At 43.5% G+C, this 142,329-nt stretch overlaps 10 protein-coding genes and 1 long non-coding RNA gene across 70 annotated transcripts; 5 read left to right on the top strand and 6 right to left on the bottom strand.

Annotated features, from left to right (window-relative positions):
• Positions 1-33,449: 33,449 nt before the first annotated feature.
• Positions 33,450-37,874, top strand: LOC120956832 (apoptosis inhibitor 5 homolog). The gene is made up of 9 exons (XM_040378594.2): positions 33,450-33,702; positions 33,814-33,975; positions 34,048-34,200; positions 34,268-34,441; positions 34,510-34,713; positions 34,792-34,992; positions 35,064-35,260; positions 35,398-35,593; positions 35,684-37,874. Exons 1-9 carry the CDS (start codon positions 33,622-33,624, stop codon positions 36,035-36,037), a joined length of 1,722 nt encoding a protein of 573 aa, XP_040234528.2. The 5' UTR covers positions 33,450-33,621; the 3' UTR covers positions 36,038-37,874.
• Positions 37,865-38,612, bottom strand: LOC120956834 (probable DNA-directed RNA polymerases I and III subunit RPAC2). Its single transcript, XM_040378595.2, has 3 exons — positions 38,491-38,612; positions 38,318-38,418; positions 37,865-38,252 (listed from the first exon to the last, which is right to left on the bottom strand). The coding sequence occupies exons 1-3, from the start codon at positions 38,506-38,508 to the stop codon at positions 38,054-38,056; spliced, it is 318 nt and encodes a 105-aa protein (XP_040234529.1). The 5' UTR covers positions 38,509-38,612; the 3' UTR covers positions 37,865-38,053.
• A 725-nt stretch (positions 38,613-39,337) lies between these two features.
• LOC120955950 (uncharacterized) lies at positions 39,338-43,243 on the top strand. Its single transcript, XM_040377220.2, has 6 exons — positions 39,338-39,497; positions 39,573-39,682; positions 39,764-41,040; positions 41,101-41,313; positions 41,376-41,492; positions 42,402-43,243. Exons 1-6 carry the CDS (start codon positions 39,397-39,399, stop codon positions 42,630-42,632), a joined length of 2,049 nt encoding a protein of 682 aa, XP_040233154.2. The 5' UTR covers positions 39,338-39,396; the 3' UTR covers positions 42,633-43,243.
• Positions 43,244-43,328: 85 nt separating this feature from the next.
• Positions 43,329-57,893, bottom strand: LOC120955948 (protein diaphanous). Its single transcript, XM_040377219.2, has 2 exons — positions 57,298-57,893; positions 43,329-48,053 (listed from the first exon to the last, which is right to left on the bottom strand). Exons 1-2 carry the CDS (start codon positions 57,662-57,664, stop codon positions 45,064-45,066), a joined length of 3,357 nt encoding a protein of 1,118 aa, XP_040233153.2. The 5' UTR covers positions 57,665-57,893; the 3' UTR covers positions 43,329-45,063.
• Positions 57,894-59,137: 1,244 nt separating this feature from the next.
• On the top strand, positions 59,138-63,033 carry LOC120954852 (prohibitin-2). Of its 4 annotated transcripts, none has more exons than XM_040375113.2 (5): positions 59,138-59,239; positions 59,389-59,540; positions 59,950-60,608; positions 60,685-60,781; positions 62,761-63,033. In XM_040375113.2, exons 2-5 carry the CDS (start codon positions 59,408-59,410, stop codon positions 62,952-62,954), a joined length of 1,083 nt encoding a protein of 360 aa, XP_040231047.2. In that variant the 5' UTR covers positions 59,138-59,239; positions 59,389-59,407; the 3' UTR covers positions 62,955-63,033. The 4 variants fall into 4 exon arrangements, with proteins under 4 accessions (XP_040231047.2, XP_040231050.1, XP_040231049.2 ...); XM_040375116.2 differs by lacking the exon at positions 62,761-63,033 and adding an exon at positions 61,647-62,472 and having other exon boundaries at positions 59,139-59,239; XM_040375115.2 differs by having other exon boundaries at positions 59,188-59,287.
• A 2,771-nt stretch (positions 63,034-65,804) lies between these two features.
• LOC120954850 (kelch-like protein 17) lies at positions 65,805-86,106 on the bottom strand. Of its 3 annotated transcripts, none has more exons than XM_040375105.2 (8): positions 85,999-86,106; positions 77,345-77,543; positions 76,792-76,888; positions 76,482-76,603; positions 73,400-73,514; positions 70,856-70,962; positions 66,464-67,452; positions 65,805-66,386 (listed from the first exon to the last, which is right to left on the bottom strand). In XM_040375105.2, the coding sequence occupies exons 1-8, from the start codon at positions 86,022-86,024 to the stop codon at positions 66,176-66,178; spliced, it is 1,866 nt and encodes a 621-aa protein (XP_040231039.1). In that variant the 5' UTR covers positions 86,025-86,106; the 3' UTR covers positions 65,805-66,175. The 3 variants fall into 3 exon arrangements, with proteins under 3 accessions (XP_040231039.1, XP_040231045.1, XP_040231044.2); XM_040375111.2 differs by lacking the exon at positions 85,999-86,106 and adding an exon at positions 80,340-80,398; XM_040375110.2 differs by lacking the exon at positions 85,999-86,106 and adding an exon at positions 80,360-80,381.
• On the top strand, positions 82,730-85,543 carry LOC120954851 (odorant receptor Or1). Its single transcript, XM_040375112.2, has 8 exons — positions 82,730-83,269; positions 83,330-83,478; positions 83,541-83,844; positions 83,916-84,067; positions 84,125-84,329; positions 84,404-84,492; positions 84,548-84,620; positions 84,695-85,543. Exons 1-8 carry the CDS (start codon positions 83,045-83,047, stop codon positions 84,749-84,751), a joined length of 1,254 nt encoding a protein of 417 aa, XP_040231046.1. The 5' UTR covers positions 82,730-83,044; the 3' UTR covers positions 84,752-85,543.
• A 3,379-nt stretch (positions 86,107-89,485) lies between the features above and the next one.
• On the bottom strand, positions 89,486-90,823 carry LOC120954853 (nucleosome assembly protein 1-like 1). The gene has a single exon (XM_040375117.2). The coding sequence runs from the start codon at positions 90,654-90,656 to the stop codon at positions 89,601-89,603; it is 1,056 nt and encodes a 351-aa protein (XP_040231051.2). The 5' UTR covers positions 90,657-90,823; the 3' UTR covers positions 89,486-89,600.
• Positions 90,824-110,562: 19,739 nt separating this feature from the next.
• LOC120958519 (serine-rich adhesin for platelets) lies at positions 110,563-126,772 on the bottom strand. 50 transcript variants are annotated; one of them, XM_049609998.1, is made up of 12 exons: positions 123,792-126,771; positions 123,549-123,701; positions 123,345-123,472; positions 120,810-120,910; positions 120,089-120,744; positions 119,045-119,392; positions 118,349-118,696; positions 117,305-118,000; positions 116,261-116,608; positions 115,478-115,564; positions 114,869-115,129; positions 110,563-113,824 (listed from the first exon to the last, which is right to left on the bottom strand). In XM_049609998.1, the coding sequence occupies exons 1-12, from the start codon at positions 125,967-125,969 to the stop codon at positions 110,738-110,740; spliced, it is 8,391 nt and encodes a 2,796-aa protein (XP_049465955.1). In that variant the 5' UTR covers positions 125,970-126,771; the 3' UTR covers positions 110,563-110,737. The 50 variants fall into 50 exon arrangements, with proteins under 50 accessions (XP_049465955.1, XP_049465946.1, XP_049465959.1 ...); XM_049609989.1 differs by lacking the exons at positions 115,478-115,564; positions 116,261-116,608 and adding exons at positions 115,826-116,260; positions 116,609-117,217 and having other exon boundaries at positions 117,566-118,000; positions 123,792-126,770; XM_049610002.1 differs by lacking the exons at positions 115,478-115,564; positions 116,261-116,608 and adding exons at positions 115,826-116,260; positions 116,609-116,956 and having other exon boundaries at positions 117,653-118,000; positions 123,792-126,770.
• LOC125907468 (uncharacterized) lies at positions 114,529-120,418 on the top strand. 6 transcript variants are annotated; one of them, XR_007452692.1, is made up of 5 exons: positions 114,529-114,600; positions 115,297-115,383; positions 116,341-116,416; positions 118,157-118,330; positions 119,375-119,452. It is a non-coding gene; the product is annotated as an uncharacterized LOC125907468 (long non-coding RNA). The 6 variants fall into 6 exon arrangements; XR_007452693.1 differs by lacking the exon at positions 119,375-119,452 and adding an exon at positions 119,027-119,118; XR_007452690.1 differs by lacking the exon at positions 119,375-119,452 and adding an exon at positions 118,679-118,736.
• A 7,190-nt stretch (positions 126,773-133,962) lies between the features above and the next one.
• LOC120958888 (Bardet-Biedl syndrome 2 protein homolog) lies at positions 133,963-142,124 on the bottom strand. The gene is made up of 11 exons (XM_040381955.2): positions 141,772-142,124; positions 141,333-141,516; positions 141,105-141,224; positions 140,107-140,216; positions 139,537-139,942; positions 138,877-139,431; positions 136,487-136,587; positions 136,160-136,369; positions 135,827-135,990; positions 135,324-135,472; positions 133,963-134,250 (listed from the first exon to the last, which is right to left on the bottom strand). The coding sequence occupies exons 1-11, from the start codon at positions 141,895-141,897 to the stop codon at positions 134,150-134,152; spliced, it is 2,226 nt and encodes a 741-aa protein (XP_040237889.2). The 5' UTR covers positions 141,898-142,124; the 3' UTR covers positions 133,963-134,149.
• Positions 142,125-142,329: the final 205 nt, after the last annotated feature.

Genomic DNA, 142,329 nt, shown 5'->3' with positions numbered 1-142,329 from the left:
AATGAGATGTCATAAACTTTAATTGGAAGACAATGGAACTACGGCCAGCTTTCGGTAGGCTGGATCGATTGTTAGCTGTCGCACACCGAATTGTGTGTGTGTGTGTGTGTGAGTGTCGCACTAAATAACAAATTACCCACAACAACCGGGCCGTACGAGAAGGCTCCCGGTAAGGGTAATATCCTTTGCAACAGATGAGCTTACGTGTGCTTGCGCTTTCTTTCGGTGTCTTTGGGTGAAGCCGTTGCCGGGGCTTGGAGAGGAAGCTTTCGATCGCATATTTCAGCTACCCTTCTCGGGGATGATCGACGATCAGGTCGGCAGGATGTTTTGGTACCCAGGCTATTATTCCCCTTTTCGGGTTTCGGTTCGAACGGTTCGGTTGCCGCAAACGACAAATGATCCTCACAAAAATGTCCTCATTTGCTACCCCCAACGGCCAGCAATACGGGGATAGTAGCACTTGGAATCATTTCATTACCCGTGAGGGCAAGATGCACGGTATATCCTTTGAATGCAGCACGGCCCGAGGCATAAAAGCACCTATCAGGATGGGTGTACCGCGTGCCAAGGACTTGCAGATCCCTTTTTTGTCTTCTGTTTTTGCTCCCTCCCCCCATGTGGGAGAGGTGTGGCAATCGGCACTATTTCGCTTCAGACACTATTTGCAAACTTGGGTAATACTATTTGTTTTTCTAGCTAATTGGACGGTGCGCACCGGTTGACCGGGCCGGGGGCCATGGTTTTGGGCCGTCGGCAAAGGTTGCAGAAATGCAACGGCCGAGAGGGGTTCGATGGTATCTGTACCGGTAAATCCGCTGGCGATTCGATTCGGTGTTTGTGCTCAGTGTTAACGGGTAGTGATCGTGATCAAAATGGAAGTGTTACCATTTTGTTGCTGTTTTTTTTTTGTTGAAAACATAATAATAACAGATGTTAACCAACAGAACATTGTCGGCTTTCCCGATGTTGTCTACAAAACGGACTTGCTCAGGAAAAGGCAATTGTCGTTGTGAGATATATGGTACAAAGTTGAACTTTCATGTGCAGATTTTATTGTATCTTTGAGAAGCAATTAACTGCATTTGAATAATAAACTCAAAAACAAATTCAATTTATTAGAACTGTTTCAGTTGTTGGTCTGTCTTATGTTGTTGTTAGCACAGACTGTGATAAAAGGCGTAAAAATATTAAATTATTTATAAATTATACCAAAAAGGTGATAACATATCCTTAAACGACTGATGGTTGCCGAAACCGAAGAGGATAGATGAAAACAGCTGTGTCTTTTGGGCCAATCAATTTGCTACTGTTTTTGCCTTGCATAATTTAAGCTTTCTCTTATGCTTACATCCTACGCGGACATGCCGACCTATACATTTCGAGACTATTTCGAGACTTATTCAGTACCACGCAGCTGGATAGTCAGTTCTTTCTACGAAGGAACGGTCCATATGAGCCTTTAATCCACAACGGGTATATTATGAAGGCGTACGAGTTGACGACTGTCGATCGCCTTATTTAGAGCTTTAATGCAGAAACCTTTGCATAAATACACAATAATATTTTCAATATTGATTTAGGACGCGTTTGCACCGGCTAGATAGCAACGGGCTTAAAACGAGTTATACTTGTAAATTTGACCGAGTATTTTTTATCTTCTGGCTAAGTAATCTGCCTCCTTCAATAATTTAAGCCAGAATGCTGAAATTTCTGCCTGTCAGTGGTACAATATTTATCATACGTGTTGCATCAATTTGATTATTACGGACTGCCATATAGTAAAAAATAGATGCATTTTAATATAACTTTGTTTGAAATGCGTTAAACTTCTTTTGAAAAATTGAACATTTTCGCATCAGACGGGTGTTAATATTTCTTAAAATGTGTAAAATATATATCCTTCAGTAAAAAAGGAAAGGAAATCAATCATTCATAATCTAGCCTGATCGAGCCTGCGAAGCATCGGCGTTTGTTTGCATATGTTTCAGTCTGAAATAATTTAGGCTGCAAATTTGTAAGCTAATTTGGCGTTTGGTTTTATATGAAGTGTTGACATGATTTGGGGCTGCCAAGTGTCAAACTCTATATGAAAAAGCTAGCTAGAATTGTAAAATCCTCCAGTAGAGGTTCGTTGACAAACGGCATAAAAATGTGGAAAAAGAAAAGTAATGAGTAAACTTATTGGATTCATATGGTAGTAGATGCACGGGCAGGCTTTGAAATGATATGTTTTGTCTTTCAAGGTCTGGATAACTCGTATCACTTGACAGTATGATCGTCGTGGGTTCAAGTTTGGTGCATGCCATGGTTTGCTATGCATGGTTTCCTGTAGCAAGGACTTAAAATACAGCTGCATGATACTTAATAAGCCTCGAAAGCCTGTTTCGTCAGGCATGGTCGTTGCGCCAATAAGAAGAACCTAGCCAATATACCTCTTATTGTCAAGCTAGTACTTCAGCAGCAGAGTTAATCCAAGTAAATCCAAGAGTTAATTAGAATGAAATATTGTATGCAGAGTATTTTATTTTTATATCTTTAAACAATACGATTTATTGGATTTTATTTACAGTTAAATGTCTAATTAATTTTCAATACGTTTGCTTCTTTGCGAGGCGTCTTTAGCAATGCATAGCTAATTGTAGATTAGTTTAGTGTAGATACCCCGAGGAACGCGGAAAATACGTTCTCCAGACTTAAGAAACAGCTCGGATTTTCGCGTATATCGAATATCACAATTTTCTGCTTAAAAAGGTTAATAAGTGGTTATTTTTGAATAAATTTAGTACTTTTATGCATTTAATTACGTATTCAATAAAAATCGTTAACAAAATTGTATTGTGTTGTATTGTGTATTTTTATCAATTTAAACTGAGTCAAAATAAAAAAAATAGCGTAACTTGGGGACATAGACTTTATCATTGGGTTGATAATCATATTTTCAATCACGAGCATTCAATCGTATTAAATCGTATCAATTACCTCTAGGGGCGGTCCCGTGATACAGTCGTCAACTTGGACGAATTAACTACATGTCCATCGGGGGTTCTAGTCCAGAATGGACCGTCACCCCCTAGCAAGGAATTTACTGTCCAGCTGCGTGGTACTCCATAAGTCTCGAAAGCCTGTGCAGGAGGCTGGGCATGTCCGGGCGTAGGACATGTTACGCCAAATAGAAGAAGAAGACAAACTCAATCACCCACGAATGATGTGTACTACAAAATAACTAGGAGGCTCTAGTTGAAATTATTGTCAACTGTTGTTAATGTGCTATTATTTTTTCAATCACGTTAGATTGCTTTATTTCTCTCGGTGTACCTTTCGTAGGTGTAATATATGATGAATACATGCCCAGCGTATATAATTAATTGGATATAGTATAAAGTTATTGTACGGTTTTGATTGTTTTAAATTAAAAACTATCAAAAAGCATAAAACGTATACAACACAAATTAAGCACGGGACATAACGGGACTGTAATGTCTTAACAAAAAATCGTTTTATTATCCACACTAACCCAAGTTTACATAGACCACAATTCATTCTAAGCTTCCATCGCTTACACTTATGCTTCAAAATCAATATGAACTTGATTGTTTGTTAGAGCTCTGTTTATCATTATTATCATACTTGCTGCGGGTTATATGACCTTTTACGCCCTCCTCGCGAAGAACGGTGGGGTGTAAATTATCAAGCCTACAAACTAAAAGCCCTCAAGACAACGGTAGATGTTCCAACACTATCATCTTGATTTCATGCCCTAGCTGGTTAAGATTTAGGACCTGTGCTAACACTCCAAGTCAAAGGGCAACAAACAACGCTTGGGGGAAGAAGAAATTGGAATGAAAGTTAAGCACTATGCAGTATGACCCATTCTGATGCTCTCTTCACAGCATGTAAGCTGCTTGTGGAGGTGCTATTGGAAAGATTAGAAGTAGAAGAAAAAGAGAGTTTGTGAAATTGCAATTTTAATAAATTAAAATGGTCGTTATTCTTAAACTGATGATTAAAATACCTTTCAAATAAACAGAGTTAATACAATTAAATAACACCTAAAGGCGCAGTAACAAACAAACAAATACTTCCCTGAACTTTGTACCTTTCCGTGCATGAAGCTGTATATGCTCGCCAAGCGGGAACGGGCTATCACATTTTATGCGGTATTTCTTTTCTCAGCGCATGGTTCCTTCTTCTTCACTCTCGGTAACTATTTGCGGAAGTAATCGTCTGTACTTCTCCACCTCCACGCACATCTTCATCTTCACACCGGTAAGGATCCGCCGGCTGCTCGTGCCGTACTTTTCGGCACATTTCTTCCTGCCAGCAATGCCCGGCGTTGTGGCACGATCTGTCCGCGAGCATCGCGGTATCTGGAAATTCGTTGCTAACAACAAACAAACGGGCCACGACACGCCACGGGTCCCAAAAAGAGCAGAATAGGAAAACAAACGCTAACCACATACAATTAACATGTGTTTGCTCGCATTAGGTCAGGGTGATAAGACTATAAATTTAGATTGTTTTTTCAGCATTTTTTGTTGTATGCTGTCGCTGTTGTTGGGCTCAGTTCGTATTACACTCATTGTGGATTTTTTCTTCTATGTGTCAAAGTAGTTGGATGGAAGAAGTATTTTTTGGGAGAGAACTTCTTCCATACCATCGTGAAATAGTTGTTGTTGATGGGAGTGATGTAAGAATAGTTCAGCGCGATGAATAGTAATGAAAGGTTTTACGGTGTTGTTTGTGTTCTCAGGTCGCTGAGTAATTGATGATTCTTGATGACGAAAATAATTAACCTTGCTGGAAATAAAAGATAATGCTTTTTAAAATCTAAGAGTAATTATCGATTAGGTTGAAGTTAAAATTTATCATTCAGGAATGCTTCGGTGCAGGGACTAAACACAACATACAATTCATTTTAATGCTATTGATATGACAGTTGAAGTTGAAAACCATGTAAAGTAGATGAAACAGTTTTTTAATTAAAAAAAGTGATTGTTTTTTTTAATTGCTGTCCCTCGATTCAAGATGATCCTTTCTTTAATAACAAACCTGCCTGTTCTGCTGCTTGAGAAATCAACGCTCCACGGTTGGGAAGAATAATAGTAATACGTATTGGGATTAAACCTGTATCGCGATATTTGAAATTAGGACTTAAATGCCCTTGAAAAATAATATATTTTATTAACTTGAAATTTGAAAAAGAGAGAATATTAATAGATGGCCACGGATCAGTCAAGTGATGCTGATGATGATGACTCACCTCTGACCCCTACAAAGAATTGAGGAGATGTTCGAGATATCTTGCGATATTTTGTTAAAGCTACAAATATTCACACGAGTAGATGTTTGAGTAGAACTGTGATATTTGTTAATATACAAGGTATGGGTTCAAATTTCGAATGCACTGAAGCCTGTGTGCACATAACACATAAATATGTAGAGGATCTTTTAACTCTTTACCATGATTTTTAGAAAATGCACAAACCTATAATGAAATAATTGCAAAAAACTAATAAAAGAAGATAAGTTTGGCCCAATATGCAAACCGTTGCTTTACCTAAAAGATGATATGAAAAATGTATCATCTTCATTGTTTTATCTCCCTCCCCATCTCCCCACGTGACGTTTCAATCGAAACGGAGAACAAAAGCATTATGCGATCCTCACTCGGGCAAATCACTGAATGTGATAAAAACATCCATTTTACAAAGCATATTACAAAATAATCTACTTGTTTTTTTTTGTTGGTTTTTGTACAAAGTAAATTCTACAATACCTTTCGAAGCAAGGTTTGTGTCTCGATCACGCGTCGGCAAAATGCGGTCCTTTAGCTCTGAATAACGCAATACACGCCGCATGGCTCGTGATATCATAAATAACTAAATATTACCTAGTCAAAAATATTGTTAGAAATTGGTTATGCAGGGAGCATAGTAATTGAATGACGTTTTAGTTTATGATCTAGAATGTAACTGCTGAATGTTTTATTAGCCAATGCAATGATTTACAAAAATAATATATATTCACCACGGAGTTCGATTCATTTCATCATTGAATGTACAACGAAATATCATTCCAGTGGCGGATCAAGGGTATCGGGGGCCCTAGGCGGAACGACGAGTTGAGGCCCTCTGTAAATGATAAATGTTGTTGGATGGGGGGGGGGGGGGGGGGGGGGGGGAGGGGCCCTAAACTTGCTGTTGGGAGATTGAACAGTAAACTTGAAATGCCGTCGGGGCCCCTTCGATCATCAGTCGCAAACTCTAAAATTTTTGCGCACGGGGGGGGGGGGGGGGGGTACAAATGATTCAGCGGGGCCCCCTTCGATCATCAGTCGCAAACTCTACAATTTTTGCTGACGGGGGGGGGGGGGTGCAAATGATTCGCCAGCCTAGGGGAGCCATCGGCCATCCTTCCGGGGGCCCTTGTCGCTAGCACTCTGTCCATAATACTCCACGGCATACTACAGAATGGCGATCTACGGGGCCCCTAAATCGGCGGGGCCCTAGGCGACCGCCTAGTCCGCCTACCGTTAGATCCGCCGCTGTATCATTCCATAACATTTCGAGCTTATGCCTGATTTAAATACATTTTTGGCATACCTCTAGATATTCAATGATAAATTGTAGCTTCAATAAATATACTTTCAACTATTTATCAGTCAATTTAATGGGAAGGAATAAATAAATTTAATTAAATATAATGCTTCTGCTAAAACTAAATGCTTTTACTAAACTAAAAACCTCTTTTTTAGGCTCTAGGATCCACGAAAACCATAAGCCTGGTCAAAATTGCCGCAAAATTGTTTATAAAATAACAGAAACAAATTTGTTTAAGCTAAGGACAACAGAGCCTTGAGACGTTCTGCTTAACTTTTTTGGCATGTAATATTGTCTTACTTATTAAAATTTAATCGGTCATACCTCTCCATAACTCCCTTAATTGAAGCAAACCTTCTAAATTGTAGAAGAAAAAAAAATAACCAGAACTTTACCAACATATCTAAAAAAATGCAACGATATTTTGATTCTTATACCAGACAGCTTGGAGCTCATGTTTCATATTACGAACGATTTGATTCAAATTCCGGAGCAGCGGATAGCGAACTGCTAACTATGTTTGAGTGCTGTTTTTCTTTAGTACTCGTAGATGCATAGAACCGAAGAACCGAGGGGATTGACGATCTTCCCCGTACAGTCATCAAGGCATTTGTCAGAGCACATCGTCAAATATCGTTGTTTTCTTGTTATTATCACTGGCTAAACAAATATTGTTTTGTGAAAATATTCACAATTTACTTCGGCTGTTCGGAATTTAAAAAAAGGTAAAAAAAATCTTGCTTCGAATTCCATTCCATTTATAATCGAATTATAAAGTATTTCAATGAAAGTCAGAGCCGAAAATGATAAAACACTATTATGTTCACGTTGATAACGACTTCAACAATAGTTTCCGTTGTATTTCAATCCATTTGGACCAATGGAGATTAATAGGAATTATAGGCGAAATAACATTGGAGTCGGTTCGAAAACTGCTAAGAGTGTCTCCGGTGGTGAATTGACCAACAGAAAATATTTATTTACCGTGACATCGGCGACTAATAAGGGCCAGACACATGTTTAATTGATTCTAGTACTTCTAGATTACATTAAAATGCAATAATTTTAAGTTGCATTGAACAAAATGAGATTTTTAACGTTCACCCTTTAGCTAAAAATATGTTTAAAGTGGTCTTCAACTACATTATTTGCATAGCAAAGTGGCTCTTAAACTGAAATGATCATCTAATCATATTTAAATGGATATATAGTCTAACTCACTATCAATGCTATTATAACTGACCGTTACTAATACGTAACATTTAACATAATATAAACTAGAAGAAGCTTTTACAAAATATTGAAATTATGCTACTTACTGAAATTAATTTATCCTTAACTAAATTGTTATAATAAAGGCAAGGTATCCCGAAAAGGACAACTTGCTACAACCCTTCTCAAACATCCAACTACTTAATTCTGACGAAACTTCTACCATTTCGTAACGTTGTTTTGTTTCCGCACCGTTGGCTTATCGTGTCCGTCAAACTAGAAACTAACTACCTCACCACCACCCGCCTGACGGGAAAAGTGTCTTTCACAATTTTTCCTACCGCCTCACCCGAATGGCAGCTGCCCATTGCGCTAGAAAGGCAACCCCGCCAGGCAAGGCTCTGCTACGAACCCCATCGCCGCACAATACGGTGAAAGGCAAGCGTACCGTTTTCCCTCGCTTCTCACCCTCCCTCCCCCCCGCTAGCAACCACAGTTCGCAGGTTTCTGGAAAGGCTAAAAGGTGGTCAGACAAATACTGAAATAAAACCCAAGCGTACACCACGGTAACACCTTGCGTGATTGCTCCGTGTGCAAAAGTGTTTCCGACCAGGCGGTGGTGGCGGGGCTTCACCGAACCGGTTCGAGCCGTTCGGGCCAGCTCGAGGAGGACAATAAAATGTAAATGGCCATCCTCCAAACCTCAAATCCTTTGCTCGTGGTTCTCCCGTACCCCCACAGCTCAGTTTGCTTGTGTCTAGCGACTCAAACGAAAAACAGACCCAACAGCGCCCCGTGGCTTGGAACGAATGGTAGTAGCCTGTAACAGACAGCGGGCAGCTCTAGTTCAGCATTCCGTGGTCAAGCCCCGTTCCGAAGTGCGAAGCGAAGCGGGCAAACCCCACTGCTCCCACCGTCCTCGTTTCCAAACGTTGGCTCTTGACCGTCGGTGCCAGGCCCGGCTAAAGAGGATTATCTTTCGATGTGGAAATTTGATTCGGTGTCGTCCACGTAAACATCAGCCACGGGCGCATGAAGAAAAGCGCCGTTTTGGGAAGGTTTTTTTTTGTGTGTTGGTGAAGATTTTTCCCTCACTAACCCCACCCCCCTCCAATCAACCCAACTGCCCCACAAAAAAGGGGACCGTTTTTCTCGTTCATTTTTCCACGGACGAACGGACGGCGGCGTGGCCCAATCATAACTCATCCGCCGTAGTTCGTTCGCGGTTGCGTTTTCCTTCCCATTGGCTCTTGGTGGTGTGCTTTTTATGGCACCTTCCCATCCCTTGGATGTCGTAAATTATGAGCGTAATTTTTATTTTCTGAAAATTTTAATTTAATTAACTTAATTAGCTAACATAGGGGGGCACTGCACGTGTTAGCTGGGGGTGGGGGTGCGCTTAGCAGGCGGAGCGCGATCGTATTTCTCTTCACACCAGCTGGCGCTTGCGTGCGCGATCGTGAGGGGCAACTTCTGCAACTCGGAAAGCCGCACAAACGGTAGCGAAGAGTTAGCAAAGTGTGTAGGTGTCGGCCGATTATCACAACCGGAAACCGGAACCCGTAATCCGGAAGCTTGCTGAGAATGTATTACACTGCAGATGGAGGGCCAGTAATGAATTCATAATATTGTCCATGTTCGAAGGCAAGCTGTGGGTTTGAAGTAAGTCTTATAAGGTCCTTTTTTGCGCTACAAGCACAAGCTTGCACCCCAGACAGTGTTTATGAAATATGGTCCATTAATGAGAGCATGATTTAATTATGAGTAGCCTTTCGTTTTACTGAAGGAACGCCGTTTTTGATGGTTATGTGTGTTTTAGCTTATTGTATTTCCTGCTTGTGCGCTATTTTCTGCCCTACTCGCCATTCATGCTGACCCATCCCATTCCCATAAATAGTGATCATAAATACACCTTCTAAATGGCACACAGTGCCGGTAACAACGCCATCCTCGCACCGCAAATGGGGCCATGATTTGTGATGTCCAGCGCGAGAACGCACGTGCGCTACTGTGCGAGGTGGTACTGTTCCGTGGAAAATAGCCATTGTCGCAATGGTGTGTGTGGAAGGTGTGGAACAGTATGGCGCGGCTTGAACGAAACAACGGTCACACAGGTGAAAGTTATCCTTGGAAGCCGCCCGGTTGCAATAAAGACATATTTTTACGCATGAAATATGGCTGCCCGCTAGGGGTGTGCGCCATTTTTTCTTGAAACAAGCCCGTAACAAGTCCTTCAGCCGTGGCGACACAACGGCACGGCAGACGGTTGGAATGGGGGAAGGTGAATCATGCTGAGGCTTAAACTTGTCAAACAAACGAGCCTCAGCGTGGTCGGAACAGAAATTGAACTAAAATTACATTTCTCCTAACTATTTGCTGCACATAACAAAGCGTCTAACAATGCAGAAACAATGATCGTGGGTTGTAAAATGGTCACAGGACACTTATGATCACTGCACGTATCCCATATGATGGTAATATGTCGTTGCAATTGAGCCTGCCGAGGTGATGAAGAAAGGTGGATTAGGACAACAAAACGACACAACACAGTGCGCACCACCCGATCCCAGATGATCTTGGGGGTTTGTTGAAAGGGACCAGGACCTATTTACGATCAGTGTCTGTGTGGATGGTATTGCTGCAATTGCTGCAATTACTGTGGTGCTAGTGTGATGACAGTTCCTCCGTAAACGATCGACCTTTTTGCGTCCTCCGAATGGAAAGGTTGTGAATGATTTCTTTCTATTTTGTTTGTAAATGTTGCATTACACACACTTTCCCTTACTCGTTTATGATAGTCGCAAAGGTGGGCTAAGGGTAGATCTACCAAATGTTTCAAACCCGTCAAATGACATACCGTTTAGAATGATTTGTTCGTATTGTAGGAAAACAAAAAAAAGCTCAATAATTTGAAAAACCTTTCTTTTCATTTTAAAAAGCATAATGTAATGGCAGTTGTCGCCAGAGAATAGTTTTACGACTAAGTGATAAATGTGTTTTGTTTGAATTGAACATTTTTATATGGCAATGCTGTATGTCATTTAGTGCTACTACAAAAGAGCAGAATTAGAAGCTGTAATACAATATTTATGTACTGAATACTTTCAGCTAACGGACAGGATTGGACAAGAAATAGAAATGTAAAGATTTATTTCAGTAATGATTTTGTGGTAATTTGACGAGTTTGTTGAATGAAAATAATAGACTGTTGGCTACACAATCAATACAGCCATTAGATTTTCTAGTCCTTATTGCCAGGTTAAGTAAATTAATCTTCGGTTTAATCGAGTTTAGAGGCGCTTGAATCGTAACCAATCGATGATCATCAATTTCTAGACTTAAACGTCTGGTGGTACAGTACGTTCACCTCGTCAACTGGTCCAATCGTACGACTTAACACTTTCTTATGATTTAATAAGAACACTCGTATTCTTGTTTACGCTGTAAATGACTAAAAAGGTTATTTGTTATTTATTAATTAAAATTCAATGGACCACGAGTTGCCCACTTGAAGCGAATTCGCTTACATTTATTACATTAAGGTCACGTTTCGGTCATCCATTTGTCACGCTTAGTCTTAAGTAAAATAATTAACTCGTAAAAGGTCGCACGACACGAATACTATTCAGCAATGCAGTGCGCGACATGTCAGGTTGTAGACGATCACAAATGACATAAACTCACGGCACATACGAATAAACGATTCAGATGAGCCAAAGCGAGTGCGGCGCTTCTCCACGTCAAGTAGCGATCTAACTCGGCGCGATCTCGGCGGGACATAATGATTGTTTTTTAAATCTCAATTAATGTGAAACACAATTTGTTTATTCAAAATCATTTCATTTCATTTATTAATTTCCATATGTCTACCTCTGGGGTTGAACATAATTGCCTAAAACCTAGCAAGCCCTATTGGTACTAAACTAAATATCAGGTTATTAACAAATATTGCAGATAAGAAAATTTGGAAAAATGATACAGCTGGAGGGCCGGCATAATAATTGATGACGAAGGACGGTAACAAGTATGAAAGAAGGGTAATAAGGAGAAGTAGAAAAGGAAGTAACAGCTTGAAGATCCATAGTGAATGAAATAAGCAGCGGATGTTGGTACTTTTTACCACGAACGGAAAGACATCTAAACAATTCAGCAAATAATAATCTTTCGCAAATGTATTGTGTTTAATGATAAAAATGGTTATTTTTGAGAAGCTGAAACGCACTTCAATCGCACTTCACTTCGTTTTATTTAAACACAGCCTGTACCACTACAACATCAATATTGGTACATTTACCCTTGCATTTGATTCAATTTCCTTGCATGAAACCTTTTTCATTTTCAAATCTCATTGCTGTTTAAAGACATCAGGTGTTTCTCAGCTTTAGAACATAATGTGAATCTAGATCAAATGTTAGGTCTAATTATGCGAATGGCGAGAGAATTCCGCTCTCTTTTGATCGTCCAATTATCGAATATGCCAGCATAGTGAGGAGCCCTTCCTCAGACCTATGGTCAGCACGACTGGAATCGATTACAAAGGTTACCAGATATGCGATAAGGTTACTTCCCTGGAGGGCTGGAGGGCTTCGTATAAAGCTAGGTGTCTATTATTAGGTCTTCAGTCTTTAGCCACTCGTCGCAAAATAGCTCAATGCCTCTTTGTAGCCTGTCAACTTAACAACACGATTGATGCACCTAACATACTAAGTTCTGCACCAACAAGATCCCTCAAACCATGTCAACCATTCCATATTTCACGCTATCGGACCAATTTCGAACAAAATGAGCCAATTAAAGTTATGTGTGTCGCGTTAAACCATGTCTATGACCTGTACGAGTTTAATTTGTCATATTCAGCATTCCGTGAGCGTCTTCGACTACTGTATAGGACATTAGAATATAATTAAGAAATTCTTGTAGACACAAATTGTCCGATGAATAAACGAACTAAATATTTAAAAAGTATATAAATATAAATATAAACTAAACATTTTAATAGTTTTAGCGATAGAATATTCAAGAAAAAGTTTTTCGAACCGAGGTGATTGGAAGATGAAACTTGCCTTCCCGAATCAATACCAAGCCAGCGTAAAGGGTACATATTCCAACCGGGGGTCAACATAGATTTCCCGCACTCCCGGGTTCCCGTAAACCTTCCATTGGACTGTACGGGACCGTTCCATTCTCAACGCTAAACATCATAAATAATGGTTTATGATCGACGAAAAGTTTCGACCCGAGGTTTTGTTTTCTTCATGTATTGTTTACGATGTAATAAACGGGCGTGCTAAAACAAAGCACCATTTGATGAGGTAGCCACTTGGTTTGTCACAAACAAATAAATCTCGTATTTAAAAACTCACTATCAGAAGCAGAAGCAATGTAGTTTGGTGCTTTTACTGCACGTCAAAACAAATCCGAAAGCGATCGTTAATTCACATGTGTTTATAGCCGAGTTGCGTATGTAATGATGGCTCGTTTTCATCCTGATTTGTCAGATATTTGTGATGTAGTGCAAAAGCAAAGAAACTAGTCCCACTCAAACAAGCATTGCTTTTGTGGTGTTTTCTTTATAGATCATTATTATGGTACTTTAGACTGTAGATTTGATTATTTTGAAGATAGTAAAGATACTTCTACTATTCGCGATCTGTGAACCGGTGTTGTTTAGATCATTGAATGCTCACTCAAAAGTGCTATGAATTCCACCATTTATGCATCGCCGTGTGGACAAAACATACATTGAAATGTTATGTTACTTCAATTCGTTTCGAAAAAACGGTGAATAGCACGTGGAAAACATACATTAATCAAGCAAAGAGAGGCTTATGGAATTATTGATACAGTTGCTCAGATGACATAGATTTGAACGATCATTCTCAAATCTAATTTAAGTTGCGACATGATCAAGATGTGGAAAACATGTTACATCTTTGAAAATTTATTTGTTGTAATCCAATATTCCATACTTTAAATTTTTCAATTTCTTAGTGTGTTGGATAATTGTAACTTACTATTATTTATTTATTTTTATTTATCCGGCACTACATCCGCTTTGCGGTCTTGGCCTGCCTCAGGAGTGTCCGAAACCGCTCACGGTCTCGCGCCTTCGTCTGCCAGTCCGTTATCCCGGCCTTAATGGCGGACGCCTCCACGCCATCTTGCCACCTCAATTTGGGCCTACCACGCCTCCTCTGTCCTTGTGGACGGCCTAAAAAGACTTTACGGGCTGGGTCGTCCGTTTCCATGCGTATAACATGGCCAGCCCACCGGAGCCTGGCGAGCTTAATACGCTGTACGACAGTGAGGTCGCCGTACATCTCGTATAGCTCGTCATTATAGCGGCTCCTCCATTGTCCTTCCACACATACGGGGCCAAGTATCCTTCTGAGCATCTTCCTCTCGAACGCGGCTAAGAGGGCTTCGTCAGATTTGGACAGTGTCCATGTCTCAGAGGCGTATGTGAGTACTGGTACTATATAGGTACTATATAGTCCCAGCTTCGTCCGTCGCGACAGGTTCTTTGAGGTGAACTGCTTTTTCAGGCTGTAGAATGACCGGTTGGCAGCCAGCATCCTTGCGCGCAACTCAACTTCCATACTGTTGTCGTTGCTGACCTTTGACCCAAGATAGGTGAATTCTGGGACGACTTCAAAAGTGCGTTCACCTATCTGTACATCACGCCTACGTAGATTTGGATTATTTATTGGTAGGTCCGCTGATGTTGCCACCATCAGTTTGGTCTTTGCCTCGTTTATCTGCAATCCGAGGTTCTCTGCCGCCTGCTCAATCCCTTGGTAGGCTTCTGCTACATAGGAGAGCCGCAGACCAATGATGTCTATATCATCAGCGTATGCCAGGATCTGGGTTGACTTATAGAAGATGGTTCCCGTAGTCTCCACCCTCGAGTCGCGGATGGCCCTCTCTAGCGCCAAGTTGAATAGGAGACAGGCAAGCCCGTCCCCCTGGCGCAGACCCTTGGTGGTAGCAAAAGGTCCTGAGAGTTTTCCATCCACCCTCACCTGGCATGTGACGTTGGTCATAGTCATTCTAACTAGCCTTATCAGTTTGGCCGGGATTCCAAATGAGCTCATAGCGTCGTACAGTTTTACCCTGGCTATGCTATCGTATGCGGCTTTGAAGTCTATGAAGAGATGGTATGTGTCGTTTTTGTATTCAGCCATCTTCTCCAAGATCTGCCGCATGGTGAAGATCTGATCAGTGGTTGATTTTCCGTTTCGGAATCCTCTTTGATAGTTTCCTACTATCTCTTCGACGTGCGGGACAAGGCGATCCTGAAGGATCAGGGAGAATATTTTATAGGCGGTATTCATCACCGTAATACCCCTGTAGTTGTTGCAGTCCAATCTATCTCCCTTCTTGTATATGGGGTAGATGATGCCGAGATTCCAATCACAAGGCATCGATTCGCTATCCCACACCTCAGTAACAATTTGATGAATCTCGTTTTCTAGTCGTGCACCTCCATTCTTGACCAGTTCGGCTGCAATTCCGTCGGTTCCGGGTGCCTTGTTATTTTTCAGCCGACGGATAGCCTTTCGTGTTTCTTATATGCTAGGTGGCAGTAGCATGTCACCATCTGCTAGTGGCGCTTCTAGCTGTTCGCTAAACTGGCCATTGAGTAATTCATCAAAGTACTGAGCCCACCGCGAGAGGACCTCTGGCTGGTTACTAACCAGATCTCCATCCTTGTTGCGACAGCAGGTTACCTTAGATACAACGTTGTTTCGGTGACCTGCTATCGCTTGGTAAAACTTTCGTGTCGGTCCGTATTCTCAGATATAATAGTTCATAAATTTTAAAAATTATCATTGCAACTGTTTGAGCAGTTATTGAATTAAATTACATCATGTGGTTTCCCAGCTCCCATGCCTGAATGGACAAGCTTGAAACAGTTGAGAGACGCTTTTCTCTTTAAGCCCGTCAACATCTTCCTTGGTGCGCAGAGATGCCAGTCTGCCATGCAAGATTTTTGCTGCTGGGAATATCTTCTTTGGACAAAGACACGAAGTAGTTCAATGTACATTTGTGGTCATTTTTTACGAGGAGAGATTGATGCTTTAACTTTACTGGTGAACATTGACAGCGATTCGCCTGAAAGAATGATGCAATCTGGTCAATTAATTGGTTTACCGCGAGATCTCGATCTGGATACGCTGATTACGAGTCAATAACAGATATGAGTAGGAAGAAAATACTACTAATATTTTAACTTTCCGTTTAGTGTTGATTACTTAAAATAAACATAATCAGGTTATCCGTTACTAGTCTGATTGAGTTTTTTATAGGTTTATCTATCATAACAGTGCTGGAAATATTCTACTATTATAGTACGAGCTTTGAATATCTGCTTGATAAAATAATACAATTTTGAATTAATAAATAAATAAATCAGTCAATACTTTGCGTGGGGTGTAAACGAACTATCCGTTAATGCTGGTCATTAGATGACTTGAGTCATATGAACACATGATCAAAATAATAGTTAATTAGAATGATTTTATTTTAAAAGAAAGGTTTTGTATCATTCAAGCACAACATAGCGATTGCCCGGAATTTAAACGTACTGTATAGCTTGGTGTTTACTATGGAATTGATTATGATTCTTTATACAGAGTTTCCATAATGTTTGTTTATTATGAAAAATATCAAAATGAAGATAGAATTATGATGGAGTATGTTTAATTTGCCTTGCTTCGTTATTTCCATTGTTATCTGCAAACTGCTTCACTTACGCTCCACCTGTTTACGACAATTTAAGCTACAGCAATACCTCCTCCAAATCGGTAAAAGAAAGGCAAAGTTAAGGTTGATCTGATGATCATATATCTCGTTGCCGATGGAGAGCACTTTTTGTGAAAGGTCTCCACTCGAAAAGCATGCGTGGAAAAACTTGAAAAGCTTTTGCAACAATTGCTTCACATTTCAGCAAGTAGGCGCCGCTTCAAAATCGCACTCTCGCTCAGCAATGCCCTCGAGAGGCGCACGGTAATGCCAGCCGGCATCGAATCCAATCCAGTTCCAGTACACACGTTCACAAGGCACAAGGCACTTTCTGGTGGATGGATCGGGGGAACTTGAAGCCGTAACAGCTTGAAAAGAGTGTGGGAGGGGGGAGGTAAAAAATGGCCGACTTGAGGAGTTTTATTGCCCCTCCGCAATTGATTACATGTGCGCCGCATCAAGGCGGCACAAGTTAAAGACGATTACTCCCCGTGCCTACGCCAGCGTGAGTGCTTTTGGTGTGCGCTTTTTTTTCTTTGGCTTCTTTTTCTTGGACGCTTTAAATTGCGATACATCTCGGTTGCCGCTGTTGGTGCAAGCGTTGGTGTATCATTTGGGTATGTTCTCTTAATCTCTGGTACGGCCGTTTCCATCAGCTTCCACTGGGTTCCTGGGCGCCTCGAAAAGCATGTGAATTTCTGCTTATTTTAATTGGCACCCAGTGGCGGCAACAGTAACAAACGTTGAGATAATGATTGTTTAATAAAAATGGAGCCAATTATTTGTTCCGATTTTTTTTTTCATATTAACCGTTAACCTGAGTGAGTACAAAACTTTGTTAAATGACTTTGCTTCAATAACTTAAACGGGATATTATTCTATTAGTAAGATTATATACAACACACTTAAACGAAATTAGTTGCTCCTTGTGGTTAAAAGTATTAAATGAAAACACCATATTTCATTGCTTTTCTGTTAAAATCTATAAGTATTGCAAATTTTACTGTTTATCTGCTTTAGAATCATTTTAAATATATCTTAACACGTTGTCTGCCACGTCAGCCACTATGTGACTGACGGGTTTTTTTCCGATCGGGCCACGTCAGCCACATAGTGGCTGACACATTACACATTGTAAAAGACGTGTTACAAGAGATAAATTTGCTCGTATTTGATCGGTTCTTTCACAATGCTTTTCTTTCACGGTTATTATTTCTCAAAAAAATGATTCAAATATCAAAATTAGTTTCTATTATGTTTTCATAAATAAATGAGAATGAGAATGTACAATAATTAAAAGATCTTGGAGTTCATTTATTCATCCTTTACTTTTGATGCACAATCTTAAAACACTCATCACAAAGTTGAGGTTGATCGGGACAGCTTGGACAATACGTAAACGATCTTTTCACTGTTTCACGTGCCTTTCATCGGCACATGCTTTGCCTGTCATTGTTGTAGCATCGTTTGCATGCGCGTACCAAAGCGTTGCAAAGCGTTGGAGTCGGAATGTAACCGACTTTTGCGAGAGGTAAAGAAAGGGAAGGGAAGGGAGGGGAGGGGGGGGGGTTCCAAGAATGAAATTCCATGGAATTAGCCCAACAAACGACATTATGAAGCGACTGAGACAACAAAGAGAATTGGTGAATTTGATTTAAAAGAGAAAAAATGCAAAAGCAAATGCATTCGTTTCAAAGAGTGATTCCCTGGCCTGACGGGGCAGTTCAGTGGGCATGTATGGTGGCAGACAACGTGTTAAACCATACGGAATATATATTTATAGACGAGTACAATTTTCTGATCTTTATGATTTGGGCTTGAATAACTTAATTTAAAAATATATTCAACAATTGTAGAAGTTACTCTACTATAATTTTATTATTTAAAAATATTATTTGTTTTAAAATATTAAACTTTTTATAATACATATACACCATTTCGTTCGTTGATTTTTTGTTTTGTTTGGATCAAAATCATTCTAGAATTTCATCACAGCTTGAATAATGTACACACACTTTCTACTGGAAAGATCGTTTTTCCATACAAATATTTTTTTAATGATTTATGATTTATTTGTGATGAGATTTTTGTGAAATTTTCAAAAACCGGGTTTTTGATACAAACGCATGCTTTTTAATTTAACTGTCAGCCAACTATCAAGCGTTCGATTAAAAAGCATGCCAACTAAAAAGCGTTCAACTATTGGATTCCCACTGTAGATGGCATGCAATCCAAGTTCAACCAGTGAGTTCGGACTGTAATTACCAAATCTTTCTTTTTACCATGCGATGAGAAACGAATTTATCACAAACGTTGGTAAACGTTTTGCACGATCACATTTCAATATTTTTAAATGATATCGGTTTAAATGGATAATTAAGTATTGGTTTAAATTATGTGTAGCATATGAAAAGAATATTATGTTTACATAAACTGACAGCAATTGTGAACATAACAGATTTAATTTAATTTATTGTTTTCAGTACTACTTTCGTTCCACTATTACCCGCTCTCTTAATTAATTGGCTTATAAAAACTGACCGATTTACCTTTCAATGACTATTCAGTGTAACGCAATCGCCCCTTAATCCCATGAATACTGATATAGAAAAGTGCAGTTGGTTCAAAATGCTCAAGCCCAGACGTTATAGGTCATATCCTATGTATTTAATTTGCGATCTTAGCAACGATCACACGACACAGTGTTGCGTGCTTATGGTCGCTTTTTTTAATTTTTAAATTATAACCCGTGAGTCAATATTCCCGCAGGGAACTCCATGTCGTACCCATCGAAAAATACCCTGCTTAGTTAAAAACTAACAGGCCGTACGGCATTTCATTATTGTTTATTTAAAATTGAATTGATTTGTGCCGAGTCCAATCCATGACTAATCGTACTAAGAAACATTCTTATTTCATTGAACTTTGGTATAAACATATACCATCTTTTAACTATCATCAAAGAACATTCGAAGCGTATGCTAAATGACGTTGGCAGCACAGAGCATTCATATGAGTAATGACGGAAGCCATGTTTTTCCTAGCATCCTTTTCCTTATTCATCCCAGCTTCGTTATTGTCAGTTGGTTGTAGTCTACAGAAAAAGGGGAAAATCATCAGTTTGGTAGTAAGTTGTCACAAGCGTGTGTGTGTGAACAGCGAAGGTTCTATAGAAGGACTCATACAACAACAAAAATGCCACATGATCAAAATATCGTCATGTTGAACAGTTTTAAAAAGTTGGATTTTTTTTCTATTTTATGGTTCAAAAAGTCGGCTTTCCGTTGTTACTTTTTTGTGTGTGTTTTGTTTTCCACCGCGTCCATCAAAAGATGGCGATATGGTGTGCACGTTTTCCGTTCGTGCAGAACGAAGGACGAGGACGGGTTGGAGCGTAACCTTTTGCGATGCACACACACAAACGCACAGACCTCGAACGAGGGGACCAACGGTTGGGTGACCCGTTACGGGTTGCACGGGCATATAGTCGGGCTGATGACGGTAAACAGGCCTGATGAGTACGGCGAGTTGACCGGCCGACCGGAATTGCCCCCGCCATAAAAGCGGCATTTTACTGTTCCTTTTGGTTTTTTTTGTTTTGTTTTTGAACAGGGGGTTTCCAAAAATTTGTTTTCCATTTTGACAGCTTTTTTTGCGTCTTCCACAGTATTTTTTGCAACTTTTATGCTCAAATGGTGTACCATAGAAACTGCATTTTTCTGTCGCTCCGAGCGAAATGGGGAACCATTTTAGGAATTTTAGACATTTTGGGAGAATTCTTTAAAACCCGATAGAGTATTGTTGCATTCTAATGTGTTAAGCTTTTTTGCGTTAATCTTTGTATTGTATGTATTGTATTAGTTTACTTCCTTTTGAAAATAATATTATGTTACTTTATAAAAAGCTTTTATCGTTCAATTAGCGTTACAATGCGTTATGGTGGGTTGAAATATATTACCATTAAAATATAGAAGGGGAAAAGTAGAGCAAGGTCGTATAAAACAGTATCCCGAATGCTTTAAATAAGTGTTATTAGACCCTTACCTTTTACCATTCAATCTCTGGCTTCTGAATTATTTATTTTATTTGAACCTAATAAAAAACCCCATCCATCTTTATGTCATATGAATGGAACAAAACAAAAAGCGTAAATCCTTTTTTTTTAGCCTTTTCTAATGAAAAATTAGCATTTCATTTCAAGAATGAAATTAAGAAAAAAGCACACCATACCCTCGAATCAATTCATTCATCATGCCAGACGCCGTTCTCGCTGCTGTCTGTATCGTCGTCGCTGAAAGGGAAACTGGGCAGCAGAAGAGAATATAAACAAATGATCATATAACAATTAGTTCCTAAGCTTTTTAGTGTGTGCGAATGGTTAGTTTTTTTTGTTCGTATTTGTTTCCCCTGTTGCTTTTCCCCTCCTTGATCAAGTAAAACAAAAAAACATTCTTCGCAGGCCTCAGAAAAAAACAGCGGTAAAGAGGACTGTTCCAACTCTAATGGCCGCAATATCCACACACAATCCACACTAACATGCATATTATAAACTATCCGATCGTATCCATCACCAATCCTGCCTGCGCTGGGTAATATGCTATACCCTCCACCTGGGCAAACATTTCCCTCAACACGGGCGTACAAAAAGAAAAAAAAAACCCACATCGAATGGTTATTTTCGTTCAATGTCTAATTTAGTACTTCACTGCCTCTTAGCCGGAACATGTGTTGAGGTGGAATTGGTTTCGTGAATTTATGCCAGGTTTATAAGGTTTAGTTTTGTTGCCACTGCGGTGCACAATAATAACAATAACAACTCTTGCCATCCCGTTCAAGGGGTGGAGGAGGGGGGAGGGGGGGTGGAGTATCAAACGAGTGTGCGAGAGGCTGTGTGAGTGTGAGTTGTATTATTTATACGCCCTAACACCCTTGCCGCGCCAGACAGTCCATAAATGCGTAAACTGAGCTACTATGCTACTCAAATGACTTCCGGAGAACGAAACTATCGATACAACACCTTCTGAATCGTTGGCACTCGCTAAGATAGCTCCACCTGCCCGATTCCATCACTTTGCGGACTGCTGGTGCAACTTGTTGGGGTGATAATACTGCTAAAAGCGATTGCTGGCAATGACACAGTTCAGCCCGAAATTCAAAACATATGACTTGAGAGCACCAAAAGCGTCCCATATCCTGTGTGAATCACCCAAACGGGGGAGCTGGTTCCACCAGGGCAATGTAGAGCCATCGGTTAGACTAGGTGTGATAGATTCTTTTATGAGCACGATATAGTCATATAATCATTTGTGTAGTGCAGTTTTTACATCGGGAAATAACCATCAAGCAAACGGAAATTTTAAATACTCTTTGGCTACTTAGATTGACAGACGTCGTTGTGTACGGGTCGGGTCGATATCTTCTTAAAAGCTTCGACTCTTTGGGGAGACCCTAGGTGGGAGGTTGTAAAAAAGGGGTAATTAATCTGTTATTGGTGAGGTAAAGCTTCACTGTCCACCATATAGGTGTAAATATTCCATTTATTTTAACGACAAGTGTGATTTATTGATAGAAAATAAGCGTTGCTAATCGGTGTTACGTTGTCAAACGTTTTGTGCAAATGGTAATCGTTGTATTAACGTATGAAAAATTATAGCCATTTTATTTCAACGACAATGATCGCCGATTTTTGTCAGTAATTTTCTAAGATAAAGTTACTTAGATGCAGATTAATTATGCGTCTGATCGTCGTAAGTCACTTTGGCGATCTTCTATCACTAAATTGTCATTTAGCAAGTAATAACTTCAGTTCAGAACACAATAGTTAGCTAATACGCTTAATGATCGTGCATTTTAGAGGCGGCAGCAAATTTGATAATATTTGATAATAATATTTTACGGATATTAATCATACTGCGCGTCGTATCTTATGTTGAAATTAACTGAAATAATGACTAAATAGCAATTAGGTGAAGCAATCAGGATAGCACTAACTAGTTTTTACTTGTTTGTTTTTTAAATGCTTTTAAGGTAACTTGAACTTCATAATCGACCAGCTTACATTAACTTTTAGGAATAATGAGGAAACACTAGATAGAACCCGAAGTAATTACCAATACCCTAACTTATGTTCAGCTTAAAAGGCAAACATTATGTTCAAATCAACGTATACAACTACTACAGGTATTCCCCGATATACGTCATACTCGATAAAAGCGATTTCGCAACTTTCTAAATTTGACAGTTCTTTGAGCAAATTGTACTGATTTGACACATCAAATGTCAAATGGAATATAAATTCCCTCTTTATTGAATTAAAAAAAAAAACATTTTAAAAGGTACACAATTATAATTTTTAGTTTAAAACAGATTAAATAACTAATAATTAGTGGCTAAAACCTACCATTTCGAGCAAAATTTTACGAAAATAAGCTATAATTTGACTGACAACCTCGAAATTCGACTTACGCTAATATTCGAGATTCGCTATTGCCTCCGGCCGCATTAATAGCGTATACCTCGGGGAATACCTGTAAATAATAAATCCTCAATTTATATTCGCAAGCGTGTATATCAAAAAGTTGTTACATCATGAGTTCAACTTGCCAGTTCACTTTCGTAAAATGAGCATAAAATGAAAATAAAATGCACAAAACTATAAGCAATAAATAAAAAGCTAGTTACGCATCAATAGGACCCATTTTGCTGTTAAATATTTTATTCTAACTGTTAGATAGGTATTATTTGCGTAAGCAATGTATGTATTTGTGTAAGAATTGTATGAAACAAAGTGTCAACTTATGTACTAATTAACCTATCAATGATTATATCAGCTTCCTGGTGTATTTTGTTATTTTTTATTATTTCATTTTTAAATAGACTTATTATCTTCAAACGTTTTGTAGAAATGAATGTATTTAATTCTGGCCTTATTAATAATGTTTCTGTTTTTTCACAAAAAGGACAAAGTTTACAATATTGTGTCAATAATAACGTCATAATTTCTCTCTGCAATTATTCCTGTTATTCCCAACTTTTAATGGAAACTTTTGTCTCTACTTTTATTATACTTTTATCTTTTTTCATATTTTATAAAAAAATAAATGCTATTTCAATAAAAAATATCAAACAATACTAGCACTTTCATCCAACGGACCGACGGTGTCCTATCTCTTATATTTTGATCATTTGTTGATCTTCGCTCAACCGTACCCTGATTAAGCCAATCGGGGCCACCGCGACCAGACATATCGCAGCGAATGAAACGCCAAAACGGAGTTCGAGTTAATTAAGACACCAATCGGTCGAGCACACACCCGTAACCCCCATTTCGATCGCCTGGCGGGTAAATCGGGCCTCCGAACAAATGAACCTCGATCGGTGGGGCTGGAGTTTTGTCGGATCAAACGGATCTGATCGTATGGCAGAATTAATCTAGTATGAAAAAGGCAAAAAAAAAGATCAAAAGCATGGCTGAAAACGGCAAATGTTGATTGGTCTGCTGCTCGGACGGTTGTCCCTATTCCGTAGCAAATGAAGACATAAAAAACGGGAGAGTTGCTTTGGACACTTCTTCCCCTTCTTTTTAGGTGTTTCTTTTTCAACCTCTTCTCCAAGACACGATGTGCTTATTGAAGACTTCCATTTTATGGCACCTCCCGCACCTCCTGATCGATCGCTTCCATGAATCCGGGAATGGTCGGGCTAGCTGTATTCCTCTGTATTCCTTCCTCAAGCTCTACTAACTGCCGTTGCCGCTTTAGTTTGTGTAGCATAGACGAAAAAAAATATATAGAAGGAACAAAAATGTGTACAGGCTCCTAGAGAATCCGCATTTCATTAAATTGTTGATGGCATCTTTTATGTTTTTCGATGAAACGGCAAGAGGTCGGTCGGTCGGTCCGATGGTCCGATAGCGTCCAGCGAGATCGTGACGTTTGAAATGGTTCCAAATGAAACTGACCAAAACAACCAAATTCACTTGTAGTGTCGGGAAGCGGACAACCATTCAAGGAAGCATCGTGCTAGCAGTAGGATAGGAGGGAAGCGGGAAAGATATAAAACTTTTCCTAGAGTAATTTACAACTCGCTCCAATTTGGAATGGTTCCTAGAACGCCATTGCAATGTGCAGGACGTTAATGTGGACGTGGTTCTACAGCGATGATCGGTCACTTGCCCTTCATCCATTGGAAGCGTTTCGGTTTGATGCTTATAAACTTTGGGTTTAGAGCGTTCAGAAAACACTTTTAACTTGTTGATAGTGCACTATAAATTCTGAATCGTTCAAAAACAACTTTACAATGACAAAATTGCAAGACAACTAACAAGTGCATTTATCAATATGGCAATGCTGTTTGATCTTGGGAAGATCCAGCAAAGCATCGTTCATTTTGTGATCCTTCGTTAATAAAGACAGCAAAAGACTTCCTACCAGCAGGCGGTACAATTAATAAAATACGAAGATATGTATTCCGTTGGAATTTATGACCGTTGCCGTTGCGATACACGACGCTGAGACGGTGTGTGGATCGATAATTGAGCCAGCTGTAACCGGCCCAACAGAAGCTAACCCCCGAGGTTTTTGGGAACAGTTCGCTTTCCCATGACACAAACACATACACATACACGCACAAGATGTGATGAGCAGAACACATTCTTATGCTGGAGATCGTTTTTGTTCCTTCTCACTTCTATCTTAAAAGTTCTTTTAGCCGCTTTCTCGAAGCGGACATGCCACTCCGGATCGTTGGTCCAATTAACGAGAAATTTCCTTTTCCACGTTCGATCCTACCACTAAGCTGGGGCATCGATGAAAAGGGCAAATGGAAAGATAGGGTACGTTCTTTTAAAAGACGGCTTTTACGATCAATCGGTTAGCGTTCGATGCACCATGGTCAAAATGGAACCTGTCGGTCGCTTTCTTCACGTACAGGTTGCGTAAAAGGTGCGCTTAGGAAGAATTTTGTGAAGGATATTTTTCCATTGTCCATTGTCAGCTGTCAGGAAGTTAAAATGGCGCTGGGCAGGCTGATTGTATCGTGCTATTTTATGACTTATTTCGTATTATTTTATCTCCCATTTGAAGGCAGCCATTTTTAAGCTTTTCTAGAAGTAAGCCATGTGACCAGGGACGGATTAAGCAGTACGCAACATAAGCGGCCGTGTGGGGCTTCAACGTCTCAAATGGCCCAGAGAATAACAACGTACTCTCCGCTTACTAGTAAGTTTCCTTCTCTCAATCCTTCTCTGGTTTAAAATTCTTCATGCAACTTCTCTCTCGACACATCAGAAAGATCTACATTCGTGTGCTCGCGTAGGGCCTGCAGTCCAGTGTTAATCCGCCACTGCATGTGACTAAGCTAGATCAACAGAAGGCAATAAGAATGATCGAGTGTAAGCGCAGAAAAGGAAATATTGTTTAGAAAAGCAGTTGTAATTAATGGCTTTGTAAGGTTGTGATTGAGATGCCAAAAGATTATTACCAGAGAGAAACTCTGGATTTATTAAGTAAATCAATGTTTAATTTTTATACATTTTTGACCGATATGAACGAACAGTTTATACCAGTTTTTCGGCAAAGCACGACTCGTTAGCTGCAGATGGCTTCCTACAGGCTATTTGAAGCATTATATAGTTATTTTTTTTTAAATAGAACTTTAAGTATCAGTTTACATGTATTTTTTTAAACAGATTTTAGCTCTTTGTCTTTATTTTCCACACCATTTTTTTATTTATTTGAAGCTGCTAGAACAGGAGTCGAGACAATAATGTATATTTTTTGCAAATCTTAATCATTTGGTCAATAGATGGATGGTAAGGGCAATAGATGAATGGTAGGGAAAAACGTACTTCATCTTCTCCACAAAGTAAGCGATAGCTATTGTTTAAGATCAGCACCAAATGCACCTCGAAGAAGGTACTTGCGATTAGTGATAATGTCAAAGCCACTATTCCTTCCTAGAGGATTTGGCGATCTTTTAGTCTCTATATACTCTCGGAAGGTCCAAATACAACTCACAAAGATGGAACCCGTAGAATCGAAGAATACCAATCCACCAAACGTCCCTCCAATTTTTGGCAGAGTTTTTAAGGGAACCAAAAAAGGGAAAGTCGATGGAAAAGATCCCTTTCCAACGGTCTTGGCTAATATTTCGGCTACATATCCTAAGGATGCTCAGAATGTTGTCGTTTTTTTTAATAAAATATCGCAGAATCCAAAGAAAAATGAAATAATTCGCTATTTCGTATTTCTTATTTATTTAATTAAGTCATCTGGCTTCAACGAGCCTACATAACCACACTTAAAACGAATTTCTTATTCCTATCCTGTTAGAAACTAATTAATGCTGGTCAAAAGGTGCAACGTAACATGCTCTTTAATTCTTTAATGTCAATATTAAAATCTACCCTATTGTATAAAACGTTATAGAATCTAACCATCGAGGACAGTTAGTCCTTATAGCCAGTGGCGGATTTTCCTTTAAGCGGACTGAGCGGCCGCGGGGGGCCCCGGCCTGAAGGGGGCCCCGAGCTAAACTTTCATATTTTAGATCACTTTTATAAGCGATTGATTTTTTGTTAATAATGCACACACGAACGGAAAACTAAATCATTCTCAAAGTAGTACATTCTTACAAGTAAGTGTGTGGAATGTGTTGATAACGTTTATAGCAATTAAAAGTTGTTACGAACTTTGGAGATAATTTTTAAAGGCCAAAACAAAATTTTACTTACTTTTGCACTCTTCCATATTAAAAACAATAAATCCTCTCCTGATAATAAGTCATGAAAAAGCTCCTGGGACGATTAATTTATATTTTTTAAGAACTTCCTAAACGATCTCGATTGCAAGGACGAAAATACTACAAATACGCAAGTGCAGGATAATCATTGTCGGACGCTTGAATTTCAGGCACATGTTTTATGCATCTGTGAAACAGGAAGTCACACAAGCTTTGTATAGTGACTTTCACTGCTCATGTACATGAATAAGCAAACAAATGTATTGCAAACTCTGCTCTAAAAATACAAAAGTATAAATAAGTAAAATTCAGATTTTTTGTCAGGTTTTCCAGATATATCTTTATCAAGATATGCCTAGACCTGTACTGAAATTCGGAAAGTCTGGAGTTTTAATAACTACAGTTTATCATTTCATCGTTGATTGATTCATTTCAATATAAAAGACTCTTAGCTTGGAAAAACGATCTAATGCGTACTTGTGTTGAAAAACTACTACAGAGAATGAAATGCTTCTTTACTCTAAACACTAGTAACACTAGTATAGCTAGTATTTAATATAGTTTTGATGTTTGCAATACCGGAAACAACGATGATGCACATCCTAAAAATATGCAAAATATGTTAGCTTGATTACACGAAGACTATAGATGCTATTAAAATAATTAGCTAACTGCCATAAAAAACGACAGAAGAAAATTAATCCCTAACGAAATCAGGATGATATATTTGGTATTCGTAACGAGATATTCATAAAAATGCGATATAATTTTCTGGACTTTTAAGGAAACTAGGGGCCCCAATTCTATCCCCCGCTTAGGGCCCTGAGAAGGATAAATCCGCCTCTGCTTATAGCTGAACACTGTGGAAGAGAAGCCAGCAACTAATAATGGTCTGGGCCTAAGTGGCTTAGAAGGTGCAATGAAATTAATATAATTTAGCAAAGAGAGTGCATTAATGGAATCACAAAGTCACTTATATAAGAAGAGACATTGATAAGTTTCACGTCTATGTTCTAAAGATTCTAGACCAAATAGTGAACACCTAGCTCAATAAGAAGGACAGGAGACACTATGAGACCATGGCGATAAATTAGTATACGTGTAATATTTGAATAGCTCCAATCGTATCTATCCTCTATTGTTGCTCGGGGAACTATATGACACAAGCCTATTCAATAGTAGGACGAACAATAGCGCAGTACAGAGATTGTTAGCTAAATGGGTCTCTGAATTCCTTAGTTTATATGTTTGCAAGCGTTAATTAATCTCAACGCAGAAAAATCAATAATAGAGGATAACCATGGTTAATTATTAGTTTTTTTCATGCTCTTTACCAAATAAATAATTATCCCAAAATAAAAATTCATACATCAATGATTTTTTTAAACGAAAACGGCATGACTGGTTTCCTTAGGCTCTCTTCTATCCTTGTTCCATTCTTATAGAAAAAAAAAACATACATTAGATAAGCAAAACCTCATTCTGCAGCCTAAATTAAAGGGCGCTCTAGCAACATCAAGCTGAAATCCAGTGTAGGTCAATGTGACAAGAATTGAGCATGGATGCATCGCTCCATATTCGTCCATGTTTGTTCGTTCGTTCATATTTTTTTGTGCCTCCCCCAATCCGTCACGTCTAATAACAAGCCGCATCGCCTATACGCGCTGATAGTAGTTAACCTTTGTGTTTGCTCATCGGTTTTGTGTGCCAAGGGCTCTAGGTTTTATTTGCGTACAAAAAGCAACAACCAAGAAGCAGTGTTGCAGTGCCTACGCATGGCTTAGAACCGGGACGCACTACAGTCGCTGCGGCGTATGGTTGAACAAACATGCCGCCTGGTTGGACGGTGCGCAATGGGTTGGTTTGATTTCGGCCGTGCAGTGTACCGGCCGTTGTCACCGTTGTCGTGTGGTGACACCGTCCCAAAGGGGGGTGTTCTGGAAGAAGGATCATAAATTCTCCTTCACAACTGGCTCAAAATCGACAATCATCCCTTGGGAGAGCTTCAACGCGTGACGGTAATGCGCAAGACAGACACACGTACACGCCGAGGTGACTGCGATCGCTCGTCGAGAAGTGGAATTATCAGCATGGTGGGCACTGGGCGGGTGTGCAACACAGTGTGCGCTGCATTTGAAGTGGTGTTTTGATTTTGATGGTTTTATAATCACCTGTCGTGTACCGTCGTCATCGTGACGGATTCTTGGGTGCTTTCTTTGCGTAGGTTTATTGCGCGCTTCGGTGTCGACATGCGCGTCCCTTGCGTGTGCAATTGTAAAGCCCAATGTTCTTGTGCACATTTTGACTGCACAAAAAGAGGATTAGGCGTATGCATTTGAAGAAGCAAGGTGACGTTCGTTTAAGTGGTTTTTTTAATCTACTTGATATAAAGATTGTTTACTTTCTTACCCACCAATCCAATGCGATTCAAACGAGCAAAAAGCGGCAATGCTCACTGCCCACTCTCAGACTGCCTACAACGCCCACAAGACGGCTCCGCAAGTGTAAAAATCAAATTAATCAACAAATACGCGCAATAACCATCGACATTATTCTAATGATTATTGTTTTGATGAGTCTGGCAAATGGTCGAAAACCGGTGCTAATAGCGCGATAATATCTCCGTAGTATCTTCCTCCACTCACTGCTACGCGCACGCGGCACGGCCACCTCATGCACCCGCCTCATTAGACGTATGGCCGGCAATCTACGACTCGAGCCGGTTAGCTTTTCTAGTGCACCGCCCGCCCTCGTCCCACCATTGCTGCTCGCCGCGGTACGATAGTAAATTAATATAGGAATAAAAATAAAGGCATAAAATTTTCGTCCACTTTTTTATATGAATCAAGTCCGCCAGGCAGGTCGGGAGGGGAGAGGACAGGGAGAGCTACATATTAGTGCCCGCAGTTGCGTTTGGGAGAAAACTACGGCCGCGCGATGAAGTTAAGCGGTACGGCGCTGTGAGGGAAATCACTTGTGACTTGGGCGAAGCTCCGCAGGGGTGGAAAGTTATTTGGGTTTTAGGTTGAGAGAGAAAAACTTTCACACAAACCGCACCGTTCACAATTTGGCTAGTGTTTCTTAGTGAAATTGCATGTGGAAAAGGAAAGTTAAGTGCAATCTCGTCGGTTCATTTTCACATCGGCTCGCTTTTCCTCCAGTGTGTGTGTGCCAAAGCCACAAAGAAAAAATATGTTTTTTTAGATTGTGACTAGTTAAGATAATACAGAACGGTCGTTTGTGGTGTTTTGTATTGAATGCGCGGGGTTTCATCACCGCAAGGATGAGAGGGGGATCTTTGTATAACCTAACGGTCTGCGAAGATATCGAGATCGTAAGAATCTGAGTGCGTTCAGTGACTACCAAGCTGGTATAAGTAACAGCAGGATAACACAGTAGAGTTAATGTTTAGCTAATTTTTAGCTCCGTCCCTGGTTGCAGCCTCCCATCCCATCCGACTACCCGATTTCCGACAGGTCTCGCTTCACCTGGTCCAGCCATCGAGTTCGCTGTGCTCCCCTGTGCCTTATGCCGAACTGGGGATCGCTGTAGAATACCTTCTTGGTGGGGAATGACTCCGGCATCCTCATGCCACTTTGATTGCAATTTTTGGGTTTAATAATAACAAAAAAGTGCCGAAAAAGTACGTAAGAGCAGCTATAATGACGAGTTATATCAGCTATACAACGATTTCACTACAGTTCCGTGTCAAAATATCCATGCCATCTGTATGACACCGGACGACCTACAAGGACTAAGGAGAAGTAGTATCACCGACACTATAAGACTTCCATATGCCAAAATGTAACTAGCCATACGTGTACATTAAAATTGATGGTAGAATTAATGGCATTTCGCATGATTTTCTCCACCATCAGAACGATACAAGTACCTAATTTAATTACCTATAAAATGTAATGAAGTAGGGTATTCTTCTTCTTCTATTTGACGTAATGTCCAATGCGGACATGCCGGCCTATACAGGCTTTAGAGACTTAATTCATTACCACGCAGCCGGATAATCAATCCTTGCTACGGGGGGACGGTCCATTCTAGGCTTAAACCCATGACGGGCATGTTATTGAGTCGTTTGAGTTGACATCTGTACCACGGGACCGCCCCTATATCAGGGTGTTACGCTCGTAATTATTGATTCATTTCTGATTGTGGCAAACTTTGTAAATTCGCGAAGTACGCGATTACCTTACACTGGAAACCGGGTACGCACTGCGTGTAAAGCGAAATAAATATGCGAAACTAATACTAACACGCGACACTCACGTATACGTACACTTTTGTACTATTTATCCTCGGAAAGGATACATTAACACCCTACAATTGTGGGGGGCTTCCGGGGGTAAAAAAGGCAATGAATTTGAATAAACCAAACCATTCGGATTTTGCAATTAAGAGAAGCGCCTTCGCCTTTTGCTCGAGCGGGTTTGATTCACAAGGCTGCATCCTTTGCGTGGCCCACAGATCCGTTCGCCGTCGCTACACAAAGTTTAAAGGCCAATAATCAATTTGTTCTAAAATATTCAGAGAAAAAGGACAACACAATTGAAGTTGCAATCACTAATCGCTACTGAGCACTGCGCATTTGGAAGATTAAAACGACTGGAGGCGCTACGCGGTCACAAGAATGTAGGCCTTTCTGAAGTGTCGAGCGTGAAGTTGTATGGTAAATTATAAACTAGAGAAGGATTGAGAATCAATTTTACGCGTGAGTGGGTGGTGGATTTCCTCAAAACCTCGTGGCTCCACACGGCCGTTTAATTTGCGTAGTACTTCATTCGCCCCTGGCCCTGCGCATTTCAAGGGCCTCGAAAAAAGGAACCAATACCCGCTCTTCATTGAATGAACTATCTTTCTCTGGTTGAGAATCCTTCCAACAACCTTCCATTGGACAATTTAACAAAGCATACTTTCGTGTGATCACTAAGAGCCTTCGTTCGGCTTAATCCGACACTGCTTCTGCTCTGACAGCCATCTTGAAAATGGATCAGCTGTCCCGTAACGCTCGTTGTAACGCTCATTATTTTAAAATACTGCTTATTTTTACCTTAAAAAAAAGATTTTGTTATAGTTAATTTCCATTCAAAGTAAATTAAAAAGGATATAGTTTTTGACAAAAAAACATAAATAATAAACTAATAAAATAATGAAATTTATTTATTTTGCGTTAACTGCGTGACTTTAATTTGTCCAAAGAAGAGATTGTTGTTGAAACTATGAATAAGAGATTGTTACATTTCTAATACAGCTAAGTTGCGGAGTTGGAAAAATGGCGTAGAAGTGCATATTATTAAAGTTTATTTAAATCTAAGAATCATGTGATATAAAATTGAGCATTGGGAATAATGTGATGATAATTCCAGATCGGATCGGTAGGTAAAAGAACATATAGAACCATTGGGAATACTCCCAAAGAATCGATCGATTGTAGACTACTCCAACAGTTCCAACGGCTCAGTATAGTTCAGGATAGTTCGACTGTTTCGGATAATTGCAACAATTCTGAACAATTTTAACACTTCTAACAGTTCATACAATTCCAACGGTTGCCGAAAATTCAATGATTATGAAGAATCTGAACTATTATAAACGATTACGAACGACTCCAGACGATTCCGCACGATTCGAACGGATCCAGCAGGTGACGGTCAATTCTGGACGTTCAAAACAACGATTACAATGGTGTCTGATGTTTCCTGATGTTTTTGAACGATTTTAAACATTTTAATCCGTATGAACCCGATGGTTCCCGACGATTCCGAACGATTCCAAACGAATCCGAATGATTTCGGACGATTCCGATTCTTAAGTGGCGAAACGAGAACCTGTCTAGTCGGAAACAAAATGGAACCATGGCTGCGCTGCCCAGAACCCATCCCTAGGGTTATGTCCATTCTGCGACAGCAAGCAATCGACAATTCTTCTTGCTTTCGCATATAACATTCCAAAAATCTTTATTAACCGCTTTTTTAAATTGCATTTTCGAAAACGTTGTTCAACTCGGAAACTGTGTGCACCAGTGGGCGAACATTCTAACCAAATGGTCAAAATATACCAAACTCTTCAAGTACTGTGATGTAAACGCTCGTCACGAACTATGGGATTCTATCGACATGATAATTTTGACCACTTGTCAATCCCAACATCAAACCAACACGCACACACTCACGTTTGCCTACACATTACAGAAATTTGCTTTCAACTTCATACCAGTGAATATTTGTGCGTTTTTCCGAGTTTTTACTGATATTTTCAGTAAAGTTTGGTGAATTCTTCATACGACAGAGGCAGCAAAAGCGACCGCACCATGGATAACACCGGTGATCGAATAGAAAAGTTGTACAAAAACTATGAAATCTTGAGTGACGCCAAGGAGAAGATCGGCGAGGTTGGTTGTGCTTCCGTCATTTTTTTTTCACCCGCTCTGCTAATGGTGCCGGGAAAAGGTTGTTTACACTTGTGGTTAAATCGGTTTGATTGTTGTGTTTTTTTGCCTCAGCACGAAGCGGAATACAAGGAAATTTTGGATGCGGTAAAGGGCTCCGCGAAGGAGAAGCGTCTCGCGTCCCAGTTCATTGGGAAGTTCTTCAAGCATTTTCCCGGGCTGGCTGAGCTTGCCATCGAGAGTCAGCTAGACCTGTGCGAGGATGAGGACACGCAGGTAAGAAATGTTCAGCGAAATCGTAACCAAATTCGGAGGAGCATTTTAACATTTCGACTCGGGATTTTACAGATCAGACGCCAGGCAATCAAGGATCTGCCACAGCTATGCCGTGAAACGACCGAGCATACGCCAAGAATCGGCGACATTTTGGCCCAATTGCTCATTACCGAAGACTCGACCGAGCTGCTGCAGGTGCATCAGTCGCTGCTAACCTTAGCAAAGGTATGGGAATGACTGTTTTTGGTAGAAATATTGTTAATTTTGACGATATTTTTCGACCCTATTTCAGTTCGATGCGGTTGGAACGCTTACTGGCATTTTCAGCCAGATCGTGGGCGGCGACGAGACGACGCGATTCCGCAGCTTCCAGTTTATTAACAACAAAATCATGAAACTTGAACCCCAAATACTGACGAAGGCGGTGGAAGATTTTATCATTGCTGAAGTTAAAAAGATAACACTGGTAAGTCGCTTATCGGGTGGAAGTGTGGCTAATGAATTGATAATGACCTTTTTTCTTCTTTCCTTTAGGACGTAAGCTCGGACGAATTTCATCTGTGCATGTCCATCCTGAACCAAACGAAGCTCAGCAAGACGCTTCCCGGACACGTGGAGCTGGTCACGCTCGCCGCCGAACAGGCGGACCTGGAAAGCGATCCCGGTGTGCTGGCATCCGACGATGAAACGGTCGAACGGTTCATCCAGTGTGCGACCGAAGCCATGCCATACTTTTCGGTAAGCTAGCTGGAAGTAAAACGTCTAAAGTTCAATAATTACAATCAATGTTTTCCACGCATCCACGTTCTACACTAGTCCCAGGTGGAATCGACCCAGTTCGTAAAGTTCATGTGCGAGAAGTTTCTGCGACCGAGCGTATGGAGCCTGATCGGTGCCGCGGATGAGCAGCACCAGACACAGCTGCGCCTGCTGAAGGTGTTTGCGGAGATGTCGGGCTTCTGTGGGACGCTGGAGAAACCCGCCGAAAAGGTGGAAGCTATTTATGAAGTTTTACTGGTACGCAAACAAAACACAAGCATTTACCGAGTTGCCAATAAACGCTTGTTTCGTGTTTTTGTACGTTTCAGGAATACATGCCACTGCCGCCGCTCGATGCCGACCTAAATGAGACACCATCGTTCCAGTTTTCGCATGCCGAATGTCTGCTGTACGCACTGCACACGCTCGGCAAACAGGCGGTCGATTTTCTAACCTTCCCCGAGAATCCGGCCAAGCTGAAGGACTTCCGATCGCGTCTGCAATATTTGGCGCGTGGTACACAGGGGTGAGTGTGGTCGTGTTACCTAGTAGAGCGACCTTCAACTACTAATCCCTGACAGTGCTATCATCCAAAGGAGATTATTGAATGTTCAATAGAATCATTTTGCATTAACTTCTTACCATCTTCCCTGCGTGTTTCAGATACATCAAGAAGCTCCAGGAAGCCGTCAAGGGCAAAACGGCGGAGGAAATGAAATCGGAAGAGAATCAAATCAAAGTGACCGCCCTGAAGACCACCTCCAACATCAGCACTTTGATTCGCGATCTGTTCCATTCGCCGCCAAGCTTCAAATCGGTCGTACAGCTGTCCTGGGTTATCCCGAAAGGCAAGAAAGCGGTAAGAAACGTTCCTGTGCACCTTTTACCAATGTGAACATTTCAATAATAACCTTTTTAACCATCTCTCTCTCCCTTGTCCACCGTCCAGCAACAACAAAACCAACAGCCGAAACAGAAGCAGGAGGAATCGGCCAAGGCCGGCAACAAACGCCACGCTCCGATCACGTTCGATGGCAATGGTAAAGCGGCCGGCGATACGAAAGGCCCCAAGCAGGGCAAACCGAGCCCCGGGTCGCAGAAAATGTACACCCCACCGTCGGGTAAATATTCTGGCAAATTGCACCGGAATGGCGGCGGCGGTGGCGGTGGTGGTGGTGGTGGTGGCCGACGCCCCAGTGGTGGCGGCGGCGGTGGCGGCAATTTCCGCCGTGGCAGCTATGGTGGAAACGGAGGCGTCGGTGGTGGTGGTGGCCGCAACAATGGAGGAAAAAGGAAGTATTAAATCGTGACACAGTGTATGGTTGTATCGAAAAAATAGGGGCGCAAAAGCACAGAGTACGCGCAATTTCAATCCCCACCCCTCACCCCCTTTTTATCCCTTAATCGTAATGAGATGTACTGGTATTTAACAATTTAGCGTCTAACCATGATCATCTTCTAGATAGGCATTCCTTTGCTTAGGGAATGAGGCTAGAGGCCAGTAGCATGGTAAAGATAGACGATTTATCACGCTGTTTGGTGGGTAAATACTTTAGGATGTGAGAATAGTTTAGGACAACGAAGACGGGGGATAATGGAGCATTTTCTTCGATTATTTTTTCAATCATAAGTTAACTTTGGTGACCTTATTCGCATTATGGCAGTTGTGCAATATTTTACACTGCTTTTATTGATTTGATGTACCATGCTACCAGTTAACATCATACTTTAATTTTAATGTATCACTTTCATTAACACTAACTAAGCACAACTGTCCTTTCGAACGCGTTGTTCGTACACCTTATTGGAGTCCCTTCGTTGGAACGCAAGGGTGGAATGCTCTGTACAAATACCAAAAGGACACGCGAAATGGACTCAGCAGCAGCAGCAGCAGAAGCAGACAGACAGACGACACGGTAAACCCGAAAAAAGAAAGCAATAATCAACGTCCAATTCGCCCAGCAACTCACCAAATGTGGCAGAGAAATGTACTTCAATCATCGCTGTATCACGACGGGGAGCTCATCCACTACTGCTACTATCACCAGCTGTGTGTGTTTGTGTCCTTATCTCCCTTCTTCATCTCCCTTCTAATTGGTAGTATCTCAGGGCTTATATAGGGTCTTTTTCAGTGCACCAAATCCATTCTCATCCCTCTATCCTAACTAACTTGTGCTCTCGCTTTTGCCTCCTTGTTTTTGTTGCTACAAATCATTACTGTACACGATTTTCGACACATCATCCAACACACACTCACCATCGATGATAATCAACCGACCAAGCCGGCCGACCACCACCCACCCTGTCGCAGGAAGCAATTCTCTTTCAGCGTGTAAGTGTCTCTAGCCGATCCTGGAGCGTGGAGTGGAGGAGGTGTTGTTTAGCCGGTGTTGGTAATTAAAGTTGGCATTGGGTTGTGCGAAGAGATCTCCGAGTGATCCCCTTTCTCTATATAGCTCCGTGAGTACTTGTTCTTCCTACTTTGCACAGACAAACACAACACTCACATCCACCTTTTACTGTTGTCTATGGCAACCCGCTTGGTGGATGGTTTTCACTACGATGGTATTACCACCGTCATTATCCTAGAGATAGGAGATTATTTTTCTAATAATTTCATATGAATTTTGTTTTCGCTGGTGGTGGGAAAAATGATTCAATTTTCCATTTACCCCCCTATGAAGTATGTAGTGACGGCACAACATGGTTTTAAAAATGTTCGTACACCGATTTGGGTAGAACGTGCGTGTGCGTGTGTGAATTAAATGGATAATTTGTACGTTGAGCTGCATTCGTTGCTTGATATTATTGCAGTTGCATTTTGTTTTACTGATTATTGCGATGGTACTGTGAAGCTTAATTTCACGGATTCGCACAAACATTTACTATCGAACGAATGTGTGTTTATTTTATTTTATTTTTTCCTCTAATACTAAGGGGACTGTGTTTTGCGTAATTGTAGTTGAACATTTCACGATATATTTGAGCGCAATGAGTCTTAAAGCGACCCGACAAATGTGTTGCGCATTATAACTGAGCTAAATGCTAAACTATCGATCTTACAATTTGAAAATACAGTACAACCCCCTCCGCCAGTTCGACGTTCTCGTGAATAAACAACACTTCGTGGTATGAATAAACCTTTTTTTGTTACATGGTTTTTATTAAATCCGAAACAAAGCAACCGGGAAGATTGCCCTGGTGCTATATTTTAATGTAAAATATGTAATAAACAGATATAAATGTTCCACTTTGCTCGCGTAATCATCAATTCGCTTCCTCCGCTAAAGATACCCGCTAAAAAGTCAACCAGTAGAGACTATTTCGACTCCTTTTCGTGATACTTCGCCACTGCAGCCTCGAAAGTGTCTATCGTATGGTCGCACACCCGCTCCAGATCTTCAAGCCCACGCCGCAGCACATCGATTGCACGAACACTTTTGGCGGCCTGTATCCGGAAGTGCATCTTGTTCTCGGCCGGATGCGGGACGGTGTAGCCACAAAAGTTCACATCAGGGCTGGAAAGGAAATTTAAAATGACACTTTACTGCTACTAAAGCGGCCAATGCCGGACAGTACTTACTACTTGCAGATGATGCTTTTCAGAACATTGCCCAGCGTGTGGCCCTCGTCCTCGAACACGAATGTGCGCGAACTTTCGCCGGAGTTTTCATCGCCGGTGAGCTAGTGGAAATGGTGGAAAGCAGGGACATTTGTTAATGCTGTTTAAAGAAATGGCGATGTCCGTGTTCTTACTTCTGCTAATTTCGGCATGGTAGGTTAGAACAGTTAGAAATGAAAGGCAAATCAAAAGGCGAATCACGCCGGCTCTGGTAGGACCACGCTGTTTTGTTGTTTGTTGTGGAACTGTCTACCGCTGCAGATGTAAACATCGCACAAAGGGCGATTCGAAGGAGAATGTAATGACGTTTAATTTTTTAAAATTTAGTTTTTTGTACATTTTTTTAAATAACACAATAGAAATAACCGTAGCAATAGACGATGCGCAATCTCAGATTGCGCATATATTTATCTGTCAAACGGCCCGATTTGATATATTTATCTGTCAAAAAAAATTTATATATCTCGGACATATAATCTTGAAAATTTATGCGCAATCTTGGCGCAATCTGAAATTGTATGGAAATGACGTTTATAGCTCAGGGTTGGCTACGCGAAATGACATATGTTTTGATAAAACGAATATATGCGCAATCTGAGATTGCGCATCGTGTATTAATACGGTAATATAAATCATAAACATAGGTTGCTTTTGTTACAATAAAAAGTTTCATGTAAAAAGTACGAATGAAAAAAAACATGTTTGAACTCACTTTTGTGAATTTTTTTCATCAAGATTGCACATTTATGATTTAACACTTTGTTATTTAAGCCTTTTTACATTTTTTTCTGTTGATGAAACTGATGCCATCATAAATATTCTAAAACAGAAGTATTTCATAAATTTCATAAAAATGCTAAACATATTCTGCATGACCATAACTTTGTGTAGATCGACCACTGTGGACCTACGGACTAGTTTCGATGAAATATCGCGATGGCGATGTTTTTCGAAAAACCGTTGTGCGTGTTTTGTCAACGCGTTTGGCCAGCCATCTTGGAACGAGAGAACAAAAATAGTGGCAACGCCAGTGGGAAGCGATGGAGCCGCTGTCGAAAATTATTGCAAAGAAGTACTTGCCAAGCTTCGAGAACTTTAAAGCAGCAAATCTTGTAACGGACGATGAATATCGAACCGTAAAGTAAATCAGCAAATGGAGTACTTTCCACAAACTGCAAACTGGACACTGTATCCAAACTTCCCCTTTTCGTTGCAGGAGATGCAATCTGAACGATCTGCTCGATACGGAGAACAATCCCACGGTCCTAGACCGGATCTGCGAAGGAGAGCAAGTGCAGACGGCCGAGTTTTATAATCAGCAAGAAAGTAAGTGTACGCTGGCAATGTCCCCTTGTGTTTGTGTGTGAGTGAGTGATCTTTTTACCTTTCCTTTGTGTCCGCTTCAAGAATCTTACCACCGGAATGTGGCGAAGATATATCGCAAAAATAGGGCCGTTTCCCCGGGACCTCCAACTGTTAATCCTGCGCCTCCGCCACCGCCACTGCCTGCCGTGCCTGCTATCGTTGAACCGGCTGTTCAGCCAATCCCCATGGAAGGTCCGCTGGAACCGGTCCGATCGAACGAGGGCGTCAATGCGGCAGCAGCACCGAGCGATCCATACCAGCTGCGGGAAGAAATCAACGCCATTGCAACGGTGATGCCATCGGCGGTGGAACTGCTCCCCCAGGACGATAACTTTGGCAGCCAGGAGGCCGATGGGGCACGGGAGTTTTTGCAGCTGTGCACCGACGAAGAGCTGCCGCCGATGTCGCTGAGACAGTCGATGACGCGGGATATGTTGCTGTCGCAGTTTCCATCCCTGCCGGCGGTCGCCCCGATGGTGGACAACTTCCAGAACATTGATCTGAATACGCCTTTGTTCAGGAGACCGCTGGGAACCAGTACACCTTTCCTGCCGGTTACGGAGCCCGTTGCACAGCTGGCGTTGCCCGAGTTACAGGAATCTGGGCCGCAGGGCGCGCAAGAGGCACAGCAAGAACCAGCGGCTGAAGTTGTTCCGAATAGATCTGAACAAGTTACTGCTTCAGCAGTGCAGCCAAGCACTGTGGCTCCTTTGATCCCGGTGGTGGAAAGCAGCTCATCGGGAGAGGAAGTGCCGGTGGCGCGCCCCAGACGCACCCGACGGGAGGTAACGCTGACGCAACGGCTGGAACCGTTTGAAAGTAGTACCGGTCGGGGTATGCCGCGGCCGAGGAGGAATTTCGACATTTTTAGCTTTCCCTACCGTACGGTGTGGAACAAAACGATACAGGACGTGCAAAATCAGCTGGCGGAGCTTTACAAGCAGCAGCAACAGGAGCAGCAGTCAGAACGCAAGCAGCAGCAAGAACTGCTCGAAGCGGTGCCCGTGATGCGGGAGGCAGCAACGAACCAACGAATCGATTCGGGCTTCCAGCAAACGACGGACGATGGATCCCGCAATCCACCGCCGATGAGCACAACAGAGACATCCAACTTGGCGGTGGACAATCGGATGGGCGGCAAGGCCACCATTAGTAACGATCGGTCACATCATCTACTTAGTCAGCAGGAAGCGATAATGACATCGGATCTAGTAGGCACCAGCCTGCAACCGGTTGTTCCGGATCAACTGGAATCGATTGATGGGAAGCTGGCGGAAGCGTCGGATCGTTTCCAGCTGCCGACGGTCATAGGGGACACGGTATGATGGATCATATAATTACTCAATTAATTTACTAATTTACTTTCTTTCGCATGACAGCCGGCGGCTAACAATGAAACGAGCGTGATGAAAATTCCAGCACAGGCGGGCAATGTGTCCGTATCGCAGGAAACGGGGAAACAGGCCGTTCCGTCTGATCCGCCATTGACAGCTCTCCAGGAACAACGGACTACTAAGCGCACTCGATCGAACAAGCAAATCGAAGAAGAGCAGGCTGTATCATCCGAACAACGGCCCGAAAATCCACCAGAAGTAAGAATTATTGCAATTTTACAGTAATAGTTAAAAAATGCTAATTTTAAAAATTCTTTCAGATTCGAAACGAAAAGGAGATCGATCTAAGCTCGGTGCTGTTTAACCAGGCAAAGGAGCTGGAGGCAATCCCGGAGGAGATCGATTCGTGTGACGGGGTGGCTCCACTGGATACAATGGTAAGTGCTCCTGCGTCGTTTGTTGGCAAGGCAGAGCATTATTAACGTAAGAGCATTGTTAACAAAGTGCTGCAAAATGTCACTGATAATGTCATAAAAAATCTAACTGCAACCAAATCTATGTCAGGGTCACGTAGTCAATTGTGATAATCGGAGGTGATACTCTAAACGTTTGGTGTGACTAATACATGCTTCATGACATTTTTGTGACCATCGCTTGGTCAGTGACTATGTCATGACTTTTTTACTGTGATCAGTTCTGCAAAATGTCACTGACATAAGCATGACAAATTCCTACTGAAATAAAATCATGTTAGCGTCACGAGCTCCAATGCGATGATCAGAGGTGAGAACAGTTGGTGCGACCATCACATGCTTGGTGACAGAGTAAAGTAGACAGAGCGAAAAAGCATGCTCATTGTGTTGTTTGGGACCACACGCAAAGCATATTCCAAGAATGTCTTAATTATCACCAACAGAAAATGTCGTGACCGAGTGAGTGATCAAGAGTTTGGTACTACATAAAATGTCACCAAACTTTCGATTGGTCCACCAACTGTTTGACTCTCATCTCTGATCATCTCAGTTGTGTACGTGAGCTGATTTGAGCTTCGTTTCAGTCATGAGTGTTGGTGACAGAAAAAGTCATGATTATGTTAGCGACGGCATTAAGCTCAGCTTGTCAGTCAGAGTATTGCGTTGGATTCAAGCACTCGCACGTCTCGTTCGGTTTGTCATGACGCACTTTCATTGAGTATCAGCAATGAGCATCAATCTACCACGGATATGTTCATTGTTTTCGTTGGTGGACATCTCGTAATGCTCATGCCATGCAGGTGGTGCAGCACTGCGAATACACACACACATCTAATCGCGTTTGCTTCTCTCTTTACTCACGCTTCGTCACAGCTGATCGATATAGTGCTCGTAGTGCAGCGCGAAATGTGCCATCGGGGGGTGCAATATGTGCCACTGCACCACCTGCATCAGTTTTTCCGCACCAGCTCACGTTTGGGCGTGTGTAAACTGTTCAAAAACATAATTCTGCTCAAGCAGGCCGGGCTGCTTGAAGTGCAATGCAACGAGGAAAACCACATTCGGCAGGTGACATTGCGCAATGCGGCCGGGTGGAGTGGATGAAACGAAAGGAAGCACATAGTAGTACGCAAGCACCTCGTTTTACTATTTATACAATTATTTCTATTCTATTCACGTGATTTGTAATTTTGCGGCAATTTTCTTCTTTCTCTAGTTCCACTATTTATGTAGTAGGTTTAGTTTAATGTATGGACTATTAATTATATTTAATTTATTGCCGCAGCTACTCGCCTAGCTCAAGTAAAATCCTTTCGCGCCATTACAGGGTTTTCCAGGGGTTCTTATAGTTGTGGGACACTTCCTTGACTTTTTCTTATAGGAAGTGAACTTCATATGATGGAAACCGGACTCTATGGTAACCCCTGTTTTTAAACAGGTTCCTTGGAAATTCCAATTTGATTTGTCCCATAAGGGTGCTGTAGAGTCCAATTCCCATTACATTAAGTTCATTTCACGCAAGAAAGAGTCTATAAAGTGTTCCACAGCTATGAGAGCTTCTAGAAAACCCTGTTATGTAGATAGTTATTTCTTCACAAACATACGTCGTACGTAAGGACGTATAATGTTATTAAACTAGACAATTTGTATTCGTTAGCAAATAGCGTTCGATGAACTGAAAATGAATTTGAAAATAATTTAAAAACGTTTTGTAATAATAGTTGAATTTAACACTAACTTAACAAAACAATAAAATAAAATATAAATACTATATAAAAACGCTGTTTTGCTTAAGAAATGTGAGGTTTTTTCTGTTTTATTACGGTTTTTTTTCTTAACAAAAGGACATCTGTACAGGTTGATATTTTGTCGAACTATAATAAACACAGAAGAGAAGATAGTTTTGTAAATTGTATAGCAACAAATCTACTTATAACCTAATATGAATAAAAAAAAAACTGTAAACACCATCGCAGCAACAAAAAACAAAAAACAAAAGGCTGTTTTATGTGTTGCGCGTACTGTATATAATAAACGTAATTTTGCGCACGGTTTGCAGTCGAATGATATGTTGTGGTTTGTATATATATATTGTATAATACCTTTTCTATTTTGTAACAATGGTTGTTTGTTTAGGATTAATGTAGAAACCAGGCAATTTCTTGTAATTTCATTCGTTGTTGTGGTGGATTCCAATTGGATTGTTTGTTTGTCTCTATCTATCTTCCCTTTTTGTCCAGCACACTTTTTGGGATCGCAATATGTGACAAAAAGAACGAAATGTTCGTTAATGTATGCTTTGCACCTACCACGGACACACGGCAGCCGTTTTGGTGTATCCGGGGGTAAAAATTAAACAAATAAGCAAAACATAGAAGAGGCACATCTCGATTTTATAAATCTCATTCCCTCTCACTCACATTCCATTCCAGGCCATTGGTGTCTTTTGTTGTTGTTATTGTTGTTGTTTGTGCTTCTGCTGCCCCATATTCAGCTCAATAAAAGGGGTCAAAACAGGGTGGGGGATGGTTCCTTTTCGTTTGCATCATGTGTTGTGCTTGGTGTTGTATGGCGCAGATAGAAACCTCCCATTGCGACGGGGACCCATTATATCCCATTATTATCCTTGACGCGTACGTATTATTTTACAACTCGATTTTTTAACTCCAGCCCCATCGGTCTCCTATCCTATCTTACTACTTGTTGTTTTGTGGTGGTCTCCCGTAAAGATCACGCGCAATTCCTAAACTAAAGGACGTCGGTGCGTGCGTGCGTCGGCACTTTAGGAGTAGAGTGTGTGGCGCCGTGGGTTTTGTGCTTACAATTCGTTCATTTATCACGGTTTTTTGTTTCACATTCTTGGGGATTTAACTCCAACCTTTAATTATAAGGCGCTTTTGTCTCTGTGTGTGTGTTTTATAAGTCTTTTGCGTTGTGTGGTTAAGGTAAGACGATCGCCAGTTTTTTTTTGCGGATTTTGGCGTTGGCATTTTGTTCTCTCCTTCTCTCTCTCTCTCTCTCTCTCTCTCTCTTTCTCTCTCTCTCTCTCTCTCGCTCTCTCTCTCCTCTCTCTCCTCTCTCTCTCTCTCTCCATTTCCTTACAATGATGACCATCGTCCATCGAAGAAATAGATCATGGAACGGTGGTTTCTTTTTTTCCTTTCCAGGTAAAGAGGGACACTGTGGCACGGATGGCATTGTAGTTCCCTTCCTATCCCTATGTGCACCCAAATATAGCTACAATTTTTGTCCCATCCTCAGAGTGTATTATTATTATTGCATCCTAGTGTAATTATTGTTCATGTAAAAAAAAGAAGAAGAATACTGAATTTTCTGGATAATGTTCCGTTCCAATTGGATTAAAAAAAACAACTCCCCCCCCACACACACAGTCCTTGTAAAATTGCCCTTGCGCAACTGGGTCCGCTAAAGGTGGGGGAATCCCATTTTGCAAAATGAATCTCAAAACTATACACACTCCGTGGCACTCAGTGGCACTCAGTGGCACACTCCCTGGCAACACACCGGGGGGCACCTAAGCCGGCCCGAGCAGCTCCGACAGCATCTCCCGGCTGGAGAACGCACTCGCGGTGATGCCCGTTCGCGACCGGCTGCGGTTCAGCTGGGCCCGCCGCTCGGCACCGGCTGGCCGTGGGCCGCGCCTTCGCCGCTGCTCCCGATTGCCGAACGCCGATCCGGTCTGGAGCGCCTCGAGCAGGCTGTCCATCACGCCTTCCTGCGTTTGCGCCGCATCGATGTTGATCAGATCGACCTTGCGCTGCTGCTGCCGTTCGAGCAGTTCGCGCTGGGACCGTTCCTTTGCCTCCTGCGCTCGGCGCTTCTTTTCCTCCTCCTCGCGCAACCGGCAGTTGTCGGCGTGCGCCTGCACGAACGCGTCCTTGAACGTTTTGATGTCGGTAAAGAACTCCTCCATCGTGTACTTGGCCGGATCGAAGCAGTAGTACTCGGACAGGCTGCCGAACAGTGACTCCATCTGGGCCAGCATGCGGCCCAGCACCTCCACCTGCGCGCGGCACTCCACCGCGAACTGGCCCATCACATCCAGGAAGCGGTCGTCCTCGCTTTGCGGCACCTTGTTGTTGTTCAGATCGGACTCGAGGTTCTTCAGCGCGTTGTTCATCTGGCGCATCGTCTTCTGGATCGTGTCGAGGCTGACGCGGGACGCTTTGTCCACGTGGGACAGATCCTCGTAGAAGGTGAGCGCCTCCGGGAACTTGCTCTCGATCACCTCGGCCAGATAGTGCAGCAGCGTCTGCTTGTTCTCGTGGTCCTTCGTGCTGGACAGCTTCGGCAGGAAGCTCATCTCGAACCCGTACGCCGGGTCCTTCTTCGAGCCCGAGTTCATGTAGTTGCCGAGCAGCAGGATCAGCTCCAGCACCTTGGCAAACTTTTTGCTCGTCTTCACCTCCTCGCAGGCCGCCGTCCCCGCCACGATGTCCGGCTTCACGTCCTGCACCATGTCGGGCAGGTCGATCTTGAAGCTGAGGCTCTGCAGCCGCGCGCCGAGCCGCTTGATGTCCCCGATCGTGGCCGCAAACCGCTCCGCCCCGGCCAAATCTTCGCCGCGCGCCCGGATCTCCTGCAGCCGCTTGAGCTGGTCGGGCGGCGGCAGGTACTGGATGAGCTGCTGCAGCACGCTCGGGCTCAGCACGGACGTGTCGCAGCGCAGCAGGCAGGTGCGGATCTGCTCGTGGGACAGATGCTTGAGCGAGCCGCCGAGCAGGATGGACAGGTTTTGGGCCGCCTTCGCGTCCAGCACGCGCAGATCGACGTTCTTCTTCGACGACTGGGGCCGGTCGGCCGCGTCCTTGTCGATCGGTTTCGCCGGCTTGGAGGAGAACTTGAGGGCGAGCCGGGCGAACATGTCATTGTCGGCCAGCTGCTCCTCCTGCACCTGCACCCAGAACGAGTTTTCGGACAGGTTTTTCGCGTCCAGCCCGTTCCAGTTGGCGCGCTTCATCGGCCCATCCGTGTCCCACTTCTTCTTGGGCTTCAGCCCATATGGGAGCGGCTTGGGGGCGGCGTTCGGGAACGGTGGTGGCATTCCCGGCGGCCGCATACCCATCATCATCATCGGTGGCGGGGGAGGTGGCGGACCGCCCATGCCGGGCATCGGGGGCGGTGGTGGTGGACCACCCGCCGCCGCTCCCGGGAACGGTGGTGGAGGTGGAGGTGGCGCACCACCACCACCACCACCCATCATGACGGGTACGGCACCGGGACAGGGAGGAGGTGGAGGAGGGCCACCGCCGGGCAGCAAACCGGGCGGTGGCGGTGGAATGGTGATTTGAGGTAGCTTGCTCTTCCCCTTCGGCGACACGACCACACCGGTCGCCTCGATCTCCTTGAGGCGGTCTTCCAGCGCGGCCACGCGCGCCTCCGCCTCCTGCTTGGCCGTCTGCAGCTCGGTCATGCGCTTCTCGAAGTCTTCCGACTTTTTGCTCTCAATCTGCTTCGTCTTTTCCGCCATGTCGTCCAGCAGCGTGCTCGTGTCGATGTGGAAGTCGCGACTGTCAAAGTTCGGATCGTAGCCGCTCTTGTGCAGCACGATCTGCGAAACGCACTCCTCGATCAGCTTGAAGTAGGCCGGCCGGTACTGGTGATCATCCCGGATGAACAGCAGATGCTGCAGGATCGACAGGAAGTACGGTTCGCTCGCCGTGTCGGCGACCAGGTTCTTCAGCAGCTCGAAACAATCGTTCATGTCGTCCAGCTCGAGCCGGACGTTGTCGAAGCGATTGCTAAACTCCTCGAAATCCTCCTCCCGGTAGCTGTTGAAGATCTTGATGTGGTTCACCAGATTCTCGTTGCCGCACTTGTCCACCATCTCGGACAGCTGGTCGATCCGCTCGTACAGCCCGGCGCGCATGATCTCGCAGCGCAGATGCAGCCGGAAGTTGATGTCCGTCGGCGTGTTGATGATGCAGTTGATGAAGATCATCGTGCTGCAGGTCAGCTCGTAGTTGCGATCGTTGTCCATCAGCAGGCCCTCCACGATCGGGCGGAACCGCTCCGCGCCCGGCTTCCGCATCGAGCTGACGTTGGTGATGGCCCGCAGCACCTTCTCGTACCCGTTGCGATCCTTCAGCAGCGTCAGGGCGGACAGGAGCTTGATCGCTTCGCACATCGTGTGCGGCTGGGTGGTGTCGATGCACTGCGCCAGCAGTAGCACTACCGCATGCTGATCGGGCGTTAGGATCACGTTCAAGCCCCAGGAGTTGTTCAGGATCGCCTTCAGGCAGCGGAGACACTCGTACTCGATTTTGTGCATGCGGCGCGGCACGGTTTTGCAGTACCGCAGCAGGGACACGATCTCGTTGATGCCATCCTCGCCAAAGTCCTTGATCCAGCTGATCGGATTGCTGGTTAGCGCGACGCGTAGACTTTCCAGACAGGCGAGCAGCTTGTTCGTTCGGTTCAGGTAGTCGCCTTCGTGCAGGTACTGTACGTAGTCGGAGGGTTTTTCGAATCGTGAGTTCGCACGATGCTCGGACGAGATTTTTCCTGCAATCGGGAGAGAGAAAAAACCAATTAGAATTTCAAGATTAATTTCTGAAATTTCACGATGGTCACGTTGTTTAGGACCTACTCGAAGGGCTTTCTCCAAAACCAATTCTCTCGTCTCTTGCTCATGTCTGTATTTATATATTTAAAGTCCCTGAGAAAGTATCTCTCTTTATCTATCTTAGCTCTTGGTCAATTTCCAGCGTAAGGAAGGTTCAAGGCAAAATGTCACGAGCATCATGTGATAATCACAATCGAAAACAATGAACATATCCGTGGTAGCTTGATGTTCATTGCTGATTGATATTGAATGAATGTATGCCATGACATGTCGAACGCGATGAGCGAATGCTTCAGTCCAACGCAATACTCTGACTGATAGTGAGCTGAGGTAGGCTGAGTTTAATGCAAACATAACGTAAACATAATCATGACTTTTTCTAACTGTGAACAGTGCTGCCAAATGCCACTGTTTCGGTCACCAACACTCATCACTGAAACGAAGTTCAAGATCACATACACAACTGTGATGATCAGGGGTGAGAGTAAAACAGTTGGTGGACCAATCAAAAGTTTGGTGACATTTTATGTAGTACCAAACTCTTGATCACTCACTCGGTCACGACATTTTCTGTCGGTGATGATTATGACATTCTTGGAACGTACTTGGCAAGGGGTCTCATGCAAATAAAATTAGCATGCCTTCTCGCTTTGTCTGCATTGATGCTCTGTTGGGTAGGACGATTCTTGACGATCTGAGCAAAAAAGCATACTCATTTTGACGCTTAAGTAGTCTCATGTGGCACGCATCGCACATCTCCCATGACTATCGTGATCATCACCGATAGAAAATTACTGACCAAGGGTTGGTTGCACAAAATGTCACCAAGCATATGGTCGCACAAACTGTTTGAGTCTCACCTCTGATCTTTACAGAAGAGCTCGTGACGCTGACATTATTTTAATTCAGCCGGAATTTGTCATGACTATTTCAGTAACATTTTGCAGCACTGATCAGATTAAAAAAAGTCATGACAAAGTGATTGAACAATCGTTGGTTACTAAACTGTCATCAAGTCATCATACCAACTGTTTGAGCATCAGCCCTGATTATCACAACTGAGTACGTGACGTTGACATGGATTTTGTTACAGTCAGATTTTTTAAATGACATTGTCAGTTTCGCAGCACTGCCAGCAAGAAATGATGCCCAAGAATGTAGAATGCGCTCTGAAATATCAATTTTGGTATTGCTTAAAAGAGCGAGTTAATAAAGATTCGTGATTGTTGTTGGTGCAAAGTGTAAATCCGCAGGAAAGAATTTCTTCATTTCTGAAACAAAATGGGTTTATGACAGTAAAATCAAACAAACAATTGAAGTAGTAAACCCTATAAGCTATGATTGTGTAACATAATACACCAATTCATCTTACAATTGTTGATTGTAATATCCCCTCGGAGGGAGACATTTGGAGTGGAATGTGCGGAATGTCTAGTTTTAGTTTATCAGTTTATCGATGAACTCACAGAGAAAGAATGCATTAGACTCGCCAGAACCCAGTGTTGTTGATCATGTCATCGGAAACCTCAGGGACTAGGGGAGAAATCATGCGGAAGATGACCTTGATAACGATCTAATGGGGCATACCTTAGAAGGCTGAATGTTCTGAACGTGTTTGAAAGCAGTAACAAGAATACAATGAATAGTGCAAGTTTTTCACAGTAAGTTACTTTTAGAGAATCATCAACGTCCATATTCAGGATTTCGCTGTTCTACTATGTTTTCAGCAAATATCAGTAGCTTAAGTCGTCCAAAAGTTCAAGGAAATATTCACATTGATTTTCATGTCGCTAACTGAAGGATAACACTAACAGATTCGCTTACGAAAGTTACGAAAGACAATCTCGTTTTATGCATCAGTTATATGCAATAAAATTCAATAATTTTTTGACACAAAACATAACATCGATCATCAAAATATTAAACGTAACGATATATATACGGATAAAATGATATCGCGATCAGGATTTTGGAACACGATCTCATAACGATTTAAGATCTGAGCTTTATCGTAGTCGAACGAAATAAGTGTTGATGTAGGATACTAAAATTTGGAGGAATATTGAGGTCCTGTGTAAATCTTCAACCAATCTAAATCTAGATCTAACTAGAATAGGAAATTGTATGTTTGCTTTACGCGAAGTACGTACATCAAAGGCCTGTTCGTTTTAATACAGAAGGTCTCAGTGCTCCATTCCGATCGATATAGATTCTGATCCTGCCAGGGTAAAAGCATTACTAAGTATACAGATAGGATCTGTGCAGTATAAAGTGATAAAAAAAACAGAAAAAATGTTACTACAACAACGAGCCAGAGTTTAGGAAGAGGAATAGAACAGGACCACACAACGTGTCCACCAAGGCACCAAGTCGTAAAGGGCAGCTGAAGAGCCAACTAAGGCACTATTACGACACTAAACTATGATCGGTTCAGGACACTGTCAAGGACGCCTTAGACGGTAATATGATTTCAAATCTCAATGCAATAAAAATCAAAACATAACGCATTTAAATCAACAATTTGAACTCATTATGTACTACGAGATTTATGCACTTTATGACGCAAACAGCAACAGCTTCTGTATCAAGAGTAATGATTAAATGCTTTGTCAGCCCCACGGACAGATACTTTCAAACAGATTACAAACGATTATTCTTCCCTTTCCACACCACATCAATCATTGACCCATATATGCCCACCCAACACTCCGAAAAAAATTTGATCGATCGATCAGCACAAACGGATGCTACTGCTGATCGCAATAATAACGTTCTATTTAAAAAAAAAAGAGTTGTTTACAGCATAGCTTGCCATCAACACTTACTACTCCTTGCTTGCTTCCTCACTGTGTGACTGTGCTGTCCCAGTTACTAAATTTCATCCAACAAACAATGATCAAGTACATTAGTGGGTACTCTTGGGGTGGGGTAAGATTGCAACAACGAAGAAAGGCACGCCAAAACCAATGGATCATACGCCGTCTCACCCCGGTTCCAGAGTAAACAACACCGTCGAGAATGATGATGATCATCATCATCATCTCGCTCCGGAAGGCAATTGAATAAACAGGCCGATATATCTGTATTTTGAAAAACCATTAGTGAACCGTTAATTATGGCGTGATGGTGTCATCGACGAAAAACACGCACACAGTTGGAGGACAGCGTGAACATCAAGATCAGCGTCCATAACCTGCAAGGTGCATTTGAAAACAGAGACGCGCGCACGTCAGCGCAATACTGTCGTTACTGATGATGATCTTTTTTGAACAAGATGTTTTTTAACGGTCGGCGAGAGCACGGACCACGTCATCGCAAGGGCGATAAAACAGGATTATATGACGAGAGGCCCAAACACACAAAACAGGATGAAGGAGAAGAAGATGAAAGGAACCTAACCAACCTAAAGCCGATGATGTAATGCAAACGAGAGAAAAATGGTAATGATGGTAAGAGCTTTCCAGAACTGGCTTCTCTCTTCTTGCGCACAGGCGCGTTGCTCGACTGGTCCTCTGCTCTTCTTGCGACGCACACTGGACCAACCTAACGTCCGCCACCGACCTTGAACTTGGCGAGGGGAAAAGTGTGTGCAAACGAAGAAGATACGCAGCAAAGCGACGGCCACTACACTAAGCACGAATCGGTTGTTTGCCGGCCGGAACGACCAGACGCCCGCGCGCCAGTCTATGGCTTTGCTGTGCGCTGCACAGGAAAAGTGAATCCTCCCAACCAACCCAAGGGGTGGTTGCAATCGACTCATAAATGAGCCGCCAACACACATGAAGGCGGGAAGAGAGGAGTATTCTACTCGCTAGAATGAACAGCTGGCGGGTGAGATGGTTTGGCAAAGAATTAGATCTCTAGAGCTCCGGGAGAAACGTGCAGAAATAGCAAACAAAAAGGCTTATGGGTTGGAAAAAGGGGTGGTTGTTGGGGTTGGTACTATTACAACGAGAACCCGCGACGACGTTACGATGGACGTGGCAGGCGAAGAAGGCAGGCGAAGAAGGCAGGCTGCTGGTGATGTGGTGTCTGTGGGGATGGATGCGAGATCAAGTGAAGCGTTTGTTTGCGATCGAGCGCGAATGCAGCTGCTGCTTGCTGCTTGACGTAATGTGAGGCATGTGGCACGATGGATGAGCACGTGGCGCCACTAGATAAACGCGACCGAAGGCAACCACACTCGGGCACGGGATGACGACGATGACGACGACGATCATCTTTCAGCTGTGATACACCGCTTATTGGTTCTTTATCACAATGTAGCAAGACAAAGAAGAGAGTTGCTTCACGTACGCAGGCAGGAGTATGCATTAGCAAATTGTGTTCAAATAAATACTTTTTTCTACCAACATAATGCCCCACTCCATCACATTCATTCACAGAATTCTTCCTTAACACATGGTAAAGAGATAAACGTTTGCAGTTTTTCTCATTATATCGTTAGCACCGACTGGAGACTGACCGACTGTTGGCGTCTCAATGGCATGACATTCAAAGTACGTGTCGTAAATTCTCCAACGAAATTGCTCATCAGTTAGCGCGGGGAGCCTTGAATCACCCCACAGTCGTTGAGCACAACAAAACAAGAGAATATTGGAGTGGAGTGTGGTGAATACGCCTTTCACCCGCTCTCCCTGACGTACGATTGTCACCTCGCTCGTATCGCCTGGCCATTAAATTAAGCTTCCAACGGTCTTTCCGGTAAGAGGAACGGTCTTCCTCTACGTTTAAACAAAGATGAGACATCGCCCAGCGACATCGTCGTCACAGGACGGACATGCCGGAGGGAGAAACAACAGATCATCATCGTGGTTGAATGGGGAGAGACTCGTTGTGTGTGTGCTGAGGCCACACTGCCTCCGATCAATGATGATGGTTGCAATATTTTGTGCAAATCTTGTGCCCGAGCTCGCGGGATGGATCATAGCCAGAGTCAGGCCGGCCGAAAAAGGCGATACAGCGCGGCAGTATGCGCATATAAGGAACGTGTGGCCGTGAGTCAACGGTGCAAGCGGTACGGCGTGTAAAAGCACGCAACGCGTTCTCTTCTTGCTTCGAGCGTCCACATCCACATTCTCCAGACCTCGGGGTTTTCTTATCGTACGGCGCATTTTTAACGTCCGCGACCGCAAGCGACAAACAGCAGCAGCACCAACGGGGTAGTAGTAGGTAGCGCAGCCCCAAGAGCGCGTTGATTATCGATTGACGCTTTCTCGGCTGTGGTGGGGTTGTGGTGTGTGAAGAATAACGGGGCTACGACGGTGTGAGCTATTTCAGAGCTACGCGAGCGCCTATTCCCTTGTTTTAGCAGGGTTCTTTCGTAGCCAGATCGCACAGCTGGAGAGACACAACAGATTTTGGAGTGGAATCACTGTTGGTGCCGAAAAGAAATCCAACTCTCAACTAGAAAGGGTCGAACGAAACGAAAAGAAACAGGTAAAATGCTCCAAGAGAATCCATATTGGGTTAGGTTCCATCATCAAAAAAATGGGAGAAATGATAGGATTGTGATCCAACCGTTGCGTACGAACCGCGCCGTAAAGATAGGAACATTTTAGTGTTAATCGAATCGCTGATTTTGTTGCCGTTTGGAGCTTTTTTTGCCGTCTCGATAATGTTTCTATCCCTAATACCATTCGACCACGGGGCGCAATGGGTTTAGGGTGTGAGCAACTGCTTGGCAAAGCTTGTTTGCTAACCTGTCACGCGTTCGATAGGAATTTAACCCATTTGCGTGTCGATAAAGCGCAAAGATAATTTATCATTTTCTAGACGAGAAGCGTACTTTGCCGTGCCAATCTACACATAAAAGTTGGAAAACACAGCACCAGCACCGCATTAATCCTCTCGTCCTCGAGAACCTGTTCCGTTCGTTCTATTCCGAGCTGGAAGAAAACAAAAATACCAAATAAACGACGATACATCTTCTTCGTTGTTTTGTCTGCTTCGCTCATCAATCCGCCCCATTTCGCAGGGTGTTCATTTTTGTGGTCCGCCGGAACCGACCCAGCACACGCTCGACTGCACCCGTCGCGGCGGGATTTGTTTGGCGGGTAAGGGTGCGGAATCAATTGCTGCTGCTGCTGCTGCTGTTGCACATGTTTAAAACGCGACCTAAAAGTAAACACACCGCCATTGTTTCACCCTCCTCTAACTCTATTGTACGCATGACCAGCGCCTCCCCTCCCAGCCAGCCAGCCAGCATGACACCTGTTGCGCTTACTCCCACAACACCACACACCGCGCTTAATGCTCTCTGGCTCTAACGCAGCGTAACCATGGCAACGCGGGGCATACTCGATGGTGCGCGTCTACGATAAATTTAAACACATTACCCGAAAATGTTTGATTGCGGTTGCTACTCCGTTTAGCGCCAAAAGTGTGTTTTCATCAGCGTTTTTGTTACAGCCACAAACGATTCGACGACACATACGAACCAAAAACAAAAAGTGGCTAGTAGTTCAAGGTAATGTTCGACTCTCACACACGCACACATTTCCGGGGGATGGAAAACAAACGCACAGACAAGTGTTTTGGGGGAGCGAAGGCCGTGGAAAAGGCCGCGATAAGAAGTACCGAGTACGGGCGCGATAAGACAATTATAATTATGAGCTCATAGCGCATTTTGCTTGCGCCAACTTTGCCTGCGCCTGTAGGGGAAAGCGGGGCAAAATGGGCATGTGGGGCAAAATGGGCACCCTCTATTCAAGCATTATTTGACTACAAAGATACTTTCCAATGCTAAAAATGCATTCATTAGAGTGTTCTATGAACACCATGTAAGTTTCATAACCCTTATATAACAAATAACTAAGAAAAATGCAAAATAAGGTTTAGCAGTATATTGATGTAATTTTTGCCACTTCGAAAATAAGCTTAAACGTGTGTCACAGGGATGCGTTGAAGTTTTTCATGATATATTTTTAAAGATATGATATTTCTTTACAATTTGTCTGAAGCAATCAAGGCGATTGAATTCGTATTTTTACTAATATAACAAAAAATACAAAAATGCTTCACGTGGGGCAAAATGGACAGTTACGCTTGGGGCAAAATGGGCAGATGCTTTTGACATCTAGCGCTTGGTGAGGCTATGGTGTTGTATTTGTCGCCTCAATAATGATGACAGCCACAGCTTGAAAAGTTTCAATTTTGTAGATTTCAACGTGTAAAAATTGTTTTAATGTCGATAACATATTTTTGGAAGAATTTTAAGGGCTTTCCTGACCAGCAAAACAAAAGATAGAACGAAAATACATTTCACAAAACGTGCGCAAAAGCATAGACCATCACCTAAGCGCCGTTGTTGTGGCCCATATTGCCCCAGTGTTTTGACGTTTCGCAGTTTGTTTACATATGCCCATTTTGCCCCAGGGCTATGCCCATTTTACCCCGCGTGTCAAAATAGCTTCTCGTAAAACATCGACTTTTATTTTTCATTGTTTTCATGATTTTAAGTTGTTTTCTTTCAATGTGGCAATTTAAATCCATAGATAAAGGGTGGAGGCATACAATAATGAAAGAAAAATTGTGTTTTGTGGCATATTTAAAGGAATATTCAGTAAACTGCTTAACATGCCCATTTTGCCCCGCTTTCCCCTACGTACGAACGAGTGGAGTACGGTGCTGCTTGCTTAACGCTACGCTTATCACCCACATAGGATTCCACCAGTGGTCGTGTCTCTTTCGTGTCTTGGCAAATAAATAGTATGCCCATTAATCAGGCGAAAGAACTCCGCAGGAGCCAAAGCCTCTCTAAACCATACTAACAACAACATGCCCATTAATCTAACGCACTCAACGTTCGGGAGTTTTCGTGAACCCCTTTGGAGCGCTTAATATTGTAAACAGTCTTGTTTGCACGTTTGTACTTTAAAAAATAACGACTGAAATTATACACGCATCGTGTGTGTGCCGCCTTCGCCTACAAGGCTTTGTTTGATTTGCTGACGTTTCACAAAGCGTTGATAAGAAGTAGCAGGCCACCGCAGACAAATCGACAAATAGCGGGACACCGTGACGGATATGCACTGTGGCGAGGGGCATGCACAGCCTGCTACTGTGTTTGCTATGTGCAAATGATGATTTGAAACCATAATTGATACGATTCCCGTGGCCAAAAAGTATAAATATTTTTGGAATTCCAAACCCGGGGGAAGGTGATGATCTCAGCAAGTCATGTGTTTGCACTGTCCTTCCTTCACCGCTCGGTGTTTTGACAGGTTAATTATAGTAAATTAAGCGACCGAGACAGTTTTCTGCTCTAAAAATACACCCGAAGATGGAACGGCTCGCTCTCGCTGCTGCCCCTTGTTCAGCAGTGATCCATCCTTGAAAGGATGGGAAGGGGAGTTTAATTTTGCACGTGTTTTCACTAGCATCACCAAGGTTTGCCCAGCCGTGAAATCGCGACGGGGAGGTTGCAGTGCAGTGCACAAGAGAACGACCGTGCCTCCCCCACTTGGGCCACACGGTGACTTACACTGCGCACGACCACGACTACGACAACGCCGTTTCGTGCACTTTGACGCGGCGTTCTTCTTTACAGCTACGACGGTTGAGTTTTGTTTTCGTTTCACAATCGCGGTTGAGTGGTAGGCCGTTTGTGGAGGGAAGGGGCGTTAGGTCATCCCCCCTACTTGCACTGCTCGCTATCTATACCGTACGGGTGTCCACACACCCCAAGAGCCGCTGATTTCACCCAGGCTCATTTTGCCCGCACACAAATCGTGAAGGATGCTTTTGTGGGTCACCATGGAGACTCCGCGGGTGCGCGCGGGAGAGAGTAATACACTTTGAAGGCCTTTGTGCGTGTGTGTGTGTGTCCGTGCGTTGCTGTTCACTGAAGACTTGTCCAAAGGAAGCCCCCCCCCCCCCCCCCCCCCCTCAAACCGCTGTTTTGGGGTAGGGCAGGTAGGGTCGAGGTGGTGGCGGAACGAGACCTTGCCGCGCATCCTTTCCATTTGACCATGTAAATAAACAACAACTGCAACAACACCAAGCACCACGAATACCAACTTCCCCGATGCACTTCCACACCACTCTTCCTGTCTCGCTTTCTCGCACGCTTGCTGGCCCGACCCCCACCGCGAGTGTGGCGTCTTTGTTGAGGCTGAACTGTGTCCACCCCGCGCTGCCCGTTCGGGTATGGGGTGACGGTTCCGCGCGCCTCTTACGTACCTTTCACGTGCATGTCGATCATTTTGCGCTTCTCCTCCAGCGGTTTGCCCAGCAGCGGGTCGCGCTTGTCCTTGGGAATGTTCATGTCCTCGAGTATTTCGAGAAACAGCTTGTTGACTTCCGCCTCGCTCAGGCGGTGCGTTTCGTTCGGCTCCATCAGCGACGCCAGGTCCGCGTCCGGGCCGGACAGTGGACGGCCCCCGTTCAGGCTGCCGTAGCTGCCGTACCCGCCCGTACCGTTGCCGCCAGCGCTGCTCGGCCCATTGCCGTACACGCCACTCCCTCCATGCCGACCGAGCTTCTTGTGCGGTCGGCCGAGCAACGTATCCAGAAAGCCACCCGATTTCACCCGATCGTGTTTCGACATTTTCGACGCACTCGCGACGCGCGCAACCGACGGGGGAAAACACCAGCGTACGGGACAATTCGATTTACAGGTAGCACTGTAACCCTACACGAAACAGAAAACAATAACGCGATGCAACATAGATTGGATAAATTAGGTCTCGAGCGAAAGAGCAGCGCTGCTCCACGGCTGACATCATTTCTTCTTCTTCCTGGGCGATTTCAGCATACCTTCACAATGCGCTCGGTTGGGCGGGTATGGCCATTCAGCACGATGTGGACAGCTTGCGACGGTTAGCTGTCAACATGAAGCTGAGCTGTTGGCGTTACATGCGTTACAGTACAGGCGGTCCCCGAGATACACGGTTATTGGGGACCGAAAACGGCCGCAAAATACCGCGTATCTCGAATTTCCGCGTAAGTCGAATCTCGTGATTTCCAGCCAAAATATCACTAATTTCCGTGGAATTTTGCAAGTAGGGGGTGGGTTTAGCCACCAAATTAATTATTTGATATGTTTCTAAATAATTGAACAGTTTTAAACCTTTTTAAATGGCATTTTACATTCGATCAACACGGAAATTATTTGGTATTTCACAATGGATGTGTCAAATCAGTACAATTTGCTCCAAGAACTGTCAAATTTTGAAAACCGCGTATCTCCGAATCCGCGTATAAGAGGTACCGTGTATCTCGGGGACCGCCTGTACAGACGACAGCATAAGACAGGGTTTGACGTGCGTTTTTTGCTGCCCTTAGACCCCTTCAAAACATTTTAAAAGTGTCAAGCGAGTAGTTTCAACGGTTTAAATACTCTTTTTCTTTAAAAACATGGTGGATTTCGGTGTGTCTACCAGCGACCTAAGACAGATTCGGCAAGGAGTCCCGCGGTCTTGTGATAAAGTGTGAAACTCTGTGAGTTTTTTTTTATCGAAAAAAATTACAGTTTTTCCCCGAGTTAGGGAACGTTCAGAACCTCGCCGCATGCGATTTTGCCGCAAGCTTTTGTATGGGATTTGACGTTAATGACAGCACTTGCGAATCTGCCGCATGCGGCGCTGCGGCAAAATCAAAATCATTTGATATTGCCGCATTGCCGCATGCGATTTTTTTTCAGATGTCAAATGTCTAAAATCATATCAAATAATGATTATCTTTATAAAGAAACAACAAAATATCATTATAATATCATGAAAAGCTAGAAAATTGATAAAACTCTTTTCTTGACGCATGCGGCAAAATCGCATGCGACGAGGTTCTGACCGTTCCCTTACACGAATAATGAGTTCCGGAGACATTCGCGAAACTCGAATTTTCACATATGTCAAATATCACGTTTTATAGCCAAAATAAACTTGATTAATTATGATAACTCAGCAAAACAAAAAATAATAAGATAACGATTGCAGTAATGGCATCAACCACTACCCAAGACATCAACCACTCGTTATGAAAACCCGGCTGCAATAATATTGATCGTAAAATGATCCAACCTGTTTGTTTTGTGCGTAGGTAGAAATGTCAAAGCCAGCACGTGCTGTCAAACTGACATCGCCTATCGGGTGCAAGAAATCGCGAGAACTCTCCAGCGGCAGAGGTGTGTTTTCGATCCGTGGATAATAATTGTGTTAATTTGGGCAAGAAAGTTGGTAAATTCATAACCATCTTCTCCCATTTGCCATTGTTTCATAAGTTTACAGCTTAGTGACAATCGCTTAATAAAGCCTTGTTTCGTCTGTATTGCAGATCAACCCAGCGACACAAGATGGCACAGAGCAAGCTGAACGATTTGGCTGGCAAATTCGGCAAGGGTGGTCCGCCCGGTCTGACCACGGGGCTGAAGGTGCTGGCCGCCGTCGGGGCAGCTGCATACGGCATCAAGAACTCGATGTACACGGGTAACGTATCGGTACAACACATTGCGAAATAGTCCCTTGCACCGGTGACGATGGAGGAGACGGGTGTATATGTACAAGAGTGATGCAACCTAACCTCTATTTGCGATTGCTTGCAGAACCGGTCGGTGCGAGGAATGGTTCGGCTTGCGAGGATGGAATCATTGTAATTGCTTAAAAGAAGCACTCTTTTGCAATAGTGAAAGCAGGTGTGATTTAATCATAATTAAGCAAAAACGTGATTCTATGCTCCGAAACGCCCAGTCCCACCCGGCTTGAAAGCATTGCGTGTCGTTACATAACAATCGGATTGCATCGAACCTCGTACACACACACATGTTAAGGCATGTCACTGATGTTTATGTTTCTGCCTTGACCCATTGCTCCTCCCTTTCCCCCCTTTCCCAAACAGTCGAAGGTGGCCATCGTGCGATCATCTTCAACCGTATCGGCGGTGTCGGTGACGATGTGTTCTCGGAAGGATTGCACTTCCGCGTGCCCTGGTTCCAGTATCCGATCATTTACGACATCCGCTCCCGGCCGCGCAAAATCTCCTCCCCGACCGGTTCGAAGGATTTGCAGATGGTGAACATTTCGCTCCGGGTGCTGTCCCGCCCGGACGCCCGGAAGCTCCCGGTAATGTACCGCCAGCTGGGCCAAGACTACGACGAGAAGGTGTTGCCCTCGATCTGTAACGAGGTGCTGAAGAGTGTGGTGGCCAAGTTCAACGCTTCCCAGCTGATCACGCAGCGCCAGCAGGTGTCGCTGCTGATTCGCCGTGAGCTGGTGGAGCGGGCGGCCGATTTTAACATCATCCTGGACGATGTGTCACTGACGGAGCTGAGCTTCGGGCGGGAGTACACGGCGGCGGTCGAAAGCAAACAGGTGGCGCAGCAAGAAGCACAGCAGGCCGCCTTCCTGGTGGAGCGGGCCAAGCAGGAACGTCAGCAGAAGATCGTACAGGCGGAGGGTGAAGCGGAGGCGGCGAAAATGTTGGGTATTGCCGTGGCCGAAAATCCCGGCTACCTGAAGCTGCGCAAGATCCGTGCCGCGCAGAACATTGCCAGGACGGTGAGTGGCTGCTGCTGTGGGTTGTGTTGTGGTGCATTCATTCTAATGGGTTTTTTCCCCTTTTTTACTCCAACAGATCGCAAACTCACAGAACCGAGTGTACCTCTCTGCCAACAGCCTGATGCTGAACATTCAGGACGATACGTTCGACGACATGTCGAAGAAAGTTTCAAGTAAGAAATGAGAATTACTAACGCCTTCGGCAACGGAGGCATCACTACTAACCAAGTCTAATCCATCGAACGATAATGCTACTAACACTAATAATGATACTACCACGCACGAGAAGTTAACGATGGGTGTAGAGTTTCATCCACCGTCTTCGAGCGCATTTCCGTACGCACAAGATACTCCGTTTTAGACAGCAAAATAACGAATATTTAAAAAGTATTATAATGTATCCCACAGGATGCACATTGGCATTCCAAAGTCTTGCTTCTGATTTGCGTTTTAAAATCAGATCTTTTTAAAAAAAAAATTGGCAGCCAGTGTGTGTAGAGACATGGCATGTCCATGGTTCAGTAGACAACCGTCTGTTTTCGTTGTATAAATGTAGTTTTAATAAAACAAAGCCTTGCACATAGTAAAGAAACCACCCTAACTAAATATGTTCGACATTCGTAAAAGTAAATGATAATTTCTTATCTTGTTTGATTTAGTCTTTCCTTGAAAGTATTTTTTGTAACCCCTTTATAGGGTTTTTCAGGCGTTATCATAGCTGTGGGACACTTTATTGACTCTTTCTTACGTGAAATGATCATAATTTACTGGGAATTGGACTCTACAGCACCCTTGTGGGACAAATCCAATTGGAATTTCCCAGGAGTCTGTCCAAAAAGGGTGCCTAAGAGTCCCGTTTCCTTCATATAAAGTTCATTTCCCATTAAAAGAAGTCAAGTAAGTGTCCCACAACTATGAGAACCCCTGGTAACCCTGTAAAGTAATTGATCTTTTTCCAATTGGTGTGAGTAGAGAGTAGACGATCATTTTAAACTAATGAAACATTTCTATCTGTTCTATTTCCATTCCCTTCCGTAGGAAAATAAGTACGCAAGCGCAGGTGCATTTTAAGAACCTATTTGCCTAAAACCGATAATACCATACTGCGAAACGAAATAGAGAGAGAGCGAGAGAGGGAGACAGAACGTTAATAGAAACTAGTTAAGCGAAGCATAACAGTGTGCGTGCGTGTGTGTGGGTCGATACATAGGAGTGCAAATTTGGGACAAAATGATGGCAAACGACGACGAGCCGTGACCACCACCACCTTCCTCCTTCTCCACCAAGCAGCGCAGCGTGTAGTAGTACCGTGTACTGGCGGGTGAAGACGATGATCGGTCAGGGAAATTGCAAGATGGATTATGTGCCGCGATTTCGTGTTCCTTTCCGGGATTCTATCCCCCAGCCGCTGAGCCTCTCTCCGTCTCTAATTCTAATGCCTTTAACGATCTGCCTCCGGGTTATTGTGTGAGCAAAGGCGTGCTCACTCAACACAAAACTCTGGGATACGTCGACAGTTGCGAGGATGATAGTTTTGTTTCCTCCCTCCCCTTTCTGTATAATCATCGTGCAAACAGCAGGGAAGCAAGGGCAATTAAATAGAATGAGAGAAGAGGGAGACAGAGTGAGAGATTGAGTGGGAAAGAGAGTGAGGCACACAAAAGATCGCTTCGTTTGGTGTATGGTAAAAAGACACGCGCGTGTCGCAGTAAGCGCAGGTTGCATTTTTGTTTAGTTTAGTCGTTAAGAGGGCGCATTTTGAGTGAGCGAATAAAGTAGAAGGAATTGGGGTTGTTCTCAGTTCCCGCTCCATCTCCATCAGCCACCCGTATATCGTATATCGGTGGTAGAGTAAAACAACAAATATGTTGTGCGTGTGTTAATCTTTCCGAAACAAAACAATAGCATAGTAACACACAAACACTTTTAGTGTTGTCCATTTCGCTGGGTCGTTGGAGTCTGGGCGGGCCTTTGCTGTGGAAACGGAGGAAGTGGCATGTGGCGTTTGGTCGTTGGCAAGTCGTGAAAATCCTTATTTCTATTATTTTCTTTCATTTTGTTTTTCGTTTATTTTTGTTTTCTTTGGCATGATACACACCTTTGCGAACATTATCAAAACGAATATGGTCCACATTTGGAAACGATCCTGCAGCACGTCAGCCGGGTAGTAATGGATGGTTTAACTCTTCGGCAGCACCAGCAACAACGTCGTCGCCAGCCACAGGACAGGTGAAAACGAATTCAACTCGTGAAGCTCAAACCGAAGACAACAAACAGTACGATGAGAGTTTGATAAAGATCATTGCCGAGGAAACGGTCGATCGGTTGAAGGGTAATGTGTTGTAAAGTGGAGCAGAACAAAAGGAGGAAAGAATTTCTTTCACACTAGAAGAGAGTCCAAATGCATTTTTCAACAACCAAACAACCACACAGACAGAATTGTTTCGTTGTATAAGTCTAAACGGTTTATGATTGTTGCTTAATGTTTGTATTTTGTTGTCCATATTTAGCAATGGTAATGTCGGTAGATTGTTCCTTACGGTTCACACATACTGCTTAGTGACGAATTCAATGTTTTAAATTAGAATACTTCAGAACTATCAGCTCAGATACTGCCGAAATAAACGATGGTACAAACACATGTTTGGTGAGCAAACATAAACGGATACTACTTGTTTTCCCTTATATATTTTTGGTTCGCTGTATCCGTTTTCTACTAATTTACGGTACGCTATGTGTTAATTGATTGTAAGAAAACTATCCCTGAAATGATGCCTACCTTTTCTGCCACCGAACACAATTCACAATCAGTCCAATTCTCACGTGTTATTTCACCCTTCCGCTCGCTCGTCGCTGTATGTTTGATAAGATGTTCCTACTTTGTTTTGAGATGATAATCGGAATATTGTTTAAACACGATACACGATACAAGGTTCTAAATATCTACGTCCAGCTATCGAGAGGTTTGAAAATGGCAGTGGTTGATTTGTTGAACGCTGCCCGGTGGCAGGCCGATTCCTGAATTACTACTTAAGATCGTCTGTTTTAAGACGTGATGCACTATTACCATACTGTCCTGTTGCTAGCTCTAACGGATAATGGCTTTGAGTTACGTTAATATTTAGCTATTGATTGCGTGTTAGCTCGCTGACGCGGAAGCTTCCTCTAAAGATACATACCACATGCCATTAGAATTTAGTTTGGTTTTCTAATACGGTGTCGTGTTCGTTTCTGTCTTCGTTTTTTTCGTTGCCATTGTGTCAAAAATTGTGTATCGATCGATTTTTTTTCTTCTGTTGGACCTCATTGATTTAAACTACATCAACTACATACGACTCTACGGTTAGTGTAATACAGTGGAGGAAATTCCATTAAGTGTACGCTCCGTTCTGAGCAGATTTGCATATCCATTATTTCGTGCGATTATTTTTTTAAACATGAAATCAAAATCCAAAGATATCAAGATATAAAATTAAATGAAAAATAGGCAAAAATCATTAAAGTTCGAAGCGTACCATGATTTAACAAATTTATATTTGATCTTATATTTAATTGATGTAAAGGGTTTGGATGATTTGTTTAACTGTTTTTTTCAATCTTTTTTTGAATCTCACGATTTATCTGCTCTGCTACCCAACCATTTGATTCATAAAATGTTGAAACGATGTTAACAAATAGTGAGCCACATTTAAGTGAAATACAGATATTCGAGAATCATAAAAAAACAAACAAAAAATAGGAAAGCAGTGGGACTGATCAAAAAACAATTTGGAAACATGAATAAATTAATCACCAAAATGGACAATTCCAAAAACGTGCATTTTCTGTTTAAATCTTAAAGTAACGTTTCTAATAAAACTTTATTTGTTTATTTGTTAATGAAACAAATTATAATATTTTAAATCAGAAGAGCTTTTAATAAATCATTGTTTAATTTAATTTAAAAAGGTTTAATTGCGTGCTACGGAGTCCAAAACCTCTATAACTATAAAACATAAAATAAATCTAATTTTTCACTTTATTTTGCTTTCAAATATCTAGTTAGAAAAAATATGATTTGCTCAACAATCAAACTACACTTGCAGGAATTTCCTCCACTGTATTTTGTCATCACTAAAGCTACAACGACAGCAATAGAACAGCACTAAAAAAAACAATAAACGATGTTTCCTTTTTGAATTTAAAAGCACACATAAAAGTTGTGCAAAGTAGACATTTTTGTTTGGGTGCAGTAAAACGGAGAAGTGAGTGGAAAGGCGAAAATGCGCGATGCAAGAGGGTAGGCAAAGGGGTGTACAAAAGGGATGCATAGCGAATTTTATAGATGCCCGATGGTTCGAAAAAGGATGACTCACTCACACACAAACGAGTGCACGTGCATGAGAGATGCATTCTTGATTGCATTCTTAATAAATAGAGAGTTTATCACAGTGTTTGTCGTCAGAAGTCGGAAGAGAAAGCAAGCAGCATTTGGTCGTGAGAAAGAGTTTGCCAGAGTTGTTTTTTACGAAAGCAAAAAAAAAGGGGCGTGAGTGTGTGAATGTAAAGCCAACGAAATTGGACGCTTAAAATTATATAACAAATGGAGGTAGAATAAAAGTAAAACAACAACAAACTCAACGGCAGTGTAAAACATTACCCCACAAAAGTGAAATTTGCTCTTAACATAAATAACCCACACACACACACACGCACACACACAACCACTATGAAAATGGGAGCCAGGACGATAATACAACATTGAATAGAGATTGATCAACAAAATGGAACAATACCGGGTTTCCCACGATTTATTGGTTGGTTCCTATCAATTTTTGGTGGGTTCCCATATTTTGGTACGTTCCTACGATTGTTTGATCGTTTCTAAGAATTTTTTGGTCCAATTGTATTGATATCCAATCGGAAAATACCAAAAAATTATAAGAACGAACCAAAAATCTATGGGATACGATCAAAAAATCATGGGAACTGACCAATAAATCGTGGGAAAACCCGTATATGGAACGAAGATCAATACAAAAATGTACGGGGGAGTTGGTTGGTTTTTGGTAAGTTACAATACTGAACCGTTTAACAAAGAAAAAACACGCTTACATCAAGGATCATGATCAGAGCCACAGGCGGCACACTGCACCCTAAATTCACTAGAACCCACCCGGGTGAGACGGCGAAACCATTCTTTCTCTTTAGTCTTCCTAAAAGCCTGCGGCATGAGCAGGAGCAGAGTGAGCTTAACTAAGACTGCTGCAAAAATGCTGTTTAAATGCGCGCACAGCTTCTTACACTTAAGCGACATTGTATCCAAAGGGAGGGAAAGAGCTTCCGCGACAACCCAACCCATCCTTCCAACCTGGTTTTGGCTAGCCTAGCTGTTTAATTATGTTTTATCTAATAATAATGACTGATTTTTGCGGAGTTTTTCCCCGCGTAACGCACGCAGCGCATACTTACTGACTCGGCGGTGTGCCTGCACTGCTATCGGATGGTCCGGACGTAGAAGTAGCACCGGCCGCTGTAGCAGCAGGAGCAGCACCACCACCACCACCACCATTGGGATAGCTCAGTGGTCAAATGCTGGTTTGGAGGAGGCCACGCTCGAGATTGAAACACTCCAGCACCGAGGCACCGATCGAGCTGCGCCGCGTCAGCATGGAGGTGACGATCGTCCACTTGTTCACCTTCGGATCGTACCGCTCGACCGAGTTGAGCGACGAGGAGCCATCGTTGCCGCCGAGTGCGTACAGGAATCCGTTCGCTTCCACCACCTCGTGCGTTGATCTGTGGATAAAATGGCATAAAAAAAATGCTATTAGAATCGCATCACTGCGGAAGACCAACCAACGCGGCTAACATACCTTCGCGAATGCATGGCACTGATCGGTTCCCAGGCGTTCGTGCGCAGATTGAACCGTTCGCCCGTCTGCATGCACATCGTACCGTCGCTGCCACCGATACAGTACAGATAGCCGTCCAGGGCGGCCACCCCGCAGCTGCTGCGGCGCGAAGTCATGCTCGGCACGGACGACCAGCTGCCGACGCGCGGATCGAACCGCTCTACCGACGACTGATAGTTGCTGGAATCGAATCCACCGAGCGAGTAGATGCAGTTGTCCAGCACCGCCACCCGGCAGTACCGCCGCCGCGTACTCATCGCCGGACAGGACGTCCACACACCGGTCAGTGGGTCGTACCGCTCGACGCTGCTCAAGCAGGACGCTCCATCGTACCCGCCGCACACGTACAGCAGCCCATCGAAGGCGCACGTGCCCAGGCAGGACCGCTTCGTGCCCATGGGCGTAATGTTGGTCCACTCGTTCGTGAGCGGGTTGTAGCATTCGGCCGTCGCCAGATCGTTCTCGCCGTCGTACCCGCCCACCACGTACAGCAGCTTCCGGAGCGAGGTGACGCCGGCCCGCGACCGGCGCGAAATCATCGGCGAGATCGTCATCCACGCGTTCGTCTTGGGGTTGTAGCACTCGCACTCGTTGTGGATGGCGAACAGGCTGCCGCCGCCCACCGCAAAGATGTACGATCGCATACCCTCCGGGCGGCGCTCGAGCGTCCGCTGGCTCACGAGGGAGCTGCGCTGCTCGGGCAGCAGGTGGTACTTCATCGCCTCCAGCAGCAGCTCCTTGCAGTGGGACTCTTCCCGCACGAGCGCCTCCGTTTCGACGCAGTTCATGAGAAACTCGCGGCTGACTAGCGGCAGTCGGACGTGCGACATCAGCTCGGATATGTGCTTCTTGCGCTCGCTGAGATCGTGCTTCACCCAGTTCAGCACCGCCATGAACACCTTCTCCTCCGAGCAGATGTTTAGCTGGCTGTTGGAAATCAAATCCTGCACCTGGGTGGGGAAATGGGAAGAGAAGGGGAAGAGAAAAGTTAATTAATCGTTTTTTTAAATTAAGTGTTACGTTATTTCTAGCAATGTTACTTGTCTGTCTATCATCTTTCTCTTTCGAAGTATATTTGTTCTCTTATTAGAATTCTTATTTAATCTTCATCATTCCTTTTTTTCTATATTTATTCATTTAATAAATAATTAATTTCGTTAACATTTTTAAACGTTAACGTTCGTTCGTTAATTTCTTATTTCGTTTATCATTTAATTATTTTCTTATTTAGTATTTATTTTTATTTATTTATTTATTTGTCTATTTAATTTTTGGTGCAAAAAAGTTATATAGTTATTACATTTTTTCAATAACAAATTATATTGAACGGCTTCTGGTATGTACTGATATTTTACTACTAACACACTCATTAAGATTGGTCATTGGAGCTAGTCTCATGGTAGCCTTACCGGTTCTTACAACTCCGTCAGTGGATCGTCGCCCATCCGGACTATCCTCGGTAGAAATAACTATCTGATTGACGTAAGCTTTTACTTGAAAAGTACTTGTGCCTTGAGTTAACCTACGCCCCAGCATAGTGTTGTTAACCAGGGCAATTACATTGTGCTGAACACGAGAGCAACAGCCAGAATTAAACAGAAATTATGAAAGTGTAGCCTACAATAGAGACCCTTCGAAGTTTGCTTTGCTGTTGATAACTTGATAACTCAATGTCCAATGGACCAAACATTAACGACCCTTTTTCTTCGTGGGCTTCTTTTACAAGACTCCTCTTAACCGAAGGACGAAGAAGTATGGTGAAGTCAGTGATGTGAAGCTCATTAGCCCAAGCTGCTACTTTTCTTGTGGTTTCGAGTGGGCATAAAAGCATCATAATTGTAGCACACAACAGGAAAATCTGCATTGAATGGATCTCTAGATGGTCCAACAGACCGTAGTAGTTCATGATGTTCCTGCTAAGACGTTAGCATACTCAAGAGATGAGTGAACAATAGTACAGCAAATCCTCGTTAGACATGCATCGTTAGACATGCAACAAACAATAATTCCGTCAGCTTGTGAATTCGATTATCCTGGGCAACTCTTGTTCACCCTTTTTGTATATGTTTTGTACAATTTGTCCATGGGAAATTTTTCAACAAAAATCTTACTGTTAATTGCAGTGCTACTAATGATATAAATAAGTCGGTTATGTTCTGCTATAATTATTGTTGGACGTAATATTCAATTAAGCGCCAATCTAATGTAGAATTGTAATGGTAAACTGTTGACTAGTGCGTTCCTAAATGTATTCTGGTCAATGCAACAACTTTTTTCTCTATGATACTCCGTTCAATTGGTGGCAGATTCCGATTTCAGTAGGTTCTAAGATACAATCGCTAAAAAAACTTATCACACTCCGGTAGAATAATTCGACTTGGGTTCCGTTTGAATTTAAGTAGGATTCGATATGGATTCGTTAGTGGGATTCGCAACTGGGATTCGAAAGAGACTAGAATATTAAACATACATTGAACAAGGGTCTTGCTGTTTACCATAATAAAACCAGTGTTATTTCGTAAATAAATTGTACGATTCACTATTTTTGCACATATTTAAGGAGAGCAATACACAATCTTTTACAATCAACCCTCTTTTATTTGAGAGCCGATGGGACTGCGAAATAAGAGCGATTTTTGAAATTCGAGAGTTTTCCGAATAAAGGATATTTAATTTAAATATTTTCACATTCCCGTATTGTCTACAAAATCAATAAACAATTTAATTGAAATTAGAACAGGCTGTAATGAGGGTCGAGAAGAAACCGCATATCGCAAATTTCCGAAGTCGAATCACGCAGTATCCAGTCAAAATATAGCAAATGTTCGTGTAATGTTAAACGCAACATTAGAAGTTATAGTCACAAACTATATCATTTGATTTGATATTGAATAAAGGTCCGCGTATCTCAGGGACTACCTGTACTAATTATGATGTAAGTACTGAAATGTTAAATGATTAAGAGTAAAACAGAAACCCCCCTCCCCCCCCCCCCCCATGCAAACAACAAAAAACGCTGTACCACAAAGATTCGAATCCCAAGCAGGTTTGGGATTAGAAGATTCGAATCCCTTTAGAGATTAATTTTTCTCATCACTAGAGGTTTGATTGCGACTGGATAGAAATGCATATGAAATTGAGATTCGGATTCGCTTGAGTAGTGATTTCAGATTCCTAATGTGTGCAGTAAAAATTGATTAAAAGGCATACAATTTTGCAATTATTTTCGGCGAATTTTACATTAACTCGTTTCTCGAAACATAAAAATTATGTGCATAACTGCTTGAATTCTTCCCCCTCCTGGGAATGAAAAGCTACATGTCCAAACATTACGCACTTAACGAGAGCACTAAAAATCAATAGCAATGATGAATGCTCCCACAACAACTGCAATGGAGTTTGGATTGGTTGTTAGCATTCGTTGAATGCATCTGTATGCAAATTTCCTCACATCACACTGACACGCACCAGGGAGGGAGTGTGTAGTCTATTTTATCAAATCACTTGTCCACAGAACTGAATCATGCTTTGGAATCGATTCAACGCAGCATACCTCATCAGTTGGAGCATGGAAGCTGACACAAAGATTAATTAATTTTTCACGCAAAACAAACAACCTGTCGTGTTTTTGTGTCGAGATCTCGGAAATTGGTATTAAATTATAAAACAGTACTGCTGTGTTTGCCCGCGAATCACCCGTTGACATCGTGCGACGATGGTTTCACATGCTCTCGGGCACACCTCCGCGGTAGCAAAGTTGGAGGAAAAGCACTTTAATTTACGGCATCGTCGTTTCCGATGCTCTACATTTGTTTGCGGGTGAGGGAAATGTATGTACGTCTACCGTTGCCAGGAAGTTTGATGTACGGGAGTGAGTCGTGTGGCCAAAATGCGTTCCAGGAAATGTATTCCCTGCCGTTCTGGCCTGTATATTTCGATTGTTTTTCGATATGTTTTCTCGTGAAGCGCCATTCGCTGAGTTGGTGGAAAACAGAAAAACAAACACCGAAACTCGTAAACCTATTTCCCGAATGATTCATGGCCATCGAACGCTTTTCGACGTGCTGGAGGAACTCTCTTTCCTCGCTACTACTATCCAGGACAATGCTATAATACGGGAGGACCTGCCTATTATGCCATCCACCTGAAAATGTAACCTAGTTCGAGGGTTCCCCAACTAGTGTTGCGTATTATTTAATGCTTGCCGATACGCATCGACAAAGACAGCCGTAAACGTTTCGGGATGACTTGCGCTCTGTCCCTGTTTTCCAGGTCCTACAGTTACGTCGATGCGTATCACTGTCCTAAAAAGCGCACCACGCGGCCACAGGGGATAAGTGAATGTTTATTTACCTCATTAAATCCGAGCAATAAAAACTCCTCCGTGCCGACGACTTGCTGGAAGTTCTGCAGGGCGTACCGGTGGGATCGGGAGTGTAGTTCCTTGCACGAGTGAGCATCTGGAGGAAGTAAGGAAGACAGAGAAGACAATACATGAAATGATCTAAAGATGAAAATGAGAAAATCGGTTTATTGCAATAAGCAGCCCTTCTTTGGCCACCCAATATGGAGGAGCATTTGGCAAAGCGAGCCATATTAAAGGCTCACCAAATTGGCGTTACACCCGGTCGCCGGCACCGGCCAGCGTTAGATTATGGAAATGGAATTGTTTTCTATCCGCTCTGAGCAATTTGTTGGCACCGTGTTGGGTTTGGCCTTTGGAGAAGACTTTTCGTTCAATGGAATGCGTTTAGTAAACGGAGCAACATGAATAAAAGAATAACCTGCTTTTGTCTAGTTATTAAAGGCATAAAGAGGAGAGTTTAAGCAGACGCTCAGCTTAAATGGACCAAACAGAAAGTAAAAAGGAAGAAAAATAATGTCCTTATATTTTGTAGTTTGACTTTTTGGGAAGCTTTTTGAGGTTTATGCTGCCTTTGGAAAACAAAAATTCTTTAAATTATTAAAACATTTTACAGAAAATAGATAAATAAACAATCTATGTTTCAGCAATAAAATCGTAATAGATCTTAAAAAGCATAATAATAAGCTAAAACACGACCTTCATGGTACGGTTATATGCTGCTGGATGAAGCTTTACTATTCTGTGACAGTATTCTTAAATTATCGAGCAAATAGACAAGCGTAGGGTACAACCAGTGCTGCAAAATGTCATGAGCATCACGAAATATTCACCAACGAAAACAATGCACATATCCGTGATAGCTTGATGCTCATTGCTGATACTCAATGAGAGTGCGTCATGACATGCCGAATGTGACGTGCGAATGCTTGAGTCAAACGCGATACTCTGGACTGACAAGCTGAGCTTAATGCCGTCACAAACATGACTTTTTTTGGCTGAGAACCACCAATACTCAACCAAGCTCAAATCTGCGTACGTATACAGCTGTGATGATCAGAGATGAGACTCAGTTGGTGGATCAATCACATGCTTGGTGACATTTTGTTTTGCACCCAACTCTTGGTCACTCACTTGGTCACGACATTTTCTGGCGTGTGGTCCCAAGCAATAAAATGAGCATGCTTTCTCGCTCTTCCTGCTTTGATGGTGATGGTCGCTCCAACCGTTTGAGTCTCACCACTGATCATCCCAGTAGAGCTTGTGACACTGACTTTATTTTGTTTCAACCGGAATTTGTCATGACTATATTAAAAATATTTTGCAGAACTGACCACAGTAAAAAAAGTCATAACATAGTCACTGATCAAGCGATGGTTGCAAAAATGCCATGAAGCATGTATTGGTCACACCAAACGTTTTGAGTATCACCATTGATGATCACAATTGAGTACGTGACGCTGACATGGATTTTGTTTCGGTCAGATTGTTTTATGACATTGACAGTTACATTTTGCAGCACTGGGTACAACTTTCCAACTCTCTGGGGCCAATCAATTCTGTTATTTCAAGTAAAACCCATGACACTGGACGCCATTGAATTAGTATCCTAGTGGGTGAAGTAAGGAAGCAAGGGTGAAGTAAGTAGCAATTTTGCCTTTTGGGAGCGAGTCCAAATTCGGTGGCAAAATTTTATATCATAACCATCTGGGGTTGATTTGGTCGAGGGTTGGAGTACTTTTCGCCGCACACGTACGCTAAAAGACACTCTCTTAGTAGGAAATCCCAAAGTCATGTAATAATCCATACCATATCTCCAATACAGCAATGAACCGTCTACCTTCTCTCATTTAGACAATCATTAGATGCAATCAACTAAATTACCATTCACGCAACTCCAGGCCATTGGAAAGCATTTATCCCCATCCCTGTCGCACATCGACCCGCACCCAATTAAGATGCATAACCAATGCCGGAAGCGAACCCGAAATCGAATGCATCGATCGAACGACCTCACCTTCCGGGACAAGATGTCGCGAACGGATAACGGTCACGTCCGCTTGCACTACAAGGTTACAGTACCGCTTGCGTAGAGGCGGCAACACGTGTTACGCGCGAAACGCGTTGGCGGCGGCTTCGTCATCGTCGTCACACAGTCTATGCAATATTGCATGGCCGATGATGGGGTGCAGTAACACGCGGTCTAGTCGGGGCGAAGTCAATTACGTGCCGCGGGCAGCACAGACAGACGATGACGTTGCGGCAATTAGGCGCCGTAAGCGGTCAATGACGGCGACGGCCCCCGTTTGGGACAGACTATTACAAGCTATTAAGCAGACGCCACGGAAATACGGATGAGCTCGGATAAGTGGAGCTGTGTGAAAGTACCGAGTACCGGCGCAACTAAGTAATCGGTCACTCTTCCCGCCCACGGGATGCACGCGTAAGTGCACAGGGCCACCCCGGTGGCGTGAAAGTTCTACGACCCCCTTTTTTGTTGGGCTTTGGGCATTGCAAATAGGATTGGTACGTACCGGCGAAGCTTCGAATTCCCAGACAGTTGGAGGGATGGAGCTGACGTAGCAGAAACTTGCAGCACGCTTCACGGACCGACTGGATCTGCAGCAGGCTCGAGGCGGGAAGAAGTACCTGCATGAAGAGAAAGGAAAGAAAGGTTCAGGGCGTGTTGATTAGTACTTTCGCGTGCAACGTGGAGTAGGGTCCGTTGATCTAAGTATTGGCGGCAAAAAAGATAATGGCTGGTATTATTGAATCCGTTCGTAGCGGCGGCGTACGTCCCGACACTCATTTTCCTAACGTACTAGATGGTTGCTACAGTTATTCACCGCGGCGTTGTAAGACCGGGCTCATGAGATGTGTTGCCATCCCTAGAATTTCATGTGAGCGCCGTACGTTCCCGCTACGAACGGATTCAATAATACCAGCCAATATGAATTTTAATTGACCACTAATGAAGATAAATGGGATGACCCCCTTTTGGAAGTGTACATTAAGAAGAGAGCGATTCAATCAAGTCATATTTTTGCATGGTAATATCGTTCATCAAAATCACATGTAAATTTCCGTTTCTATATATTGGATATCAAATATCAAAAATCGATCGATGAATCATTTACAATCAAAATAAAACATACGTTTCATTCATTGTAGCAGTAATTTTCAGTAGAAGTGGCCAGTAATAACTCATGCAAGACTTATAAGCTTCCTTCCGAAATGAATAATTCTTCCGTCTTTACAAGCATTAATACAATGAAATATTGCCACAATAAAACTAATTTCTATTCTTCTCAAGAATTGTATTATTAACTGGTATTATTGAATCCGTTCGTAGCGGAAACGTACGACGCTCACATGAAATTCTAGGGATGGCAACACATTTCTTGAGCCCGGTCCTTCAACGCCGCGGTGAATAACTGTAGCAACCATCTAGTACGTTAGGAAAATGAGTGTCGGGACGTACGCCGCCGCTACGAACGGATTCAATTATACCAGCCATTATCTTTATAACTTACAACTGAAATGGTCTTTTATCATCATTATAGCTTAGCATTATAGCTTGTCCCCGGTCTGGTGGTACAGTCGTCAACTCGTACGACTTAACAACATGCCCGTCATGGGTTCAAGCCCCGAATAGACCGTGCCCCCATACGTAGGACTGACTATCCTGCTATGGTAACAATTAGTCAAAGAAAGCCAAGCTCACTTCTCACCAGTGGGGTAAAGGCAGACCTTGACCGACAACGGTTGTTGTGCCAAAGAAGAAGAAGAAGATAGCTTAGCTTAATGAGTCAATATATTAAAATGTTACTACTACGCAGTAATAACGCAAAAAAAAAATTAGAAATGAATATCAATACATTACTATCAACTTTAAGGGCCTCCTATGGGTTTTTGGATGCTTCCCATCCACAATGTATTGATCGTTCTCCACATATTTTTGAATCGTTCGCACAGAGTATTGGCAACGTCTCCGCCTTTTGACTCAAATTATTATGAAAAAAAAAAAAATGGGAAACGTTAAATACATCATGGGAAGCATTAAGCAAATGACATACAATTGGGAACCAATGAAAAACTCATGGAAAACCCAGTATATAGTTGTGTAAAGATTCAAAGATGTATTTTCCCATCTCTGTATACAGGCGGTCCCCGAGATAGTACCCCAATACCACAGTACCTCCAATACGCGGATTCGGAGATACGCGGTTTTCTAAATTTGACAATTCTTTGAGAAAATTGTTCTGATTCGACACATCAAGTGTAAATTGCCTAATAATTTCCGTTTTGATCGAATGTTAAAATCTATTTCAAAAGATTTAAAACTGTTATATACAGTCAGAATCATATCAAATAATTCATAAAGTGACTAAAACCGCCCCCTATTTGCAAAATTACACGAAAATTAGTGATATTTTAGCAGGAAATCACGAGATTCGACTTACGCGGAAATTCAAGATACGCGGTATTTTGCGGCCGTTTTCGGTCCCCATTTAACCGTGTATCTTGGGGACCGCCTGTATTCTACATTCGCCAGTATAGATGATACTTAAGCATATTCAAAAGTTCCGTTGGGACACAGCCACCAATCAATGAGTAATAAATATTTTAGTTACTCAATTTCGATACTGTCTAATAATTGTAAATTAATTTTAATTTAATGTACCTTTACTAGAACTTCATATATGCTTGAGAAGAAATTTAAAAGTGATAAATATACTCTTGTTTGTTGAAGAAATAACAGCTTTCTTCAAAGTAATAAATAAGAACTAGAGAGGGGAAAAAGTGAAATGTTCGTGAGATTTATGTTTATTCAAATACGCTCAATTTCTATTAAGAAAAAGTGATACAGGGTTTCCCACGATTTATTGGTTGGTTCCCATAATTTTTGGTTGCTTCCCATATGTTTTGGTGTGTTCCAACAATTTTTTGGGCATTTCCAGAATTTTTTAGTTCAATTGTATTGATATCCAATCGGACGATACCAATAAATTATGAGAACGAACCAAAAATCTATGGGATACGATCAAAAAATCGTGTGACGCGCCCAAACAAATGAGAACCGAAAAATAAATCGTGGGAAACCCTGCTAGAAAGCTCATGAAAACCTTAATTTTTATGCAGTAGTGCCCTTTTTTATGCAGTAGTGTTTTACGACGATCAGGTAAATCAGTTTTGTTACATTTTATGAAAATTGATGCTCACTTGATGTCGATGTTAAATTATTGAGCAAAGGTTAACGAATTATTACAATAGTTAAATTAAGAACCAAATCAAACTAAGCCATTCTACCGTGTTAACATTATGTAAATCATTTTTATCGTTTGATTTTAAACTCCCCAAGTAGTTCCTTTTATATTTACGTGTCCATATGATTTTTGATTGCTTTATGTAGTATTTTTTGTAATTAAATCATGAAAGTACATTGTTTTATTTCATCCAGTTCATGCATGATCTAATAAATGGCAAACGGTGCTCTATGATTCGAAAACAAAAGAGAATCAATCGATGTTTGAAGGTACAAAAGCACACATAGGCGCACTTTCCTTTAATGATTGGTCGTACCGATGTACCGAAGTGGCCAGATCGATGCCTTACCTGTACGTTATCCTCGGTGATGGTGATCTCACCACTGTACGCGTACTCGATGAGCTGCTTCAGCGACGAAGGGTCAATATCGTGCAGCGTGACCACGTCGCAGTTCCGCTCGAGCATGTCGTCTGTAGAAAATTCAATATTCCATTAGTACAGCACACTACTACCACGTTCGTCGACACGTCGACGGTGGACGGATTTGTCTGCGGATTGTTAATTGAATTCGCCACCCCATGGCAGAGGGATAATATTCCCATCGTAGCAGTGTGTTTTACAACGTCACCTACACTTACCCGTCCCCACCTACACTTACCATTGAACATGGCGTAGAAGTATGGCGAAACTGAAGCAAGTATGACTTTGTGTGCATTGATCGTTTCACCCCCAACTTCCAGCGTAACATCGCACAGCTGCAAACAGGGAGAATAGAGAGAAGGGCGATGAAAAGTGGTGCAACAAGCAAAAAAACGCAACCAGCGTTTGGTGCAGAGTTTCGGGGGTTGATGCGGAACTCGGTTGTTGCTGTCTAGGGGCTAACGAACGAACGAACGGAACACTACGCAGACTACGCACCAATTGTACTAAATGGAAAATCCTGTTGAGTCTGAGCCGACTGAGCCCTACTCTACCATTGGTTTTACGTTTCAACTGACCCGTTCGTGCCAAAACGCTCAAGCGGGAGGACACAGAATCGTGCCAAAAAACTCAAGTGCAGCGTGTTGAGCCCCGGACTGAGCCGCAAATTTGATTGTCATAATTTGACTGTTGAACCTGTTTGACTGGTGGGAATGGCAATGTCGACACCCCTCGGTCGAGTGGCGCGGTGTCGGCCAACAGCAGCCGGATGTACGTTGGCAAAACGTTACCTGTGCATTCTGCCGCATGCGATTGATGGCGGAGAAGGAAGCTATGCAGTGGCCGGGGTTCTGGTGGTGGGCCTGCGGCAGTATGTCGTCGTTCGACATGTTCGGTGGGCTGAGATCGCTGGGGGTTTGCGTGGAGTTGCATGTTACAGTGGTGACATCCTCGCCGCCGTTTACCGTTTCACCGTTGGCAGTCGGAGACCTGGAATAGATTTACGTTTACGCTATTAGCTGCCGGCTTGTAGGGGAGTGTTCGCGGGGATTAGCGATTCAATGGGGGAAATGGGGTGATTTGAATGTTGCAGCGATTCACACGAATAAACTTTGTAGCATCCAACAAGGGATAGCGTGGGTCGTTAATTAACATTTATCTGTAGTTTAAATCGAACAGCGATTTAACCAATTGATTGGAGCTGTTCAGGCAACAGTTTTTGGGGTATAAATTTCTCAACAACATGGAATAAGCATTCGTTGACACGACTGTTGGCTTACGGATTATTGATCCATACTTTTACCATGCTAGTTGCTTAATAAAAACGATCCTAAGGCGCAATGGTCGTCTGAAGATTGAGGATTGAGGCTGTACTGTACGAACGATGCTTGGTGTTTTGATAGCATAGAATCGTTTTAAAATTCAATAATTTGTTTGAAGTAAAGCTCTTAAAACAGTGTAAATAAACTTTTATACACATTTATTCAAATATTTTACTTATTAGAAAATAATCTGGCTGTTATAGTTCTTATGGGTCCTCGTCAATTGACCTCTGATATGCAATTATAGGGATTTTATTAGTCAAAATACTGCATTATTGTTAGCGTTTTGTGCGTGAAGTCATTTTTGAAGCACTTGTTGATGAAAAGTGCGTTGAGAACGAACGACAAGTATTTGTTCTTATATTTTTGATATATACTGTCTTGTTAGGTATTTCATTTGAGCATTATCTTTCATGCGTAGTCTATAATTGCAATAGATCTTGACGTCGAGTTGTTGAGTATTTTTTGTAGTTGATTCGTATGCCAACGTTCACATTTGGAGTTCATTTGATCAACACGAATCTAGTCAAAATCAGAATTGAATAAGCCTTCCAAGGAAAAAAACAACCCTCGATCTGTACCGCTGATTTGAGGCTGTTTAACGAAAAATCGTTCCGATGTCGTAATTTGTGGCTGATTACGAGATAGACGGAACTTTACAGACCTATGACGCTTCTTAACAATCACTTGGTACTCTTTGGAACCTTGCGGCTGGTTAGCCTGATGTGTATGGTTCATTATGGAACTTGAAGGCTTATAAAGAATCTCTACAGCCTTATAAATAGAAAATCCAAACTATCAATTAAAAATAGATTGCTAATTTATAAACAAGTATTCGTCCCAACAGCTACTTATGGGATATGTATATGGGAAAAGTGTGCCATGATGCATAGAAAAAGAGTACAAGTAACTCTAAACAATGTTCTAAGAATGATAACTAATGCACCACCAAGGACTAGGCTAACTTATCTCCACGAAATTACAAAAACCCTAACTTTAGAAGATATTAGCATAGCTAATAGAGAAAAAATGCGAACATCTTGTATGAACTCATCAAATAATATTATAAGAAACATTTCTTTGTAAGATTAGGTTAAGTTGTACAGTTAGAAATAATCTTTAGCATAAAAAAAAAAAAAACATTAGTGTAAGTTAGGATTAGATAAAACAGATCATACCAAATTGAATTCATACCATTCCCACCAAAAACTGAACGGTCTCAGGACTAATTGTAATAGATTAGGCGTTGAAAAGCAAAACTGCTGTAACTCGCGGACCCCCCAATATCAACAATGTAAACATAAAAATAAAATGAACTTTAAGAAGAAGAGGAGAAGAAGGCTTGTTTATAAAGCGTACCGTACTTGGTGGAACTTTATAGCTTTTTAATGCATGACATGGTGGCTCTTGTCAGAGTGTCAAAGACTTACACCGTCAATCATCTCATTGCTGCTGCAAAAGTTCTTCTTCTTCTTTTGGTTCAACAACCGCTGTCGGTCAAGGCCTGCCTGTACCCACTAGTGAAGTGAGCTTGGCTTTCAGTGACTTATTGTTACCATAGCAGGATAGTCAGTCCTACGTATGGCGACACGGTCTATTTGGGGCCTGAACCCATAACGGGCATGTTTTTACGTCGTACGAGTTGACGACTGTACTACGAGACCGGCTGCGCAAGTTAGATTTTTTAATTCAAGAAGGAATATTAAATTAAGTGATTGTGATTTTACAGTAAATTGTGTGAAATTTTGTATAATTCATGAATACATGGAATGGATTTAAAAATATACACATGTGCTTAAACGAAACAAATCTTGTTGTTAATTTCATTGATGATGCATTGCTTGAAAATAAATCGCAAAGAAAAATAATCCCCGGCACCCTGGCATAAGGAAGCTGCTTAGGCGCTATTTAGAAGGACCACCTGGAACTTTGATGCTGTTTATCTGATGCAAAAGGCGAATTCAAGCAGCGAGCTTTAGCTTTGGGAACATGCTTTCTCGTTCTTTCAAGCCGACCAACAAACAACACAGATTTGGTTTCTAACTGTCACAGATTGCTTGAATTAGTTCTTTCATTGAACTGATTAGTTGTCGTTCGTTCTTCGCAACTCACAGCATGATTTTTATGTGACTGAACTGAACTTTCAACTGCTTCTACTATATTTTTAGATTATTCCTTTTTCTATAGCGAATAGCCCAAAGAACTATGCATTTTGCATGAAATTACATTGTCTCAAGCCATAAAAAAGCGAAGAAACGTCGTAAAACGCAACCCCACGCCATTATTTCCATAACCCACAGACACGGATGCGATAACCACCATGCATTCCCCGCACGTAAGTAGACGATGAGCTGGTAAAAAGCAACGAATCTACATTCATTTGCACTTCATTGAATTGCTTCCAAGTGTTTTAATTTCACTTCCACTTCCTACTGTCTCTCTTTCTAATTGTATTTTTACGTACTCCCGGTACTATGGCCTCACCAGTACGTGCCTTCTATCATCTATCGTTAAAAACAGACTAAATAAGGCGAAAAAAGAACCCATCGGTTTGCTATTCTTATCAAGCGAGCGAACGACACAGCATTTCTCACTCGCTTTATCTTAATCTGTCTGTCAAGAGATTTTCCCTTATCTGAGCAAGTCTCAAAGTTTGCTTCACTTCCATTAGTGGTTGTTCCACTTTGGAGCTGTGCTTGGAAGCACTTCCGTTGCGTGGTTCGAGTTTCTCCGCAGGTGGAGGGGAGGGCTTGTGTTACAAACAGCAGGATGCCCACTTTACGTTGTTGGCAGGGTGAAATGCGACAGTTGTAAAATTTATCCCACCCTGCGGTATGCACAACGTCCCGCTCCGGGAGCTTTTGTTGAGCAGCGTTGCAAACCCGAAAGCCCAACCACTCGAAAGAACATCTGTCCGTTTCGGAATCGATGGCACATTTCCGGTAGGATGAGTATTTCAACACGGTGATGGAGGAGCTGCTGGAAACAGTGGTTGTGGAAGTGGAGGGACATAAATTGAAAAAAAGAAGAAGATGGAGTTGCTCTAACACTTCGAAGGAAAGCAGTGGAACATCACGGCATGAGTTTTACAACATGTTTTTCTGCCGCGGGTGGTAAATGTAGTATTTTTTGCTTGCTCTTTTACCACCCCCCCCCCCCCCCCCATCCAAAAACACACACCAGATGGATTCGTACGAAAGTATCGAATCTGCTGGTCATGGTCACAGTAAGGGGGCTGAAGGGAGCAGTTGCTGGCGCCAACAAAATAAAGCTCCAGAAGGATATACCCAAGCGGTAGAATGCTGCTGACGTGGAGATTTCTTTTCCAACTTTTGCAACGGGGTGAGGCAAAGATGGAAAAAGCATTTCAATGAAATTATGGTATAATATGATTTGAGGACGGTATTGGATAAGGGGTCCTGTTTTTTTTGCTGACTAAACATATCTTAAATACGAATGTTTCATTGTGATTGCTTTGTGCTTGATGTTCTTTTCCGAAATGATCGAGTTTTGGGACAGTTTGAACAGCTTTGTTCATTTATGTTGAAATCTAGCCCATTTTGTATAGTGCTGAACGACGAAGAACATACGAAAGTACCTCGTCCAAACACTATCAACATTAATTATACTAAGCTAGAAGAAGATATTTATAGTCAAGCCTCAACATCATAGGAAACTTTAGCAAAACCATTTAATTTACATGATGATAAGTCCCACCTCTTACCCCAGCACAGGTTTGAGAAGGACGAAAGTATCTTTACGATAATATTACTCTAAGGTAGTTTTTGAATAAAATAAAAATTTACGTGCAAGTGGTGGCATCGGACATCATTCGAAAGAATCTACTAAGTCATACACAAACCCAAGACGACCGACGTAGTTTCATCTAGAAAAAACGGGTCAGCTCCATCGAACACGTCAGGACATAACTGCGACATGCGTATGGTCAGTTCCACTAGTGCCAACACTGGTTCCAGGGCACTACCTTACGAAGCAGTAGAACCTAATGTATTGGAAATTATTAGGACATACTGCAACATGCATATGGCTAGTTCCGCTGGTACCAACGATGGCACCAGGACACTATCTGCGGCCTGTAAAATCACTGTAAAATCTATACGAAATGGAATGAATAAATTCCATGCAAGTTGTTGTAGCAGTACAAAGCACTACATTAAAGCGTTCCTTTATCACAAAAACGGCAGGTGAGGGCTGGATTGCTTCAAAGCATTAGAAATATATAATTTCAAAGTCCATAATCTCCTTAAAAGATAGACAACAGTAGAGAACACATTTAGTGCTCTTCTCGTTCGAGTTAGTTGCCTTCTCAAGTAAGCGTTTAATGCTCAATTGTTGTAGATTCGTTGGATGACTCTCGCTACGTGCTATAGTGGTCAATACTTCCAATTAGATTTCATAATTAGTTTCCAATTGTCCACGGAAAACCCACAAAAGAAAAAAAACTTGTATCTAGGGTGGAATTTTTCGAGAACAATTGGACACTTCATATGAAAAAGGACAGCTTTTTCAAAATGTTAAATAAACACCGTTGGATCCTTTGTTGGATTTCAATTCTCCAAATTCTGCAGAATAATTCTGCAAATTTTACAAAACTGCTCAACGACCAATAATTCCAATTAATCATCTGAACATTTAAAACTGATAATTAAGATGAGTAATTGCTTCGTCATCACCTAAGAAATCGATTAGTTTGGATAAAAAGAACAAATTGAAATACAATAAAGTCCCTGAATTTTATTCGAATAACGGCTTGAACTCATTTATTTCAAAAACCTTTGAGAAATTCCTCGTTGAAAATTGGTCTCCTATAGTTCTGCTAACGGGCCACTTCAAAAGCAAGAACTAACAAAATCATAATTATGGTGCAAGTAAGCTCCAGTACCAGTAATCGCCATTAAAAACTTTTCCTCAATTTGCTGCTCGTTACCGGCTAAATACAGAGCAGTGTCCCGGGAAGTGAACGTCGTCGCTATTAGTATAACAAGGAACGCCCTCCGAAGGTGTGTTGAAGGACCTTTTCAAATTGAAACCAAGTACTGAACCAGTTTTAAATTGGATAGTTATAAAATGAGCCGTTCAACGGGCAAGGTTCATTTGAGTTTCATCTTCGAGGAGAAATAGATCAGTGCTTCTGTTTCACCGAAAGTAATGAAGCTGAACAAACTGAACCCACGGTGGGATGCGTACGACCGACGGGATTCGTTCTGGTTGCAGTTGCTTTGTTTGAAATATTTGGGCCTATGGCCACCGGAAGATACGGATCAGGCAACGCGGAACCGGTACATCGCGTACGGTTGGGCTTTGCGGATCGTGTTTCTACATCTGTACGCTCTAACGCAAGCCCTATACTTCAAGGATGTGAAGGATATTAATGTGAGTCTGTAGTTAGCTATTAGTGTTCCACCTGTCCATAATCTGTCTTTTATTGGGTAGGACATCGCAAATGCATTGTTCGTGCTTATGACTCAAGTGACGTTGATCTACAAGCTGGAAAAGTTTAACTACAACATCGCACGGATTCAAGCTTGTCTGCGCAAGCTTAACTGCACACTGTATCACCCGAAACAGCGCGAAGAATTCAGGTAAGCCTGCTGGGAAATATGACTAAAAAGAGTGCTAACAAACGACTCTCCTCCAAATGTAGCCCCGTTTTACGATCGATGAGTGGAGTGTTTTGGCTGATGATCTTTCTCATGTTTGTGGCCATCTTCACCATCATCATGTGGGTTATGTCGCCAGCCTTCGACAATGAACGTCGTCTGCCCGTGCCGGCCTGGTTCCCGGTGGACTATCACCGTTCGGACATCGTGTACGGTGTACTGTTCCTGTATCAAACCATTGGAATCGTCATGAGCGCAACGTACAACTTCTCGACCGATACCATGTTTTCCGGCTTGATGCTACACATAAATGGACAAATTGTGCGGCTTGGTAGTATGGTTAAAAAGGTGAGTTACGGCGACTACTTGCCTCCAGTAAGGACAGGGAGTTTGTTTCCGTTATGCTATCATTTTATCAGCTTGGACATGACGTCCCTCCCGAACGCCAATTGGTCGCAACGGATGCGGAATGGAAAGAGATGCGAAAGCGCATCGACCATCACTCCAAAGTGTACGGTACGATGTACGCTAAAGTAACGGAGTGTGTGCTGTTTCACAAGGACATCTTAAGGTACGAATTGGGCCAATTAATTGTGTCATTTAAAAAGCTTGACCCAACTTTTCACAGCTTCGGCGATGAAGTGCAGGACATTTTCCAAGGATCTATCTTCGCGCAAGTATGCGCGTCTGTAATTATCATTTGTATGACACTGCTGCAAGCTACCGGGGACGATGTTACGATGGCCGATCTGCTGGGCTGTGGGTTCTATTTGCTAGTAATGACATCGCAAGTGTTTATTTTCTGTTACGTAGGGAATGAAATCTCCTATACGGTAGGTTGGACACGTAGAGGAATTAAATGTTTGGGAAGAATATCAATACCAAATAGTATGATGTTTCGTTACAGACGGATAAATTTACAGAGTTTGTTGGGTTTTCCAACTACTTCAAGTTCGATAAGCGTACCAGCCAAGCAATGATATTTTTTCTGCAAATGTGAGATAGCGGTATATTTGTGCTGTCAGTACATTAAATACGTTCTCTATTTCAGGACTCTTAAAGATGTTCACATCAAGGTCGGAAGTGTCTTGAAGGTTACGCTAAATCTTCACACATTCTTGCAGGTATGTAATCATGCTGTGGTATTTAGCTTGAAATAAGCTACAAACTTTGAAAGTAATTTCAATCTGTTTTGTAGATTATGAAGCTATCGTACTCCTATCTGGCAGTACTTCAGAGCATGGAATCAGAGTAATGGTGCTAATATCCTTAATGTTGAAATTATATTTTGTTAGATTTATTGCATAAAGTAATATTTAATTTTATACATCAAACGTAAGCCCGCTAGTTTTCAATTAGCCTTTTCCAAAATTTATCAAATTGATTTCAAATTGATTGCAGAGTTTTAGGAATTTAATCTGATAGGATATCTTGTTCATCCAATAGAGGTGTGGAAGCGTTCCCAAGCCATTCGTTTGATAGTTTATAGCACCGTCGATCAGTTGATCGCTGTGATCGCTAGGGGCACCTGATTTTATCTTTATCTCGCACCTGTTATGGCAAGGGCGCTTTCCACACGTTTCACACAATATAATGCACATGTATAATGCATTCTTACTTTAGCATTTTTGTTACATATAATACCAAAATTATGCATTTTTATTCTCACGCAACGATTAGAGGATGACTTCACAAAGGTCCATCTAGTGGTCGAAAGAACATACAATTATACCTCTCAAAATCTCACAGCAAAATAAGAAACAAAAGGATACCAAGCATATCCTTTTTTTTACTTGACAATTTCATTTGATTTATGTAATAAAGCACTGCACGTCGACTTCCTAAATTTATTCATGAATTCATCTTGAAGCAGAATAAACGTTCATTAGAATAATTATACAAAATCGGAACGCTTGTTTGTTAATAAATAAAATAAATCACGAAGTAGTGCAATGAATTTACGAAGTAGTGCAATAAAAGGGCTGTAAGAATAAGCCGAATTAGAAAAAGAAAACACTAATGATTTAGAATTCATCCATGGGAAAGAACATAATGAAAGTAATAAGTGATTTTATCACATAATAGTACAGTGGTACAATTCTAGTGTTAGTCATAAAATGTGATTTTTTTTAGTCATCTTTTACATTCTGTTAAGGTACTTATAACATATGAAGGAGTAAAGCCGGAGAAAATAGACTTAAGAATGTTGGAAAATCTCAAATGACCTTACATCAAGGCCTGCATAAATACGCATCTCAAGGAACAGCCTGATTAAAGGATTGCAATATTCAGCGTCCGTTGTCTATCGCGAGGATCTCAAGATGTTTTGCAAAAAAGGAGCAAAAATAATGCTTCTCTTTGAAGTAACATTGTGCTTCAAGTGCTCCGTAGTTGCTGTCCGCTAGCAGCTACTCGAACACTTGACGGCGTCTAGACGTCTTGTACTTGTCTCAGATACATCTTAAAAAAAAACGAAAAAAAACAACGTTCGATGGCACTTACGTGTTGGATTTGACGGGCAGGAACATTTTCTTGTTGCAAGCGACCAGCTTAGACAGATGCTTGATGAGAAAGATCTTCACCTTCAAGGTGCATATTCGGCGCGGTGCCGGTGCAACCGCCGTCGAGGTGGAAGGTGTCGGCGAGCACCTGCCTGCCGGTGGTCGTTGCGATGTCGAGCACGATCCGTCCGCTTCCGGCGGCGTGTCCTGCGATGGAAGTGCTGTATTGGTGGAGCTACCGACGTCACGCTGCGGTTGCGGTTGCTGTGTAGTGCTGGACTCGCCTACTGCTACTGCTGCGGCGATGCTCTGGTGGTTGCTGTCGTTGACGACGGTGGTGGTAATGATCTGCTGCGTAGCGGTGGCGGCGGTACTGATCGAAGCAAGCGAGGCTAGCTGTGCGATGGCAAGCTTAGGCTGCTGGCAGGGCGTTGGCCGCTCGGGAGCCACTTGAAGCCGGCCGCGGTGCTCTTCTAACTCTACGCTCACTGTGTGCGGTTCGTCCGTCAAGGCAGCAGCTCTCGAGCATTGGACTAGCTTGGTGCAGCTGGGCAGGGAAGCCGTCGGTGAACCCGTCGCGGAAGCCGCCGAGGCGCAGGATCGATCCACTTTTACGGGCGTAACGGCGCACGAGTGCCGCTCGGAAACAAACCGTCCTTCTCACTGTCCTCGCGCTTCTATCTAGCAAACGCGGTCTTTCGACACTTCACGCACCACTGACGTCAACGGGATGGGAAAACACGATTGCTGTTGGCGCTCTCCAACTCTGAACTACCGATGAAGTTTGCATGCATTAGACGAGCGCGGCTTACGGATGATAATGCCTTCCCTTGCCTGACCCTGGCTGAGCGCTACCACGTTGACCGATTCTATTTTGGAAATTGGGAAAGAAATAAACAAAACAGATAATAAAAATGAATCGCTCTGAGCCGGTATGAGGAGTTCGAGCGGCGAAAGAAATGTGTGCGAGCTGGGATGGTGGTGGTGTGAGATTGGAACGGGACGGAATTGTAGAATGATAGACTGTGTGATTGCACGAGACGTTTAGTACACATGTGAGTCTCGAGCGACTCGTCCCACTAGCGAACCTTTCCAAGTGCGAACGATGACGGTATGGGAATGGGCGATAAAGATGATAAATTATGCAGACTCATTGTGGCCTTCGGAGGATACACGAAAGCCGAACGTGCCTGGGATGGTATCGTCAGTAGACAAAAGGATTGAGCCGAGAGAGGGTAACTCTATCTCCTTCTCACTCTGGTGTGTAAGGGCGTTTTGTATGTATTGTCGGAATTCGTTGAACCGATTAAATATTATAATATGAAATACGGCTGATCCTATCGCACACGGACAGAGTTTTGTGAGATTAATGTCTGTTATTGGATAAGTCCAAGCATTTATTTTACTTTTTATTCATAACACGATAGCTAAAAAATAGGTCTTATTGCTGATAAATCCAGTTTCCATGTTTTTATTACATAGAAGCAGTTTAAGGATATGATATGCGAGACAACTTATGTAAATTAGTTTAAAGATCAAACAGTATATACAATAAAAACAATTCGATGTCCTCAATCAAGATCTTCCAAGATTCTTTTATTCGGGAGCAAATATTTTTTAATTTATAATTTTAATGTAAAAAAAAGTTTCATATCCATTGAATAGACATGTCACGTTTTTGTATCGAAATAGGATAAAAATCAACTAACTAAATTTTGAACAATAAATACGTCTAAGTAACAGTGTTCACGCAGAACAGAGCGGGACATAGGGTTTAGCTTTACGCTCGTCGATCAGTCGATAAACGTGGATGGATCGATAGCAAGGATGACGAAGATCGCCAGGCTGCTATAAAGCTGCTATAATTGCGTATGGTATAGTGGTGGGAGCTCGGAATCCGAACTACCCGATTCCTTCCCCAGAAGCGTTTCCGATTCCAATTCCACAATTCGTAATCAGCTTCGGCTTCGCACCACACTATCCGCAATCGATTCAAAAAAAAAAAAAAATGAGAGAGCCGTAACCAATTCCGACCAAAAGTTCAACTTTTCCGATCACTAGTTAGGTAGATAAAAATTTACAATATAACAAGTCAAGAGAGAAAGTTAAATACTCCACCACGAACGACCGTTAGCCCGAATAACATAAATTGAAACACGTTGCTGAAACAAATACCGAAGAAATCGGTTATTTTCTTCAAACAAAATTTAGCACAGCCTTGAAAATGTAGACTCTCTCTTAAATTGTTCCGCGTATAACTAACGTATAGTATAAAAAGTAAGTTTAAAAATGCCTTTATGAGATCAACAAGGAAGATTTAATAAGTTATGTTTAAGTTTGATAAGTTTAAACCTATAAGTTCTGGCAGATGAGTCCGGCAGATTTGACTAATAAGTCAGATAATGCGACCTGACCAAAGATCAGGTGATCTTGGATAATGGTTTGGACAACATATTCATTTGTCTTAAATTTTAAACATTATACTATTATTTTAGTTTTATCTTAAACCTATTCAAACCCATTTTTTAAATCAATCGATAGTGTCTATACATTGAGTGTAGCGCTCGTTTTTAACATAACAGATAAGCAATACAGTAAAATAAGCGACTGAATATTGTAAAAAATATTAATATCTCCCAAGGCTATGATAAGCAAATGTTCCAACATTCTCTACCTTTGCGCAAATCTTGTACGACGTTAGATGCGTAAGGTCGCAGTACGATACACTCTGTGGCTTCGCAAAAAAAACGCATTTGTACTGACCTACCTCGCCCAAAGTTACGACACTGAATGCGTGAGCATTTTGCAAAAAAAAAAAACCAATATCAGTAAGCATCGGTCAAACGTAATCGGTTAGTTGCGGAAACTACCAGACAGACAAACTCCAGTACCCATCACAACACAACACCCGCCAGAGAGCGCAAACAAAACGACACCCACAAATGGGATTACGGTGGTAAATTCCGCCAACGTTCCGGGGTGTTGCACTTTCCGGGTTCCATTCATACCCGCCAGCCCGCCTACTGACACAATGGCCTACATTCGGAAGTTGCTGGTGGAGCTGACCACGTATCACACGTACGGGAAGAGGGATGAGCGAAGCTGCCACCTACTACCATCGTCTTGCATTGATTCATGTTCACACACCCATTTTAAAAGTTGACGACCAGGAAGGGTGTTGGTTTTGGGGGGTGTTTTTCCCTTCCATGCGTCTCGGGGTGCTTCGTTGCACAATGGTTGATTGCAAATACACGTCAGCTCCTCCCAGCCCCGGATGTGGGGGAGAAAGTTGCACCACAAACAGAATAGAACGCGCGGACACACACAGACACCGCCACAAAAACGGGGCTCGTCATTAGTGGAGCCAGATTCAATCGGGTACGGTGCACTTGTTGCCACACCTTAAAATACCTGTTGCATTGTTAGTGGGGGATGAGCACGGCTAAAAGTAGGGAATTCAATTAGGTCACAAACGGTGTGCATGTGTATAGGACTAACAGATACATAATATATTGGCACCACTTGCTTCCAAAACCAACATGGACATAATTTACACATCACGAAATGTTGAAATTCAATTTCTAAAAACTCCCCTTCCCCACTCTAAACCGATTCACTTTCGGCCTCTTCACCATTCGGCGTGCTGCACGGATCCTGGCTTGCCGGCTCATCGTCGCCGTCATCGTCTCCGTCCAGCGCCGGGTGCGCTCCCAGATCCTCCAAACTATCAATGTACACGCACCGATCGCAGCAGCACGTGAAGTGGTTCTCATCGCCGAGGTTAATGTTTTCCTTCAGAAACAGAAACACCGCCCGCGGGATGATCGTCTCCTTGATGTGGTACCCGTACTGGAAGTCACACTCCATGATTGCCTCGTTAAAGTCCGCATCGTAGTCGGCGTTGGTCATGCTTTCGGGGTTGAAAAAATCGAAGAACGAACTGCCGGGTGCCTCCACCAGATTGTGCCCATCCTTCCAGTCGATGGTGCACCCTTCGCAGCTGTAGATTTCGAACCCGTTAAACTTGGCCGGTGCGTCCGGGTTCGGGGCGCAGCGCAAAAAGTACTTCTTGCTCAGCACCTCGTTCGCGAAGTACTCGTTGGGGGCGAAGGAAAAGAGCAGCTCGAACCCGGGCACCGGTTCGCTCACCAGCATGACCCGAATGTCCTGCAGCTGCTTCAGCACCGGCTCGTCCCGCTCCTGGATCATGTGCTCGAGGAAGCTGGACTTTAGCACGGTCAGCCAAAACTCGGGCACACCGGTCGGCTGGTCGGCCGCATCGTTCGGGGCAGGGTTCGATTCCGTCAGCTCCGGCACGTCCAGCCCGTTGACGATGCGGGCAATCTTGTCGTGACACTCGGCAAACTCCGCCTGATACTGGACCTCCATCTCGTGCGCCTTCAGGTGGAACTTTACCTCCCGCTCGACGATGTCCAGCTGAATCTTACGCAGCGCGTACAGCTTCGCTTGAATGTTCGGCGGCACCGGGCTGGATGCGGTCGATTGTGCCAGCTCAATCTCCTTGATGCGCTTCTCGATGACGGATATTTGGTGAAGTAGGAATTGTTCCGTTTTCTCCAGCGATGGCGCTTCCTCGTTCGTGGGCGATGGTACGGAGGGGGAAATCATCACTGCTTCGTTTGTTTCATTGTCGGCCATTTTTTTGTTGGTGCTCTTTTGTTGGGTGCTTTTGCGGACACTTGGCCAGGGGTTTTACTTGTACGGAACGACCAACTGCACTGGTTAGATTCGTCGTAATAATTTTGCATCGCGGAGCAGGTTGCAAGGTTGCTGGGATGGAATTATGTGCAGAGCATAATAGGGCGTTCCCATGGATACACAGTGTGCGTAGTGCATACGTAGAGCCGAAGAAATGATGGCTGTCGATAAAATGCTTCAATTGAATCCATTCAACGTACATTTTCTCTAAAAATCCTCTTAAATATGTTAAACATTTCTCTATTTTTGTATTCATAGATTATCTTCTACCATTTGACTATAATATTGACCCGAATCTCCTTTGAGGCTTGATGGCGGTCGTTTCGTTAATCCTTTCTCTTAATGATTATAGCCTTTTCCCGTTTAAGACAAGAGAGAACCTTTCATAGGACATACGATAGACAGAACACCAAGGTACCTACGTATGCAGATGGATTTTTACCACTAAAACTCTTTTGTGCCTCAAGGAAACTGGCCGGATCGCCCGCTAGAGCATTACTTCAACCAATGATTATAGCCTTTAGGTGCCGTTTGTGGTTCCCAACCTACAGTATCGTAACACCCCGCACGTACAGAAAAATCATAAGCGGGGTTTTTCGTGGAAAATAATCTTGGCATGGAACCGGGCTAGCATTATAATTACCACATAGCGTTACTACCATCAGCGGTAGAGATTAAGGATTTCTAGGAAACTCATAACCTAGATGGCTTCTGAACCGCATTTAACTCGGTGGGTGTGTGTTATAATCGTACGGATAAACAAGTAACGACGTGTTCCATGTTAGCAATTGCTCGAAAAAAACATCCACCATCGTTCTATTGACCAGACTTGCTTGGACTATAAAAATAACCAGGACGACCGAAAGCCAGTGGCAGATTAAGGCGAGTTGAGGTCCTGCTTCAATGTCTTGCGGAGGTCGGTGACTCGAGAATTGAAGATTGCATCTGCCACAATTTACTGGCGGGAGTGAACTGTTAGACTACTGGCCTCGGGACCCCAAGCCATCGCTTAGTCTGCGTAGTGCTTGATCTGTCACTAGTTTACGCACATGCAAGTAGTATTTAATTTCAAAAATTATATTATATGAGAAGTACATGAGAATTTCAACACACAAAAAAATATTGAATTATGCCCATCTATATATCTCACAGCTTTGTCTTCGATTGAATCTGTCCCATACGATGTCCTCATCGTACTCAAATTTTTGTGCAGTCTCATTCTTTAAGGTTCCTTGTCTGCAAAACGGCTAAATTATTATTAAATACAGATGGAAGAATTCATGTATGTCCCTTCGACGACCCATTTGGCCCATTTTCTGTGAATTTGTAGGTAACAATTTTAGAAAATTAAGGCAAATGATATTACACCATTTATCTTACAGGGTTTCCCACGATTTATTGGTTGGTTCCCACGATTTATTGGTGCGTTCCCACGATTTTTTGGTCATTTCCCATAATTTTTTGGTAGCAACCCACGATTTATTGGTCGTTTCCCAAATATTATTGGTCGGTTCCCAAATATTATTGGTCGTTTCCCAAATATTATTGGTCGGTATTATATTATATTATATTTGGGAACCGACCAATAATATTTGGGAAACGACCAATAATATTTGGGAACCGACCAATAATATTTGGGAACCGACCAATAAATCGTGGGTTGCTACCAAAAAATTATGGGAAATGACCAAAAAATCGTGGGAACGCACCAATAAATCGTGGGAACCAACCAATAAATCGTGGGAAACCCTGTATTTCTTCTTCTTCTTCTTTGGCACAACAACCGTTGTCGGTCAAGGCCTGTCTGTACCCACTAGTGAAGTGAGCTTGACTTTCAGTGACTTATTTATTACCATAGCAGGATAGTCAGTCCTACGTATGGCGGCACGGTCTATTCGGGGCTTGAACCCATGACGGGCATGTTGTTACGTCGTACGAGTTGATGACTGTACCGCCAGACCGGCCAAATTATTAAATCCAGATGCAATAACTTATGTACACAGCAAATTTTCTCATCCTGCTTCAGTAAAGTTTTTTACTGAAACGGTTCAGTAATAGAATATTTTACTGATTTTCAGCATGAATGTCATGTTTTTACTGACTTTCAGCAAAATAATTTACTGAATTCATTTCAGTAATACGCATTTTACTGAAAATCAGTAAAATAAGTGTCAAATTAGTCGTTTCACTGGATACCACACAGCAAATTTTCTCATCCTGCTTCAGTAAAGTTTTTTACTGAAACGGTTCAGTAATAGAATATTTTACTGATTTTCAGCATGAATGTCATGTTTTTACTGACTTTCAGCAAAATAATTTACTGAATTCATTTCAGTAATACGCATTTTACTGAAAATCAGTAAAATAAGTGTCAAATTAGTCGTTTCACTGGATACCAGTAAAACAAATTACTGAAAATGCAGCAATTCATTCTGTCAAATCGACCTGTCAGTCAGAACATCAAAACAAAACAATGCGGTTCCCACTTGCTCGTGATGTGCAAAAAGTTGATTTTGTAGGCGCTTACAGGCACCCTGGTGAAATTCCAGGTTATATTTCGGCTTACGGGATTTATTTCACACAATTGGCAGTCGTGTTGGTGTGTAAAATACTTGCTACAATCCACTGTGCTTGCTGAAATTGCGTGGTGTCTGTGAGCGCTTACTGAACCATCTACAATTGCGGCTGCAAAATACAGTATAAAAACTGTATAAAACAACACAAAACATGTATGAATATGAACTGAGGGACTGGCAATATCTGCGCATCAATAAAAACTCAATTTAAAATAAATATTTCGTCATTTTTTAATCGCTACCAACTACTGAAAAATCAGTAATATGAGAATGGCTTTACTGGGATTTCAGTAAACGAGCTGTCATTTTGGTGAGCACCGGACATTACTGAATGATTCAGTAAACATTCTTTTTACTGAAAGGATTACTGAAACTTCAGTTAAAAAAAAATCAGTAAAATTTTACTGAAGCTCAGTAAAAAAAATTTTCTTTGTATGCCCCTCCGACGGCCCATTTGGCCCATTGTCTATGCATTCATGGGTGAACACTTTCAAAACTAAAGGCTAATGATAATGATAATAATCCCTTGATAAAGACAAATAATATTACACTCATTATCGTATTAAGTTCATTTCTTATTTGTATAATTAGAAAATCAATTTCTTCTTTAGGGCCCCATCATTACTAGGACAAGTAGCATAATTATAGACAAATTTATCGCTTTGAATATAACTTATCATTGTTCTCCAAAATTTCTCCAGACATTTGTGTAGAGTAATCAGAGAATTGCAATAAAGGTTAGCAAGAGAGATGATAGCAAATCTTATTATTTGTTAGGGTGTTCAATATCTCTCGTAGGTATTCATTTAAATCCTCGAAAGCCATGATAAGCCGGCATAACTGCGTAGGTAATTACACAACAAAAATAAGAAGATGATGATGATGATGATGATGCCCACCTCATACTTGTGTTGAGATGACGAAGCTATCGTTAAGATAATAAAGTTAAAAAAAAGATATTAGATTTATTTACTTGCAAAGTAACTGCTTCTTGCGGGTCATGTCTTCCGAATGCATTGAGAATTTATTGACGATTTTTGTTGAGGATACGTTGGTCTTGCTAACACAGGCTTTGTACCAATTGAAAAGTTCTTCAATGTGATTGTTTTAATACGCGATAAATTATTGCACTGAATCTCGAGTTTATACACAGTTGATATCGTGAGGGCATTGTTTTCTCCTGAGGGAGCTCCTGTACACAGCGTTGATAGAAGGTTTTATTTCGACAAAAACTTCTTCGGAACACTGAAGTCTAAAATAGAGTCGTTCCAGGAATTCACATTCACCTTATAAAAAAAGAATATTTATGTATTATGTCAATTTGCCCGTTTGAAAAGGGTACTCGTGGTCGTAAACCTTTCCTGTAAACAGATCGATTTCTCTTAAACCGATCAGAATATCCTTATATACATAAAATAAACCTTGCAATAAACCTACTTAGTTGCTATGTACTTTCAGAAAATCCTGAATCTTTCAATACATTCAATTTCAATACAGTACATAAATTCCCCTTAAAAAGCCTTAAGTCCCACCGTTCGACAGCATCGACCAAACCGAAACAATCTATCATAAATTACCGTTACTTCGGACGGCTGGAAGAAAAACACATCCGTTTTTGGAATGATCTGCCCCCATCAAACGGAATTAGGTGTATTATAAATTAATGGTGATGCTTCTCGCTACGCAACCTGTCGCTTTTAAGTCATGCAGCAAACCGACCATCGTTAGCCCTGTGCTAGGTTGTCGACGGACCTTGAATAAGAATGAACCGAGAAAGTAACCGAACCAAACAACCGCACCATGCTCCATTCATTTTGCGTGCCCCGCTGGTTGTTAGATCCTGCCGGGGGCCGAGAGTTTCGCCACAGTTCCCGAAGGATAACACGCACACGCACGGCGTTTCGGAGAGTATATAACCACGTGTCTCGAGAGGGAGCTGCGAGAAGGCTGGAAAAAAGTAGGTCAATGTTGCCGAATTCCAGTTCCACTGCTCTCCCCCCGTCTGCTGCCCCAAAAACCTGTGCAAAAGCGTATAATTTTACGACCCCTCACCCCGTAAACCATGTGATATGCCCTTTTGCGAGCCTCAACATATTCCTTTTCCTTTGGGTTGGTTAGGGTTTCCTCTAGCTTTGGGACGGTGCTGAGAACGAATGAAACCTTCCAGTCTGGACTTTTGTACTTATCATGTCGGAGATTTTCAAATAAGAACCACCGTTGTTTGTCTGGGCGATGGGAATAATGTCTAAACACCACAGAAATGATAGCGGGTAGCCGGTCCCGGAGCGAAGACAAATGTGAACCCTCCATCTAAACGGACCACAACGAGAAGAGCCTCTCCGGCTGGAAAGTGAGCCTTCGGTATCGCTTGCAGGATCTACCACGATGCTTGATTCTATTTCCGTTCTCGCCACCCGCTGTATGCGGCACACACATACACAGCCAGGCCAGGTTAACCTGCGTCGATGGGGTGGACGGTACATGGGTCGATTTTCAGTTCGCTCGCCCGACCGCCGCGACCCATACCAAAACTAAACAACACGGTGGAGAAGCAATTTTCGCCTTGTTTTTCACTTTCACTTTTCCGGCCAACCGACCCGACACCAAACGGAATCCGGGCTCGGCTGTGTGAGTGTGTGTGCTGGCGTCATCGTCTCGGCCGAACGTGCTGCCTAGTGCCGCACGGTGTGCATGTGGCGTAATGCTACCCCCGAGTTATGTAATACACCGGTGGCCCCAGGACCGGGGCCCAGCATTGGAACACCATGCGCATTTTTCTTCCGTTTATCGATTGCTTCTTTCCTTCCTCGGGCAGTGCTTTAAGCGGGACAGGGGGCGCGGGACAACGCCGTATTTACACATTCGCTCATAGTGTAATGAGTACCGTGGGGAGGACAGCGAGGAGGTTCTAATGTACGGTTCCGGGACCGGGTTTTTGGAAACTCCATGCCACCACCACCACCACGGAAGGATAAAAGGGATACCAAAGCCGCACGAGCGAGTTTTGGTTAGCAACAAAGCAGTGCTAGACCGCCGCTGCCACTCACATGTTCAAAAAATGGGGAAGCATTTTGGAGGACAAGGAGAGTGAGAGAAGGAGAATTTTATTTATGGAAGGGAGGGTGGTGACTGCTTTTTCGGGGACAGTTTCCCCAATCTCCCTATTTGTTTGGTTCATCATATGCATGGGGTGCAGGGGGTCAATTTCGTATCGATTTCTTCCCCGCATAGGTAGGAGGTGAAGTAGAAAGTGTACGCGTGAGGATTCAGGAAGTTGCTACATACGGTTGGTAACTCTTGCTTCAAAACCCTAGAAAAACCCTACAATTCCTGGAACTTCTCGGATACTGTGATATATGACAGGAGCGCATAAAATAATAGGATTTTAGTGAAAAGTGGTTTGGGTGTCGGTTTGAGAAAATTGGATTAAACTAAATTAGTGTCAAAATATTGTATTGCTATAGTTTACTACGGAGCAGAGATTTTTATAATGCAGAGCGCTATTTTTAAGTTCCTCTTCCAGTGATGATTTAATAATATAATAAGGTAATAAATAGTGCATCAGATTATTCTATAGCAGGAAGCATGCAAGTTATATGCTTAGATTTAAACTTATTTCAATTAGCAATTGTATTTTCAATACACCATGTATCGATAGATTTTATCCTCTGTACATTTGCATCCTGTATATTTAGCCTTTTCCCGGGCATACTCGATTGTTGAAGCTTTTATCTTAGTAGATCCTTGATAAAAAAATCTTTGGTCAACCTTTACAACAGGAACAAGAAAATTAAAAAGAAAATATCATATTTCAACATGAAAAAACAATGCAAAACATCTTCCAGTTGATTTATTGGTTGGAAATTATGGATGGAATCTAAAATCCTGTTCATTTAGAATCGTTTACGGGCAATTTCAATTTCAACAAGCAATTTCCACAGAAATTAATGTTTTTGGCATCAAACAAAAGTTATTTTATTAACATTGAATATATAAAAAATATAGTGAAAAATATATAACAAATATATAAAGATGAGGTACAGATAATTGCAACGACTTATCCTTTGATGCCTTTCATTGGATTCCACACTATCGATATATCGTCTATACAATTTGTATAAGGCACTATTCTTCCTATTAAAGGCACTATTCTTGAAAGCTCATATTTCGTGTGCCATTACATGAATTTGACGACAAATGTCTCAGCAAAATAAATTTTATACTTGCTGCTGCTTTTGTAATATGATATTTTTTAGCAGGAACCTCAATTTCAAAAAAGTTTAGATTTTTTTTGTTGCCAAACTATTTTGGACTTTCCTAGTGGTTGTGCATTTTTTTTTTCAACAATGTAATCCCTAGGTTAATAATTATTGAACACAAGTATGTGTATGTAAAAACAAAGATTGTTGTTGTTGCAAGATTGTATAATGTGCTCCAATACCTTGAAATAAATGTGAAAAAAATCCATATAGCACCACTGGTGATCCTAATAAAAATAAAACTAGGTGACTGAATTCTATTTGAACAGGTCTTTAACATTAGATAGAGAAATAAATTAAATATATCGAGTGCTTTCCTCTTGCTTCTACTCCTTTGCTTTTGAATGAATTATTTCTATGCGACGCTTTTGATGACCAAAGATTAATATTTAAATTTTAAATTGTACGTGTCATTGCAGAGTACGTCGTACACCATTTTGCGGCAAACAATTCTTTTTTACATATATATCGGGAATTGAAGGCTTAACCGTACGTTGTTCTAAAGAAGTACAGTTTTAGCATTTAGCCAAGGATTGCGAGCTTTGTAGCGACCTAAGATTGACTATCATTACTAATCGGTAAAATATTGTTTTCGGATACAGTGTAGAATGTGAAAGTTAGATGATTCATTCCTTCTTTCAACATATTTTAGCACCTATTAGGGTAAATGTTCCTATAGTGGTGGTAGTACCAATAGTGGTGGTGTTGCACTAAAATGCGGTTCATACGGCAAATCACAAGAAATTAAGTTATTTACGTTAGTGTAAAATGTTCTGTAGCCTTTTACAAAGGTTTTCAAAGTTAAATGGGGCCATTCCGTTACTTAGTGACCGAAAAATCCATTATTTTGTGAAATGTGTCAACATTTTTCCAAAATCCTTAGGATATCATAACGAAACTCATTTTTCTGTTAACGTTCTAAATGACCACATAACCACGCAAATACTAGTTTTTCAACATAACTGTTATGAAATGTTATTGTTTTACTAAAATTATTTGCCTTTTGACCATATTTATGCATTTTTGAGTGTTTTTTACCGTAGTGCCATTATAGGTACACAAAACAGGCATGTTCCTATAGTGGTTATAGTTATAAAATCAATAAAAACAGGTCGTTTTAGATTTTTTCGAGGATATTTTTGACATGTCGTACTGTTTTCACTAAAACATGCAACAGAAATGAGTTTTATGTAGGTAATTTACCAAAAACAGGCCAAAATTCGCTTAAATGGCTGAATGAAAAATTGACTTCAAATCAAGCTTTCTGTTCCGGGCGTAGGTTGACGACAGGTGTTGACAGGATGCAGTACCTTAGTCAATAGTTTCATTGATCAAATTTATACATTTTTTACGATCAAATTACGCAAGAAACCTATATTATGTCAGTAATCCTTGCTATTCATACGAAAACAGCTTCAAACTAAGTTTCATTGATATTATACACCGTTTTTGATGCATCTTTGTTTACCACCACTATAGGAACACAATACGACGACTATAGGAACCATACCACCATTATAGGCACAACGAAGCAGTCACAAAAATATGTATTTTTTCGTAAATTTGATGTATTTCATGATAAAAATGGTTGTGATTGCGTAGATAAAACATATTCCAATTGGTATGTGTTAAAATATTCAGAAATTGTCCTTCCTGACACTTTAAAGCCATTAAAACACATCGGTACCACTACAAATTGCACCACTATTGATACATTTACCCTATGAACAGTGGCAGATTAACAGAAGTGTAGGCCCTAAGCAGGCACACGTAGAAGGATCAAGTGAGGAATTGTATAAGGAATTCCAAACCATAGACGGACTGTCAAGGAAATTTACTTGTTAGCCGGAGGTTGAATGGTTGGCCCCCAGGGGGGCCCTCCCTCACGCGGTCGCTTAGTTTGCGTACTGCTTAATCCGCCCTTGGTTATGAAAATTATTTTCATCTTACTAGTAACTTATTAAAGGGTTTGAATATCCCAATTCAGACTTAAAAATCCACTCTTGACCGATCAACTGATGAATAACATTCGTTTATACTAATAAGAGCACTTTAAATACGATATTTGAACTGATTTTAAGGGCGGTTCCGTGGTAGAGTCGCCCATTCGTACGACATGATAAACATACCTGCCATGGGATGAAGTTTCATATGAACAGTCCCCCTGTAGCAAGGACTAACTACCCGTCTGCGTGGTATTGAATAAGCCTCGAAAGCCTGAATAGGCCGGCATGTCCACGTTATACCAAAAAGTGGAAGAACTGAATCTAACAGTTTATCAGTATTCGTTGAAACGTTTTACAACTCACTGACTGAACCGATGGAAGATAGAATTAAAACCAGAGCTTGGGAATTTGGGAATAGTATTTGCATGTTTTACAGTCGTTGGAATTGTAGATTATTCAATATACATTTAACTACAATTAAACTTTACATTACATATGCTGTAATTTGTCTCAATACCATCATCAACTTCTGCTCACGCTTCTTCGCTGTTTCTCTATGCTGTATCAACATGATTTTAATTAACGCAATGTTAACGTTCGAAAGCAACAGGCGCACTTGCATGACAGGATGCAGTTAGCCTCGCAGGGATGCACATTATGCAGTCATGTGCTGCAAAAGCCATTCCCATTAAAGTGGGATACAAGAAATTGTGGTAAATTTAAACCAAGCTTCATCTTTCAGTTTTGAACCACAGTTCCCACAGTTTTGATCCACAGGAAGACGGACGTTAAAGCTAAATTTGCCCCCCCCTCAAAAAAGAAACACAATTTAATAAATATGCCCACGAACACGAGCAAACATGGCCGGCATTTGCACGGGAGTGCGCAATTTTTGCTTCTCACTCTCTTGCTCTGCATCAAATATGCCGTTTCATGTGGTTTTGTGCCGGCATCGTCCACCCCTCTCGAAGCACTGCGTAATAATTCCACCATTTTTATCCCCTGCCGCAACGCTGCTCCGGGCCAGGCATGGTGCAATAAAATTATAAATTAAGTTTGTGCTTTCGCCTTCGCTAACGCTCACTTGGGAAAGTCTTTCGTGTGGTTTGATTAATATGTATGGCGGTGCTTTGGGTGGAGGGTAAATACAATGTGCAAACATGTTATCGTAAAGCAAAACACTGAAACACAAAGAAAAGGGAAGAAAGAAAGATAGAAAACAAGCCTGCAAGATAGCGCTGAGGTACGATGAAGATAAACGTTGTTCACAAAAATTAAGAAAAATGTGTAAATTATCACCTTTTTAACACTTTCACAAGCGCCATTAAATTAAAAAAAGAAGCTCTGCGTGAAACAAATGCCTCCCTCCCTTACATTAATGTACTAATACGCGTTGTAATTACATAGCTTAAAAAGACGCTCAAATATGTCCGCTTGCGTAATCTGTAAGCCGGTCAAAGATGATGCCGCCCTCGGCATGGGTGGCAGAGTTAACCGAAACTCAACCCAATATGTTACACTTAAGCGCGACACGCTTATGCTATCCAATGGACGCATGGAAAGCAAAAAGCAATGGAACCATATGCTGCTAAATGACCGCTTCTACCATTCTGCCATAACCTCCCATCTCCCTTTTTGCCCAAAGCCCGTTTGTTAATTGAATTAACGCACTCGCATTTATCAGCGACACCTCGGCGTTGGTGTCACAACGGCCCGATCATGCTCATCAGACTAACACACACCGTGAATCAGTGCAACACTGGTAACCGTCCCCCCGCTCCCTCCTCCTTTTCACCTCCATGGAGTGTCAACGGGAGGGAGAAATCGCTTGACAGCAACTGAACTTGTCCACCAAGTTAGGGCGAAAAAGCATTAAAATGATTGTTTCATTTGCAGCGCGGTTTTCCAATTTGTGCTGTAATAACGGTCTGTTTCTTCTTTTTTTTTTGGTTCGAAATACTCCGCTGGGGCCTCGGGAAGGTCAGAGATTGGCTGCCGATCATTAACTAACGCTCAGAAGGTTATTCAACTCGAATATGGGAGAAAAGAGAGACACAACAAGAGGGCGGTGAGGGTTGTATTATTATGTTATCGTATTGTTGCTCGAAATAAAGGTAAACACACACACACACACACACACACACACAAGCACAAACACGCACGACTTACAGTTCACTAATGTTCCCGTGGGTGAGCCTCCCGTTCCCGTCACAACCGTGGACCGCAAGGGGTGATGATGATTATTAGCATATTAAGTCGAACCGGCTAACGCTAAGCCCTCCACCGGGAGCGAAGACTCGAACACTCATTAAAGGCCCGTCGCTGTGTCATTAACATACCCCTCCCCCCGCCAGACAACCACGTGAACCACGAACACGAACGATTTGCAAGGTGGGTCAGCCCAGTTCTTTCTATCACGTCAGCAGCACGTCACCCTAATGCGCCTGCTTTTTTGCTGCTTTTTCAACTGTGCACTCGTGCTTTTTGATCGTTTTCCCCCTGTTAGGAGGTAGAAACGTGCGAAGAACGAATCTATTATCACTGATAAGAAAGCGCCGTGTTTTTTTCTTCTTTTTCCTACACTGCCTGCTGACACTGATCCTGACGCTGATTCGTTACACAACTTTTGAGGGGTAGAAAAGGAATGGTTTTGGCAAGAAGGAAAAAACACATGGAAAAGCCACCTACAGCTGCAGCGGGTTGTGTGTGTTTTGAGCAAGGCGGATGGACACGTCCGGCACGATCGAAGGCTTCCCGTGTACTGAGCGCGGCCATCAAATGCCGGCTGCCGAATAAACCAAAGCCCACCACCCGGCGGGGGAGTGACAGACACACGGCGGCACCCGTTGGTGGGTGGTGGGTGGTAGCCCTTTTTTGCTTTCCATTTTGTTCTTTTTTTGTCCGTTCCAGTTTGCCAAAGTGCTCGAATGGGTGCAGCACAACACTGGTCGACCAAGGTGTAGGACACGAGGGAGTGGGAGTGCGTGGGAGAATAGGCGATGCCTTATTTACTATGCAAGCAGGCTTCGGGCGCGCAGGCGGTTTCGGCGGCCACCGGGATTGTTGACGCTGAGGGCGCTCGGCTCGGTGTTTCATGCCCGCGGTGTGCGACGGCAAGACGACAAGCGGCCGAAGTGGCAGTGCCTGTCGAGTGGTAGCAGCAATAGCACGAAACCAAAAAGAGTAAAAAACTTCCCAACAGGGCGGCGTTGAGGAGCGTGGAAAAATGGAGGGGAAAAAAACACAAAAATCAACGAATGCCTGCACCGTCGCAAGTAGAGAGCACAAGCGGGCAGGGCAATACGGGACAACACGGGGAGCAAAAATTGGGTGAGAATTGGGTAGGACAGTTGTGTTTTGCAGCTACTGCAACGATTGAAAACGGCTGTTTTTAGCACTCCAAACATGGAACCGGTGTCAGAAGTGTTGAGTTAGGGAGGGAGCGAGACAGAGAGAGAGAGAGATAAAGGTGATAGTTTGTGTTTGAGAAAAAAGGGCTTTTGAGGAATGTTATTTTCTTTTTAGTTTTTAGTTTTTAATAAATTAAATAAAGCCCGCACAAGACGGTTCAACTAATCAACAGTGATGCTCTTGATGGTAGTAGTAATGCACTAAAAGACTTAAATTATAAATACTAAATTATACTGGTATGAAATGTATTCTATTTTTTATAAAAAGGATTTCAAAATCAAATTATGCCTTTCTTCTACATAAAGTTAAAAGAACATAAATTACTTAAATGTGTTTGAATTTTTCCGGATTACTTCAGATTTCATAAGGAATATTTGAAATATTATAAATGATGTTTAGTTACGATTGAACAAAGTTCAGATAGGCATCAGTATTTAAGTTTCAACATGTCAAATGTTTACATACAGTTGAACAATATTCGAAAGCCGTAATAACCTTGTTTATTTGGGCTCGTTTTTAACATTCCTGACGATTCAATTATGATATCATGACAGTAATTATGTGCCTTTCACAGAGGCGGATTGATCTATCTCGGAGCCCTAACTGGGGGATCGAGCCAATACAAATACCAATACATAATCCTGAATTTGTTAAGGATTAATTTTACGCATTTGCTCTTTCCAAGCTAAGAGTATTTTGTATGGAAATGAAACAAACAATGAAAAAATAAACTGTCGTTATCAAAACTTCAGAATTTCCAGTTTCCAATGATCTAGTTGGTCTACCATGATTTAGTTGCCCTGACCTTGACCAATTTGACCACTGTAACAACCTGTCAATTTGTCTAGTACACTTCAAAGGTATATTTGGAAAGCCTATCAAAAACCCAAATTTTACTCTTTACAACTTTTGTATTTTTAAAGAATATTTTGCAATTTATTTATTTCTTCTCAATCATATATATGAGAGGTGAAAGCCACTGCACAAAATTTTGGTGATTGTCTGTGATTTTCACCGATGATTTCACAGGTGATTTCACAGATACCTCAAAATTGCCTAAAATCCAAGTGTCCGACAATGAGTATCCTGTACTTGCGTATTTGTAGACTTGGCGTCCTTGCAATTGAGACTATCGACGAAGCTCCTACAAAATTTAAATTAATCGTTCCAGGAGCTTCTTAATGCTTTCTTGCCATGAGAGGTTTTATTGCTAATATGGAAGAGTGTAAAAGTATGTCAAGTTTATCTAGGCCTTCAAAAATTACATCCAATCTTCAACACACTTTGATTAGAATTATATTATTATGAATTTTTAGGAATATATTAGAATGGAACTCACACGAAAACATGCATGTGGAGATAACGGCTGATAAAAACATCATTAAACTTGTACCATAAATGTTACATGCACTAAAACGTTAACCTTCAGCTGGCATATGTTTAATTGAATGATTCTCCTTCCGTAATAATGATATTTTACAGGAGTAAGCATCATACATTTTCACAGCAACTATCAGCTTAATAAATATCTCAACTTAGTTAGTTAATCAGTAAATTCTGGCTATGGACGAAATAATTCAATAATTAGCATGACCATTGATAATAATTCATCATAATTCATAGGATGATTAATGTTTTCAGAGATAAAAGTTATACATTTTTAAGCGAAATTGTAGCTGAATTTTTACTCGCTTGATGAACACTATCGACAAAAAACAGTATTTAAAATAGTTGTTGGCATATTGCATTCTTTAGAGCAGGGGTCTACAAACTACGGCCCGCGGGCCCTTTGAGAGCTTAAAATGCGGCCTACTATGACTTTGTAAAGGTTAAAATAAATATTATATTATTTCGACTGTCTTAAATAAAATTGTATTTTTTCGCCTTTATAAGACGAAAATCAAGCTTCAATAATACGAAGCAGTACAAGTCTCGTAAGCATTGTGTTATAAAAACGAGATTGAAAGGATCAGCAATCAGTCAAAATTTTACTGTTAGGTTCGAGGTTTAATGAAAATAAGGTTACAAAAGATTCAAAATAATTATAGTGTTACGAAAGTATAAATTTAAATTAAAATGCGGAAAATTATCCTTTACTCAATACATCGCCCGTAAACACTGAAATTCACAAATTCAAATTCACTCAATTTCCATTTCCATAAATCAAGATTCAACAACCCATACGGCAACGAACAAGCGCAAAACCATTCAACCTTTCCACCAAAGATAAGAACGACAACATAAATCGTGTGTGGGGTTGCGTGAACTGGCCACTTCAGCAGCCAACAACATGCTCCGAAACATCAAACAGCGGCCCTCATCATCAAACGGAAAATCCCTTTTACAACAATCAATTATTACTACATGCCAAAGTTTCTCGCAATCTGGAGGAAAAAGAAAGAAAGAAAAAAAACCGAAACATCTGCATACACACAAGCCAAACGGCCCGAACCGATAAGTCCTTGACGACCCCGACGGTCACGACTTACGGCGTTGGTCACCAGGCACATGGCACATCTATCTTTCCCGTGCGTAACCCGCGCACGCCACGAAAGTTATAAAAAAGCTATTAACCAGCCGGCGAAAATGGGAAGGGAAGAGTAAAGGGGAAAGTTCTACACACACGCGCACACACACAGATACACACACCCGTACATGACACGATGCCAAAGAATGGAACCGTTAGCGGACAATGTGTGTGTGTTGTTGGTTCATCAATTGCTAATCCATCTCCCCGGAACGTCAATATCGGCAAAAACAATAAAAACACATACACCCACCCCCCCCATTCACCCATGTGCCAAACAAGAAAGAAAAAAAGGACAAACAGGGTGATACGGTGCGCCGCAAGTGGGGGGGCAGCGTTTGCCGAAATCAACCCATCGACGGCCAGCTGGTATGACGGAAGCGCAGAATAAAAACGTAATGATTCTCATCTTGATGTAGGCCGCGCGTACGATTAGCTCATCTGTGCCGCCACCGTCTCACGCCGTACATGTTACTCTGTGTGTGGCTGTGTGGACTGTTTGCACTGTCTTCACTCGTTGGGTCTTCCGATAAAATAAATATTCCCTCCTCTTGAACTCGAGCTTCGGGAGCAATTCGAGGTCAATGTACCGTGCGCGCGTGACTGCGTGTTGCTAGGTGAGGAACGCCCCCCCAAAAGTGGGATGAGAAGGGCGGACAGTGCGGGTAGTTTACTTTGCACTGCACACGATAGCAGCATGGCCTGCTCGATTGACACAAAGAGAGAGAGAGAGAGAGAGAGAGAGAGAGAGAGAGAGAGAGAGAGAGAGAGAGAGAGAGAGAGAGAGAGAGAGAGAGAGAGAGGGGGGGGGGATGAAAAATTGATACGCGACCACGGGAGTGAGCAAGCCTTTCACCGTGGCCAAAAGCGAAACAGTAATGGGAATCCTTTCCTTTTAAAGGGATGAAACAGGACCAGGATCCAACTCTACACAAATGGGCGCTAGCAAACCTGCCCGAGTTCGTTCATCCCTTCGCAACAAGGAAGTGAACATAGAAAGCACGAAACGTCATTCTCTCCCCCACCTTTTTTTTCTTTGTGTGTGTACCTGTGCGCTTCAGCGAAAAACGTGCTTCTCAGCGCCTACCCTTCCAATACGCACACACACACACACTGGCAAACGAGGTGCATCGCCACCGCGGTCGCACACAGCCACATGGAAAGCTGTCAAAATTAACTGACATGTACTAACGACGACCACCAAGCAACTACTTACACGAGACACGCGGGGGTTTCCAGGAAGTGTAACCACCACAAACCGGTCGCGTATCGTGCGGCCGCCGACGTTTTAGCACACGCACACAACCACGGGCCACGGTTGCGGGACTTTCGGGAAGCACGTGAAAGTAAACACTTTTCATTCTTCGCTTCCTCGCTGCTTCTTCGACCAAAAACTGGGCGTCTCCATGGGTTGCCGCTTGTTGCCAACTGGACACGAACCTTGCAGTCGCTGCTTTCCGAAGAAAAAAATCAACACACACACGCACGCACGCACTTGTGCACCAATTCTAATGCAAACACCTGTGAATTCACCTTTTCTTCTCTCCAGTCAAATCATTCAATTCGGTCGTAAACGAGCGTTTTTTGACACTTGCACACACACACACACACACACACACACACACACACACACAAAGGCACGTACGAACACATGCACGTTCCCACATGTACGCTCCACGCGCGCACGCACTACACGCGGCCCGACAGATGGATGGCGAACTACTGACAAAAGCTGGCCAGCCGTTGGGTTGCAAAGATTGACGCCGCGCGCGCCGAGATGACGAAGATGTCGTAAAACATCGGCTCTCCAGAGCGCGCGTCTGTTTCTTTTTTGCTTCTTCTTTCTTTGTGTGTTTTGCGGGAGTGTGCGCACTACTACTACCAATCGGTAGGGTGTATATGTGTGTGTATGTGAGTATGAGTTTGCGAGAGCGTCTAACAACGGGGGAAACTGTGACGATGTGTGCATGCTCTGATGAGGGTGGCAATGCAAAGTAGTTACCACTATGGGTGAAAAGTCGAGGGAAAGTTGGACAAATGTTGGTAATAGCAAAAATGTAAAAATAGCATTAAAAATTAATCAAATTAACTACTTTACACTCAAATTGCTTGCCAACTACTAATTTTAACAACAACAAAAAACAACTTAAATATTCCGGAACAATCAGGCCGATTGGGGACTATTGATAAAAACACACATTAACAAAAATGGAGCTAGCATTAGTAGTTATTTATCTGTTTGTCGTCAGTAAATATGTATTTCTTTTTCTTTTTGGCGTACCGACCCGCATGTTTATGCCGGTCTATACAAGCTTTCGATATTTTTTTAGTTGCACGCAGCCGTATAGTCACTCCTTACTACGGGAAGGACGGTTCATATGAGGTTTGAACCCACGACGGACATGTTTGTTAAGTCGTGCAAGTTAACGGATGTACTATGGGAATTTAAATTGAAAATGTTATTCAAATAGATTTTGCCTACGCTCAATTGAGTAGACTTTTGCACAAAAGTCTAGACAAGATTTTCTAAAAAATAATAGGCCATAGTAATGTAATCGAAGCCAAATAATGGAGCTACAAGAAACAAGTAAGAAATCGAATAAGTACGAAAAATAAGCAAAATGATAATGAATCATGAAACAAAAAGGAAATGTTAAAAAGGAAATATAACGAAAAAAAGGAATAATAAATATCAATAAAGAAAATGTGCAAAATAAACTCAAAAGGCATGAGTATTATTAATCCTAAGAAAATGAAAGTGTACACACTGTAAAAAGGAATCGGCTTGAAAGAACAAAAACTGTAAGAGAAAACTGTGTGAACAAGATATCGAACCAATAGAAAGCTTTTTAAAAAAGAACTGGAGAAATAAATAAACACATGTCATGGAAACAATTAAACAACGAACAAGCAGATATTCACTACTATATTGTGCTTCGTTTTCCAATAGTAACCAACAACGCTTGTTGCTAAATGACTGTATATTTAAATGAACAAAATCAAAACTACCTCCCATTCTACAAACTTATCATTTAATGCATAAAATCGTACATTATGTACCAAAAGCGTGACATCGGGTGACGTGCACCACATAAATGTACTCCCCCCCTTTGGTGCATAAACGGTAGTACGGGATGGCCGTGTCTCGCTCTCTTCCTCTCTCACTCTCTCTCGCTCATTCAACCGCTCACTCACTCTCTCGATTCATGCGCTGCCAATTCATGATGGAAAGAAAAACGACGAATTGTTGTCGCCCGCCGACATGAAACGTCATGGTTTGCCGGAAGAACGGTGCAAAGACCTTCACCTCGTTCCCGCGTTTCCGCTTCCCCGTGTCACCCAAAACAGGCATCCCCTTTGGGGAGAAGAGGAGGGGGGGGCAGGGTACATTCTTTCACCGGATTTCGCGTCTAGAAATGCACATTTTCACTGGCCCGTCTGTTTTCCTTTTTGCTTTATTTTCGTGTTTCTTTTAGAAAATTAAAGGGAAAATATGTTTTTACATCCCTCTGGTTGGAGCAGGTGGCACCGGTACGGTTCGGGTGGGCTAGGGTTCGCGTGTATGCACTTGTTGTCGTTCCGGTTGGATGAACCGGAATGGGGCAGCATGAAAAGCTAACGATAGGGGTAAAGGAAAACAAAGAACGATATGAATATCGGCCTGGATTATTATGCCAAATGGTGAGTTGCGGAGCGGGGTGGCACGCAGGAAGTGTACCACATTGTTTGGGAGGGCGAAATTATTCTTTTGAATTTGTGTTCCATGGCGCCAAACCCGGATGCCAATGGAGGATAGTGAAGTTCGGGAGTTTGGGGTCAAGTTTGTACTGCACTTCATGTGCAGGAAAACTATTTCTGTAAGTGAGGTTCATCCAAAACATCATACTTTGCTCACCGATTTGCTGACATATTTGCATATTTGAACAGATTAACATAAATGACAACAAAATCTGTCCATTTTGAAGTAAACGATAGAGTTAGAACATTTATAGAACAACTGAGATTTGTAGAGCAAGGACCATGCTGTTGTATGTAGCGCATAATGCAATTTACTTTTGATTCTTAACCTTCAGTGTGATACTTTTGTGGGTCTTTCCGCAATCCCTGAACAGAGTAACTTCACACTTTTTTTTTATTTTATTTTTTATTTTTTTTTGCCTTATTATACGTCTTGCCTTATTATACGCTGTTTTCCTCTAAATATTACAGCCAGTTTCTTCTCTTTAGGATTCTTGTGATCTTGTCCTAATGTCCTTACATCTTTCTGTACTTGCAGTTCATTAGAAATCCTCGTGAGCAACCCTTAACAGGGATTTCATAATGAAGGGTTTTCATAATTTTGGGACACTTTCTTGACTTTGAGGGAAAATTATCTTTATGTAACAGGAATCCAATAGGATGACAAAGGATGCCACAGAGTTAGATTCATGTACAGGTGTCCCCCGAGATACGACTGTATTTGGGACCGAAAAAATGTCCCAAAGGAAGGCGTAACTCGAAATAGTCGTATGTCGAATATCTGTGAATATAAAGTTCATAACTGAAATTGAAGAGTCGGAATCTATGAAATCGTGTATTTTATTTAAAATAATGTACAATAATGTATTAGTTTCCACCAAAAGCCGTTTACACAATATAGATATTCAAGACCGGGGAGTTGCAGAATCTGTGGAAATGTATTTGTAACGATTATCAGCAAAGAAATTCAAAAAAATACATCAATTTCGTCTCAATTACAACTTCTAAATGTCAAAATCAAAATCGTCGTATCTGCGAATCGTCGTAACTCGAGGGGGTCGTAACTCGGGGGACGCCTGTAGTTAATTCATCACGTGTAATTAATTTTGCAGTATGAAAGAGTCACGAAAGTGTCCCAACATTATGAGAACCCCTGAACAATCCTTTATTCTCTTCTTGATTTCTTTCTCTCGCCTACAGTACAAGATACAACACACCAGCGTACATAGTTATGTTATTTTTATTTTGTTTTTTATTAAAAAAAGCATAAGCTATAATGACATGTTGTGAATAATATAATGTAGTATATAATGGGTAGCTTATATCGTTGACAATTAGTCTTGCTGTGAAGAGGTTGGCAGTGAACCAACGCTCCTTCCACGCGCTTCGTTGTAATAATGAGTCGATGATAAAATGTTCACTGAAATGCCTAACGCATGGGTATATCAGACTGTAACACTGGATCACATCCAAAACGATATAAAAAGCATTAAAACAAAAACAATATTAAAAAAAAAACAATAATCCAAAACATTTATGCCGCTTCAACTCTAACGATCTCCGCCTACTTCTTGTCCCGCACATAGTACGTGTGCTGTTTGGTGACCTTCGACAGCTTCATGTTGTCATGTGCGGCGGCCGGGCAGCGCCCTTCGTGCTGCTGGATGTACTGCACCTTGTACGAGCTGGTGCCGTGGAACTTGTCGTCCCCGAACGAGATGCTGGACGCGTTCGCTTTGGTCGACGAGCTGCGCGTGACGTTCATGGCGGAGTGGTAGTCGCGCAGCGATTTCTGATTCGCCGCCGACATACTGGTGGAGGAGCTCGCGGTCGCGGTGCTACTGCTGTTCGATAGCCCCGTACTGGCCAGCGTCGGTGGTGGACACGGTTGGCCACGCACCGTCCGGTTGGTGATGGTTCCCGTTTCGAGCGTCTTCACGTAGTCCTGCATTCTCGATTCGGCCGATTCCTTGCCGCGGCGGTGCAGCGAGCTGTAGCTGGTGCGGTTCGTCGTCGAGTACATGGCGCTGTCGTTCAGGTTCGAGATGCTCTTGCGCTGGATCGAGCCGGATACGCTCATGCCACCGGCCACCCCATTGGCGGCGTGCTGCGTTGTGGTGGCGGTGGACGTTTGCGCCGGTCGGCAGAGGATCGAGTTGTTCACGTTCTCTGACGACGCGAAGGTGTTCTTCCGATTGTACTGCTGCTGCTGCTGCTGTGACGTGGAGGACTGCTGTCCGATCGTGCTCGTGTTGCGGGTGGTGCTTGATTCACTCGTTCGGCTCGACTTCATCACGTTCGAGGCTGTGGATGTGGAGGACGCGGTCTGGGAGGACAGCTGCTCCTGCAGTGAAGAGTGGTGAGCATTCGATGCGTTCTGGGCAGACGCTTTGCCGGCGGAACTGTTGTTATTGCTATCGCTGGCGTTTGTCACGTGGACGAGCTTTCCTCCAATCAGCTTGGTGGTGGTGCTTGTCTGCTGTCGCTTGGAAGAGCTACTATCAATGGTGGACTCACCCAACACAATGCTTGAGCCTCCACGTGCTCCTGCTGCAGGGCGGCCAGAAGGCGAACCGGCAGACACGGTCGTTTCACGCACTCCCCGTTGTACGGTCTTATCGCTCACGATCGTACTGCTCGATTGAGATTTGCTAACCGACGAGCTGGAGGTGGATATGGAGTGAGAGTGCATTTCCGTACCGGCACTCTGCGTCTGATGCTGCTGACGTGCCACGTGATCCGAATGCACCATCTTACTATCGCCGTGCACTGCTTCATGTTGATGATGATCCTGAGCGAATGACTTGCTTTCCGTTTTGATCGTCTTGGTGACCCATTTTCCACCGATCAGTTTCTTCACCTGTGTTTCCGCCATCTGGCCGGATCCGGCCTGGCTTGAGGTGGTCAGTGAACCGTTACGTCGCCCGACTGGGTGTCCGTTGGTGGATGATTCGGCGTGAATGATATTGTTCGTCGAGCGTGTTTGAGACTGCGTCTTTGTAGACGAATGGCTGCCCGTGGAAGTGGAGGTCGTGTCCTGGAGGTTGCTGCTTGTTGCCCCATGTACATTCTGTCCTGTGGTCTGTACGTTAGAGATGCTTTCCATACCATCGAACCCTGTTTTCTGGCGTTCGACGAAGCTTTTATCCGTTACGACGACCCCGTCGATTGCAAGCTTTTCGGACGCGAGCTTCGACGATGCGGATTTATCCGTTACGACCTTTCCATCAATTACGACCTTGCTGCTGGAGGAAGAAACCTGTGACCCGGTCATTTGTTCGCGTGTGTGATGCTGAACTCCTCCCGGCAGTGGGCCTCCATCATCGCCTGTTACGATCGTACCGTTTGTGCGCGTGTGACGTGTCTCTCCGTGCTGTAGCTGATGAAGAGAATCCTGGTGTTGATGAGTATTGCTGCTGCTGCTGCTGCTGCTGCTGCTCTTGATGGCTGATGAATGTTGCTGCATGGTGGAGGAGCTTGTCTGATGCACCTTCGAGCTGGAGGATGAAGACTTCAGGCTGTGGCTGCTATGGCTCTGGTGCTCCGTCATTCCGCCGACAACCGTTTTGCCATTAACCACGTGATGCTGGCTGTGATTGGTAATCGATTCGGCAACATTTCGGCCCGAAACGTCATGAATCGATTGCGAATGTTTCGTCGCAGATCGTTGCGAGGTTGTTTGATCGCGTTCGTTGGTGCTAGCTTCAATGCGCTGCGCTCGATTGATGGCAGTAGAACTAGAGACCTGCTCACTGGTATGGTGTTGCTGCTGATGCTGGCTGTGGCTGTGCGTGAATGACTCTGACTCGGAGCGGGTGGCGTGATCGTGCACCTCGTTGCTAGTGACCTGTCTGCCGGTGGGCTGCTTCTTCTCTCCCTTCAGGATGGTGGTGACCGTTTGCGTGGTCACCAGTACCGCACCGTCGGCGATGCCCGGTTCATGCACCTCCTTTAGTATGGCTTCCTTGCGCTGCTTCTGTTCCGTGTACTCCTTGAACGTGTTGTAGTCTCCCTCGATTTGCAGATTATCCTGCGGTTTCACCTGCTTCGGACGCTCGGCCGGCCGGAACTGTGGCTTTTCGGGCTTCTCAAACTCACCCTCGGTACGCAAATTATCCTCCGGGCGTATTTGTTTGGGCCGTTCCGCTGGTTTGAACGTAGCCTTTTCTGGTCTTTCGAATGATCCCTCCGGTCGTAGATTGTCATCGTGTCTGATCGGTTTGGGACGTTCACCAGGGCCGATCGGGGACTTTTGTGGACGTTCGAAGTCTCCTTCGGGGCGCAGATTGTCCTGAGGTTTGATCTGTTTCGGACGCTCGGCCGGACGGAACTGTTGTTTTTCCGGAGTCATAAAATCTCCTTCTGGGCGTAGATTATCATCAGGCTTTATCGGTTTTGGACGTTCGCCAGCTACAAATACTGTTTTTTCTACTCTTTCAAAGTTTCCTTCGACTCGCAAGTTATCCTCATGCTTCACGATCTGGGCACGATCGGGTTTACCAACTGGTGTTGGTTTCGGGCGTTCGAAGTCTCCTTCTGGCCTAAGATTGTCCAGGGGTTTCACTTGCTTCGGTCTTTCTGCCGGTCTGTACTGAGGCTTCTCTGGTTTTTCAAAACTTCCCTCTGGTTTAAGGTTATCTTCCGGTCGAACCTGCTTCGGTCGCTCGGCTGGTCGGAATTGTGATTTCTCGGGACGCTCGAAGTCTCCCTCGGGACGAAGATTATCATCGTGACGCACAGGCTTCGGTCGCTCTCCAGGACGATACTCTGGACGCTCAGGAGCCTGGAACTCTCCCTCAGAACGCAGGTTATCCTCAGGTTTGATCTGCTTCGGACGCTCGGCCGGTCTGTACTGAGGCTTCTCAGGCTTCTCGAACTCTCCTTCCGGTCTGAGGTTATCCTCAGGTCGAACCTGCTTCGGTCGCTCGGCCGGTCTGTACTGAGGCTTCTCTGGAGTAGAGAAATCGCCCTCTGGACGAAGATTGTCCTCAGGACGAACCTGCTTCGGTCGCTCGGCTGGTCGGAATGGTGATTTCTCGGGACGCTCGAAGTCTCCCTCGGGACGAAGATTATCATCGTGACGCACAGGCTTCGGTCGTTCCCCAGGACGATACTCTGGACGCTCAGGAGTCTGGAACTCACCCTCAGTACGCAGATTATCCTCAGGTTTGATCTGCTTCGGACGCACGGCCGGTCTGTACTGAGGCTTCTCAGGCTTCTCGAACTCTCCTTCCGGTCTGAGGTTATCCTCAGGTCGAACCTGCTTCGGTCGCTCGGCCGGTCTGTACTGAGGCTTCTCTGGAGTAGAGAACTCGCCCTCTGGACGAAGATTGTCCTCAGGACGAACCTGCTTCGGTCGCTCGGCTGGTCGGAATGGTGATTTCTCGGGACGCTCGAAGTCTCCCTCGGGACGAAGATTATCATCAGGTCTTATGGGCTTCGGTCGCTCGCCAGATATGTAAACCGTTTTCTCAGTACGTTCGAAGTTGCCTTCCATGTACAGATTGTCCTCGTGACGAACAATCTGAGCTCTCTCGGCCTTTCCTACAATCGTAGGCTGAGGTCGTTCGAAATCACCTTCGGGCTTGAGGTTATCTTGAGGACGAACCTGTTTTGGACGCTCGGCCGGTCTGTACTGAGGCTTCTCTGGAGTAGAGAAATCGCCCTCTGGACGAAGATTGTCCTCAGGACGAACCTGCTTCGGTCGCTCGGCTGGTCGGAATGGTGATTTCTCGGGACGCTCGAAGTCTCCCTCGGGACGAAGATTATCATCGTGACGCACAGGCTTCGGTCGCTCTCCAGGACGATACTCTGGACGCTCAGGAGCCTGGAACTCTCCCTCAGTGCGCAGGTTATCCTCAGGTTTGATCTGTTTCGGACGCTCGGCCGGTCTGAACTGAGGCTTCTCAGGCTTCTCGAAGTCTCCTTCCGGTCTGAGGTTATCCTCAGGTCGAACCTGCTTCGGTCGCTCGGCCGGTCTGTACTGAGGCTTCTCTGGAGTAGAGAAATCGCCCTCTGGACGAAGATTATCCTCAGGACGAACCTGCTTCGGTCGCTCGGCGGGTCGGAATGGAGATTTCTCGGGACGCTCGAAGTCTCCTTCAGGACGAAGATTATCATCAGGTCTTATGGGCTTCGGTCGCTCTCCAGGACGATACTCTGGACGCTCAGGAGTCTGGAACTCACCCTCAGTACGCAGATTATCCTCAGGTTTGATCTGCTTCGGACGCTCGGCCGGTCTGTACTGAGGCTTCTCAGGCTTCTCGAACTCTCCTTCCGGTCTGAGGTTATCCTCAGGTCGAACCTGCTTCGGACGCTCGGCCGTTCTGTACTGAGGCTTCTCTGGAGTAGAGAACTCGCCCTCTGGACGAAGATTGTCCTCAGGACGAACCTGCTTCGGTCGCTCGGCTGGTCGGAATGGTGATTTCTCGGGACGCTCGAAGTCTCCCTCAGGACGAAGATTATCATCAGGTCTTATGGGCTTCGGTCGCTCGCCAGATATGTAAACCGTTTTCTCAGTACGTTCGAAGTTGCCTTCCATGTACAGATTGTCCTCGTGACGAACAATCTGAGCTCTCTCGGCCTTTCCTACAATCGTAGGCTGAGGTCGTTCGAAATCGCCTTCGGGCTTGAGGTTATCTTGAGGACGAACCTGCTTCGGACGCTCGGCCGGTCTATACTGAGGCTTCTCTGGAGTAGAGAAATCGCCCTCTGGACGAAGATTGTCCTCAGGACGAACCTGCTTCGGTCGCTCGGCTGGTCGGAATGGAGATTTCTCGGGACGCTCGAAGTCTCCCTCGGGACGAAGATTATCATCGTGACGCACAGGCTTCGGTCGTTCCCCAGGACGATACTCTGGACGCTCAGGAGCCTGGAACTCTCCCTCAGTACGCAGGTTATCTTCAGGTTTGATCTGCTTCGGACGCTCGGCCGGTCTGTACTGAGGCTTCTCAGGCTTCTCGAACTCTCCTTCCGGTCTGAGGTTATCCTCAGGTCGAACCTGCTTCGGTCGCTCGGCCGGTCTATACTGAGGCTTCTCTGGAGTAGAGAAATCGCCCTCTGGACGAAGATTGTCCTCAGGACGAACCTGCTTCGGTCGCTCAGCTGGTCGGAATGGAGATTTCTCGGGACGCTCGAAGTCTCCTTCAGGACGAAGATTATCATCAGGTCTTATGGGCTTCGGTCGCTCTCCAGGACGATACTCTGGACGCTCAGGAGTCTGGAACTCTCCTTCAGTACGCAGGTTATCTTCAGGTTTGATCTGCTTCGGACGCTCGGCCGGTCTGTACTGAGGCTTCTCAGGCTTCTCGAACTCTCCTTCCGGTCTGAGGTTATCCTCAGGTCGAACCTGCTTCGGACGCTCGGCCGGTCTGTACTGAGGCTTCTCTGGAGTAGAGAACTCGCCCTCTGGACGAAGATTGTCTTCAGGACGAACCTGCTTCGGTCGCTCGGCTGGTCGGAATGGTGATTTCTCGGGACGCTCGAAGTCTCCCTCGGGACGAAGATTATCATCAGGTCTTATGGGCTTCGGTCGCTCGCCAGATATGTAAACCGTTTTCTCAGTACGTTCGAAGTTGCCTTCCATGTACAGATTGTCCTCGTGACGAACTATCTGAGCTCTCTCGGCCTTTCCTACAATCGTAGGCTGAGGTCGTTCGAAATCACCTTCGGGCTTGAGGTTATCTTGAGGACGAACCTGCTTCGGACGCTCGGCCGGTCTATACTGAGGCTTCTCTGGAGTAGAGAAATCGCCCTCTGGACGAAGATTGTCCTCAGGACGAACCTGCTTCGGTCGCTCGGCTGGTCGGAATGGTGATTTCTCGGGACGCTCGAAGTCTCCCTCGGGACGAAGATTATCATCAGGTCTTATGGGCTTCGGTCGCTCGCCAGATATGTAAACCGTTTTCTCAGTACGTTCGAAGTTGCCTTCCATGTACAGATTGTCCTCGTGACGAACTATCTGAGCTCTCTCGGCCTTTCCTACAATCGTAGGCTGAGGTCGTTCGAAATCACCTTCGGGCTTGAGGTTATCTTGAGGACGAACCTGCTTCGGTCGCTCGGCCGGTCTATACTGAGGCTTCTCTGGAGTAGAGAAATCGCCCTCTGGACGAAGATTGTCCTCAGGACGAACCTGCTTCGGTCGCTCGGCTGGTCGGAATGGAGATTTCTCGGGACGCTCGAAGTCTCCCTCGGGACGAAGATTATCATCGTGACGCACAGGCTTCGGTCGTTCCCCAGGACGATACTCTGGACGCTCAGGAGCCTGGAACTCTCCTTCAGTACGCAGGTTATCTTCAGGTTTGATCTGCTTCGGACGCTCGGCCGGTCTGTACTGAGGCTTCTCAGGCTTCTCGAACTCTCCTTCCGGTCTGAGGTTATCCTCAGGTCGAACCTGCTTCGGTCGCTCGGCCGGTCTGTACTGAGGCTTCTCTGGAGTAGAGAACTCGCCCTCTGGACGAAGATTGTCCTCAGGACGAACCTGCTTCGGTCGCTCGGCTGGTCGGAATGGAGATTTCTCGGGACGCTCGAAGTCTCCCTCGGGACGAAGATTATCATCAGGTCTTATGGGCTTCGGTCGCTCGCCAGATATGTAAACCGTTTTCTCAGTACGTTCGAAGTTGCCTTCCATATACAGATTGCCCTCGTGACGAACAATCTGAGCTCTCTCGGCCTTTCCTACAATCGTAGGCTGAGGTCGTTCGAAATCACCTTCGGGCTTGAGGTTATCTTGAGGACGAACCTGCTTCGGACGCTCGGCCGGTCTATACTGAGGCTTCTCTGGAGTAGAGAACTCGCCCTCTGGACGAAGATTGTCTTCAGGACGAACCTGCTTCGGTCGCTCGGCTGGTCGGAATGGAGATTTTTCGGGACGCTCGAAGTCTCCCTCGGGACGAAGATTATCATCGTGACGCACAGGCTTCGGTCGCTCTCCAGGACGATACTCTGGACGCTCAGGAGTCTGGAACTCACCCTCAGTGCGCAGATTATCCTCAGGTTTGATCTGCTTCGGACGCTCGGCCGGTCTGTACTGAGGCTTCTCAGGCTTCTCGAACTCTCCTTCCGGTCTGAGGTTATCTTGAGGACGAACCTGCTTCGGTCGCTCGGCCGATTTGTACTGAGGCTTCTCTGGAGTAGAGAACTCGCCCTCGGGACGAAGGTTGTCTTCAGGACGAACCTGCTTCGGTCGCTCGGCTGGTCGGAATGGAGATTTCTCGGGACGCTCGAAGTCTCCTTCAGGACGAAGATTATCATCAGGTCTTATGGGCTTCGGTCGCTCTCCAGGACGATACTCTGGACGCTCAGGAGTCTGGAACTCTCCTTCAGTATGCAGGTTATCTTCAGGTTTGATCTGCTTCGGACGCTCGGCCGGTCTGTACTGAGGCTTCTCAGGCTTCTCGAACTCTCCTTCCGGTCTGAGGTTATCCTCAGGTCGAATCTGCTTCGGACGCTCGGCCGGTCTGTACTGAGGCTTCTCTGGAGTAGAGAACTCGCCCTCTGGACGAAGATTGTCCTCAGGACGAACCTGCTTCGGTCGCTCGGCTGGTCGGAATGGTGATTTCTCGGGGCGCTCGAAGTCTCCCTCAGGACGAAGATTATCATCAGGTCTTATGGGCTTCGGTCGCTCGCCAGATATGTAAACCGTTTTCTCAGTACGTTCGAAGTTGCCTTCCATATACAGATTGTCCTCGTGACGAACAATCTGAGCTCTCTCGGCCTTTCCTACAATCGTAGGCTGAGGTCGTTCGAAATCACCTTCGGGCTTGAGGTTATCTTGAGGACGAACCTGTTTTGGACGCTCGGCCGGTCTGTACTGAGGCTTCTCTGGAGTAGAGAAATCGCCTTCTGGACGAAGATTGTCCTCAGGACGAACCTGCTTCGGTCGCTCGGCTGGTCGGAATGGTGATTTCTCGGGACGCTCGAAGTCTCCCTCGGGACGAAGATTATCATCGTGACGCACAGGCTTCGGTCGCTCTCCAGGACGATACTCTGGACGCTCAGGAGCCTGGAACTCTCCCTCAGTGCGCAGGTTATCCTCAGGTTTAATCTGCTTCGGACGCTCGGCCGGTCTGTACTGAGGCTTCTCAGGCTTCTCGAACTCTCCTTCCGGTCTGAGGTTATCCTCAGGTCGAACCTGCTTCGGACGCTCGGCCGGTCTATACTGAGGCTTCTCTGGAGTAGAGAACTCGCCCTCTGGACGAAGATTGTCCTCAGGACGAACCTGCTTCGGTCGCTCGGCTGGTCGGAATGGAGATTTCTCGGGACGCTCGAAGTCTCCCTCGGGACGAAGATTATCATCGTGACGCACAGGCTTCGGACGCTCTCCAGGACGATACTCTGGACGCTCAGGAGCCTGGAACTCTCCCTCAGTACGCAGGTTATCTTCAGGTTTGATCTGCTTCGGACGCTCGGCCGGTCTGTACTGAGGCTTCTCAGGCTTCTCGAACTCTCCTTCCGGTCTGAGGTTATCCTCAGGTCGAATCTGCTTCGGTCGCTCGGCCGGTCTGTACTGAGGCTTCTCTGGAGTAGAGAAATCGCCCTCTGGACGAAGATTGTCCTCAGGACGAACCTGCTTCGGTCGCTCGGCTGGTCGGAATGGTGATTTCTCGGGACGCTCGAAGTCTCCCTCGGGACGAAGATTATCATCGTGACGCACAGGCTTCGGTCTTTCTCCAGGACGATACTCTGGACGCTCAGGAGCCTGGAACTCTCCCTCAGTACGCAGGTTATCCTCAGGTTTGATCTGTTTCGGACGCTCGGCCGGTCTGTATTGAGGCTTCTCAGGTTTCTCGAACTCTCCTTCCGGTCTGAGGTTATCCTCAGGTCGAACCTGCTTTGGACGCTCGGCCGGTCTGTACTGAAGCTTCTCTGGAGTAGAGAAATCGCCCTCTGGACGAAGATTGTCCTCAGGACGAACCTGCTTCGGTCGCTCGGCTGGTCGGAATGGTGATTTCTCGGGACGCTCGAAGTCTCCCTCGGGACGAAGATTATCATCGTGACGCACAGGCTTCGGTCGCTCTCCAGGACGATACTCTGGACGCTCAGGAGCCTGGAACTCTCCCTCAGTACGCAGGTTATCCTCAGGTTTGATCTGTTTCGGACGCTCGGCCGGTCTGTATTGAGGCTTCTCAGGTTTCTCGAAGTCTCCTTCCGGTCTGAGGTTATCCTCAGGTCGAACCTGCTTTGGACGCTCGGCCGGTCTGTACTGAAGCTTCTCTGGAGTAGAGAACTCGCCCTCTGGACGAAGGTTGTCATCGGGTTTTATCGGCTTGACACGCTCCCCTGGGGTGTATCCTGCTCGTTCCGGCACCGTAAATGCTCCTTCGGGCTTGAGATTATCTTCATGCTTGATTGGTTTTGGTCGCATGTAGTCAGCTTTAAGCTTCGTGACATCAACCTTTTCCAAATCATCCTTCGTCCACGTGAGTCTGCGTTCCGATGTTTCGTTTGCGGTGCTGCTATGTTCAATCGTGTACGATTCCCTTCGATTCAGATGATCTTCTGCATCTTCTATTGTCCATGTTCCTCGTCTTCCCGACGTTGCTTGCGCACTGAGCTCTGATGTGAAATTTTCTAAAAGAAGAAAATAATAAAAATAATTATAGTGCACATACAGTTTATATCTGGATTAAATTTACCTTGATGGTAAACATTTTCCGAATTGCTCGTGGCAGTATATTTTGAGGATTTAGTTTGTGTCGTTGCAGTACCTCCTCCACAGTTGTAGCAGTTATGCCGTCTGAAATGTGAAGTTCATAAAAGGATATACACAATTAATTTATAATTTTTAAAAAATAGTAAGTTATGTGCTGGCTAATTAATCGGAAAACTGCGCTGAATATTTAAAACAGATGCCGGAAATGTTTCATTGACAAATATGGTAGCGGAATCAGTTACTCACGTAGGAGAAAGCGGGGCTAAATGATCTCTTTCATTATTGTATGTCTCCACCATTTATCTATGGATTAAAATTGCCACGTAGAATGAAAACAACTTAAAAACATTAAAATAATGTAAAATACAAGTTGATGTTTTTCGAGAAGCTTTTTTGACAAAATAGTAAAATGGGCATAGCCCTGGGGCAAAATGGGCACATGTAAACAAAGTGTGAAACGTCAACACACTGGGGCAAAATGGGCCACAACAACTGCGCTTAGGTAATGGTCTATGCTTTTGCGCACGTTTCGTGAAATGTATTTTCGTTCTATCTTTTGTTTTGCTGGTCAGAAAAGCCCTTAAAATTCTTACAAAAATATGTTATCAAAATTACAACAGTTTTTACACGTTTAAATCTACAAATTCGAATCTTTAGAAGCTGTGTCAAAAGCATCTGCCCATTTTGCCCCAAGTGTAACTGTCCATTTTGCCCCACGTGAAGCATTTTTGTAATTTTTGTTATATTAGTAAAAATACGCATTCAATCGCCTTGCTTTCTTCAGACAAATTGTATAGAAATATCATATCTCTAAAAACATATCGTGTAAAACTTCAACGCATCCCTGTGACACTGGTTTAAGCTTATTTTCGAAGTGGCAAAAATTACATCAATATGCTACTAAACCTTATTTTGCATTTTTCTTCGTTATTTGTTATGTAAGGGTTATGAAACTTACATGGTGTTAATAGAACACTCTAATGAATACATTTTGAGCATTGCAAAGTATCTTTGTAGTCAAAAAATGCTTAAATAGAGGGTGCCCATTTTGCCCCACATGCCCATTTTGCCCCGCTTTCGCCTAAGTACCTAAACCCAGTGGCGGATTTAACGGTGCGCGGACTGAGCGGCCGCGGGGGACCCCGTCAATGTAGGGGCCCAGTGTATGGTAATTCCAGCATATAGAACAATGTGTACAGTACTCTCAGCAGGAGCTTCTGTGCTATATAGGGGCCCCATGGATGAAGGGACTCATAAAGTATATGGACCCAGTACAGGGATTCTGAGCACCCCTCCCCCCCCGCCATCAAACCATTGAAGTGTAAATGGTGCCCGGAATCATACCAGGATCGGTATTGATTCGATTTAGTTGGAGATTAATTTGGGAAACGACATGGTGTTAGGATCAACTCTAGAGACAGTGGGAGTGCTTAGTTAAATTCAGGATAGGTTTAGATTCATGATCAGTTTCAGGGGTAATATTTTATAAGATTAGTTCAAGGACAGGAATGTTATACGTTTAAAAACAGTTTCAAGACAAATATGGTTCCGGAACCAATACTAAAACCTTTATGAGATTGGGATCAATTCCATGACCGGTATGGGTTAAGTGAACTAGTTTCTCTTGATAAAAGCTTTTTGATTATATTTGAGAGGCACATGAGAATTGTGGTGTCGTTAAAAAAGCCTTTGACCAAGAAAAATTGGTCCAATACATAAAAATATGAGTTTAAAAATACTCGACGAAATAAATTATTTTTTATACATCATGTTTCTTGTTTTTGTATTTTACTTAGAAAAATAAAAAATACAACTACCCCTATTTCATCGCTTTGTTGTAATCACAAAAAGTCAAAAATACATAAGAAACCCTGTACATAAAGGGAATCGCCACACAATGAAGAAGTGTGAAGAGAAGAATCAAAAGAGCTCACAGCTGAAAGCATCCGTGGCAAGAGGCAAACCAAAACAAACTAAATAAATAACACCCAACATTGCTGACAGCGGGCGCTGCCGATGATGATCGCACAACTACCACCACCAGCAACACCACTATCTCGCATCTCGGGCTCAATCGTGGCAAAGCACCCGCGATGATGTCATCGCGGGCAAGGCGCGTAGGTTGATTGTAAATGAGCATAAATTGAAACGACGGCGACCAAACGAACCGCAAACACGCTCAGCACGGCGATCTTGCCAATTGACCATTTAAGGTTTACACACGGTCGTCGGCATTGATTGGGGGCAAGTGGTCAGGGGAGGGGGGGGGGGGAATGAATGAGACATGGAGGAATTGGGAGAAGTGAACCAGTGGGAGCTATTAATTCCGACCAAGTAGGGGGACGAGCATCGCCGTCTGTGCGCTGCAGTTTCCTCTTCCGATCGCGTTGAACGCTTTTGAAGGACATGCAACGTACCCCATGCCGCTGGTGGGTGTTTGAATGCCAGACGTGAGACCAATAAGAGGACAGAAAAACGTGGGCATCAGGGAGGTCGCCCCACTCATTGTTACACTTACCCGCAGGTACAGATTTCGCAGATGCACTGCTCCTGGATGGTTTGTTGGTCTGTGCGTTTGGACGTTTTGTTGATCTGGTTTCGTTTCTGATCGCTTAGATCGCTCACCTCCTTGATTGTCACACGGTCCTGTGAAAGAACAAATGCGAGTACAAAATGCAGCTTTTAAAATGATCTAGATGTGTCTTGTTTCATCGAGACCTACCACCATGTCCATGGATTTCATGTTTTTCGTTCGCTCCGACTCGTCCAGCTCCGAGCGTCCGGAGCTTTCCTCCAGGAAGGTGATCTTTTCCAGCACATCGATGTGCTTCTTCTGATCGATCGTTTTCCACTGCTTGGTCTTGGCATCGTATACCTACACATACAAGCACATTAAGGGATTAATGTTAGTTGTGATGTTCAAAAGCACCTTCAGAACCCAACCGCAATGCGTAGCAACACTAACCTTCGTCATCTGAATCGTCGTGGTGATGTTGGCCAGCTCGGGACGCTCCACCTCCAGCTCCTGGACGATCTCCACCGGTATGTCGGTGGTAATGTCCTTCTCCAGTATCGTCTTCTGGTCGACCAGCTCCCATCGCTTCAGCTTCGGGTTGAACAGTTTCGCCTCGAACGACGTTTTGGTCACGTTCGTCACGTCGTCCTGCAGGTCCGCCGTCACGATGTCTTTCGGCACAATTTTCTCATCGATCAAGTTCAGCCGCCGCCCGTGCTCGTCGTAGATCTTGCGCTTCAGGATGGCGGCATTCGATTCGCGCTGCTCGCGATACTCGGACGTCTTGCGCCGGGAACGGCTTTCCTCGTCCATCTGCGCATAGTGCGAGGACGTTTCGTACGTTTTGGTCGACTCGGAGTGTTGCTGGCGCTGCTGCGCCTCGCTCGCCGATTCCGTAATGAGCTGCGTGCTCTGGATCGTACTGGCCAGTGCGTCGTGTGCCGACGAAAGGCTGGCCACGGTGTGGGCCGACTCCGTTTTCATGAGCATATTGTTGGAGTGTTGCTGACCGGTGGACGAATCGTGCAACTGCACCGAGTAGTTGTCCAGTGTGGTTGAGTCGATGATAGAGTCCTTTGCGCTGCTGGACGTCATACCCTTGGAAGTGGACACATTGTGACTCTGCTTCGTGGATGTACTGGTAGAGGACATGTAGTCCTTCGATGACTTTGAGTCCATCGCTTCGGAGCTCTGGAAGGACGAGGAACTGTAACCTTGCGCCGCTTGATACGATGAGGAGCCGGTGGTCGTGATCCGGTTGCCCGCTGTATCGTACAGCACTTGATTCTGGTTGTTCGCCGTCTGGCGAAGCTTGGCCGTTCCAGCGGAACTGTCCTTGGCCGACTTCGACAAATCGACTCCGTCGGAGAACTCCGTCTGGAACGAGGAGGTACTGTAGCCCTGCGCGGCTTGGTACGAGGAGGAAGTGCTCGTGATCTGATTACCCGCCGAATCGTACACGATTTTCGTGGTCGGCGCTTGACTCTGTGCCATCGAGTAGCTCTGGCTGTCATGCTGCTGGCGGGTCTTGCCATCTCCATCCACCAGCTGGAATGATTTCTGATCGTACGTGGAATGGTCCGGCAGGTGTGATGACTGTACTGTGGACAGCGACTGTCTACCACCGTTCATCGACAGCGTATCCGTCTGTCGTCCGGACTGTGCACTGTCGCTCGTACCATGTGCGGACGATTGGAATGTTTCCGACACAGACTGAGCCTTGCTTTGAGCACTCGACATCAGTTTGCTGGTGCTCGACGACGACGACGACGACGAGGTCGTGTGGGAGCTTTTGCTCTGCTTCGACTCAGACTTGTGTGAACTGGAGATTGCACTAGATTCGGACACATTTTTCTCACTATGCATCGCACTCTGCGATGAAGATGACAATGATGATGATTGCTGCTGCTCTTGCTTCGTTATGGCACTGCTGCTACTTTGCATGACTTTGCTGGTGCTACTGCTCGACACGGCACTGCTGTCAAGGGCCATTTTCGAGATCTCGATCTTGCTCGGCCCGATGGTCGATATCACCTGCTGACTAGCATCACCGGACACACTGGACTGGAGGGTGGTATGACCACCGCCAACACTCTCACTGACGTACGATTGCTTGCGCGCACTTTCACCACCACTGAGCAGCACCGTTTTCTGTGTGACCGTCCCGGCGGGCAGCTCCATACCGGCCGGGGCACCGATCAGTGCGGTCGAGCCGATCGTATCACTCGCGATGTGATGTATCTCCTCGATGAAGCTATCGATCTGTTTGGCCCGGTTAGCCTCACTGCGCATGCTGCTGACGGTGCTGAACTTTGGCCCATCCTTCTTGGAGCCTTGCTCACGCACTTCACTGATCACGCGCCCATCGGAGGACTTGCGCTGCACTGTACTTTCCACTGCACTGGACTGGACCTTCGAGGTCGTCGAGGAGGACGGCGATGACGACTGCTGGAACGAACTGCTGTTGTTCGCCGTCGATGAGCTGACGGTTGCCATCGACTCCAGTGGCATCGCGACCGTACCATGATCCACCGTTACCGTCGTCACCGTTTGCTGTCCGGCTCGCTCGGAGTCTAGCAGGCTCTGAGTTTTCAGCTTTGCCTGCTTGTCGCGGTTATTCAACCCCATGTTTATCGGGATACACTTTGCGTTCTACTTTTATCACTTATTGCACACCAATATCACTACCGTTTAACGTACTTATTATTCAATTACCCTGTGGCGTGGGTGTGTTTTTTTCAGTTATCTTTCACCACTGTACGACACTTTTGCACTGCACTGATAGCGTGATGGCACCCGTTATCACTAACCGTGGCCAGTTAGCGCGCTAGAATCACTTTTCCAACCATCTGCGCGCGGCCATGCGTTGACACACTTTGCGGATGCGCGATGAGGTAATCACGTTGTGCTTGGTTGGTGCGGAGGGGATATGTCGGATCACACCGTGCACAAAGTGGGGTAACAGAGAGACAGCAGCAGCACAGGGTCACACTACTAGCAGCACTGGGACCGGAATGCACGAACGAACTGAACAGTGCCGTGATGCAGGGCAGCGTTTTTGAGCGAACGAAACAACCCCGCCGCTCACTCACACACACACGCACACAGTCACACGAATCTCCCCACGGTCGGTCGGGGGGTTGGGGATGCCTTTTACCTCGTGCCCTTTCTCTGTACACCTTGTTTTGCGCTGAGCGCGAGATAACGTGCGCGAGAGAAAGAGAGTTGGTGCGCTTACGCCTGCGCGCACGAGAAGAAGCCGGTTCGGTATGTTGTTTTAAGCACTGGTTTACGCCAGCATACACACACGCACACACACGCGCACATACACGGTAGCCCTTGGACAGTTTCGAGCGCGGACACGGAGCAGTAGAGGAGATCACTTGTTTACTGGCCGACGGACGGGATGGAACTGAGTTCGGCGCCGGTTCACTCCATGAATTAAATATTATGAAAAGGCCGTCGCGGTGAAGCAGCGGTGTTCCCGCGACGCCTACGTGTGTGTCGACGGTTTGCGGCCACGACGCGTATGATGACGCGCACCGAACATGAAGCCCACCGGGGCTGCGATGCGTACGTGTGTGCGTACCGTGCTGCGTGTACGTTGCGAAAGTCGGCGCACCCCGCGGCGGGCAATCGATCTGATCTGCTTACCCATTGCGGTTCCCGGCAAAGGGCATCCCGCAAAACGGCGGGAAAGAAGATCCCATCCCGTCGGAACGGAAGTGATCGCCGGTCTTAGCGATAGACCACTCTCACTTAAGTGGCCGGCAGCACGGCAGCACGTTGGAATGCGCGAAGAACTTCAAGAACAATGGCTCTATTTTTAGTTCCGTTGCGTCAACATCCCGGCCCGGCGCGTGCATTCTCGTCGGCGGCGGACAGGCAGAGGGGATATATTGTGTTTCGGATGTGGCCGTAAGGTTCTAAAACACGTCGCGATGCTGCGGAAACATCCACCGAATGTTGCCCTTTTTAATTTCCCTTTTTCGATGAATTTTCCACCCATCACATCACAGAGAGAGAGAATACCAAATTTAGAAACACAAAACCGGCGTGATTCACCAACCCAAAGCTGCCAAGGTGCGGTGCGTGAGTGTGTTGCATCGGGTTACACAGCACCTCCGTGTCACCGAGTCACCGGTGCGAAGGCGACATCGACTACATTACCACCTCCCAACGGGTTCCAAGAAATGTAAGCGCGAGAGAGACAGCGATAAAGAGGAAGTAAAAGAAGTAGTAACGTATCCAAACCATTCAATCCCGCCTTCGCAGCTTCCTTCCCCTTCGCAGCCCCCAGGCAGCGACCGATTCCGTCCTACGCCATCGCAATGTAAGGCACTCTTTTAGGCCGTCACCCACGCGACAGGCAGTTCGATACAAAATACAGACAAACACACGCCAACTTGTCGGGCCGGACAAGATTTGTCGCCGTATTTTTGGGCCATTTTCGGACGGAAAAGGAAACTTCTGTGTGATTGCTAAAATCGGACAAACACGATCTGTGGAACCGCTTGTGGGACACGGAATGGGAATGAATCTTTGCGAACGAAAGCACGGCACACCAGGGACATCCTATCGATATTTCCGTTTTCGGACTGATGGTGGATGGGAGATCGCCGGGGATGCCGTGTTTGGTGCTCCGGAGATTGTGAACTGTGATGCGTCTATGAGATCATGTGTTGGACCAAATCGCTCAATTGGAGTGTCTGATGAGGAGTGTTGGCTGAAATCAAAACGAAATCTCGCAACAAGCATTTGATTTCCGCAAAGATTGATTATTTTGATTCAATGAAATAGTTCCTAATAGTTTAGATGGAATGTTTAAAGAAAAGAACAGTCCTTTAATCACTAAGTGGTTTAGGGATCATGATCAGAGTTTGAAAACTGATCGACTTCTTCGTTCTTACAAAATATCGACTTGAAAGTGGATACTTAAATGTAGTTCAAATGTGTAAAGTCACCCAAATTGTTAACTTTTTTAGGTAAAAAGCAATTAGGTAAAACTAAAATCTATATAGCACTTTTTTAGGTAAAACTGAAATCTATAAATCAATGATGCTTGAACCAAATTTGTAAAACTGAAGGAACTTATTATCCTAATTTATTAATAAGCAGCAGAAAATTTAAAATTTTTTTATAACTTAAAGGGTTGCTCACGATTTATTAGTTTATTCACATTAATTTTTGGTGGGTTCCCATTTGTTTGGTGTGTTCCCACGATTATTTGGCCGTTTCCCATATCACCATTGATATCCGTATTGATATCCAATCGGAAAATACCAATAAATTATGGGAACGAACCAAAAATCTATGGGATACGATCAAAAACCCTATATAGTATGGATTATCCATAGATTCTGAAATGAAGACAGCAAAGGAGCATTATTCTCAACTGTCCAAAGTTAACTACTAAACATGTTGTTTCGAATTTTAGGATTGAAAATGAGATATTGGATACGATAAGGACAAACAAAATATATGTTCCCCGTTGACAAGTAAATTGCATAAACATAAATTATTTAAAAGTTAACGCAATTCAAAGACAGCTATTGAGCATAATTTTTGAGCAAATGATTAAGGAATGCAGTATTCTTATCATTGGTGTACAACATGACATATACAACATGATAATATACCTTACTAAATGTACGTTAAGATGACGGGTAATTTGTATCAAGTTTTCTCAAATTTACAATATTTGACCACCAGGTTAAATGCTTGATCCACATCATTGTATCACTATTTAAACCGTTTTGGATTTATTCGACCTAGATAAGTAGTTGGTAGGGGCGGTCCCGTGGTACAGTGGTACATCATCTCGAACGACTCAATAACATGCCCGTCATGGGTTCAACCCCAGAATGGACAGTCCCCCCGTAGCAAGGATTGACTATCCGGCTGCGTGGTAATGAATTAAGTCTCGAAAACCTGTATAGGCCGGCATGTCCGCGTAGGACGTTACGCCAAATAGAAGAAGAAGAAGAAGTGGTTGGAGAGATAATAAAAAGCAGGTGGGCACAATACTATTTACTTTTGAGTCCTTTCCACATTACTTTTAGGATGCGTAGAATGATAAATTGGGGTTTTCTACCAAGACACTCGTAACCCATCAGGCTTTTTACGATCCCTAATTAGTACGTAACATGATGTTGAAAACACTGTTGAACAAACACAAAGCCTAGCACATTATTTTTAATTTATCTAGAACCGCAGAACGAACAACTTCAAAGTGTATAGATCATGCTATACAAATGGTTCTTGAAGCACGTGCTGCCCTACAATCCTATACGATTACCTTATCTATCCACTCATCGGCACTGATTGGCCTGCGAAGTGCCTGATTGTAGTGTTTAGCCACAACGGTAGCAACAGCGACTACTACCCACTACCAATACTACCACTGCTTCTGTCGGTTAGTTAACGAGCGTCTATAATTCATAGGTTGGCTAGAAGCGATCACCAGCAGATCGTTCAAGTGTGCACACTTTCCTATCTCAGGTATGATGATGAAGCGCTTAAGTGGCTGTTAATTCGTTTAACACCAAAACGAAACATTCATTTACTTCTCAACCAGTGCAAAACATGCGCCAAAAGTGTATTATCGAACTCGGTACTAGGTGTAACCGTGCATAGTTTTTTTTTTTGTGATAAAAAACAGAGCTATTTTATTGGGCTGTATTTATAGTGAGCGCGATATTGCAGCCGTAAACGTTTTATCAGTGATGATAAAAAGAAACACGTAACACACGATGCTAGAAGACAGATTGGAACCTGGGTGTGATCCCGCCCGGTTGAAGGAATGTTAAAATAAAACAATCCAATGCTGTCGGTGTGTCGTGTATGTTTAGAGAGTGAAAATTACGACGCTTGATGTCTGCCGATGCGTCTAATTCCCTATCTTTGTTTGTGTGTACGTGTGCGTAAGATTGAGTGTTTGTGTCCATCATTGGTGTGGCCACATTCGTAGCACACATGTGTTGCTTGTGAAGCCGCGCATTCGTACGATAAACCTTGACACTTTACCAGCGCACTTAGAAAACTCAAAGCACACGCATACACACACACTTGAAATCACCAATTCTTTGATAAACAGAGAACTACCAAATTGACCTCCAAGGTTGCCCTCACCTCTCCCTCTTTTTATTCGACACAAACAACTGTGTTCGTCTCAGTGGACGAAGCACTACCGACAGCACTTGTGGCTGGTACACTGGCCCACACTGGCTCAAAGGTGTTGTCCACTTATCATTTATCGCTAGTCCATAGTTGGGTGGAACGCGGAATTTTTCGGAACTCGATGTGCCTTCATGAATGTCAGTGAATAAAGCGACACATTTACCGAACCATCGCAGTGTATGCACTACGATCGACCTATGCAAAACGACGACAACAAAAAAGAAAAGCGCTGCATTTTAAAGCAACGAGTTGCACGCGACTTCATCATTACCCCTTGGTTCGTTTGTCGCTAGTGGTTAAGTGTTAGTGGCTGGGAAGTGAATGCGCTTCCCTGGGAGAGGTACGGTAGAGCCACGAGCACATTGTATCTAGTACGGCATGTACACAAGCGGCTTATCAGTGCAATTGCATCAATTGCCGGCACGGAATGTGCAACACAACCTTGACGATGAGCGCGCCAATGGGATGTGTTTTTCTCACTGTACTAGATTACTTCGTGTGTGTGTTTAAATTAAGGCACGAATTTCGGATTACCCTAGTGCTGCTAGTGGGGTGTACCTATTAGTGATCAATCCATTACAATCATGTGCAATAAAATGCAGTTGCAGCAAATGTACTAAAGCATTTTTTATCACAATTTGTTGAGTTGATACTGCAAATATGCTACTAAAACAACTCAACAAATATCTTTTATATTTTCTTGATTAAAACAAGCTAGGAACTCATAATCTTTTGGTTACTTTCTAGGCAAAATTAATAGATAAAGTTCTGATTTAAGGGTAGCGTGAATATATTATTCATTTTATTATAATAATAATAATAATATTATAATTATAATTATAATATTTCATAAATACTCTAAAGGATTTTGCGTAAGGGGATATATGCGTACATGTTCCCTTGGATAATTATAATTCCATATGAAGCTGAATAATGCCTATGATTTTTGTAGCCATTTCCTAACGGATGTCAAATTCAACTTCATTAAAGTACCCATAACTTGGATAAACCACACTGCTATAATTAAACCAAACAAAAAGAAGACAAGCAATCTTCCAACAGTTGTAATATCGAGGCAAATTGAATTACCTATATTGCTTTCTGCATACGGTTCTTCAGTCTAAACTTTAATTTAGATTTCAAGTTGCACTTGAAACTTTTGAATTCAGTATATTCGAACATATTTAAATGATGATTATAGCTTGCATAATTATTGGTACACCTCAGCAAACCCTAAGATTTTTTTCCTAACGTGTTATTTAACTTTAACAGATTTAATCAGATGAAGTATACCCAGAAAGTGAAATACAGTCAGTCCAAAAAGTATTCGTCTAGTTGAATATTTTGCAGAAATAGGCAAATTATAGCCGCAATAGGCATGGAGTGGTAAAAGTAATCATGGGGTTTGATAAAGGGACCATCAATATACACGTTTTGCTACAGAATAAGCATTTAAATAGTGCAATATCAACCAAAATACATGAAAAACTAAAAAAAGTCCTTTGATGGGCGCGCAAAAAGAGATATGATCGCTTTTAGATATGATCACATGTAAAGGAGCAAATGCAAAACAAGTCTCATTGAAAATGCCAACAACAAGGATTGAATGCAGTAAAATGAATATATGACACATTGAAATTATTATATTAATTGATTCACGATTCGTTTGATGCGAAATAATCAATCATTAAATTTAATAAACATCAAAGTGATTTTTCGGAAGCTTTTTGCAATCTTTTAACCAAAGAAAAAGATTTATACATAAATAAATGAGAACAATAGCAATTTGAGATACAAGAATATTATCATGGATCTTTCAATTCTTATTCGAGTATTCAATAAAATTAAGAAATTAGTCCTAATTACAAATTAGTATGAAATGTCGAGTTTACAAATAATGTAACAATAAAAGATAAAACGATGGACTGACACAAACAGATAAAAAATGATATTTGAAACACTAAACACATTGATTTTTGTTATGCAATACTCTACACATCCATCCTTCTTGGCCCCACAAAACCACTTCCTTCCGCTTTGGAAACAATCAATACTTCCTCTGCAACTCTACAGCGACTCGAAAGCCAAAGTGTTGGTGATGAGCCAAAACGAAACCTCAAAACCCGCCCGTCGTAAACCTTTCACGAGCACACATTCACATGATCACCCACCCGGCGGTACGTCGTCCGTAGGATGGCCCTGAGCAGTAGGATTGCAAACACAGTCCAACACACGCCCCGTGTGTCGTCGTCGTCATCATCGTCGTCTTTGGGGCCACCGTAGCCACCACAACACAGCCAGTAATGAGGTGGCAGTGTGTATGGTGGAGTTGCTTGAACGCCCGTAGGGTAGGTTGGCCAGGGCCGGGTTGCTGTAGTTCGTTGCGGGATGCTCGAATGCTGCAAGAGATCCCCGAGTGTGGCAAAACCGATCGCTTCTCGGAACGATCGTGATGGTGGTGGTGGGTCTCCTTCAAAGGCAGGCTGTTTTCATCGTCGTCGTCTTCGTCGGTCGGAGATTTTATAGTCCCGGCTTCTCCGCTCGCAAAAACTTGCGCGTTCTCAGCATTTTGGTGACTTTTATTGCAGCGAAACCTGTTTTTACATGCCTTTTTTTGGACACATTGCCGCGAACGTGGCACGGTCGGTTTGGTTGAGTGAAGTGCGGCCGCAAATGAAAACTCCACACCGGTGCCCACTTTATTCAAAACTCAAAGAAAGTTGCGGACTTCAGACTTCAGGGAATGTGTTTTTGTACAATTTAAAAATTGTTTTTCTCCCCACTCATTTCGTAATAATCCAAACGAAACGAAAGGGAAACACAATGAAGACATTCAAACGGCGATGCCGTACGCAAGCGCAATTTGTTTTGTATTTCAATCGCGGCTTTGTACACACAACCAATTCGCTCCTTATACGCCACGCACAGCTACGATCGTTCGGTCTAATGTGCTGTCAATAATAAGTAGTACAACAGCTCGAACTTCCGTAGCTAGTACACGACAGTTTGATTAGAACCGGTGCAGTACTGCTTCGGCCGGGGTATGAAGTCATCAGCCGCTCCATACCCAATAGCACGATCACGCTACTGCTGCTGATCAAGTAGGACGTGTTTTATTGGATGTTGGTGTTACAGTTCCCGCCGGTGATTGGACTGCTTTCAGTTGGCGCTGGCGACAAACTTTGCATTAGCGAGACACTGATTTATTTCTGCTACGAAGGCACACACGGCCATTCGCGTGCAGCGCCAGTAAGACGACGTGGGAGGGACGCCTCCATGCGTAGTGGAGCGCGATAGTTAACCGACAACCAAAAACGAACGGCTTTCCCAAACGCCATCTGTTGCCTGTTGCTGTAGTACTTGCTGGTACTCCCCCTTTCGGATGTGTGGGTCGTATTGGCTTCGACCAGGCTTCTCAGCAATTCGTTCCCCATTAGAGTACTTCGTGTGATCAAGTGATCTTGATCGTCAATCAATTTATTCGTACGAACGAATGGATGCAAAACAAATATTACAAAACTGTCAACTCTCTACCGATGCTCTGATCTACAGAAAAGAACTTACGACGTCGAGCGGACAAATCGCCTCCATTAGGCCTCTGGTGATGATGATGTTGGCCTGAGCTCGGCTTACATCTCTCCCATCTCGATGATTTTAAGCACCGCATCAATGTTGTTAGTCTTGAGTGCCTCCTTGAACCTGCCGATCATGGACGAAGCAAATGTTCCGGCTGCGCGTGTTTTGTTTGGAGGGCGTTGGTAAAAAAAAACAAAAACAGTAAGTAAATTAATAACATTACACCCTCGATCCGGTGCAGGTTTTTGTACGGAACACAATGGCACTTGTGCTGAGGGAATGCTGCATGTTTATAGCTATGTGGAGGAGGACTTTAATTCGCACACTGTTTTATTATTATATGCGTGGTGGCGGACCGCAACATTGACTACATCCGGCGAGTGACTGCAGAATGAGCAAAGTGCCGGTGTTGGGAATTGTTTTCCGTAGTTTGTTTTTGCTGCGCCTGCGTCACCTGAAGCGAGTCTACATCCATGCTCAACTTGACCAAAGTGACATAATTATTTGAAATCGCTCAAAAATGAAGCTCTTCGCAGGTTGTGAACTGAAGATCGCATTGTTTGGAAGCTGCTAAATGTGCTGGCATTTCACCAGGCGTTGATAATTGCTTGATAACTTGTTTAATTAAGATCATCAAGCCCTACCGCAGACGAAGTCCCAAATTAATCTTCATTAGACCTGATGGATCATCGTGAATGTTTGATCTTTTGCTGCACGTGAACTCGTCGCACGGCGCACAAGCAATGCTCGGTAAAGCCATCTAAAGCTTAGCGTGTTGGTCAAACTCAACCTAAACAACTCTCCTAAATTGTCTAACGGTAGGCTTATGGTCACTAACTTCCTCTCTGTCTCTGTCTTTCTATGCCATAACCACCACAACAAACGATCGTTTGTTGGAAACGCCAACCCGCTCCCCCTCCCTCCAGAAAGCCGAGTTGAATTATTCATGTCCGTAAAGTAATTTAGCCAAAACGCGACTCCGACCCACCAGAAGGTGAGGTAAACAAGCGCTGTCTTTTCAGCGTCAAATCATTGGAGGGGTGGACAACATCGCATTTAGCCCCTTTTGTGGTGTGATCGTTGGATGTGCAAGCAATCGCTTTGCAGGGTTTCTACATTTGAAGTGATCTTCATCTTCAAGCTAAACCAAACATGAACTGATACATCAAGTTACGATTGAATGATTCAAAATAACAGACGAACCCTGTAACCACCGTGGTCACTTACCTCGCAGTCGCGACGCATTGTACAGGATACCGTGGATGCGCTTCAGTGCCAGCTGTATTTCGCTCGTGTTGACCAGCCGGATTTTATAGCTCTTCACGAGATCCTCGTTTGTGGCCATCATTTCATTGTGATACTTTATGACGTCTTCGCTGCAGTTTTGCACCAACGTGTGGGATTGGTCGCGCCCCGGGACTCGTCCCGAGTGGACGGGTGAGGCAAGAAAGAAAACAGAAAGCACGAGAGAAAATGAGTTTGTGAAGCGAGGCTCACCGAGCGACTCGACATTAGTGTGATTCTTTTTACAGCACCATGACATCATCGCTTTCATGTTGGCATGACGATGGTTTTGACGCTATACGAGCCAGACATGGTAGCGATGATCTTCGTTGCACCATAGACGATGATGGTAAATCGTATTTAGCAAAAAAAAAGATGACAATTGCTAACGCCAATTGACACAGACGATGCTAATAGTATTGTACCAGTAGAAAGCCAAGCCTTACCCGTTGTAGTACCGAGCATCTTCGGCCCGTATCAGATGACTTTTGATCTGATTGATGTGCTCCACGATCTCCGAGCTGATCTGCTTCTCGGTCTCTTGAAGGCCTTGCAGTTTTTGAAACAGTTCCTTCACTTCTTCGCTTACCACCGGAAAGCAGGCCTGGGACTGTTGTGGTTGGGTTGGCGAGGAAATAAATTCTGCTTTAGCACCGAAAGGACGCCCAGACAGGCGATGGCACAACCATAAAGAGGGAAACTCTTCCGATGGCCGCCCAGTTGTCCAGTGCACGTCCAGCCGTGATCGTGCAACAATGGGACGCATTATTTCTACTTACGTTCATGTTGTCTATATTGAGAAACTGCACCAACGACTGCACGAGGACACCGGCCAGACCGATGTCCTCCGTGTAGAAGCGCGTCTTGCCATCGTAGCTGAAGTGTAGGCATACGCATTTGGCCGTCCGCAGGCTGATCAGGTTCAGCTTCAGCTCGGTCGCGTCAGCGTCTGATGTCATGTACTCGATGTCGGACGGTAGCAGGAAGTTCTGTAACGTTAACGCGATACAGAGAGAGAGCAAAAACGCATTCGGTGATCCCGACCCTCAAGATCGTTCTGACTGCCCTCTACTCTAGATTAGCGCCGACCGGCATCTCTCCCTTACCTGATTGACCCAGATACATATGCGCTTCAGACGCTCCGAGATGCGAAACTCGACGTAACATCCCCCCGGGCCATCCTTCGTCGGGAGTGTGTTGATGTAGGCTGCAGTATGATCGTGTGTGTGTGTGTGTGTGTGTGTGTGTGTGTGTGTGTGTGTGTGTGTGTGTGTGTGTGTGTGTGTGTGTGTGTGAGCGTGCGTGAAAGAGAGAAGTAGGGGGGGGGGGGAACAGATACAGTCACGATCATTCCTTTTGCGGTGCATCTCACCCACCCTTATACGTGTAGTCTAGTGTACGTGGTCGGGTGGGCGAACTTGTATGGGTGGGTTGTTTTTTACCATGTATGTAACCCACTATCCCCACCGTAGCCTATACCACCACGGACAAAAACGGATCATGACGTGTGAGGGTTACAGAAACAGTACAACGACGACTAACCGCAACATGAGGATGCGGTTATCGAGGAGGTTGACGCAAGGAATGGAAGGCATGACAAAAACTTGTTTCCCGTGCACTTATCGCTTTCGTTTGCCGGCTTGGAGAGAGATATTTACATTTTGCAGTGGATGTTTTTTTTTCTTGTTTTGGGGTTGTCTCTTCCCCCCAACGCACGAAAGATTTCGTTGAGATAATGGTAAACCATTGATGGTTGAGGTGATTTTGTCGCAAAGCCCCGGCGCGGTGTCACTCGCAGCAACGACGGAAGGTTTTGCACCCCGACTGTGTTTGCAGTGGCCGGGTTGCAAACGTTTTGCCAGATAAGACGTTTGCTAGACTCAGTTGGACTAAAGGTATGCAGGGTAAGGTTGTGTATGGAATAGCGCATTACACTTGAGAACCTTGTCGCTTCGTCACTTTGTGTTTGTTAAGAATTTAACGACCTGTTAACAGACGTAACGTTTGCTCATCCATGCTAAATATTGTCGTACTGATCCGGTACACAGAAAAACCAGTCGCAAATCAATTTTCAGCTCTTATCAGTGTCAGCAAAAAACAAATGTGATTGTTGCAAATGTAACGTCATGGGAATGTTTGTTAGTGTTGACAAATTGGATCATTTGACTGGCTTTTACAATCAAATTGTGTTTGAGTTTACATGATTGACTTCGTCCCTTCCTTTGACTTCGTCGCATAATTGGGTTGACTGTTTTACTTGCGTCTAAAGTTGAACGCGGATTCTGGCTAACAAAAGTTTAGCAGCTATTCTATTACAGCTAATATTTAAACCTATATAAATAAAACATACATCAAACTAGCTTCGTGAAAACTTCAATATAAACTTCAATGGCTTATATTATGCCAAAATAAAGGTTAAAAATGTAGACAATCAGTAGCATATTGAAAAAGAATATCAAATAAATAAAATATAAACCAAAACATACAAAACATACAAAGGATTAAGAACTAAAGAATAACGATTAAGATTGCAGAAAATATTGAAAGTTATCCGATACAATTTTTCACACTAAACTTATAAAGTCTATATAGAAATAGTAAAATAAATTAACCAAACTTGAACATTAAAATTTTTCGAACATTTTTGTAGAAAGTAAAGAGAAAAGCACTAAATACGATAAAAGGATAAAACACATAAAATACTAGAGACAAAAGGTAGCCAAAAAGGTTACAAATAATAAAATAAAGAACATATAACGAAAATAATAAACGTGATGATAAATACAAAATCAACGATAGAAAACGTACTAATAAAACGTACATACCGCACAATCAAACGCATGTATGTAATCACAACAGTTAGGAATTGTTAGATTCAAAATTAATCTGTGAAATTTAGTTTGTAAGACGAATCGATTACTTATTCATTATCAATTGATTTTATGTATAACAAATTCAACGTTCAACCATATCCTGTCAAAATTCAAAATCGAAATTCTTTTTCTATTTAGCATTATCTGAATAGAACATAAAATTCACGTTTAGTAAACAGGATAATTACCATCATTAAAATATGGTTTCATCCATGTCAGATTGTTGGATTAAATGTATGTCTATTGTAAGTTAATTTGTGTCAAAGCAATAATTCTACAATGTTTTATGTAAAATGATTGCTCATCTCACTTTGCTTCCTCTCTGGCACTAAAAGAAACAAGCGTACAAAAGTCATTTATCACACTTGAATTGCTTGCAACTGTGCAAACAGCACACAGCTGCCACTCCCGACCGTGAAGCATCTGTTAGCGTTTAACACACGATAAAACCATTCACAGGCCTACGATTGGTCATTAAGTCAATCGCAACGATGACTTACGCATGCAAGCACGTGTTGGCGGTTTAAAATAATCAGATGATCTTCACCTCATCTACGAATACCGGGTGACTAAGCGCGTAAAAAAAAACAAAACTGCACGCATAACGTAAGCGGCATACTTACACACACTTTTCGGTGACCCGGTCAGATTGTGCGGTATGGTGTACATCGCAAACTTGGGCAGCTGACGGGTCAGCTCAAACACGTGAAACTGCACGCTGCTCGGGTAGCCGACGAACGCTTTGATGTGGATGTCCTGCGCATTGTCCTTGAGCGTCTTGAGCGGTATCAGTATGCGCGAAACGTCCTTCGTCAGGTGCGCGATCAGCGTTTCCTCCTTGAACAGCTGATCGGCAAAGATCAACACGGCACGGATCGTGGTCGAGTTGTTGGTCGACACGGTGATGTCGATGTTCATATCGTTGCTATCGTAGCTGGTGGAAATGCCGATCTGTAGCCGCGTGTTGGACGGTATGATGCCGACGTTGTCCGGCACACTCTGCACCAGATTGCTTTCGCTCGTGTTGCTCAGGATTTCCTTGTTGTACTTGATGTTGTTTTCGTAGTGCTTCAGCTCGAGCAGCAGTTTCTGCTTCTGAGTCAGCAGAGCGTTCATTTCCTCATCGGCAACGTTGTGCAGCGTTAGCATGTTGACGCTTGGCGTCGTGTATCCCCTTACTGGCGGAAAAGCAAAAAGAGAGAGAGAGAGAGAAAACAGGGCATGAAGCACGTGTCTCATCGTGTGATCTCATCGATCCACACGCCCGATCCCCGTGGCCTTACTTTCTCCATCCGCCGTCACGACGACAAGATCCAGCAGCCCGATCCCCCGATAGTCGTTGCAAGCTATCCCGCACACGAAATCGTTCATCTTCATCCGGAACCAAACGTCCCCGGTGCGGGGATCACGTACATCGATCTTGCCACTCTTCCAGCCGACGATCATTTGCTTCGCCTCGCATCCCAGAATGTCGTACGTGGCCATCGCTGTGGCGCGGGCCTTCGACTTGATGCGCCACATTCGCACGTTCTCCTCGAACACACCGATCGTGCCGTTCTTGACGCTGTACATAAACTGGCCGGTGCGCAGGGCGACCAGATTCTGTATCTCGTTGCCCTCGGTAAACTCGTGCAGCAGCGCTTCCTTCTTGTAGATCCGTATGCATCCATCATCCGTGCCGGTGATGAGCTGTAATTTGGGTAATTCGAATTCGAAAGGTTTGACAGTCGTTTGAAGGGGTGATTTTTTCTTCTGTTTGATTGAAATGTCTTCAATTCTAGTAATACATCAACTTCAAAGCTTGGTGCTTGCCTGCGTGTGTGAGAATGTGTGTGTCAGTGATAATGTCTTACCTCATTTTGACCGTCCTTATCGATATCGATTAGCAGCAGTGAAACCACGCTGCCAGACGTTATCAGCCACAGCACTTCGGTGCCCTCCTGATTGTAGCCTCGGACGACCGCTGCAAACATAAATAGAATTATTTGCTTTGCTGTATTTTGGACTCTTTTGACCAGCACACCCGTAACCACTTGACCGGTAGTTTGTTTGTGATTGCGTAAAAAAGCATACCTAGGCAGCCCTGTTGCGATTAATAATGATATTCTAGTGTAAAATAAATGTTTCGATCGACTTTATATTGAATAGATTACTTAAAATACATACTTTTTTAACAACGATAATACGTAAATTACAGCATTACTGCCTGTTAGAATGATTATTAAAGAACATAAATTAACTTTAAAAATACTATTTTTAGAAACTTCTATGCCTTAATATAATTCTTAAATGAGCAGTCCTTCCTGGTCGATCTTTATGAATAATATACATAAATTCCTAAAATCATCTTTACAATTCTTCCTTTTTCACCACAAACCACAGTCAGAGACGATCACAAGGGAGACGATCTGCATCTCGCTACGTAGTATCTATTGCCATTGCCGGGTTTCTCTCAATTAAACCAGTTTTTTTAAGTGACCAAAATTGATTATTTTTCCATTTCTACAATTATTGTCACAGCGAGAGACCATGTTAGGAGAATATTAATAAAAATAAACGCACCGACGCCTTCAAGACAGGACGTAGTTCAAATCTTATTCACAAACAGCATACTGTCATGACTGACCGACTATACCCTGGTGTGGAGTTAAGCATGTTGTGAGTTATATTAGATAACCATATTATTGATATTAGAAACCATAGCTTTTATAATAATTTTAATCGTATCAATTGTTCATACATGTAAAGGAGCAATTAAATTATTTCACTAATACACAATATATGTTATTTGAATATTTCGTAGACTGTTAAAATATACATTGAAATGCAAAACATTGCCCCATATACATACCATTGCCGCCAACGATCAGCGTATTGCCCGGTTGGTTTGCGTAGCCACCGATCACGGCAGACAATACGCCCTCGTGGAAATCTCTCTGAAACATATTACAATTTTCATCCACATGGTACGCTGAAAACAGACAGACAGAAAGCAAAACGATGCAACCCACACGGTTGCAATCCAGCAGTTGAAGTTACTTTCTACAAAACGGTCGCTGCACTCGACACGGCCACCTACCTAGCACATGCGAAGGACTTCCAATCACCAGCACGTCGCGTTCGTCGTCCTTCTTCAGCCGCCCGGCCACGATCGCCCGTATCGGAAAGTTCATGTTAAGCAGTGCGATGTCATTTTTGATTTCCGAAATCGAGAGCTTCGAGTTTTGCAGCCCGTAGCGTTTGTGGGGCGTGTGGATTAGAATCTGTCCGGACGGGGTGGAAGAGGTGGATGAGAGGGTTGAGAAAGTCATGCACAATCAGCAGAGCGGAAATCGATCACACTCAAGATCGTTTCGATTCGTGATGATGGTAGTGCGAACGAAGTGCGTGCAGCAATCGAGCGCAACTCTCCGGTTTTGGTACACATACGGTGAACTAGTTTTCACGAGTCTCCTTTTGGCCGAGGGTCACACTACCATCACACACATAGCATAGGGTGCGCAAAGGCAAGCTCCTACCTTGTCCGCCGTAGTGACCATGGTCAAACAGGAATGGATCCCGTCGTACTTCCCGCAGGTCACCAGCTTTTCGAACACTTTGTAGTTGAGGGAGAACGAAAATACGGGTTTGGTGGATATGTCCATTGCGATGGGATTTGGCAAACCACAAAGAAAAAACTTCCACTGCACCAGCAGTCACGACGTTTGTGATTGTTTTTTATCGGGCAGGAAGTTTTCGCTACGATTTGTTTGTACATTGATTCGCGCCATGGAAACCGGCCGCCTTGACGGTGATGGAGTCGCTCATGCGCACTCTAGCGTGTTGACATACCTGTTGATAATGGATTCCGATGATCTGGTGCTTTTGGAAGCAACAGGTGATATTGCTGGTGATTTGAATGTGATGTGTTTTATTTAAGAGATGACATTATGATTATTTTAAGGAAATGATGCATCATTGATCGAAGCGAGTAAACTCTTCTGAGCAGGTTACACATTTACAAATGAAATTGGTGACGGTGTGAATTGGTTTTAGAGTATAACAAAGTAAACTTACAAAAATTCCCTAAAAAAAAT

The sequence above is a fragment of the Anopheles coluzzii genome, chromosome 3, assembly GCF_943734685.1.
Source record: "Anopheles coluzzii chromosome 3, AcolN3, whole genome shotgun sequence".
NCBI classification, from domain to species: Eukaryota; Metazoa; Arthropoda; class Insecta; order Diptera; family Culicidae; genus Anopheles; species Anopheles coluzzii.
The sequence above is the reverse complement of the archived record's forward strand: the minus strand, read 5'-3'. Positions and strand labels throughout refer to the sequence as shown.

Coding starts and splice junctions, on each gene's coding strand:
- LOC120955950 (XM_040377220.2), top strand. CDS start 39,397: ATGGAGCCGCTGTCGAAAATTATTGCAAAGAAGTACTTGCCAAGCTTC. Junction 41,314..41,375: donor GGCCCGAAAATCCACCAGAA/GTAAGAATTATT, acceptor AAATTCTTTCAG/ATTCGAAACGAAAAGGAGAT. Junction 41,493..42,401: donor TGGCTCCACTGGATACAATG/GTAAGTGCTCCT, acceptor GCTTCGTCACAG/CTGATCGATATAGTGCTCGT.
- LOC120954851 (XM_040375112.2), top strand. CDS start 83,045: ATGAAGCTGAACAAACTGAACCCACGGTGGGATGCGTACGACCGACGG. Junction 83,845..83,915: donor TTGGTAGTATGGTTAAAAAG/GTGAGTTACGGC, acceptor TCATTTTATCAG/CTTGGACATGACGTCCCTCC. Junction 84,493..84,547: donor ATGATATTTTTTCTGCAAAT/GTGAGATAGCGG, acceptor TCTCTATTTCAG/GACTCTTAAAGATGTTCACA.
- LOC120954850 (XM_040375105.2), bottom strand. CDS start 86,024: ATGTTCCTGCCCGTCAAATCCAACAC. Junction 76,604..76,791: donor CTTCTACGCCATGTTCAATG/GTAAGTGTAGGT, acceptor AATTTTCTACAG/ACGACATGCTCGAGCGGAAC. Junction 67,453..70,855: donor TATTGCTCGGATTTAATGAG/GTAAATAAACAT, acceptor TTCCCCACCCAG/GTGCAGGATTTGATTTCCAA.
- LOC120954853 (XM_040375117.2), bottom strand. CDS start 90,656: ATGGCCGACAATGAAACAAACGAAGCAGTGATGATTTCCCCCTCCGTA.
- LOC120956834 (XM_040378595.2), bottom strand. Junction 38,253..38,317: donor AAAAGCATCATCTGCAAGTA/GTAAGTACTGTC, acceptor TTTCCTTTCCAG/CCCTGATGTGAACTTTTGTG.
- LOC120958888 (XM_040381955.2), bottom strand. CDS start 141,897: ATGGACATATCCACCAAACCCGTATTTTCGTTCTCCCTCAACTACAAA. Junction 141,225..141,332: donor AAGTCCTTCGCATGTGCTAG/GTAGGTGGCCGT, acceptor GTCTGTTTTCAG/CGTACCATGTGGATGAAAAT. Junction 139,432..139,536: donor CGTGACGGCGGATGGAGAAA/GTAAGGCCACGG, acceptor CTTTTCCGCCAG/TAAGGGGATACACGACGCCA.
- LOC120958519 (XM_049609978.1), bottom strand. CDS start 125,969: ATGGGGTTGAATAACCGCGACAAGCAGGCAAAGCTGAAAACTCAGAGC. Junction 123,702..123,791: donor CGACGATTCAGATGACGAAG/GTTAGTGTTGCT, acceptor TTGTATGTGTAG/GTATACGATGCCAAGACCAA. Junction 115,130..115,477: donor CGGCCGAGCGTCCGAAGCAG/GTTCGACCTGAG, acceptor CGACCGAAGCAG/GTTCGACCTGAGGATAACCT.
- LOC120954852 (XM_040375113.2), top strand. CDS start 59,408: ATGGCACAGAGCAAGCTGAACGATTTGGCTGGCAAATTCGGCAAGGGT. Junction 59,541..59,949: donor CAAGAACTCGATGTACACGG/GTAACGTATCGG, acceptor TTTCCCAAACAG/TCGAAGGTGGCCATCGTGCG. Junction 60,782..62,760: donor CATGTCGAAGAAAGTTTCAA/GTAAGAAATGAG, acceptor ACGATCCTGCAG/CACGTCAGCCGGGTAGTAAT.
- LOC120955948 (XM_040377219.2), bottom strand. CDS start 57,664: ATGTCGAAACACGATCGGGTGAAATCGGGTGGCTTTCTGGATACGTTG. Junction 48,054..57,297: donor GATCGACATGCACGTGAAAG/GTACGTAAGAGG, acceptor TCCCGATTGCAG/GAAAAATCTCGTCCGAGCAT.
- LOC120956832 (XM_040378594.2), top strand. CDS start 33,622: ATGGATAACACCGGTGATCGAATAGAAAAGTTGTACAAAAACTATGAA. Junction 34,993..35,063: donor CTATTTATGAAGTTTTACTG/GTACGCAAACAA, acceptor TGTACGTTTCAG/GAATACATGCCACTGCCGCC. Junction 35,594..35,683: donor TCCCGAAAGGCAAGAAAGCG/GTAAGAAACGTT, acceptor TCCACCGTCCAG/CAACAACAAAACCAACAGCC.